A 121,896-nucleotide genomic window follows, 5' to 3' on the forward strand; every position below is an offset into this window, starting at 1 on the left:
CCTCTCAAGAAATGCTGAAAGAAGTTCTTCAGGCTGAAATGAAAAGATGCTAATTAGTAACATGAAAATATATGAAAGTGACTAAATGCGCTGGAAAGGTAAATATACAGTCAAATTTAGAAAACTCTAATTCTGTAACAGGACAGTGTGTTAACCACGTAACTATAATATAAAGCTTAAAGGAAAAGTAAAAAAGCTGGTATAATTTTTTAACAAATACACAGTATAAAAGAGGCAAATTGTGAGATCAAAAATACAAAAGGGAGGGAGTAAAAGGGTGGAGTTTTTGTATGTTATTGAAGTTAAGTTGCTATCAGATTAAAATGAACTGTTTTATCTATAAGATGTTTTATGTAAGCCTCATGGCAACCACAAAGCAGACACCTAGAGTCAATTCACAAAAGATGAAAAGGGAATCAGAGCAGAAAATCAGAAAGAGCAATCAGAGCAGAAAAAGAGGCTAAGTCTTGGCTACTCTTATCTTTGTTAAGGAAAATGGAGAACGAGGCACCCATATGACTCCTGGGGATGGGCTGAAACTGGGATCTAAGACTTCAGTCAAAGTCTTAGATGGGAGATCTCAGGTTTCAACGCTACATGTTGGCAAAATGATGCTCCACCAGCCTTACCTAAAGCTGCTAGAAAGCCTTTGGGAACTGCCATCAGAGCTATAGAAAAGTCAATAAAAAATAATAGACCCCTCATACAGAAACAGACAAACTTCTCTGCCAAAAAGATGACTGAGAAGACGGTTGAAGCAAAAAACTGTTCCTGCTTCAGATGACAGAAATAGAAAAATTCTTTCCCTTTAATCCTCTAGACTTTGATAGTTTCGACCTACCTGAAAACATCAGATTGCACACTTCCCCTTGAATGGAGTGCCTCTTATGATCCTCACTGAAGAGAGGGAACTTGAAAAGCTGTTACACTTGGGCTCCCCTTCACCTCTGAAGATGCCCTCTTCATTATGGGAGTCTACTCTGTTGCAGTCTCTTTCAGGTATTCTATTGACTCTGGGTGTTGAATTGACACCTATTTGCTATGACTTAGATATTTAAGTTTCTTAGTACTCTATAGTTGGTGTGTGTATGTTTTCAGATTAATAAAGCAATTTTTTTCTTAACAGAAAAAAAAGCAAAATAAAAAATTGTCAAAAGTAAGCAGAAACAGAGGAAAAAATAAACAGCTGAACTACAAAACAGCCAGAAAGCAATTAATAAGATGGCATTAGTAAGTCCTTACATATCAATAATTACTCTAAATGTAAATAAATTGAACTCATCAATAAAAAGACAAGGAGTGGCTAGATGGATTTAAAAAAAAAAGACAACTATATGCTACTTTCAAGAGACTCACTTCAGCTTTAAGGACACATATAGGCTCAAAGTGAAGGGATGAAAAAATATTCCATGCAAGTGGAAACCAAAAGAAAGCAGGGGTAACTATACTTATATTAGACAAAATAAACTTGAAGCTAAAAATGGTAACAAGAGACAAAAAAGGTCATTATATAATGATAAAGGGGTCAATTCATCAAGAAGATATAACAATCATAAATATATATGCCCTCAACCTGAGAGCACCTAAATATATTAAGTGAATACTAACATATCTGAAGGGAGAAACAGACAACAAAACAATAATAGTAGGAGACTTCAATATCCCACTTTCAGCAATGGATAGATCATCCAGACAGAAAATCAACAAGGAAATAGTAGACTTGAACCATATATTAGACTAAATGGATCTAACAGGCATTTATAGAACATTGCATCCAACAGCAGCAAAATACACATTTTTCTCAAGTGCACATAGAACCATTCTCCAGAATAGGTCATATGATAGGCCACAAAATAAGTCCTAGAAAATTTGATAAGACTGAAATTGCATCAACTATCTTTTCCAGCCAGAATGGTATGAAACTATTAATTGACAAAAAGAGGAAAGCTGGAAAATTTGCAAGCATGTGGAAACTAAACAACACATTCCTGAACAACCAATAGTTCAAAGAAGAAATCAAAATGGAAATAAAAAAAAGCAGTTATTATAGGAAAACTTAAAGTGATAAATGCATATATTGCGAAAACTGAAAGATTTCAAACAAACAACCTAACTTTACAACTCAAGGAGGAACTAGAAAAACAAGAACAAACTAAGCTCAAAGTTGGCAGAAGAAACAAAATAATGAAGATCAAAGGAGAAATAAATGAAACAGAGACTAGAAAAACAATAGAAAAAACAACAAATCTAAGAGCTGTTTTTCTGAAAAGATAACCAAAATTGACAAAACCTTAGATAGACTAAGAAAAAAAGAGAGAAGACTCAAATAAATAAAATTAGAAAAAAGAGACATTACAACTGATATCACAAAAATACACAGGGTCATGAGACTACTGTGGACAATTATGTGCCAACAAATTGGATAACCGGAATAAATGGATAAATTCCTAGAAACATAGAACTTGCCAAGACTAATCATGAAGTAGAAAATCTGAACAGATCAATAACATGTAAGGAGATTGAACCAGCACTCAAAAACCTTCCAACACAATGAAACCCAATGGCTTCGCTGGTGAATTCTACGAAACATTTAAAGAAGAATTAACGCCAATCTTTCTCAAATTCTTCCCAAAAATTGAGGGAGAGGTAATACTCCCAAACTTGTTTTAAAAGGCCAGCTTTACCTGATACTAAAGCCAGATAAGGACACAACAAGAAAAGAAAATTTCAGACCAATATCCCTGATGAATATAGATACAAATATTCTTAACAAAATACTAGCAAACCAAACTCAACAACATATTAAAAGGATCATACACCATGACCAAGTGGGATTTATCCCTGGATGCAAGGATAATTTAACATATGCAGATCAATAAATGTGACACATCATATTAATAGAATGAAATACAAAAATCATATGATCACCTCACTAGATGTAGAAAAACCATTTGACAAAATACATTCTTTTATGATAAAAGAAAACTCTCAACAAATTGGGTATATAAGGAAAATACCTCAACATAATAAAGACTGCATACAACAAAGCCACAACTAACATCAGACTCAATGGTGAAAGATTGACAGCCTTTCCTCTAAGATCAGGAGCAAGACATGGGTGCCTACTCTCACCACTCTTATTCAATGTAGTACTGGAAGTCTTAGCTAGAGCAGTTAGTCAAGAAAAGGAAATAAAAGTCATCCAAGTTGGAAAAGAAAAGGTAAAATTATCATTATTTTCAGATTATATAATCTTATATATATAAAATCCTAAAGACTCAACCAAAAAACTGTTGGAACTAATAAAGGTATTCAAAGTGGCAGGATATAAAATCAACACACAGAAATCAGTTGCATTTCCATATAGTAACAGCAAAATATTTGAAAAAAAAACAAACAAAGAAAACCATTCCATTTACGACAGCATCAAAAACAATAAAATACTTAGGAATAAATTTAGCTAAGGAAGTGAAAGATCTGTACAATGAAAACCATGAGACTTTGATGCAAGAAATTGAAGACATAAACAAATGGAAATATATCTCATGTTCATGGATCAGAAGAATTAATATTGTTAAAATATGCATACTACCCAAAGTCATCTATAGATTCAACGCAATTCCTATCAAAATTCCCATGGCATTTTTCACAGAAATAGAAAAGATAATCTCCAAATTTGTATGGAACCACAAAAGACTCCAAATAGCTAGAGCAATCCTGACAACAAAGCCAGAGATGTTACGCTTCCTGATTTCAAACTATACTACAAAGCTGTAGTAATTGAATCAGTGTGGTACTGGCATAAAAATAGACACATAGACCACTACAACAGAATAGATCTCAGAAATAAACCCCTACACTTATGGTCAAATAATATTTCACAAGGGAGCCAAGAGCACTCAATGGGAAAAGGATAGTCTCCTTAACAAATGGTGTTGGGAAAACTGGATGAGCATAAGCAGAAAAATGAAATTGGATCCCTATGTTACACCACTCACAAAAATTAACTTGAAATGGATTAAAGACTTAAACATAAGACCTCAAACCATAAAACTCCCCAAAGAAAAGATAGAGAAGATAGAGAAGCAGCTCTTTGACATTTGTCTCAGCAATGATTTTTTTGGATATGACACCAAAAGCACAAGCAATAAAAGCAAAAGGCAACAAGCAGGATCATATCAAACTAAAAAGCTTCTGCACAGCAAAAAATACTCCTAATCAACTAAATGAAAAGGCAACCTAAGAAAGAGGAGAAAATATTTGAAAACCATATATTAAATAAGGGGTTAATATCTAATATATGTACAGAAGGCATACAAATCAATAACAACAACAAAACAATCTTGTTAAAAATGGGCAGAGGAACTGAATAGATGTTTTTCCAAAGAAGACATCCAAATGACCAACAGCGATATGAAAAAATGCTCAACATTACTAATCATCAGGGAAATGAAAATTGAAACCACAATGAGATATCACCTCCCTCCTGTTTGAATGGCTATCATCAAAACAAGAGAAAACAAGTGTTGGCAAAAATGTGGAGAAAAGGAAACCCTTGTGCTCTGTCGGTGAGAACGTAAATTGTTACAACCAATATCGAAAACAGTATGGAGGTTCTTCAAATAATTAAAATTATAAATACAATATGGTCCATCAATCCCACTTCTGAGTATAGATCCAAGGGAGATGAAAACAGGATATCGAAAAGATATCTGCACTCCCATGTTTAAACATTGCAGCATTATTCACAATAGCCAAGAGATGGAAACAACCTCAGTGTCCACCAAAAGATGAATGGATAAAGAAGATGCTATATATATATCACACACATATGTGTGTAACACACACACGCAAATAAACAAATATTCAATGGAATATTATTGAGTCATAAGAAAGAAGAAAATCCCGCCCAGGGCCTGGGGGGCAGGAGGAGTTGGGGAGATGTTGTTAAAGGGTACAAACTTGCAACTAGAAGATGAGTAAGTTCTGGAGATCTAATGCCCAGCAGAGTGATTATAGTCCAGAATACTGTATTATATCCTTCAAAATTACTGAGACTAGATCTTAAATGATCTCACTACAAAAAAGAAATGATAACTATGTGATGTGATAGACATATTAGCTAAAGGGAATCGCATTGCAATATATAAACGTTTCAGATCAACACATTGTACCTCTTAAACTTACAAAATGTTATGTTTATTTTATCTCAATAAAAAAAGAGACAGAGAGGGGCCGGCTCCGTGGCCCAGTGGTTAAGTTCACGCGCTCCGCTGCGGCGGCCCAGGGTTCGGATCCTGGGCGCGGACATGGCACCGCTCGTCAGGCCACGTTGAGGTGGCGTCCCATATCCCACAACGAGAAGGACGTGCAACTAAGATATACAACTGTGTACAGGGGGGTTTGGGGAGATAAAAGCAGAAAAAAAAAAAAGATTGGCAACAGTTGTTAGCCCAGGTGCCAATCTTTGGGGAAAAAAAAAAAAAAAAAAGAGAGAGAGACAGAGAAAGAGAGTTGGCAATGCTGTCTACAGCAAAGAAAACTCTCCACCATGGCAATCAGCCCTGGACAGGCCCAACTTACTGGACACTGCAGGACAGGGAGAGAAGAGTACAGGGTATTATAGACAAACTTAAGTGCCTGTGGGGGCCAGGGAAGGGAGATCCATAAATAGAGTGGACCAAGGGAAAGAGCATACATGTGTATATTATGTAGGTGTGAGTGTGTGAGCATGCATAGATGTGTGTTGTGTGCGCCTGTGCACATGTGTAGGGGGCACAATAGTGAGCTAAAGATCATATGACCCTTCAGAAGGAGGCAGCTGGTACCCAGCTCCAGAAAATATTTGTTTGGTGGATCTAATATTGCCTGATGGCCTACTTTTTAAAGAGAAGCCAGAAATCAATGTATTTATATAAAATACCTTGATTTTTCAATATTGGCTCAAAATGTTAAAGCATTGTGCGGCCGTTCAAAACAGGAAGCCAGGTCTGGACACAAGATTTGGCTTCTGGGCTACCAGTTTGGGAAGAAGGGGTGTTTGGAAGGAGTTGGGGCATGAAGAAGAGAGAAAATAGACAATGGTAAAGAAGCCTGAAAATTTTATTTAGGTCTATCTTTGATACATTGAAAGCTAAGCATTTTTATGATAAAAGTTTTAAGAAGAAATTTCTCTTTCCCATTTCACCACTGTGGCTGCCAGTCCTTCCATATCTATTATTATAAGGCAGATATGTTGTGATTGGAATAATTTATATATACAAATTGTATCATAGAAAAACAATTTCATTGCCAAGTTAAGCAGGTTAAGGTACTTCATTCAAAATAAGAAGAAAATAAGAGAATTCTGCATTTTCAGATTTTAAAGCTGATATTTTAGCAATATTTTGACAATGGTTTATTCAATTTACAGTATTTGGCTACACAACATTAAAGGAAAACTTATTTGTTGGCATGTAAAGCAATATGGCTTCAGAATATGCCTCTTAAAATTTACAGAACTTAAAATTTCAAACATCCCACGTGGCTGGCAGGTGATGTTGTGAAGATGATCTTCAATAGTGACATACTTACTTCCTAGAAATAAAAAGACAGCGATTTAACATAGCTATAATTTGCAGATACTGTAGTTAACCTATCTGGGAAATATTTCAAATATTTATTGATAAAAGTTGTTTATCAATCTTTTCGTGTTATAAATCCCTTAGTCTTGTGGACTTGTCAAATATTTGCATTTAAAGATGGCTTATCCTAAAGTTCCCCTATCAAGAAATTTAAAGCGTATGAATAATTATAAAAAGCAATTACAACCAATCAAGATAAGTGGTTAATTTTTGGTGTTTAGATTTTTACTACTATGCCTATTACATTAAGTATGATACCATGTATTCTGGTATTGTACTTTGTGCTAAAATGTCAACATATTTGGCAATTTGTAATGTGACATTAATATGAGAATGACTTAACATCTCTGTTTTATTCATGTCTGTGTTCCTGATGTCTCGTCCGTTGTTAACACTCAGGAAATGTTTTTGGAATAAATGGGCGAATGGATAAAACCGTAATGATCAAAAAGAAACATAATAATGTACTCAAACGATTCATAGTCTCGATTACATACTCTCCCTCACATTGGGAACAACCTGTAGCAGTATGATAATATTGATAAAAGTTTTGATGGTTTTCAAAATGAACTAAAATGCAGTCACCTGTCAGTAATTTTGGTCTGAAGCAACCAGTTTATAAAGTCCCGGGTGGCAAGATTATCAAGAACTGTGTTCATCTCATCAGAGAAGGAACCATCGGCATGTCTGCGGCGGAGTTCTTCAACGATGGTGACTTCTTCTGGGAAACTGAGAAAAAGAGGGGTGACAGCAGTATTGGGTTAGATGTTTTCAATAAATGCTTATTGATTGCCCATCACTGGTAATATGTGTGAGGGTCATTGAGAAAACGATAAGTTCCTATTTACAGAGGGTCTATTATGAAAAGCCTGATAGAAACCTGTACGAACTGGTGCCTATTGGAAAGGAAATTATGGAGAAAATAAAGAGCAGAACTGGGATCTGAAACCAAGCTGTATAACTTCATGCCCTTTTCAATATTCTAGCTGCTTCAGAGATTTTCGAATATTTGCAACACAGAAATTTTTGAGACTATTAATTTGTTTATAATTCAGAAAAATGCATTACATCCTGTAAAACTAGTGATTATCAGAACAGTCTTGCAAAGTGCAGTATTAAGGGATTAAACCTTAGCCTATAATAGATTTTCTCTTTGATCCATTTAATTAGCAGAATTTTTGGTATTTCTTTCAAACGTTATAAATATTCTCGTGTGACTATTTTACTGTTGATTTTGTAGATTTGTTAATGTTTTAAAAATCAGCAATAATACTAGTTCCCTCTTGTCTTGAGATCTCTTTAAGTCTCAGTAAGATTGTTTTAAACCTCACTTAAAAAATTAGAGTTGAACATGAATTTTCTGCTTCTCACAATTCAAATGTCAATCAAAATGATCACGAGAAAATGAGACGGTTCAAGGTTCTGTTTGGCTGTGGCAAGATTCAAGAAAGTACCTAGAAGTCTTAGCCTCATTTTCAAATGCAATAACTTAATGGCTATCTATATGACAGTCCCACAAAAAACGGATATGTTGTTAAATGTATGGATGTTTGCACATATCTGTATTTTGAGTGTCATTTCATTAACCATCTTGAGTTCAGTTCCTTTCAGTCTTCGTCACATTTTCACCTGAATACTTACTAACACATAAATATATGTTGATCCCATACGTAAAGTCAAACTTTAAGTTTTCAGCATTATTTATTTATTTTTCCTTATCCCTAGTTTTCCTAGGACAGCCCTAGTTTAAGCTTGTTGTCTTGGTGTACTTGTCAAAAGCATGCTATTTATTCTCAAAAGTGTCCTGGATCGACAAATTAGTAGCCTGATTATAACACAGCTATAATGGGGGATAAAAGTGTAACCTGTTTGACTCTATTATTAATACTTGCCACCAAAGATAAGTCAGACTAGACTTTTGTAGACTGTCTCCCACCAATGGGACTTATTTCCTTACTTTGTGAGACTATACTAATTGCTTCTGTAATCCAGATCCATATATAGATAACTGTAGTCTAAGTTTTCAGCATAAAGCAGAAAAAAAAATGTTAAATAGGAATGTACAGACTTACTCTCGCCTTCCTCGGCCTTTCACCAGCCAAGCAATGAATTCCTTGGCAGCTTGGCCTTCCAAATAAGAACTTACATCACTGGTAAAGGTCCCTTCAGCATGTCTCTCAAATTCATCATGACGTTTGGCAATGTTATTCCTGAAGGAAATGTGAAAGTTAAATTGAAGATCTGTCTCTTCAGCAATATGGTTCTCACCTATAAGCAGTGGCAGCTTTGGGTTCAGGATTCTATGTAGAAGGGGCTTAGGGAGATTTGGGAGAAGCTACATTAATTATCTGGATTGAAGGTTGATGGGAGAGGGCTAATAACAATTAAGGGAGGTTAAATGTCTACCCAGCACACCCGTTTTCACCTCCCCTGCTTGTCTGTGCCATTGATTATTAAAGCTGCATTTATGCTGTCTCAATATATGTGGGCTATCTTCTGTGCGATGCTACTTGCAAACAAAGCAGCTCTTTGTTATTAGTATGTATGGGATCACAGTTAGTTAATTGATTCAAGAGAAAGCAAAGGACAGTCTCAAAATGTTATCACAAGGACCACTTGATACAAGATTTAAGGAAACGTGTGATGGGCTAGCAATGAGGAAAGCTAAGAAGATGACCCCATATCAACTCAAGTATGGGCAGAAGGCTCTGTGGAGGTTATTGGCCAGCTGCCCTCAGTCTTCCTGGCATACATTACCCTTGGAAGGTTTCATCTTAAACACACAACAGAAACCGTCTGAGAGCGAGGATTGTTTAACATTAGTTTACCAAGTTGTGGCATTCCCTTTCTAGAAATGAGGACAGTTTTCATTTTTTCAAATTTGTGATTTCTCACGTTTTACCAGTGGCCCCATCTGTAGTCCTTAACAGGGACTCCTCCCAGTGTCTGCTCTGACCGTGATTGCTGTCTTCTCTGCAGTTGTACCCTTCACTCTAAGAACTTTTGGTCAACCACTCTGTCTCTCCTATTCCTCCTGCTGGCTTGTGTTCTCATGCTCTCCCTCTCCCTTCTCCATTCTATGAAGATAAATCTATGCCCCTTTCCTGATTTTTAGATTCCTTCAGCTACTTTGTATGCATAACTCCCCCTTGTGGGCCACTCTCCAAAGAAATTGTAAAATTCCACCATCTCTCTTAAACCCTTGTGGATGATTTCCTCCAGTAGCCTAGATGCAGCAAAAAACCCAACACTGTCAAAGAAAATCCAACATTAAAATGTATGCCTTATGATAGGATTGTGTTCTTATTTGCCTTCTTCTCTCTTTATGCTGTGCAGCTAGGCTGTAATTTTAAATGTGTATCTTGGATTGTATTCTACAAGAAAAAGACTGCATCTGTTTCCATTCCTTACCATGATTAACTTGGCTAGAGATCACACTTTGAATGTGATCACAATCATAGTTTGAACCCTACAGGAGAATGTTGAATTTGCTCTTATCTTTTGGTCAGAAATTAGATCCACAAAAGTCAGCTTCCAATTTTAAAGGAAAATAGGCAAGAGAGTAAATACTTCTAAGACCACAGTTGGGAAAATAATTTAAAGTCTATGTCCCACTGAAAGGTGGGTAAGGAGTTTGGAGGGGTGGGAGGTGGGAAGTCAAAGGCATAATACAAAGGATAGTATTATAGACCTTAAAAATCATCAAAATTGAAACAGCTTATGGGCACTATTTGATGAGCATGATAAATTAAGAAAGTCAGGAGAAGTTTCAGGCATATTTGTGTGCAAATTTTGGACCAGGTTCAGACTCTTACTTGTTCCTCTTGGTGTTCATCAACCACTGCACGAAATCCTGGGCACGCCTGGAGTCCAGATACTTGCTGTAGTCACTGGTGAACGTGCCCTGAGAATGGCGCTTATCTTCATTCATCTGATCCGGATCATTGAGTGGGTCTGTCTGGGGAGCTGGGAACGATCTACGAGGAAGAGTGATTGGTGCAACTAAATCTCTCCTCAAGAGTAGATTCACTTGAGAAGCATCTTCTCTACAAAATATAGGACCACATGAAGCTGGAAGGCAGGTGCCTTGAGTATTTCCATTGGTTCAGAGAGACCTTAGCTAGCTATGGGAATCCCATAGCTTTATTAGAGCTGAATACAGTCTGATTCTGAATTCTAGTGACAGATTTTTCAACTGGCTTCTTTTTTTCTGAAAAAAGATTAAACAAATCTTTTTCAACTAATACATCTACTCGTGATTATGCTAATAATGACAGAAGAGAGCAATAACTGGAATATTTTAAAAGAGTGAAGAATCCCACATCATTTTTTTGGGCAGCAAATTTATGTTCCCAATTCTGCTTCACATATATTAATATAAAAAAGTAACTCAACTACCTGCTGTATGGTAACTAATGGTGGAAGAGGGACAATTAAAAGTTCAAAGGACAAGAGAAAGCACACTTGGTCATTTGAAATTGTTTAGTGAATAACCCACATGCTAGCAATCAAGAGTTGGTTCCCATAGTAAATAAGGGGAAATCTTCAATATGATTAATACTCATAAATAGAAATGAGATAGTATTTTTTCCTGTGAGATTAGCAAAGATTAAATACCAGGGAGGATCGTGTGAGAAGAGTATTTCTATATCGCTGATGGGAGTGTGCATGTGTATGACTTTTCTGGAAAGCAAGTTGGCAAGATGTTATAAACGATTTAAACTCATTCAAACCCTTTGACACAGTAATTCTGCTACTAGAAATCTATCCTCAGAAAATAGTAAGAAATGTAGGGAAAACGTTATTTGCAGCGTTGCCTGAGGGAAAATTTGAAGAACTCAAGTGTTCAACAGAGGAGGAATAGCTAAATAAATGCTGTACATTGGTGAAATGAAATACATTATACGCTTAATAGATATTTTTAATTACATGGGAAAAAGTTAACACAATGCTAAGAGCAAAAGCATAATCCAAAGCTGCATAATGATCTCAGATATATATACAGTACACATAAAATTCTTCATATATTTTTTATCATGAACATGTATGACTTTTACAATTAGTGAGAAATAATGTTACTTTTTAAAAGGAATAACAAAAGGAAAAGTTGGTGTGAATAATTAAAATAATCTACTATGCAGTGTGCGAGTAATGAATGGATAGATAGGATCAGCTGAAGATTTCAAAGAGCTACAATTTCCCATGTAACACATTTTTCCACATTGCCCACCCCTTTGGTTGTGAAACAACATACTCTGATCTATAGTCCCGAAAAGCCTTTATCTCAATGACACTTTAAACATTTGAAAACTGTGCAGAATACTTATTCTACATTGCTAAGACCTACTCACTAAACATCATTTTCACAGGCTGTATTCTAACCATTGTGCTATGTTAGTTCAAATCTAAAGATTTAGTACCTGGATGTCTCCTCTGTGTCCTGCAGCGAACGTTGCCAGCTGCTTTGTACCAGCATTACAAACAGTCCGGCCACAAAGTAGATGCTTTTCATTTTTGCTGCCTGTTGGAACACAGAGTCAAGGGGAAGTGGGGTAGGGGGAGACAGGCAACCATGTTTAAAATGTTGGGCTGAATTAGTTCAATTTTGACAAAGTAAATATTATAAATAGAAATAAAAAGCTAGTCATCAATTTTATTCTGATTATATTTCCAGCTTAATATTAAATAGTAGATTTTTTTCCAGATTTTTTTTGTGTCAAAAAAGGATACAAAAGATGTGTACCACCATTAAGCTTTTTCATTAGTGTAGGACACTTCTGTTAATGATTAGAAGGCTCATTTCCAGACTTGAAATTAAAAATGTCCATGATAAACATTTAAAATATCCACTGTAGATGATATGCTACATATGGTTAGTCTGAATGGCACCTTATCCATAATGCCACCCCCTTCACTATCAGTCTGGCTTTCAATTAATAGTCCTTCACTTCCAAGCATTTACATTATACTGCATTTCAACCATCTTAAAGCAGCCTCAGGCTACAACTTGGCATACCAGCTGTCGGTTCAGATGTATTATTCATTTATATTTTAAATAGTGTAACTTGGTCTAGACTTTGTAATTATAAAGCGGCCAACAGATTTGAGGTATTTTAGGGTGCTTTGACCTGTTCTAAATTAAAGGAAAAAAATCATTTTAAAGACAAGCAATTTGCAACAAGAACTAATGCTTCTGGCAACTTGAACAATCACAACCAAGAAACTAAGAGATCGCTGTCATAAAGAAAATTAATGCTTGCTTCTGAAGTCTTGGAAGTCCCCAGGTTGTCTTATAATTGGACTTAGTCCAGGACATGTCATTCACTGCTAGTGACATCCTAGACCTGGTTGTGGGATACACCTGGTTGCTTGTCCTCGTCTCACAAGCAGATGCCCCAGGAAGCCATAGGATGCCAAAGACATGATGACGCAGTGTGGATGGGGCGGCGACCAACACGACTGTGGGGCAGAATGTCCCCACAGGGCAAGCTCCTCTACTTTCTGAATGGAAACCTCAAGTCCAGTACTTGTCACAGGCTTCTCTTTGCTACTTTCAAATATGACTGTGTTTACTTTGAGAAGTAAGAATTTCAATCCAAGTTTGATTATGCTTATCCACAAATAATTTGAACGAGTATTTTTAGCAAATAGCATTTGGTTTGAAACAAAGATTTTACAAATATTATCATTTTAAACTATCAATCTTTTCTTTAACATCCTAGCCATATTTATTATCTATTTTGGCACTAAAACTTGGAGACTGTAATACCTGCAGTGGTATTTTTTTTCTTTGAAGTAGCGAGTCCTTTTAGATTAAGCGGTCAATCAAAGCAACACAATAGGAATTACATATTCATCCTTCTTCATTCATCAACATTAAATTAATAATTTGGCGTTTTTGTATTCTTCAGTTTATCTAGACAGCAAACTTTGGAAATCTTGCCTTACATGTAGGTACTGTCTTATGATTATAATTCTTAATTATAAAGTCATCCTTTCAGGAATTTAAAAAAATTAAAGCAAGCATTTCTTTTTGGGATTACACCACTGTTGGAAAGCCAATTTAGTCCTAAATAATTCCTTCAATGCCAGATCCCTAAAGGATTTTGCAGTATCTTCTATGATGTTCTACGTAGGCAGCTGTAGAGCAGGTGGTATTCTGCCACTGTTGGAACCGATGGAAGGAGAAGCAATACAGAAGGGAGTACTCAAAGTCCTCTACAGGCAGTAAGATGAGTTCTACTGAAAGAAGGAACTAATTTTTAAAGTTTCTTTTATTCATTTTGCGAAAGTCTACAGAATTGTGAAGAATTTAAGAATAAGGGTAGTTGTTTGAATACCACTACTGAGAACGCAAATATTTATGTTATTATAGTATCCAAATCTCATTCAATAGGAGAAGAATTTCCAGTTACTCCTCATCTCTTTTAGGTAGCTTAAGGAGAGAATCTGTAGTTTCATAAGAACCACACAGGTCCACTCCAATTTAAAAGGAAAATATAGTAACAGTAGTATTCCCTGTTTAAAAAGTCTTTCAGAAAGATTAATCTTAGACCTAGGCAAAGTGACATTATATTATATCCTTATATATATTGATGTTATAGGCCACATAAATACTTTTTAAACTGGTTGGCTAATTTCCTCTCTTAGGTCATTGGTATGTGTGGGAAAAACACACCACTTTAATCATTTACTCCATTGAGAATCTTGTAAAATTGTTCTTTATCCTTAAGAGCTTAAAGAGGTACTTTAACTTTAGAACATCTGATTTTTTTTCTAAAGAGATTTACTAAAATGTCATTTCAGAATGTGAACATTTAGATATTTTGTTTATTACTACTGGTCCGCAATACATAGTAAATAATTATTAATCTGCAGTTTTACTCAGTTCCATCCAAAGAATTCCCAATAGTCGATATTGTTCTCTGTACCAAATAGGCTATGTCTTATTTACAAAGAACCAATTTCATGCACTTTGAGTTTTTGACAGATGTCAGGAATTTGAATATTTGAAAGATGATGTTGATTCTCTTCTTTTGGAAAACCATAAGTTTTATTCGAGAAGGAGCAATTGCTGTTATAGCCTCTCTAATGGACACATTTCTGCTAAGTTTAAAAGGCGCCTTCTGTTCAAAGTAGTATACACATTTATCAAATCCAGGGAAAAATATTTATTTTTCAAAATCTTACTACTTATTTTTAAAATGCAGTTCTCATAACAGTTAAATCTTGTAACAAGTGCATTGATTTGAAGCTTTTTTCTTTCTGTTTTGCATGTTCGCATTGAATTAGTTCTTCAATTCACTTTGCAGCATCACTATGTTAAAGTATATGTAAATGCATTTTATACCTCTTTTTCATCTCAATTATACCCCATGTATTATTAGTAATAGAGTATCAGGTGAAAGAGCACTTTAATTCACAATACTTTGTCCCCATAAAAATACTTAACTGTGCCCCAAACCGGATTTGCCATCTTACAATCACTCAGTTTTAGTCTTACCTTCTGACACTGTGATGTGGAGCAGAGCAGGTGGAGAGAGAGCGCGCCCTCCTTTCAGAACTTTGGATGTGCTGTCTCCTGAGCTCTCTACTTCTGTGGCAAAGTGCGCTGCTTTTATATACTCCCCAGCGTTGTTTAGCCTCACAGATATTATGCTGACAATATAAATTTCTCATCTGTAAATAATGGGTTTTTGTTACAAACGATTTCACTCGCCTACTCACTTTGCTCATCTGCATTCTACGCTTATGTTGGGTGAGACCTCAGAGAGCAGGAAACTTTTTATTTACTCTCGTGCCTTTTTTTGTTGGGAATGGAAAGGGCAGTTTGGAAAATCACCTTTCACTCTCAGTCAGGCATGAAAATTACGTAAGTCTTCTAAAATGAATTTTGATATTGAAGACGAATGAACTTGAAATAACATAGTCCATGACTAACCCCTTTTTCAGCCTGGCTTCGTTTGAGTGTCTTATGAGTCCTTCTGTTTGCTATTGTCCATGCAAATAACCAATAACCATTCTATAGATAAGAGAGATACAGTGAATTTTACTTGAGCTGGGAAGGCAGTCTCCACAAAGGGAGAAAACGTTTCGGAGAAGCACGATTTGTGGCATGATTACATACCATTTCAGAGCAAAGAACATACATGAAGCATGACAGGGATATATTTTTTTCTCAAAGTCACAAGGAGCTAGTCTACTGAAGTTTAGCACATACACACTAGGTAGACCTGGCCCTGGTTTCTGAGAAGAAAAACTTCTCTTCGAAAGAGTACTGATATTGATGTTAGAAGAGGGGAGGCATCCATTCCTATCTTGAAAGAGCGCATCCTTTACTTTGGGATGATGTTTAATGTTTAAAGCAGATGCACAGTGCATGATTGACAGGCTATAAGTCAGGCTGCTCTGGGAAAAATAAGTTTAGGTCGAATCAGGTTTAAACCAGAATGGCTTCCCCAAATACCTCAATATGTGAAAATTTTTTTATTATTTTCATCACTATTTAGTTATGATGAATTTAATCTGAATATAATCAATTCATTCTTTTGTCTACCCAGATAATAAATCAACACATATGTATTAACAATCTTCTCATCACCACTATATGGAATTAATTTGTATTATTTTGGTGGGGAATTTTAAAGAATATCAATTAAGATTTAATGTATCCTTTGTAGTAAATTGGATTCAGGCAGAAATGAGAAAGCAAAATGAGGATTAAACATCCAAGATAGGTGAGGCTAATAAGACAGGTTCTAGTATTTCTTTTTTCTTCTAATAGATATTTAAAGGCTAACTCTACTGATGAGAGACCTGGACACTAATTACAAAAGAATGAGATGTGAGGAAAAGTGTTGAGATGAGATGCATACTGTCATATTTCTTGAGCTTTGTGACCTGCCAGTTGGGACTTTAATGATCTATAGGTCACTTTAAAGAAAGAGAAAAATAAGATATAATCTGGACATACAGTGTGTGAACAGTGTCAGTGTAACTAGCTTTTAGTCTGGCTGCTATCAACAAGCTGTGTGACTGCAGTTAAGTGACATTCTCCCTTTCTGCCACAGCTTCCTGATTTGTAAAATCAGAGGTTTGGTTAAATGACTCTTCTAAAATAAAAATCTGATCCCATATGACAAAATCATCACAATATGTCCTAACAAAAGTCCAACATTCTAATATCATCAACTGCATGAGGAAGCTGATATCTTGTACAGAAGTAAATCATTGAGGCAGCAGGAGAAACATTCCCAGTGAACTTAAATTGTTCACTGGTGGATTGGACCCACTGTTGGATATAGCGCTACTTAAAGGCCATACAGATCAGTTCTATGTGAAACTGGGAGACCTCAGGAAGGGTTTTTGTGCTGGTGATTAAAGCCTTTTTATTCAAAGTGTGGTCCAAGGACCAACATCACCTCAGAGCTTGCTAGAAATGCAGAATCTCAGGCCCAAGCTCAGATTTACTGAATAAGAATCTACCTTTTACCAAGATTCCCAGGCAATTCATATGCATATTGAAGTTTGAGAAGCATGACTGTATAAAACGCCCATCTCTTTCTTCACTTCCTTCGTGGTGCTAACTGGTATTTTGACCTTGGACTGCTTTTTAGCGCTATCAGCAGAGGGCGTGAAAGAGCAGAGAACGGTGGCATCCCTCAGGGTCGTCTGGATTAACTCAAATACGGTAATGGCTTGAAAGAGTGGATTAGTTTAACATGTGATCAAATTGTTTTTCTCCCTCGCCTCAATCCTTGTAAGTATATTGGCTATATTTTTATTAATCTTTTGGCATTCAGTTCTATTTTTTTCCCTTTGCCTATTTGAGTCGATGTTTCTTTACCTCTCTGTCTCTGTCTGTCTCTCTGTCTCTCTTTCCTTTTCAGATGCTACCTGTTTGTGGAGCAGTCCTAAGAAGGGAGCTCTGTGGATGATGTATATAAAACCCTTAACAGAGCACCTGGCATCTCAGCGAATGCCCTCTCCCAGTATCTCTCTACAAAACTTGGTTCTTTCCCTCCACCCCACTGCTTTCTATTATTTCAGAAGTGATGATCCCAAGTTGTTTTAGGAAATTTCCTCTAGCTTCATCTCCAAACCTCCAACATTGATTCTTGGGGGTCCCCAACACCATAATGGTAAGCATTCTGAGAATGCAGAAGCATTAAGAGCTCCACTATATAGGGCACTGCTTCCCTCCCTAGAAGAGCAAAGCAGGCTCCTTAATGGACACTGTATTCTTAGGAATTGATACAAACATCAAGCGCAGGTTGGACTTTTGGCTCTTCTTCCAATGACTGTCCCAACACTCCACTCTACTTGTTCTTCAGTTTCCATCATGGCAGTGATTCAGTTATGGAGATGTGAGGCAGGGAAAGTGGTGGGCCTGTATTTATCTGACTAGTGTTAAAAAGCTCATCTGGAAGCAGGGAAGTTCTGGAAGATGTTATCCAGAATTCTCCCATGAGGCTGTGTGTGGGGTGACTTGTGGTAGTTTAGGGGTATTGCCACACAGTAGTTACAAAATGCCTTGCTGAAAGGTCAATTTGATTTGATATAAGTAATCTAAAACAGAATTATTGCATGGAGTGGAGTGCAAAAATGTGCATCAAGCTTTAAGATAAAATAAAGTACTGTCCCAAAGATTTGTTGCTTTCTTTATGATGCTTAGGACCAGGGACAACTTTCATGGGATTACACCCTGTGCTGTCACGTGGGGCCACATGCTTAGAAAAGACCCCTGCTTGGCTTAATACTCTACTCTTACAGTTTTGAAATTCTTAGTAATTTTTGAACAAGGGCTCTATATTTTTGTTTTGTACTTGGCCTCACAGATTATGTAGTGGGTTCTGCTTAGGACCACACCTCACAAAATCATGAGGTGTGGGGTTTCTGTATGTTTATTTTCCTCAGCTGTTCAGGATACTTGGGTTGAAATGTTTGAGAATGGCAAAGATCCAGGTTCACAGTGCAGTCTGGTGGCAAGACTATGGACAAGGGAAATTCATATGCATTGCTGATGGAAGTACAACACGTCATAACACATTTAGGGTACAATTTGGCAATATTATCAAATTTACAAATGCCTATAACCCTTGGTCTAGTAAGGCTAAGGCACCGTTCTGAAATTTATCCCATATATATTCCTATCTTTATATGTAATGATGTAGATACAAGGTTCTTCATTGCAGCATTGTGTATAATAGTAACAGGTTGGAACCAATCCAAGGGTCCATCAATAGAGCAATGTTTAGAAAAAGAATGAGGAAGCTCTTTATTTGCCAATATGGAAAGACTCTAAGATATGTGATTAGGTGAAAATTGGGAAGTGCATTATGGGTATATAGAAGGCCATCTTTTGTGTTAGGAGAGGAAGGGGGACAAATACATATTTATTTACTCATCACTACATTTCAAAGAATTGGAAGAATACACAAGAAACTAATGAAAGTGTTTACCTGTAGGGGGCAGTGTAGAGCAGTGGGGTAGTCAGGAACAGGGTGCAAAGAATAGTTCTCAATATATACCTGTTATGCTTTTGAATGTTTTTGATCACTTGATTTAATTATCTATTCAAAACAACAATAAAAAATGCAATTTAAAAAGAAGTGGCAGTACAACTACCTTGGGAAGAGGTTAAACTTTAAAGCTAAACTTACAACTATGCTTTGACCTAATAATTCCACTTTCAAGTATTTTACCCAAGCAAAATGAAAATACATACTCCCTAAAAGATTGTACAAAAATATTCAAAGCAGCCTTATTTGCAATAGCTGAAAACTGGAAATAACCAACTATCCATCAATGAGAGAAAAAATAGACAAATTGTGGTATGGAATTCATACAGTGGAATACTGCTGAACAATAACAAAAAGAACCAATAACTCATACTGGCATGTTTTAAAAGATATTATGCTCAGGGAGAGAAGCTGGACACAAAAAACCACATATTGTTTGAATCCATTTTTAGAAGTTCGAGAACGGGCAAAACCAAGGTTAAAAAAAGCTCAGAGCTGTGGCTGTCCCTTGGATGAGGAAGGGTGAGGATAGTCTGGGAGGGAACTTTCTGGGGAGATGGAAATATGTATTCCATATTATGAAAGGGGTGTGAGTGGCCCAGATATGTCCAATTGTCAAAATAGTGCCGCTGAGATTTGTGATTTCAATTTACGTAAATTTCAACTAAAAGAAAAAAAAGTAAAATTAAAAAAGGAAAAAGGAGTGTGGGTAGAGGTATAAATAATACAGGCATGGCAGAATATTGATAACTGTTGGAATTGGCTGAAGTAAACAGGGTTTATTATGCAATCCTGCTTCCTTTACATATGTTTGAAATTTTCTAAACTAACAAGTTAAATTAAAACTAATAAAATTAGTGTGGAGGAGGGACATTAGCACCAACTAATCAGTTACTTTGGAAGCTAAAGAGTTTGACCCTTTAGTTACTAAGCCTGAGCGGGCTAAAGTGAATGCACTTCGGAGACAGGTGGCAGCAACAAAGCTTGGAGGTAAAATGATAGCACAGGGCAGAGCTTGGGTAACAGGAAAACTGCCAAGAAGGCAGGGGGAGGGAGCCACCCTTCAGAGGTAATGGGAAATCGATCACAGCTCCCTTCTCAGTCTTCTTCAAGGCCTGCCCTAGGGGATGCCTCTGTTCTGTTACGGAAGACTCAGCAGTGGCCTGTAAAATGATTCTTAGGAGTGTGAGGTCCATTTTTGCTTCTCAGAGATAATCCTCTCAATATTCTCCATAACAAGCGTCTTCTGAAAATAGGCGCGAGCCTTCAGAAGATCAAAAAATAAATACATAAGTGAAATAAAATCGATTATGGATAGCACTGTGAGAGAAAAGTTGACATTAGTTGAAATTTTTTTTTACCTTTGCAGATAAAAGTATAGAGAGTCATTTAACAACAGCCTTTGAAAATTTAAAAGTTGAGTACCTACATTGTAATAATCAGATGCCCTCTATCTCTCTCTGAGTGACTTGATGGGCTCAAGGATCCAGGGACAATAAAACTTCCCCCGAAAGTTCTTAGTTTGTCAGAGGATGTGAGAAATATCTTTACTGAGAGATATTTAAGAAATAGTTCGTGACCCACCCATCTGGAATGATTCCCAGGAAGCCTGCTGGGTGGGGGAACGATTTGGTAATAAGATCAGCGGACAGTCTTCCCGCCCTGAGGCTCTGAGACCCTGTAGGCAGCCCTGCTCACAGTCTGAGCAGGGGACCGTGTGGCAACGTGGCTTTGCATACGTTGATTTCATCTTTTGCTAAGTTCCTGGTATAATAAGATGTTTAAAATTGTTCTAAGTTTCATTTGTTATTTTTATTCATAAAGGGAACAAGAAAAAGAAAGAAAACAAAATCACATTTGTGCAAAATAATCTTATCTTATAATTTATAGGCAGAATATATATTTATATGTATAATACATATATACCATTGAATACATGTGTTATACTTCTATTTTTCGCATATTGTAGCTATAAAAAACAAACCATATGTCATTACATTTATCCAACCTCTTGCTCATCTGGAAAGACTTTTTTCCTCAAGCTTCTAAGAGTCTTTAATGTGAACCAATTAAAACATTGCAATTTTTCAAAGGCTTCTGTGAAAGGAAGTAACTTCAGCCATTAGAAAATTAAAATTTGAAATCTATATACTAAAAAAGGGCAGAAAATGCAAAAATGGAGTTATAAACTCTTTTTCCTATTCATTATGCCTTGTAATCAGACTTGCCCCTTGCCTGAAACTTCCTCAGTGTTGCCAACTCACATTTTATCAGATGTATTGTAAAGATATGCCCAGTTTTTTGGTGATACTGAAATGATATAATTATAGAGTGGAGGATAATTTATAAAGCCCACTAGGCTATTATCCTATTTTTTTTAAAGATTGGCACCTGAGCTAACAACCGTTGCTAATCCAATCTTCTTTTTTTTTTTCTACTTTTTCTCCCCAAATCCCCCCTGTACATTGTTGCATGTTTTAGTTGTGGGTCCTTCTAGTGATGGCATGTGGGATGCCACCTCAGCATGGCCTGATGAGCGGTGCCATGTCCACGCCCAGGATTGGAACCGGCAAAACCCTGGGCCGCTGAAGCGAAGCGCACGAACTGAACCACTTGGCCTCGGGGCCAGTCCTTCCTTATTATCCTATTTTTAAGTAGAGTCCAATTTATTGCAATTCACTGTTTGGCTATTTTATTCTTCAAACATAGAGAATCAATTTCTACAATTTCATTTTGTAGTAAATTACCAAAAATAATTTATTTTTGCACTTAGAAATAGTTCTATGGCCAGGAAGTCTTCAGTGCTGTGTTCTATCCTGACTCTTTCTTGCTGAAAAGTAGATTCTTTCTTTGTTGCCACGTTGTCAGAGGAAGTCAAGACTGATTTTTTCACTTCCATTTTAATAAAAATCTTTTTCTCTTCATAGAACACACTAGCATATCAACTGTGAGCCTTTTCTTCTGCTGAAGAAAGGTAGCTTCTCTCTTTCTTTCTCATAAACCTGGTTCATGCTGGTCAGGGTGCTCCTCCATGAACACTGATCAGCCAAACTCTAGAAATCAAAGACCATGGCTCTGACACGTTTTTTTGTATCCTTTCACTCAACACTAGGCATAGCGCATAGCAAAAGAGGTGATTCAATGGATTATCTTAAACCTTGGTTTGATTTATTAAGCACCAAATTGAGTCTAATGTTTTTATGGACCCTTGTCCTACTTAAATGTATTTATTATTTAGGACAGTTGACATTGACGAAAAGAATCAAACATATATTGTACATTCAGGGTATATTTGATGAAATACCTGGATGAAAGTGTAATATCCTTTCATTCTTGTGGTTAACATGCAGGACCAACCACCTGATTAGGTGATTATTTTTTCACTTTTCACCTGGAATTCATATACAGGCTCAATTATAGGCAGTAGATTTAGAAAAAAACAATAATTTGAGTGGAATAGGAAATATTTCTATCGTTTAAGGCCAGATTGTTTTTACTTCAGAGATGAAGAGCAAGTCCCCTAGGATAATACAAATAGCTACCATTTATTGAATGCCTAATAAGGGCAAAACTCTCTGAATATACTGTTGTCTAATTCTCCCAATACACAGTAAGTTAAATATTTTTGTCTTTGTTTTACAAATAATGAGACGAGGACTTAGAACAGGCAACCAAGTTGCTTAAAGTCACATCTGGATATGAATCCAGACCATGCTGCCTTTCTAGAGAGAGGCTCAGTCTTTCTAGAGCGAGGCTCTGTCTTTCTAGAGCGAGGCTCTGCGACGTACTGGTGGGAGCCAAAATCTCCCAACCTCAGAATCTGCCTTGACTGCTGTCTCAATCCATTCACAGCCGCCAGATGGCTAAGATAGCAAGACATCTAAAGATTAAACAATTGGCAATTCCAGGTATTTTATAGTTTAGCTTTTATTTTTAATGTGTATGGTTCAGTGGTTTTTATTATATTCACAATGTTGTATAACCATCCTCTCTGTGTACTTCCAGAACTTTTTCATCATCCCCCAAAGAAACCTTGTAACGATTAACAGTCACTCCCCATTGCCCCTTTCCCAGCCCTTCCCAGCCCTTGACGACAGCTAATCTACTTTCTGTTTAGATACTTGCATATTCTGTACATTTCATACAAATGAAATCTCTCAATATGTGGCTTTTGTGTCTGACTTCTTTTACTTGGCATAATATTTTCAGAGTTCATCCATGTTGTTTTGAATGCTCATCAGGTATAAAGGATGGATCTGCAAAGGCTGAGAGGGTGAATCTTGTGGGTCTCCTCTCTTCTGTGGCCAGAGGTGTGGTGGTGTGAATGATAACTGAATAAAATAAGTACAACAGATTTTAATTTTTTCTTCGGTTGAGAAGGAAAATATTCCTTTTATTGGCAAATGAGGATGGATAAAAATAAATATTCATAAGGCACCCAAGAGCCTAATTTCCTGGAATATACTCTTCTTTTACAGGAAAAGCTTGAGTCTACTAATTCCAGAAACGATGCCATAATTATTATAGATTCCTTATGCTGAAAATCATTACAAATGAAGTTTTGTTTTTTGTGTGTGTGTGAGGAAGATTTGCCCTAAGCTAATATGTGCCAATCTTCCTCTACTTTATGTGTGGGATGCCTCCACAGCATGGCTGATGAGTGAGTGGAGTAAGTCGGCCCCTGGGATCCGAACCTGCAAACATGGGCCACTGAAGCAGAGCATGCAGAACTTAACCACTCAGTCATGGGGCCAGCTCCACAAATGACTTTTTTTAAAACAGATTTTAAAAAAATTTATTCAGAGAAAATTCATGTAACAAAATCAAACCTTTGAAAGTGAACAATTCAGTGGTGTTCAGTACATTCACTATGCTGTGCAACCACCACGTTCAACTGGTACCAAAACATTTCCATCCATACAAAATAAATCGGCCCATCCACTAAGGAATTTCTCCTCATTTCCCCTCCTCCCATCCTCTGGCAACCACCAATCTGTGTTCTATGTCTATGGATTTAACTATTCTGGATATTTCATATAAATGAGATCATACAATGGCCTTTTGTGTCTGGCTTCTTTTAGTCAGCATATTTTCAAGGTTCATTCACATTGTAGTGTGTATCAGTACTTCATTTTTTGTGGCTGAATAAATGCTTTTTTATGTGTATACCACAATTTATTCATCCACTCATCCACTGATGGACATTTGGGCTGTTTCTACCCTTTGACTATTGTGAATAGTGCTGCTGTGAACATGCCTGTCCGTGTATGTTTGAGAACCTGTTTTCAATTTTTTGGGGTACATACCTAGGAGTGGAATTGCTAGGCTGTATGTTAATTGTATGTTTAACTTTTTGTTTTTTTTTTCTTTGAGGAAGATTAGCCTTGAGCTAACTGCTGCCAATCCTCCTCTTTTTGCTGAGGAAGACTGGCCCTGAGCTAACATCCATGCCCATCTTCCTCTACTTTATACCTGGGACACCTACCACAGCTTGGCGTGCCAAGCTGTGCCATGTCCGCACCCGGATCCAAACTGGCGAACCCCCCGCCGCTGAAGCGGAATGTGTGAACTTAGCCGCTGCACCACTGGGCTGGCCCCTGTATGTTTAACTTTTTGAAGAGCCATTGCACTGTTTTCCACAGCAGCTGAACCATCTTGCATTCCCATCAGCAATGTATGAGAGTTCCAACTTATCCACAGTCTTTCCAATACTTGTTTCCTTTCTTTTATTTTTTTTATAGCCATCTTTGTAGGTGTGAGGTGATACTTCATTGTGGTTTTGATTTACATTTCCCTGACTGAGGATATTGAGCATCTTTTCCTGGGTTTGTTGGTCATTTGTATATCTTCTTTGGAAAAATGTCTATCCAAGTCCTTTACCCATTTTTTAATAGTGTTGTTGAATTGTAAGAGCTCCTTATATACTCTAGATACTAGACCCTACAAATAAAGTTATATATATATATAATACACACACACACACATATATGCCTATATATGTAAATATGTATATTATACATACAAAACATATATACAAAACATGTAGAAAATATATATGAAATTCTTTTTCAAAAATGGATGAAATTTAAATTAAAAAACTGTACATTTTGGGGCTGACCCAGTGGCATAGTGGTTAAGTTTGCATGTTCCACTTTGGCGGCCCAAAGTTTGTAGGTTTGGATCCTGGGTGCAGACCTGCACACCACTTGTCAAGCCTTGCTGTGGCAGGCACTCCACATATAAAGTAGTGGAAGATGGGCATGGATGTTAGTTCAGGGCCAATCTTCCTCAGCAAAAAGAGGAGGATTGGCAGCAGATGTTAGCTCAGGGCTAATCTTCCTCAAGAAAAAAAAAAATTATACATTTTAAACAACTACACATCTTAACAATTGCATTCATAGTTTCTGTGACTTTAATTATTCTCTGGCAAATATGACACAAGGACAATGTGAATATTGAGTAGCTATTTGTAAAGTTTACCACCTATTTTTAAGACTTTGATAATGATAAATTCCCAATATTTGTTAAGAGGAAATACTATGCAAAATACTAAGTATATGTAAAAAAACTGATACTAGAGTTTTCTATAGCAGGTTTCAGTGGGCACGGCTTTTTCACCAAAGAAGAATATGTAAACAATATTTTATGGCTCCTGATACTGTAACTTGAAAAAGTAAATACTAAAAGTACTCCGGATATGTGGACAGTGCTTTGCAACCTGGAGGCACAAATGTGATTTTTTTTTAAAGCATCCATTGATAACCCCTCACTAAAAACAGCAGAAAGATACAAAATGCTTATTTAACATGGAATCTTTTAAATTTTACTTTTTGTTGTTCTGAAAACTTGATCTGGAGGAATAAAAACCTCAGGTTTACACTTTCATTGTTCTTTCTTTCTGGAGCCTCTGCTTAGGCAGCTGCAGTGCTGTTGGCAAGATACATCCTATGCCAATTTGGGGACCTTTCTTGTGTGATCTCTTAGCAGCTTCCTCCCCATCCTGCCCTCTCCTGTAGCTCATGGCCATGGTGTGGAGTTGGTAGGGGACCAGGTGTGTGCAGACACAGAGCAGGGGTAACGTTAGAAGGTGTCCAGAAGAAATACTGATGAGTGGAGATAGGCGATGGGAAGATTAGAAAACTGATGCTATTTTGAGTCCAGTCACGAATTGGATTTGCATATTGAATGGCTTGCCTGTACATAACACAAAATTTTGCTGGGGCCAGAAACAAGATGCAAATCCCATATAAGTCACTAAGTTAAAGGGAGGCACAAAATTCCATTTTCAAAGCAACCCTACAAATATTTATTTAAGCAATCATTTAATGGCTACTTCATTAACTGTACTTAAATTCTAATAACGACTGATAAGGGCCTGCTACTAGGCTTATGTTTATTTATACTCTATATTGAATATTTGATTAATGACGATAATATATAACAAAGCCATCTGAAAAGGCATTCAACATATCCTTCTGGAATACCTGACAAACCACACTGCTTGTATTACATGGAGGTGTGGTGGTGGTAAGAAGGTCATGGTTCAGCAGACTTGAACCTATAAAATCTTAGATAACTTCCACACTTGTAGCCTATGTTCCTAATCGGAAATACACATACTTTAATTTCTAACTTACAGAGTTTGGAGAATTAAATTGAGTAATGTATATGGAGTACATGGTATGTAATTGACATCCCAAGAAAGGCAATTAAATTACTTAAAATAGAAATTGATACCCGGAGGCCAAATCTGGCTCACAGCTGAGTTTTCTTTACTCATAAATTAGTTGTTATGGGTTCAAAATTGACAGAGAGTTTACATTTAAAAACCCAATTTTCTGGTTTCTCTTGACAAAAATGAGTCTGGGAAACAATAGGCTCATGTTTCCACATGGCAACAGTTTGAACCATTGGTTGCTATCCCCTTAGATGCACTCACCAGCTTGCCAGAGTCCCACCCTTAGGTTCCTGGAGACTTTGCTGAGCCCCTCCTTGGTTTTCTTCATTCCTTCTGATTGCCTGGCTGGCCTTAGCAGTTGCTTGAGATTGGGAACATTGCTGCAAGGCATTTGTTACATTTGTCTAACACAAGATTCTCGACTAAAATTTAATTTATATAAAATCCATCTCATCAAGGAAGATGGCGGATAGTGATGGTGATGGCAATTCCTTTGAGAATGTTATCATATCAGAATCAAGTGAGATGCCATGGTGGGTCCCTGGCCTCACTTTTACAGCCTAAGTCAGGGAGAACACTTTAACCTCAGTGTTTCTAGGGAATATAAGATTGTTATCCCATCCCATCTCTATAAATAGAGCCTCAAAGGAGACCAATGAGAGCTCCATATTGAGAGGAAACAGAAATCCTCAGTGTAAATACTGTAATCCCAGAAATGATAGATCCGAGGAGAGAAGAGTGAACTAAAGCATGGGATTGACTCCTATTATCCAACCTATGGGCCTCAGGTTTTAGAAGCTGATTTAAGGCTTAGGAATTCTGTGTACTATCCCCTAATGGAACACAGAGGAATTCTTAGGGCTTGCAGACCCATGGATCTAGCCCAGTAACTGTGGCACACAGAGGGAGTGATGGAATCTCAGGAAGAGAAGAAGCTTTCCTAAATCACAAGAAATAGAATTCAGTTCTCTTGATTCAGTTTGGCAGTTTTGCAGAACACAAGGCCCCACTCAGCTGCATCAGTGGGATCCTAGAAAGTTCAATTCACCCATGTTAAATGACCAACTCGAAAAACACTATCTAAAATGTACAGTTTTTGGAAGATATATTTCACTGGCTTATTTTTGGTGACTCCAAGCTTATAATCTGCATTTAAAGGAACCAACCAACCAAACTTTGGGTTTGAACTTATACGACACATCTGATCAGGAGACAGAAACAGTGTAGGACATGGGTATCCTTGTTTTATAATATGAAAGAAACCATTAGTGCTTGAAATACATTTACTAAGTAAAATATGTTTTGAAACTCCATTTTTTTAAAAATAAAAGCTTCTAGAGTAATCAATAGCATTCCAGAAATTACTTTGACTTTTTTCCAGTATGAACATTTTGTGGCAAACTTCCTCAGTCTGTAGTGTCCCGGAGATTCATCTAGAAGCAGGGAATATTGGAGATTGGATAGTGCAGTGGGCTGTGTTTCCATTTCCTAACCTAAATTATATTTGTTTCAAAGATAAACGTCTTTTAGATTTTTGGCTAAGATTATGTCCTCCGTTACCCCATTCTCATGACTGTGGGCCACCTGCTGCTCAGGGATTTTTCTTCCTCTTTGCTTTGAGGGGAAACAGTAAGTTCCTTTTATATACTAAGTTGCAAAAAGGGCAAGATCTGTTTCCACTGTGAGATCACACATAAGGATTTGAGTTTCACAGGCCCTCCTATCCACAGAAGATGGTACTACATTCAGCAAATATTTCTCAGCCTCCTCCACTTTATTCCAGGGACCGTTTAGACCCAGGGCACAGAAAAGTAAAGAGACAGGCAGGCTCACTGCTCACAGGGAGCTTATATTCTAATCTGCGAAATAGGTAACAAGTAGGCACATACATAAATAAAATAATTTCCAATGTTTACCAGTGCTATCAAGAAAGCAAAATTAGATAATGTGGCTGAAAGTCTCTGGCTGTGGTGGAAGCAACGTTCAACCCAGTGACCGGAGAAGTTCTCTCTAAGGTGATAACACCTGAGCTGAGACCTAAATGACAAGGAGACAGCCAAGTGAAAATTTGAGAAAACAACATTCCAGTCCCTGAAACAGAAATAAGCTTGGTCTGCACAAAAAAGCCCCACAAAGGAGACCCGTGTGGCTGGAGTTGGAGGGCAATGGGAGAGTGGTGGAGAGACGGCCAGAGCAGAAGGCCTGTGTGGTGCTTTGTAGGTCGTGCATGAAGCTGGGTGAGTGAACTGTCCATGTTGTTCAACCGCACATTTCTCTGGCAGTCTGTCTTCCCCAAAGGCATTTCCATCACTACTGTCACACATAGTCAACTCCTCAGACAAGTATGGGGATACGGGGATGAACGACTCATTCAAGATCAAGTATCAAGGTGGATGAGCTTCTTTGGACACTCGTGACTTCTATATGGAAGTATTATTATCCTCCATTTCAGATAGAAGGAAACTGAAGCAGAAAGAACTTATGAAAAGTGACCAAAGTTACACAGCTAGCATGTTACTGAGCTGAGACTCAAACCAAGTAGTCTGACTTGAGTATCCATGCCCTTACCTATTACAGTCTGCTACCTCTAAAATGAGTTATGATGAACATAGTATATTTAAAAGAATTGACGTATGAGCTATCTTGTATTTCATTTGAAAGGAAGAAATTTACAATATTGTAAAGCGTTACTTTAATCTTCTAAAGAAAAGGAGAAAGCAGCATTGTTTTTTGTTGGTATATGAAGCACTTGTATATATTAAAGCATCATCACTTTTTACCATCTCTTAAAACTGGAAATTTAGTTAGTGTCAATGTGATATAAGTAAATTTTGTGATGTATCCAAAACTTCTGCTGTGTCTATGAATATCTGAAAGGATGTTTCAGTAACTGAATATACGTGAATGAATAGTAGTTTATAACACACAAATAATTTTTATATTATTTTGCGTTTCATTAAGACATTTATTTCAAAAATCGACCCTCTGTAATAGTGAGAAAAATTCCTGGCCCTAATAACTAATGATTAGCAAAGATGTTACTGTCTTTGCTTGTCAATGAACAGTGCTTATGAAAGAAGGAAGATGAGTTGTCAAACCCTTGCGGCATGACCTTGGCTTGATTACTGCTCTCTCTTACTCACAGGATGCAGACTCTGGATAACCACAGAGTGAAGGACGTAATGCTGTACCAACGAATATTTATTAAAACATACTGTCAAAGCATATGCATTAATTAGAGTATTAATTAGAAGTCAATAAAATGAAATCATATTGTTCTAGCTTGCCAAAGATACTACCTGTGTGTCCAAAAGAAGTGTTTACGACCAGCATGTTAGTATTACATGCCAATAATCTGAGCAGGTGGTCATTACAGACTTTTGCTAGGAGCCAGATCAATTCCCCACGAATAGCCTGGTAAGGTCCAGGCACTTATTTCTCTCTGAATTAGAAATTATTCCACTTCAAATTGCCAAGGTACCTGTCCATAAGGCCAAGGAAATATTTTAGCAGTTCTCTTTTAACACGCTGAGAATAATTTACTGTGTTCAGAATTTTTTTTGATCTGTTTTATTGGATAAACTCAAAATATCTGCTTTACTAGATAAATTTAAAATATCTGTTAGGTGCCTTCTTTCTTCTTTACAAACAGCATAATTGAAAGCATTGTTTTGGTAGAATCTTCTCAGAAGATCACATAATCACCATTTAAATTAGCCCTAATTCATTTTATGTTTGCTTATTTTACTGTTAACTTTCCCAGAACCGTATTTTTTTTACAATTAGAACATCTGAATTTTAATTACATTACCATCAAGAAGCTCATTAAAGTCACTTAATTGGCAACATTTCCAAAAAAACCTTAGCTGGGTTTAATATATTTTAAAGAGTTACTGTCAAAGTATAATTTCACCATTACAAACAGCTTGGCAACAACATTTGCATAAAGATCTGTCAGTTTCTGAAAAATGCTCAAATGTTGGGAAAATCAGATTCGTTAAGTTGCCCTTACTGAAAGAGTCTAGAAATGGAGAAATTGTCATATATTCATCTTTGTAACCCCTGCAGTATCCAGAATACTGCCATGTACAGCTTAGGTACTCCAAAAATCTTTCTTAAAGAAAATAAATCACACATTTTACACTTTGGGATAGATTTAAAAAAAATTTTAAATCTCCATAAAAGTTCCCTCATTTGTGTTAAATTTAACAAAATACCCATTTTCTTGCTGCTTCTTTCTCATTCACTCTAAGAAACAGTAAATGATCACTTTGAATTTTGGAACCTTCTAAAAAAGCTCTAAGCCCAGCATTGCAGGACTAGAATTTGAGATTATTTGAGATGGTATAATCTTTTATGGTTTCTCTCTTACATGTACTAGAATCCCACCAATCTCATTTGAACTTGAATTATAGTTACATTCGTTTCGCATCTTTACAAGACTTTAAGCCCCTGCCTATAGATATATGTCCTGTTTAATATACATGTCTACCTTGCCGGGGTGTGGGGACGTGGGGGGAACCTGCAGTGCCTAAAACAGTGGCTTGCAATTGCATTTGTTGAATGAATGAATGAAAATCTCAAGTTTGTGATATATGAAGGATGATTATACTTTGCAGCGTTAATTAGGATATTGGGACACTGTCCTCCCCAAATCTCATAGGCAAGAATAAAATGCGGTAAATGATAGCTATTATTATAATTTGCTTCCTATAAATAGAAAAGGTAACATGTTTTTGAATCTTCCCTTTTAATTTGGTATTTCCTACTAAAATCTTTCCCCTTTGTACTTTATGTACCTTTTATCTTCCAAGCCAAAAGAAGAATCTAGTAAAGCCATACAAAATGTGCACATGTAAAAAACAACTGCCTCTCAAGTTGCTGCCTTGCCCTTCGCTGCATCCTCAAAGTCCTGCACAGTGTCTGGTACACATACAGATCCCATGTTTGTTGAATAAATGAAGAAATCCACAAACACATGCTGACGGTCCTGAGGAGCACCTAAACGATTCCACCCGGGGTCCGGGAAGGCTTTATCAACAGTAACGTGGAGAACCTGAGTCTTCCGTGAACACAGACGCATGTACTCACTCACCAATTGGTGAGCTTCAACCATATGCTATGTTCCAAGACATGGACTGTGAAGCTTCTTCTAGGACAGCACCATCCAATAACACTTTCTCTGATGATGGAAATGTTCTACTTCTAATATCTACAATGCTATTTTGTAGACTGTGGAGAATCGCTGGAGTTTCTACAGGCTAAATGATGCAGTTAGATTCATCTTTTAGAAGTTGCCTCTGTGGCAGTGGGAACAAAGGCCTGAAGCTGGAGACCACTCATTGCACATTGGCATTAAATACCGGCTTTCCATATTCCACAAAAGCAGAAGATAAGCTAAAGTATCAAGGTTGTCTCATTTTTTGTAATTGCACTGTTGTCTCCCTTGGTAGAATACTAGGAAATGACTGTTGGTTATTCTCCTCTCCCTAGTGGAAGAGAGTGAATGGTAAGAAAATTAAGAGGAAACCTGGGCTTGCTTCAGAGGCTGCTCCATGCAGAGCAGAAAGAGAAGGTAGTAGCTTCTTTCTGACCCTCAGGGCATCAGCAGTTCCACGGCTGTGAAGAGGAAGAGCTGTGGCCAGTTGTGAAACTGAGAGGGCGTTGCCCAGGCTCCCTGACTGCCACAAAGCACTTCTTCCTGACCAGCAAGATGGGGCTATGTTGTCTGAGTGGGAGGCACGGTTTCAGAAAGCGGTAGTGGAAAACGTGCTGGACTGAGAAATGTCTAGAAACTCCAAAGGAGTCTCTGGTCTATGATCTCCGAGGTCCCTTCCTGCTGCAATGTGTCATGCTGGATTGGTTCTCCTGGCTATAGAGAATGAGAGAAGGCATGAGGATCTTCTACCTGCAACTGGGAAGAATCAAGCTGGGAATGGGGAGAAAGCCTCCAGGGCAATCAAGGGTTAGGAAGCATGTCAACGAACAGTCCTTAGGCAGTGGCTTCATGGATACTTCCAATATTCATCTAAGAAACAGCCTCTGGTGACCTGATGTGCATCTTTTTAACTCTGTGGCAATCACAGAGATGACAAGCTGCCCATAAGTTTCTTATTGACAGGGACAGTTACTGGCTTAGCGTTGCCTTTGGGATTACAGGCATTATGGCTTTTTCTTTTTCTTTTTCAAAATGAACTCTATAAAGTAGAACTAAAACCCCAGAAAAATCTTGTAGATATCACGTTTTCCCTCTCCAGCTATTGATGTCCATTTTATCTAATTTCTTGTGTTGTTTAGTTTGGCGTGGTTTGGCAATCTGAAGGCAGTTACCATTACTAATTCTAAAAAGGGATACAAAAATAGGAACATTTCCAAATTTGAAACATTTCTTAAAAGGAGCCCAAATTCAAAATTCTGACTTTATCCTTATGAAATGCTTTTGGCAATGTTGAAGAAATCTTCTGGGAGAAATTTAATAAACATTTCTTGGAAGGACAGCATAGAGTGCAAACATCAGGGTGCATCTATAAAACGCATCTCAAACTTGATTTCTGAACAATGCTTTTCCATACTCTGAGCTGTTCATTCCAGCATTTGGAGGTTTAATTACAGAAATCCAAAACTGCTTCTAGATTCTTCTCCTCCATGACTACCCTAGTATTATTCATGTACTTGCCTAGCAGAAGCATTTCTTTCTGTGATAGAAACTGGAACTCGGAATTAACACACACACAGACGAATTAATAGCACTTTAACTTCTGACTTTATTTTTTTCCTCAAATGAACAGGTGATAAAACACTGTCTGTGTCCAAATCAGAAGGCATGGCTCCCTTTTCTCTCCTTTCACAGAGTACCAGAAAATGTAAACAAGATTTAGGTTGAACTTCTGAGTCCTTCTAATTTTGTGCCAGCCTTTCAAACAACGTTCATTTGTTTGTTTATACCAACATTTAACAGCATAAAGAATAAAACAAGCAAACGGTCTGAGGCATTTATATAAAGTGTTCAGGTTGTGACAGGCTTGGATCGGCATCGTTTTTAGTCTGACAAAGAAAAACATTGCTTTAAGAAGTGGGTCATGTGGGTGTATAAGTGCTTCGTGGACAGGCCGGATATGCCGTGGTTCTGGTCCGAGTACCACTGAAACACGAGAGAAGAAACCTGTTTTATTCCTGCAGCCACACAATGCATCTAGCTTCGACTTTTTAATACTTTCAGGACCTGATAACTTTTCTAATATTGTGGTTGAAATTCTACCTAAGACTACTTGAATAAATAAAATAGTTTTCATATAAACATTTAGAGCAGGAAGATTGAAAGACCTTTCATGAACCTTCACTATTGTTTCGTATTCTTTAAACTGATGCTTTAAATCTTGGTGGCTGACCTTTCCCAGTGGCCCCAGCCTGGGGGATCGGGAGGCAGGCATGGGTTCCAGAGCTTGTGCGCTGGGTCTGTTTCTTTGCTTCTCTGGAGCTTGGTTGTCTCATTTGAAAAATGAGGGGGTTGGATTCGATTTTCCCTAAAGCTCCTTCTGGCTCAAACATTCTCTGAGGCTCTTAGCCTCTGAATCTAATTCCTCTCTGTTGCAGAAAATCTACAACACATATAACCATAAATAGCCTTTATAGGAGTTAAAATAGTATCATTTAAAAAAAACCCAGGAAGCTGGTATTATAGGTTTAAACTTTATAATTGGAGAGATGCCGGTAAGATTATTGTTTTCACTGAATAAAGGTGGCTAATGGTTAGAATGTAATGCTCTGTACTTATAAGCTGAATTTCCTTTGGAGGTCATGATTAAAAAAAGTCGGAAAAATTTCACCTCATGCTTTGTAAATTATTTTAAAAAACAGAAATTTCTAAAAGATCCGGGTTTCCTTTTCTGGGTTCTTGTTCAACATAAGCAAGTGAGGGAGAATTTACGCTCACTGAAGAGGGGGAAAGACAGCTATTGGGGACTGTCTCCCTTGACTTGGCTTTCGCCTGATTTTCCTCCCTGCTTCCATTTCCCGTTTCTTACGCAACCTGGATTTTACAGCTAGCTCATTCATTCATTCACTCAGTAAAAATATAAGCTTCTGTGGGGGGCCTGGCCTGTGCCAGGCGCTGAGAACACGTAGATGAAAGGATTCTCTGACTCTGAGTGAAGCTGTATGACTTCAGGGAGCCTCTGAGGTTCCTGATAACATTCTGCAATTGCATCTTACTGAATAAACAGAATCTTCTAGCTGCGTTGGGACTCCCAGGTTTTGCACCCACAGGCCACGCTTACGTACACAGGAACACAGAACTGCTGGATGTTCGAGCTGGAAGACCACTTAATCTTGTGGACCCCTTCATTTTATATGTGAGTCCATTGGGGTCCCCAGAGGTGACATGGCTTGCCTAGTGATCTTCAGGGAGTTAATGAAAGGTCCAAGGTTCATTTGCTAATGTTCTGCCTAGTCTACCCTACAGCCTCTTTGTTAGGTTTTAGTGAAAAAATAAAAAATAAGATTCCTCCTTTCAGCTTAGGGGTCTAAGGCCGTGAACATGAGTAAAACGAAATTATGTACCATTGCTTGGAAATCCACTTGTGCATTAACCAGAGCTTTAGCAATCTGTGCTGAGTTTTGAAAGTGCACATTATCTGCAACAAAGAGAGAGAGTTAAAGTGCTGCTAAATACCAGAAAGCACAGAGTGACATGTACTGCCTGGAAATGAACACCAACAATTATCTAGTCATGCAGTTGACATTGTCAGCAGTGAGTAATCACACTCATTTATGGAAATGTCCCTGACTCTTAGGTACTGACCCTGAGCATAGGCATAGGAAGATGGTTAATGTTTCTTAAACAAAGTGATGCTGGCTCAGTATTTTTATGTGTAAGAGTCTTGCTTAAACCTCACCATCTGCTGTTCCGTGGATGAGAAGATAGTCTACATTTCTGAAATATTCTGCTCTTGCCATCACAGTTGAATTCTGGAAAAGAGGAAAAATTAACATTTTAGTTGCTGCAAGTTCTAATAGAAAACTAGCTAAATCATTGTGCAATGGACTTAGCACCAATACTGAAATTATGTATTGCTTTGCTTGATAAATATTTAAGAGTCAGAGCAACACATTTTCATCATCATTTGCATTACTTCCATCTGATTCTTAGCTTGAAAAACTGAAAGTTTATGTGTCATATGTTACATATGAGTGAGACCTTAGGCATAAATGATGCCCGCTCAAGCTGTGTAGGGTTTGGGGGTGGGGAGGAGGATGGGGAAAAGGGAGGTTAGGGAAGATAGGATGGGGAAAGAAAGAATAGAATCCAAATGAAGTAAATTCCTTCCTAGTGAGGTGTTTTGCAGCTAACAAAAGATCATCATATTTGCTTGGGGACCCAGCAAAGTGTAAATTCTGAATGACTGCTTTAAAATTATTTAGCATATTTGAAATAAGTTAATGACCTACATAAACAGAAAATGCTTACTTTATAGTGCTTGAGATTATCGTCCTTTGTTGGGAGACCCATGAATCGCTCTGTGTAGATAGACGCTATAAAATATATAAACATATGTTGTTTGCATGTAATATGTCATTTCATTAACCAACAAGACCCACTAGTTTGATAACTGCTACTCCACTCTCCCGTGTGGAGCTGCTGAGGAAGGTTCTTGCTTTCCTTTACTGTAACGCTCCACCCAAGTCATTTGCTCTGCAATCTGCCTCACTTGCGCTAGAGAGGCAATGGAGAAGGAGATGATGGAAACAGGAGCAGCTAACATTAGGAAGGGCTGGTCTTAAAACTTTTTCACTTCTATACAAAGCTCTTGAGCAGGGAGATGTTGAGATAGGAATGACCCCAGGGAATGACCTCATTATAATTTAAAATAAATCACAGATGCAGCTACCTCTAGTACTTTTCCTAGTGTCTGAATTAATCTGGGATGGAAATATGTTCCCCAAATCTTCCTCTCCCAGCACACACACACACACACACACACACACACACACATTTTTTTCCTGAATGAAGATTCTCTACAAGTCACAATTGTCTCATTTCTACCCCAACACAGGGAAGAGGATCTGATGAAAGCTCATTTTTGAACAATTATTAGAGTTAATTCCAAAGAATCATCCTGTATTGATGTTAATCATAAAAATAGGCACACATGGGAGGTGTACTTTGCAAACAAATTTTTTCCTTCTTTGATTTCTGGAGCAATGGAGCTGGCAGCTGCAAATGCTGGTGTGGAGGTGAATTGCTTGGCCCCAGACTGACTTTGTGTAAAATGTGAATAAAAGCCAGTTACGCTGCAACTGTATGCCTGCAAAAACACAGAGTTAGCTCTGATTTTAAAGCTTTGGTTCGGCAGGGAGCACAAGGTTTCTGGGAGAGAATAAGATATATTGGATTTTGGGAATGTCTTCCCTCACGCTTAAGATTTCTTTGATTGTTGCAACATGATTATAATGAATCATATAAACAACCTTGTTTACGGATTATATTTTCCCCAGTGATGCTGGGGTGAATTTTACTGCATAATTTGTTTTCCTAGCAACTTCAAATATAGAGTAATTATGTGTTAAATGTTTTCGCAGCAACATTTATGAAATGTTTCCATACCGTAATACTCCCAGCTGGAGACTGGAGCCACCGCTATCCCACATTTGAAAAGACCAGTTCCTGAAGCAAGGGCCAATGATGAAACGTAACCTCCATAGGACTGTAGAGACGTTGTTACAAGTCAGTCTCAGAATTACTTTCATAAACTCTCCGACATATTTTTACAGCAACTCTACTCACGATTAGTGCTGACGGGAGCCGGGAGCTATGGATAGGGTAGATTAAGTGTCTATCTTGCACCCTTGGCAGCAAGCTCCACCAGACGTACCAGTAATTTCACAACTAATAAATTATAAATTCTTAGTGTGCTGATCACAACGTAATAGGGGAAGTTTAAGAGATAGATACAATTACAAATTTTCTGCAAAAACTTTCTTTTTTTCCTCCCTCTACATTTTTCCAACCAAAACCTTGCTAGAGCAAAATTAGGATTTTACTTGAAAGAAATGCACAAAAAAAGCTTATCCCCAAAATGTAAAGGCACGATACTTCCCACAGTTTGCAAAAGTCATGTGAAGCAGAACTTATATCGGTGTATTTACTTATTTATGGTTACAACAGAATAGCAAGGGAAAGACATCAGAACCTTTGGGATAGTTAAAGGCATGGCCAGAGTTTGTGTATAATATAGTGTCATATATTCTGTTTTGAGGATTTCTGGAATAGCAGCTCAAAGGAGGAAAAGCCATTGGTGTCTTAAAAATCTTGCATATCCTTCCACAAATTTAATAGAAAAACAAAGAAATACAAAAGGGGATACAAATTGCACAGTCAGGAGTAGGTTTAGCTCTCAATTTTCTTCCCCAAGGAATCAATAGGTGATTCAGAAATGTGACTCTGATAACAGAAGGAGATGTCTGCCCATGTCGCTTGGAAATTTGAACCTTTTTCTAAAAATGAGGAAATGAGCAGAGCAACGCAGTAAAGCTGCATCTCCCCCTGGAAGATGAATTTGGTCTGTATAAACATGCGGGGAGAGGGACGCTTCTCCTGGGAACACGGATTAAGCAGTGTTCTGGGACATGGACCCCCAAAAAGGTGTGCCCTAGATTAGGAAGTGATTCTCAGCATGTATTCTCCATCCTACAAATTATAAGAGGACAATGTGACTTTCCAACTAAGGACATGTCTTGTTTTTAGGACCTTATTACCATGAACTTCTGGGAATCATTTCCCTCGGGTCAGCAGAGATCCTATCACTTTTGCCACAGAAAAGTCAGTTCTTAGAGTGTGCAAGAACGAGATGAGTGAGAGCTCTATGGAGGAAGAGACAGACAGACAGATGGTGATGGCAGCAGGTCAGTGGCAGGGGTCTATTCTTAAGCTACAAAATTCATGCAGTGGGAGAATAAGCTAAACAATCCTGCTGAATTCAGCAGTTAAAGGATGAAGTCCCTTACTAGTTTACAGTTTTTTGTTTCCAGCTCTGGGGAATTTTATTGAGGACACTTGGCTTCAAAACCCAGAATAAAAGAGGCAGCCCCAATGATACATGGCCTCCTTTTATTATATTTGGAGAAGAACTAACACGTGTTTTAATAGGGGGGAAATATATTTTAAAAATAGAAGGAACATTTGGGTTTAAAAATGATTTTGGTAAGAGAAAATTCTCTATCAGCTTCAAACATTGACTTATATAAAAATAATTTGTTTTATGAGTAGGTTAGCAACAAGTATTACTGAAAGAGAAGATCTCTCCTTCCTTCTTAATTTTAGGTTCAAACGAGAGCAAAGTAAGCCTGAGTCCTTTAGAAATGTCATTATTGTGTACAGTTTTATGGGAAAAGTATGTTCCTTGAAAATAGCAATTCTGGATCCTTATTCTCCACTCCTATGCCCCAGAACAGGAAATAGCATGAAGTGAAATTTAAAATGGAAAACATTTGCACGTAGTAAAAAGGTTTTTGAACGTTTCTGTTCAAAACCTTAGAAATTGTTTACCTGTATTGACTCAGTGATTAGATGACAGTGCTGTATCTAAATAAAATTCCCTGTTTTAAGGATGAGTACAAATTGTCTCTAGGAATTTGTAAGAGCAAAGCTAGTGTAGCAGCAGCACAACAAAAGAAAGTGTGCTTTAAATTCTCAGGCAGCTTAGAAAAGCTATTCCTATTGTAGAAGTGAAGAGAAAAAAAAAACCCTGAGTTGACTTTTTTCTGCTCTCCCATGGGTGGGGCTCTAAGGCAGAGTGGGTGGCTGCTGCAAGAAAAGAACCCACGGAGCAGATTGGCCATGAGAATTCTAGAATTTTGTCCTTTGCACTTAGATGCCTTGCCATTTTGTTTAAGTGAAGGATATCTTTAAAAACATTCTTAGAAGGGCACAGAATTTCAAGGGGTTTATGGAACACCCTTATGTGAGCCATAATGCACACTGAAACATTTTACCTCCAGGCCGTAATAACTAGCTAATGTTTGTATGGCCAAGGTTATTGCAATGTTCTTTAGAGTCCCACACAATCTGTCTCCCTTCTCCCACCTCAGACCTCCCCCTTCCTCACTGGCTGTCTTGATATACTTTAAACTCTCCAAGCATGATCTGGCCCCAGGACTTTTGCAAATGCTGCCACCCTCTGCCCGCAACGCTCTTTCCCTAGAAATTGACATGGCTCACTTTCTCCCCATTTCAAGTCTTGAGTCAAAAAAAAAAGTCTCATTTGTCTTCTAATCTAAATTGCATCAACCCTGCGTCAGGCTCCTTTCTTGTTCTGTTTTGTTTTGTTTTTCCCCATGGTACTTATCATCCTTTAACATCCTATACATTTTGCTTATTTTTCTTGCTTATTATCTTTCTCCCCAACCATTTCCACCTCCGTAAAGGTAGAGATTTTTATCTGTCTTCTTAATGAATGTATTCTCAGCACTAAGAATATGGCCTGAAACACAGGAGGGAATAGAATAAAAATTTGCTGAATATACAACTTTGCTATTAACTCATCTAATCTTCACAATGCCTTGGTGAGGAAATTATTGCTCATTTCATGATGAGGAAGGTAAGGCCCAGAGTGGACTGAGACTAGTTATGGAGTTAGTAACCAGCAGAGCTGAGACTGAAAACCGGGACACCTAACTCTACAACCCATGCCATTTCCTGAGTATTCCTACACTAGGGCAACCTCATCAGAGAAGTTCAGAGTCTAACACAGTCTCATTAGAGGTGCATTTGTCCTACTGTTATATTGCTGATCACACATAGCAATTTAAATTGCTTATAATTAGTCACTGGAAGAGAAAGGAACTAAGATTAAATCATGAACTAATGCTTATTCAACACCACCTGGCTAGGCCTATATCAACAAAGCAAAGCCCATAAATGAGGTTGTTATTCTAATAATTTAGGCAAAACCCCTGCTGCTCTTCAACTGTCAGAATAACTGCTTCAAGTTTTCTTTGCATAAACCAGGGTTTTGCAGCTTCAGCACTATTGACATTTTGGACTGGATAATTCTTTTTTGGGGGGGTTGTCCTGTGTATTGTGGGGTATTTAACAGCATCTCTGGCCTCTACTCACTAGGTGCCAGTAGCACACTCCCAGTTGTGACAACCAAAAATGTCTTGAGACATTGCTAAATGTCCCCTGAGGGGCAAAATTGCCCAGTTAAGAACCACTATCATAACAGACACTTCCTAGGCATGGTGCTGGGTGCAGAGTGGATATCTGATAAGCAGCTAAAAACAGGACTACTGGGCTTTGATTTGTGTGAGCCAGAAAAATAAAAGGATAAGATAAAAATGCCTCTTCTCCCCTTCTTAATCTGGATAAGGGAAGGAAATGTAGGGTTTGCTGCTTATTGACCAATTAACTACAAAAGAAATTGTGCAGTGAGCTATAGCATATTTTCCAGACCACTAAAGTGTCTAACACTTCATGGAAACAGATACTTCCTTCCCTGATATGGAACATAATAATAGCTAAATAACCCTCATGGTCATTCTAAGCATTGTCTTCTTTCCCATCTCCAATTTCCCATAGGTCCCTGCTTTTGAACTGGAAAAGAGCACTCAGAGCTATACCCTCTTCCTGTATCCTACTTCGCTGCCTAAATTCAGACCCTTGGTATATGTTGTCAGTATTACTGCTCTCCTAGCTCGTTGGCCCACTCCCTCCCCCTCCTCAGGCCATTCTTCCCCCTGCAGCCAAGAATATCTTTCTAAGACACCAATTCCACTCCCTAGTGACTTCAAGAGCACTTCTCAAAGAGGTATTCATGGAATCCAATACTTTTTGGTAACACTGTATTAAACAAAATTTAAGAGGATTCTTTACTATTCCTTCAAAGAGCCTATATATACTATTATATAGAATTCATGATTGACCAAATTATTATACCAGAGAATCTTTTCCTGAAAATTTCCTGGGACACATTTGGGGGAATGTTGACTTAAAGAATTAATTCAGTTTAAACAACATCATAGATCATGAGATGGCCAACTATTGTGTTAACCTTTGAGAAACAAGGCTTAAAAAAAGACAAAGTCCATTTCCTCAATGATCTTACATTCTCATGGGAGAAACCCATAGACAGACAAGATGTTAATTCTTGTAAGAGCAGTATAAAGAGCTATTGGAACACAAACCAAGTCACGTGTGAGTTGGATCTTAAGGAACAAGTATGAATTTTTCATTTTGGAGTGAGAATGAGGTGGGAATGGAAGAAGAGGATGGATATTGCAGGTGCAGGGGACAGGATTTACAAAATCGTGGGAACAGAGAAGCACAGATATAAGTCAAATTATTCGCAAAATGTGGGGAGAAGTGGAGAGAGATGAGCCTGGAAAAATAGGTTGCAGCCAGATTGCCAAAGGCCTTGCACGCAAGGAAATATGTTTGGGCACTAGGTTGAGGTCAATGTGTAGCTCTAGAAAATACAAAAGTAGAAAAGCAACATGATAAGAATTGTGTTTTGGAACAATAACCACATTAACAACATTGGAGCTTATGAGGCCAAAGCAAGGAGGCTAGTTAAGAGACAATTGGAATAGTTAAACCAGTGGCACCCAACCTATGGTCCATGGACCAAAAGAATCAGCATTACCTGGGATCTTGTTAGAAATGCAAACCTGGAGTTATGAATTGGAATCTCTGATGGTAGGACCCTGGAAACTGTGTTTTAACAAGTTCTCCTGGTGATGCTTATGTGAGCTCAACTTTGAGAAGCACTGGTCTAAATTACATACGAAGAAACTTGAACTGAGGCAACATCAGTGGGGATGATGGGAACAGATTTAGGTGTTTGAAGGTAGAATTGCCAGTATTTACTAACCAACAGAATGTTGGAGTCAGGGAGCAGAGGAAATTGAAAATAGCTCTGAACTTACTAATTTGGGTGACTGGGTGTGTGGTGAGCTCCTTAATAAGATCAGGGCTTATTTAAAAGTAGACTATAACAAGTTTAGTTTGGGCAAGTTTAGGTTGAGGACCCTGTAAGACATTTGGGAGAGATGATCAGTAGGCATTTGAAATGTGGAGCTCAGAAGTGAGTGGGGGGCTAGTGGCAGGGATCTGGCAGTCATCATCATCTTTGCAACTATGTGGATTTCCCCAAGGAAGTGAAGAATAAAGAGAGTCAAGGCCAGACCCAGGAAAACACCAACATTTAAAGAATAAATGGAGTGTAATGATCATAGAGACACAGAAAAATGACAAGAGAAAATGTGTCACTGAGCCATGGACAAAGCCCACTCTCTCTTAAGTGCCCTAAAAGGCCTCCTGTTATCTGGCTACCTACCTACTCAGATTCATTTCTTACACTTTCCTCACCATACACCTTAAACTTATGAAGTTTCAGGCATTCCCAACCAACACAGAGCCCCCATGTACTCCACATTCTTTGTTCTCTCAGGGCCTGGGCAACGTTGTCTTCTCTCTGCCTGGAAGGCTGCATTACTAACCTATCTTCTCCAAGCTCAAATGCTACCTCATTTCTGAATCTCCCCTTAGCTCTCACAGATAGAATTAACCACTATTGTCCCTGGTCTTCTCCACAAGAAGTCACATCTCCCTTAACACATGGAACATTGCTGAGCAATTGCTTTTTTGCTCTACTGGAAGGTCAGAGCTATAACTTACTTTCTTTTCATTTCCTCAAGAACCTAAGGTAAGACCTAGTGAAGATCCAAGAAAAATTTACTACATAGATGAAAGAATGAATGAGTCAATGGTCAGATGGATGGATTAATAAATATGGATTAGTCTTAAACTCAAAGAACTAATAAAAACAGTATAGCATTAAGGTCTTTTTCCTTCAGGACCTTCTGGGTCCTCTTGATGATTTAGGGGCTACTTGAGTGTTGTATCCATTGGTAGTCCACTTATTATTTTTTTCTCCCACCCATGCTATCAGGGTTTACCTCACAATCACTGCCACGTTGGAAAGTAATCAATATAGGGGGCCTAATATACTATTTCTTCCAGAAGCATTTGCACAGACATGGTGAGAATCTCTCATTGAAGAATTTAAGACTGATATGAATGTATTTTTGGGTGATGAGTGGGTTCCTTAAATCATCCCACAGGGATGATTCTCTACCAAACTAATACCTAGAATGTTCTATAAATGAAATTAAAAGTTCTACTTTATAGTTATTTCAAAGCCTGTACTAAAAGCAAAGTAAAGCTCTTAAGAGAAATGTTAATGACTATATGTAAGTGTTCAGCTTGAAATTTGAATCTTTCAAGGGTTTACTTTAGGAAATTTCATAAAAATGGATGGTAGGTCTTATCTGAAATATTTCACTATAAAAATATTTCATTTATTCTCACCCATTTGAATTCCATTCTGTTTAGATATTTAACATTTGATAGTTTTAAAAAGGACCAAATGGCTTGAAGTAACAACTTTCCACAAATTCATAACAGCTCTTCATCTGGTCACTGAGCTGAGTTGAGCCCAACCCTGCAGATTTCCTTCAATATTGGGTTTCGTTCCCTCCATCTTGTGCAGGCCGCTCTCAGAGAAAACAGCCAAGAAAAACAACCCAAGCACAAACGGCTGCAAATTGACTTGCAAATGTACAAATCCAGACCAAAAAGTGAAACAGGAAATCTTCTTTGAAGGGTAATTATCATAATTTATAATGGGCAAATCTAAACTCTTTCCAATATTTCTCTAAACTTTCCAATGACTTCATTGCCCGTGACAGATAAGTTTTGCCACATCCTTTTAACGTGTAGTTTAAAAATCTGAACAGCTCCTCAAACCTGGGAAATTATCTCCATGACCTATAATTAAGACACTAATACTTCTCTCCAGTTAGCACAAATTAATATTAGGTTTGGTAAAATAACTTGGTTACCAAAAAAACCCCCAAAAGAATCAAAACAGCCAAGATATGACTGGGATAGGCTAGGTGCTAGGGAATTTATGCTTTGCAGGTCCCTGTAGTTTCAAACTTCAGCTTATCTTTTCACAAAAATGAAATTACAAAATATAAAATAGAAGATATATATTAACTCTGAAGTAACAAAGAAGATTAAACTTCTGATGAATATGGTTCAGTTCAATTTACTATAATCTAATACCAAAAAATTAAGTAAAAATGTATCAATTATGAATTAATTTGCTGTACAGAGAAGAAACTAAATAATTGAAAAAAAGGAACAAACACTTAGAACCACCACTTTAAAGCCAAGATTATCCAAATTGACTGTTTCCATTGACAGATTAAATTATGTTACAACATTAACATTTCATGAGAAACCTTATAAACGAACACTTTAGAAAATGATGATTGCTGAACTGAATAACAGGCATAAAACATATAAAACAACTCACCCAGCCCCATATCGCTATTCTTTTTTCATCAATGAAACCCATTTCTATGAATTTTCTAAAGTAAAAGAAACAAATTTTTAGAATTTTAAGTGTGTAAACATGACATTTACTTCATTACACAAGCATATTTAATCCAAAGATTTAATAGAAATGCTACATTTTCTTTGTTTAAACACATGCATAATAAGGCCACATGTACAAATAATTAAAAGAGTATTATCATGTTTTCTGCAGAGGATAAAAGGATCCTTTAGATTTCATTGTACATCTATTGAGTAGTTCTTTCAGAGCTGTAAGGTCACATGTCCTCATTGTGTGGGTTACTTGGGACTCAAATAGGTCAAGACACGGGCTCATAATAACACAAGAAGTAATAGCACCATGACTAAGACCAAATTCCCAAATCCTTGGCTTTTGGAAAAAAGGCATTTGTTGTTGCTGTTTTAAGTTTTATTAATTTCTTATGACTTGGCTTAGATGTTAATGATAATCACCAGTTCAGTTTTGGTCACATTTATCTGTGGAAAAATATCCATCCTCCTCCCATTTCATACTCAGGTACTCTCAGTTTATCAAGGTATGGACAATTATAGGTATCTTTTAGGATATGGACATGATTCATTTGAGCTCCATCATGGAAGAGCCTCCATTTGAAAACTATTTTGAAAATAAATCTCTCCTTGGGAGCAAGAGGCCATGGTAAAGGGCAGCTTTTAAAAAGTCCTCAGGGAAGCCCTCAGAAATGTAGCTTTGCAAAGTTGGTACAAAACAAGAATGTTTTAGGCTAATTTATTCCATGTCCCCTTGAGGGCTGGTGTTCTAGAGCATTGTGATTTATTTTGAGAATGGTTTGATAAAAACTCAAGAAACTCTCAGAGAAGCAGAAGCAGTGGAATTAAACAGCAAACTGGATGAGCCATTGTGGAGGCCTGGATGCAACACAAGGAGGAGAGGGGGAGACCAAAGTGGCACACGCGGCCCCAGAAAAATACCATTTTTTGTTCCCTTCAGTTGTCTTATGTCCTTTCTCATTCTCTGGAAGTAGGACGGAGTCATTTTCATTAGTGAATAATAGAGTTTCTTAAAGGATTTCACAGCAACCATTTTGCTCCTTGCATTGATTCAACAAGCACGTTTCCGATGCAGAGAGGAGTTGGGCCAATGCCCGGGACAAACAGATGGGAAGAAGCCCCGTCAGTCACAGCTTACCCGACACTGATTCTGAGGGACACTGAGGAGTCTAGAGGGAAGAAATGCAGTAGCGAATGGAAAGTCGCTACCTGTGTGGATGCTGTTCATGGTAAAGCAGAGACAGCGTGCAGGAAAGTGTGGCATTTCTGCAATTCTTCCACAAACTTCAAAAACCAAACGAAAGAAGAGAAGGTTCACTTTCTTTGTTAAAAAAATCATCTTGCCACTAGTGCTTGAAGACAGTTCTGAGCCATAAAACCAATCGTGATTTTATGATCTCCCAGAAGCTAGCAATCATATTGCCTTGCATCTGGGGTAAAAGCAAATAACAGGTGATATATGGGAACAGGAAATTCTTAACAACTCCCTTCCTAGGTTTATTCTGAAAGGATGACATTTACGGGAAACGATAGTGCAATAGTTAACCTGGAAATGAAACATTAACACTTAATGTGGCAAGACTAGGTTAAAGGTTAGCTAGATAATCAGAGCATTTTGAGAACAACCAGGCTCTGTAAAATTTAACTCCAAATTCTGAAGAGCTTCCAGGAGGGTTATCAGAAATACTGTAGATAATGTGGTTAAATCAACAAAATGTTAGTAACAAATGAAAAAGCATGATTTTTGAATTTGGGAGGCTGGATTGAAGTTTACAACTTTTCTCTCATGAAAATGGCCCTAGACCAAAGGTTAGTTTGGAAGCCTAGTGATCAATTATTATTCTATTTTGGAAATATTCTTATTGATACCATGTATAACAGTATGATATGATATTTTTTCTTCATGTAATTCTTCCTTACCATTAACCCTCAGGTTATATAAAATTTCAAAATTGTGGGTATGTCAAAAATGCCAAATATACATCAAATGAGCAGAGTTGACTCTATAACTACTGAAGGTCTATGGGTCCCACAAATGTACTGTTTGCAGGGAAGCCTGAAGAAAGTAGGTCCCAGGTTCACTTATGCTTTGACCTCACAAGCAGCTCTGTAGAAGCATTCTCTTTTGCATAGCCAAAAATTGTGATGTTGTATGACTTTTCCCCCCACGCTTTGCTTTGTTTGAATCTATTTATTGACCCTGACTAGTATTTACTGGTGTTTCCAAATATATACGTATGATTTTCTTTTTGTATGTAAAAAATTTAGTCAGATCGCATTTTATAAGAGATTCAAGGGGACAAATTTCATTCTTTGGGGGGTATTTGAGGTCTACCATAGAGGCATTACAACCTCAATTCCCCAGGCCAGACATTCAGCGTCTGATTCCTAAAACACTTCTTGAATTATTCCCAGAATTATCATTATGAATCTATCCCTTTTAGCTTTTGTTTTCTCAAAGCATTAGGTTCCAAGGCTTTCTTTTCACTTTTGCCGAAAAATGATTTCAAGCAAAGTCAAGGCCAGCCCCAGCTAGCATCTCCACTGTTGTATGTGTGCTTTGCATGGACCACACGGCCGCCACTTGTTCACTAGGGTGTTTACTAAAAGTAACTAAAAGCAACGCTTTCTCAGAGTGCAGGTGGTTTGTCTACTTCGCAAAGATTGGGAGTGCACTGACAGTAGAAGTTGTAAATTACACAATTTTATACAGAGGGCATTGCAATCACATGTATTAATGTGGGACCAATTGCTGTTAAGTGGTTGAACAAATGAGTGAACATATGCCTGCTGTATAGCAGGAAGGTTTTCTTCAGGTTCAATCCTAAAAATGGCTGAGAGAATTTGTAAAGCTAGCCGATTACCGCTTCTGGCCCATCTTCAATTCTAAACGCCAAAGACATTTATGCTATTGTGAAAATTGGTAGAATTTGTGGCTTCATGTCCTATGTGTTGAACATCAGAAATAACAACTTTTGTTAAGGGCTATACGTGGGTTTCAGGTTTAAATTTTCATTCCACCCAAGGAACATGTGAATAAGTGATCTGTTCTGTTTCTCGAGGTATTCTTAAATTTGAATGCTGCAGTTTTGGTGGTAAACAAATGCACAAAAATATAATGTATGTTTTTGTTATTGGTGTGCTGTGATTATGAGATGATGATGATAATGAGATTCTTTTTTAACCAATGCCAAAACAAACCACTTTTTAGCTCTACCAACTTTGGAAAAGACCGAATTGAATTACAAATGAGGCATAATTTACATCTCTGTCTTTGATGTCGTCCCAGGATTACCTGTCCTTGGGTTTATTGGATGGTTTAAATACAAAGAGATGTGACCCACAGTGCTGAAAAAAAAAAAAACCAAAACACGAAATTCCTTAAAGAATTAAGTCTATCATGCTCACAATTGTGTTCATATTCCCATTAAGGCACACTACAGTCTTCATATGAGATCTCTTGGTGGACTTTTTCTTTGACTTATCTCTTCTATGTCTCTCTGTCAGGCAGAAGACTCCCCCAAACAAGTTGGCAGTAGAAAGGCCAAAAATTTGCATCAGTAAGAAAGATGGAGCCTCCTAGAAGTTATGTGTGGGTGATCTCAATTTGTGGTTTCATGTCCTACATATCTGTCACTACAGATCTTCTCATGTTGTATAATAATCTATAAATATGTCAGATTTCCCTCAAATAGGCTTTGTTTTTAATCGAATATTTTGTGTTTAAGTGTGTGTATATTACTGCTCAAAGAATGGAAGAAAAATTTGAAAACACATGGGTTGTGATTACTTTTCCATTTTTAAAAATAATGACTTGTGAGTCTAAACTCTTCTGTTTTGATTAGAGGTAAAAATACAGAAAAGCGTTGTCTAGGCCTGGCTCCTAGTTGTTGAATACGATCTGTGTTGTGTATGCTGCATTGAAATCAATAACTAGTAATACTATTAAATGACATTAAGATGATAAAAGAAATGTACTAATGAATTTTCTAAATTGCTCTTTGTTGTGAAACAGTGTTTGACCTTTAGCTGTCATGCATGTATAGACATTCATGACTAAGAGTGCAATTGGCCCCATTTATAAACTACCATTCTCTAACTTCACCTATTCATACCATAATAACAGAAACCCAATAACTATAGAGAAATATCCAGAAGAATCCTGCGCAGTTTTTCCAAATAAGCAATGATTTTGGTGATTACATTCCTTACGTTTTAGGAAAAAAGGACTGAGTCATAAATTGTGATTGAGAATGTAGTTGAGAAGAAGAACTCAGGTTATGAATCTGTCTTTCCTCCTCTAAATGTTTTCATAATATAATTTCTATCATGTAAGATGAATTTTTTGTTAATGAAAATAGGAAAACATTTTCATGCTAAAATAGCTGAACTTCAGAGCTAGTTTAATTACAAATTAATGTCTAACATCTATAAATATACAGTGCTGACAAGATCTTGAGCCATTTCTAAATTTAAAGGTCAAATCCACAATGCTTCAGCAAGTTCAGATGTTTGGGTTCCTACAGACCATCCCTAGAGTTATACAAATTTTTCTGGTAATTATGAACCATGTTAATAAGTGAAAAAACATTAGAAAGACTAAAATATCGAAAGAGTATTTGCCATTTATCACTTTAAATCATTTTATAAGAATTTATTAGCTCTCTTCCATTATTCCATGAATAATATTTTTCTCATGGGCAAAAATATCCCTTTAAGATTAATGATAGCTTTGGACGAAGTTAGGTAAATAGACAAAAAGATTTAAGTCGTTAAGGATGGATAAACCCAATAGTGACTGTGTGACTTTTGTTGCATGTCAATTTCTGTTTGAATGACAAAGCGCTCACCTGACAGCTGTGATCTGGTCCTCAACTTCATAAACACCCAGCTTTCGATACACTGCGTACAGGAGTTTGTCACCTTGGAAAGCCGTTCCTCGACCATCCACCAAGGCGATGACTATCCCTTCCTTACTTGCAAGATAAGATATCCAACTAATAGCGAATATAGACCTTACGCTCTGACTGCAGGGACCACCATACCTAAAGGAAAAAAATATACATAGAATCTCTTATTCCTTTGTAAAACTCAACTTCCCATCATGGCCAAGAATTGCCTTTAGTATTTCTTCATACATTTATATGATAAAATTTCAATAACAGTGGCATTAGAACTGGCTCAAAATCAAGAGAGGACCAGGCTTTTCCCAGAGGTTTGCTACAAGGAAGTTGTTTTGGGACACAGCCTCTCTTATTCCCCAAAACGGATACATCTAGGGTTGGCATTTCAAGGAATATGTGTGGGTTTTTCGTCATTTCTGCCACCTGCCACTTGCTAAAAGCAGGCATAAGATATACTAAAAAAAATTCATGGTGTTTTAAGCAAATTGTGTGTAGGTCAGCACTGATTTTGGGTGTGATTCCACTAAATGTATTCCATTGCCTTATTTCATTTCTAACTCAATTACATAAGATGTTAAGATGATTTACAATATTTTTTTGGCTGCAATTTCTCTATCTCAAAGGTATTCTGACACATTCGGCAATTTGCCATACAAAGGAAATTTAACACAGCAAAGGCAAGCAAGTCCATCTAAAATCTCAAAACTTCCTCAATCTATTTTAAATAGCCATATTTTATTTACTCTGATTAGTTGAGGAATATATAAAAACAGCATCAATAGGAACTGTTACCAAGGAGAATGGTTTATTCTATCTCATAAATGTGTATTTAATTCAACATATTTTCAGTAAATAGTTCTTACACACAAGAAAATACTACATACACTTGAATTAGTAAGGGATACTTCTTTGATTTGTCAAATTGAGGAGGAAGAATCATCTTGTACCATAAAGCTAGGGAAAAAAAGGAGAAAAGTCATTCCACTAGATTGATAGCATCATTTATTTTCTTTAATAACAACATAGAACATAAAACAAATTCATAACTAGCAAGTTAAGAATCAAGAATGTGTTTCAAATTGATTTTTATTACGCATTTTTGTCTAATTTCAAATTATTACAAATCTTGAATTATTGCTTTTCTAGAAGCACACATTCTAAAATTAAAATTAGACTAGCTCTTTTAAAAAAAATATCAGTGTTGAAATGGAGCTACAGAAAAGTATAGGATCAATCCTATTCATAAACATATTAATGGTATTTTGTGAAACTCTACTATTATGGTAAGATTGTTTGAAAATTATAGGATTTGGACTTAAATATTTACCATCTAACTTTTTTTTAAAAAAAGTAAGATAAATGTTCAGCTTCATATCTATAAATAAGAAGTTTTTAAAAGATCTTACTAATTTCATCCACTTCAAGTTTCTTAATTTCCTCTTTAGGCAGCTTGATATTTTTCAAAGCATTTTCCAATTCCTTGTTTTCTTCCAGGATTTTAATTTCTTAAAAAAGGAAAATGTTCATTTTTAATTAATTTCCATAAGAAAATTCCTTTCTTAAAATTCCTTTGGCTTTAATATGGATGAAACTGAATCTCTGCAAGGATTGCTAAGGAGTTTCACATTGACAAGCATATTTTTAAGTCTAGCCTTTAAAGCAAGTATGAGCTTATGAAAGACATCAATCATTGCTGCCTAAACTGTTCCTTACAGCATCAAAACAGAATCATCAAAGCAACAATGTTTATTCAGCCACATTTTCCCATCGCCAACTTTTATTTTTTAATGTAAAGCTATAATCTGAGTAGGTGACATTTTTTGTCATCTACTAAAAAAAAAGTAATAGAAGTAAAATCTATTTTGCTAAAATATCAACTTTAAAATAATTATGTACTTACAAAGTTTTTAAATAAATTTTCAATGTGGGAAGTCAATTATCATTTTCTAAAATTTTTTTTATATCTATTTCTTTCTTAACATTTTGCTGTTGCACTTGGTTAATATAAGATATTCTTTCTTTTTTGGAGGGGGCAGTTGAATTGCTGTGCATCCTGTTCCTTCAAATCCTTTCTCTCATGGCTATAATTAACAAGACAGGAAACAATAAGTGTTGGAGAGGATGTGGAAAGAAGGGAACCCTCATATACTGCTGGTGGGAGTGCAAACTGGTGCAGCCACTGTGGAAAACAGTATGGAGATTCCTCAAAAAATTAAGAATAGAACTACCATATGATCCAGCTATTCCACTGCTGGGTATTTTTCCAAAGAACATGAAAACATAAATGCATAAAGATATATTCACCCCTATGTTCATTGCAGCATTATTCACAATAGCCAAGACTTGGAAGCAACCTAGGTGCCCATCAAGAGATGAATGCATAAAGAAGATGTGACATATATACACAATGGAATATTACTCAGCCATAAGAAATGATGAAATCCAGCCATTTGTGACAACATGAATGGACCTTAAGGGTATTATGCTAAGCAAAATAAGTCAGAGGGAGAAAGTCAAATACCGTATGATCTCACTTATAAGTAGAAGATAAAAACAATGACAAACAAACAAATAGAAACAGAGATTGGATTGATGGTTACCACAGGGGAAGAGGAGAGGGAGAAAGGCAAAAGGGGTGATTAGGCACAAGTATGTGGTGATGGATAGCAATTAGTCTTTGAGTGGTGAACATGCTGTAATCTACATAGAAATTGAAATATATAACGATGTACACCTGAAATTTGTATAATGTTATAAACCAATTTAATGCAATTAAAAAAAATCCTTTCTCTCATGGTAGTTATATATCTTAGCAAAACAAGAATATATACACACTATGATCTCTTTTTGTCTTTTACCTTAAAAGATCTTCTAAAAAATTGCTATTTATATGTGAGCTCAGTTATGTTTCACACTTTAATCTTTGAAAATGAACAAATCCATTAATCTCCTGATGCTGTAGATTGGTGGTATATACAAATAAGTTTCTAGCAATGGAGAGCTTTTTGTAAACTTTATTTTGGACTAGAATTGACACCAGGCTTCTTCTAGGGAAAAGACAGGCTTTCAAATAATATGTGGAGTTTTTACCTTTATTTTGAAAAGAGAGTCTGGATGACTTCTGAGATATGGCAACTTCTACAAAAGACATCCTGTGGACTTCTTGTTTTTGTGCCTTTTTAAAAAGTAGTCTTTGAAGATAGGGAACTGGAGGAGTACTTGTAACTACACTAAGTTTGCCAAACCACTTCCCTTGTAACTCTCAGTTTTCATATACTCATGGCATTTTGCTCCAACATGTTATATTTAATCTTAGAACAAGTATAGATGTTTTGGTACGAGTTGTATAAGATACATAATAAATTTCATTTTAACTTTGGATAATCCATCAGGAAAGAGATACTTGTGACATCTTAAAAATTAAAACCAAAAAAATAAAATGAATACACAATTCTAAGTACAATGGAGCCAGCTCTTCATTCTCCTTGTGTGGGTTCTGTATGCGGAGCTATCACCGGATAAAGGGAGTCCTATGGAGAGCAAGCACAGAGTGGCTGCATTATTTACTTATTAGGTACTATTTTTATCATTTTACCAACAGGTACTGAAAGTCCGAGACAAAGTACAGGTGGTGTCAGATTGGTTTGACTTTGACTCCTTTTCCATTCTGTTCCTAGCTATTGAACTTTTCTGATTCATGAATTGCTGAAATGTCAAATTAAATTTAAAGCTTACTAGAGCTTCTACATTTTTTTCTGGATGATAAGTGGGCAACCTTCCCACCCTTGGAGCAAAATGGATTTTCACAGGGTTGTGTGGAGAGGAAGGGGTAGCAATTGCATTATGTGACTTTGCATCAAAAGTCTATGACGAGGGCCTGGCCTGGGGAGAATAGTAGTTAAGTTCTTGTGGTCTGCTTCGGCAGCCCAGGGTTCCCTGGTTCCAATCCTGGGCACAGACCTACACATTGCTCATCAAGCCATGCTGTGGCAGCATCCCACATGGAAGAACTAGAAGGACTTGCTACTAAGATATAGAACTATGTACTGGGGCTTTGGGGAGAAAGAAAAAAAGAGGAAGATTGGCAACAGATGTTAGCTCAGGGCCAATCTTCCTCACAAAAACAACAAAAACCCCCAAAAAACAAAACGCATACTTTAAAGTCTGTGACCTGGCAAAGGAGCGCTCAGTCCAGATTGCACCTTTAATGTTCTTTCACTCATCATTGTATACGAAGTACCCAGCATACTCAGTACCTAGTAACTGACATGTAGTACATGTTCTCTCTTTATCTGTAGACTCTTCATTTTGATGACATCAAGTGGTAATAAAGATGGATCATGTGTGAGATTTTTGTTTAAATCATATTAACCACAATGGATTGCTCATTAATTAAATTATGTGAAGAATCTGTGGAAAAGCTGATAAATGATATCAATGAGTTGGGTAATTTTAATGAGCACCTACTGTGCCTAAAGTGACTAAGCCTCAACTGACACTCCATGTCAAGTTCTCCTGGGTTTCCATAGCATCCAGTGCAAGTACTATCTGTTATTTTCAAATGACCTCACCCCATTTTGCAGAGAAAATGAAGTCATGGCACTATTTTCTGCAATGTCTACAAACTTTCCTACAATTACGTAGTTAATTTCTTTATTCCCTCTCATCACAATGCAAGAAATTAATCCTCACCTGTTTCTGGAATGCATCTTTTCCCAGCTTCTCAATGACCTCTCTCCTTTATGTCTTCAACCCCTTTTGGTCTCCTAATTTCTTCCATCAGCATTTGCCATGCTCACACATTCATCATCTTTCAAAACCAAAATTAAATATCTACCAATCCCTTCAAGCCATCCTACCTCTTTCCTCCTCTCATTAGCCAGACCTGTTGAAAATACCATCTCTTTTTATTTACCTCCTATGCAGGCCTTAATTTACTGCAATCTGGCTTCCACCTCCACTGCTCCACTGAAACTTCTCTGTCTGAGGTAATGCTAATGCTTATCTCCTTATTGCTAAATCCATTGATTTAGAGAAGGTCTGCCTTCATTCTCTGCAGCACTTGACACAGATGAGAATGCCCTCTCTCTTGAGATCCTCTCCTCCCCGCCTTCCATGACGCCATACTCTCAAGGTTTGTCCTCCTCCCTCTGTTCCCTCTTGCTCTCCTTTACAGGCTCATTTTTCTCTTTCTATTTCTCATGTTGGTGTTCCACACAGTTTTTTTAATTGAGGTATAATTTATATATAACATTATATTAGTTTCAGGTGTACAAGGTAATGATTTGATATTTATATATATTGTGAAATGATCATTGCAATGTCTAGTTTACATCCATCACCATACAATTTTTTTTCCTTGTGATGAGAATGTTTAAGGTCTACTCTATAGCAACTTTCAAATATACAATATAATATTAACTATAGCTACCATGCTGTACTTTATAGTCTCATGACTTATTTATTTTATAAATGGAAGGTCATACCTTTTGACCTCCTTCATCCATTTCGCCCACCACCTGGCCCTCTTGCTCTGGCAAACACCAATCTGTTCTCTGCATCTATGAGCTCTGTAGTTTTTGTTGTTTTTTAGAATCCACATATAAGTGAGATCATAAAGTATTTTTCTTTCTCTGCCTGACTTATTTCACTTAGCATAATGCATTCAAGGTCCATCCATGTTCTCATGAATGGCAGGATTTCAATCTTTCTTATGGCCAAATAATATTCCTTTGTATATTTATATATACCACATTTTCTTTATCCATTCAGCCATCTGTGGACACTTAGACTGTTTCCATGTGTTGACTATTGTAAATAATGCTGTAATGAACATGGGAGTGCACATATCTTTTGGAATTAGTGTTTTTGTTTTCTTTGGATAAACAACCAGAAGTGGAATTGCTGGATCACATGATAGTTCTATTTTTATTTTTTTGAGGAAACTTCAAACTGTTTTCCATAGTGGCTGCACCAATTTACATTCCCACCAACAGTGCACAAGTGTTCCCTTTTCTCCATCTCCTTGCCAACACTTGTTATTTCTTGTCTTTTTGGTAATCACACAGTTTTATTCTGGGCTTACTCTCCATCACCCCCACCCACCCTCATTTTTCCCACTCTGCTATCTCACTCACTTCCATGGCCTTAGTAACCATGTAGTCCATAAATAAGTGACTTCTTGACCATCATCTTCAGTCCAAACCAATCCTCAAACATCCATATCTAAAACTATATCACTCCAGGACAGCTCTCCTTGGATATCTCATCAGTATGTCAAACTCAACATCCAAAACAAAATTCATCATCTCCCCCAAAACCTTCGTTCCACAGTGAATCCCATCCTTCAGTAAAAAGCATCAATATGAACCCACTTGACCAAGTCAGACATCCAAGCAGCATCCATCCCTCCCTCATATTTATGAAACTCCAGTTTGATGTAGCTATCATCATTTCCCAATCCAAGAAACCCAGAGAAGGTGCCCTGTCTACGTGCTTTCATGCCCTATTTCCTCTATCTTAATACTTTACCCCACTGCATTGGCACTGCCCATTCACATGTTTGCTTCCCCCACTGATCTATAATCTCTTTGAGGACACAGACAATGTCTAACCCAGTATCTGCTGATTTTAAGGATCTAGTATCCAGCATAGTGGCTGACTTCATGTGGTAGGTGCTCAATAAGTATTCATTGAATGAAGATTGCTGGCATCAAATGCAATGGAAAATGGGTGAAAATACTACAAATAAATAGAAAACATAGAATCTGCTCTAAAAAGCAGCTCAAAACTTACGTCTAGGCATTTATGAAAAATACAGATCCCCTAGCCCAATTTAAGATCTACTGAACTGGAATCTCTGGGGAGGGCCTGAGAATATGTATTTATAATAAACACCTCCCGAGAATTCACCATCAGGCAAGTTTGCAAAACTGTGCTCTAAGAGAATCTGTAGTCTATTTCGCAAGGTAGAAAACATATAAATACAAATGACATATATGAGAGTGACATGAACACTGCACCTGTTTTGTAAGTACTGGGTGAACTAATAAAGCTTCATAAGCAGTACAAAAATTGGTATCTGGCAGGAATATGAGAAGGACAGTAAGAAAGTGGAAATTCATGCTATAGGAAAAGGACAGCTGACCTTTACTTTGCAGTCTTGATAAAATGGGAGTTATAGATTTATGGTGATTTCCATTAAAACAAAAACTTACAGATTTGAAAGTAGTACTGCTTTAAAATTTCTCTCCCTGAAGGTTGGGATGAGCCAAATTGAGAAATACAATCTGTTATTCTTAAAAGTGTTTCATCATCAGACACAAGGTAAAAAAACCCTTCAAAATGAAACCAAATTCACGGTCCCATTATTAAAATGTCTGTCCTGTCCAGAGCTCCTGAACTGACTCTATTTTTCCTCATTACCTTATTTTCACTTCCACTTGAGCCATTGAGCTGGCAGACAAACTAATCCCAAAGCAGTCTCTTGAATTGTCACCAAAGCTGTCCAGGGATGATCGAGTGCTGAAGTCCCTCATTGTCCCTAGTCTCTGTCAACTTCAACCCTCTAATGTTGTTTAATAGTAAATCAAAAGATAGAGAACCTCAGGAAGAGTATCAGGGCAATTATATACTTGGACAACTCTCTCGAGAGCAAAAACAGTTGTCTTTGAGCTGTGAACTATTTTGAACCAATATCGCAAATATGGGATGGAGGGCTGCCTCAACAGCAGTTGAAAATGGAAACAACCTCCAAATTTCAGGGCTTTCATACATGGCAATAGTGTGATGTAGCTGTTAAAACACAAAAGCTAGCGTGAACTGAAGTTATATCTGGAATTTGTCTCCAGTTTGGGATGTTACAAAAAAACAGGAATTCTTACTTGGGAGGGAGGTTGTACTAAATATCCTGAGTTTCCCTCTGATTCTAGGCTTCTGTGTTTTTTATAAGGCTGATTAAGGAAGATAAGTTTAATCCCTCTACTAAAACTCATCTGCGATACACCAGGTTCTTATCGCAAATAATTATTGAATTTCACATGATTGGGTTTGATTCAAAGAATACCCAAATCTGTATAATAATAAGCTATGATGATGGAGTCCATCGTAATTCTCCCTGTTGGTCTGGGGAAACAGTCTCGCTTCCTCTAGTGTAGTGTCACTGAGAGGTCAGGATTTCTTTAGACAAGACAACAGCATGCAAGAGAGAGAGTACCTTGATCTGTTCTGCCATCGTGAAGGGTGGAAATGGGGAGGCCTGGGCCTGTGCACAGGATGAAAACAAACACGTGGCTTAGTTTTAAAATAACATAGTTTACAATAAGAACTGCTGGTAGTATTTGTGATTAGTGTCAAACTCAAGTACATCTTTTAATTCTGCAGCTATATTGTTCCCATAGAGAAGTAAACATCACCTTTTAAGTTACATTTAAACAACACGTGGTCTCAGATCCCAATCAAAGAACAAATATGAGAGAGGAGATACTTGTGCACTTTTCCAAGAGTGCTCCTGAACAGTCAGGATCTAATTACACAAATGGACCCCAGAAACTTCAGTGATAAATGGGATAAATGGGGCATCTTCTGGGAAGATGTCATGCTATTCGAGCCAGTTTTAGCTGCAACATTATTAGCAAATAACCTTCACTGGTACCAAGATTGTATTTTTAATCTGGCTTCTTGGTTCAATGCTCAGTTTATTTTGGTAGGTAGAACCCAACATCTTTTTTTTGCTGTAATTAATATATGCAGAAGCAAATTTATATAGAATATGTTGCCTGTTCAAATATTCTGTGGCAGGTCACATTGCCCCCCAAAAACAGACCCAGAAGGAGTTTTGTGGGGCCAAAGTTTACCTGGGGTGGGTATTAGGATGCACACTTGTGGGAGAAGGAGAGGAAGGGTGGGGCAGCAAAGGCAGGGGGGCCTCTGCACAGTCACAGCACAGGCCTCCACAAACGCCACAGGGAGCTCTGGAGCTAGACAAGCTGCAGAATTGTCTTGCATGGGACCAACAGGGCCAGCTTTTATAGTCCAGAATGGAACGGTCATTGGATGTGGCCTGGGATAAGAATAATCTCATGAAGGGGTGCTCAGCTGTGAACTGTCAGCCACCAGCACTCTCAGCAGCTGGAGAAATGAGTGATTCAGTCCTGAAGGTAGAGGGTCTGGGTGGCATACTGGTGTCCACTATATATTCCAACACGGAATTCAGGGTCTCTGTGCAGAAACTGATTGTTTTAACAAATCTACAATCAAACACTAATTATCTATCACTTGAACTATAGATTAAAATGATACCTGGAAATATACTTTTTTTTCCAGGGAAGATTAGCCCTGAGCTAGTATCTGCCAATCCCCCTCTTTTTCCTGAGGAAGACTGGCCCTGAGCTATGCCCATCTTTCTCTACTTTATATGTGGGACGCCTGCCACAGCATGGCTTGCCACGCGGTGCCATGTCTGCACCCGGGATCCAAACCAGCGAACCCCGGGTCGCTGAAGTAGAACATGTGCGCTTAACCTCTGCGCCACCGGGCCGGCCCCTGTAAGTATACTTTCAAAGGATAAATTTGCTCAGGTAGTCAATGACTTAGAGTAGCAAACACGGAGGGTGGGAGTGAGATGTTCATCTGCCCTCGTGATGCTTCCTTCTATGTGGAGGGAGTGTCCTTAGCGTAGCACCCTTGGTCCCAAGCAAATGGAAAGGGAATGACCTTTTTGGTGAGTTCTGGGTGTGAGAAGCTCTTTCTGCCTCATTCCTGGCATCTTTCTCCCTGCAGAGAACATGCTTTTGATCTGCTTTTCAGTGATGCGTGACAGTGCCAGGCCCCATGGGGAAAGCCAGTGGCAGTCCACTTATACCCATATTTGTGTGAATAATTGTCATTCTGGGGTGCAGTATTAGGAAGCCACACCTTAGCCACATTCTCCAGCTCACCTTGGTAGATAATAAAACTAATCTTATGATTTCCTGCCTGGCTTCTCAGTACAACTGGGAGGGAGGAGAAGGGATATTATTTATTAGGCTCCCTCAAAAACCAGCAGTTCTTTATTGTTTGCATTCTCAAAATTTTATGCGATTTAATTTCAGAGATTTTCAGTTTGGCCAGCTTTTCTTCAAAGTTATTAAAAGGGAAAGCACATATCACATTTTTGGTCAGAATGCAAGGAAATGAGACATGAGTCTGCATTTCTAGACTTCAGTCAATCAGCATCCACTCTATGGAATTTTCATGGATGTACAATTCCAGTAGTGACAATTGGCATATCTTTTTTGCCCAAACTATGAGACAAACTAATGACTGACCACCATTGACACAGCTGCCTGAGGACATGGTCCTACTGGGATAAGCATAAATTACATAGAGTCCCTCCTCTGCATTGCTTTCGTTCCATAGCATCATCAATATCTTTTTACCTATTTTAATTCTATTATCTGAGATTTACTTACCCTCTCTCTTGGAGAGTTTGAAGTTACATAATGAGGCTTTACTCTTAGTCCCAAAGGGAAAGATTTCAAGGTTTTTCCTATGATGGCTCAGTGACTCATTTTACTGGAGCTTCAAAAACACCAGACGATGTGCTGCTTCCCACACAGTGTATTTTTTGCTAAATGGGAAATTACCATACTGCCGAGGAAAAGTGAGTGTGGAAAAGTCAGGCGATTCAAGTTCTAGAAAGGACTCTTCCACCAACTTTTGATGAGAGCTTAATCTTTGCTCACTTTTCTCTTTAGTGGGCACTTAGGCTCAAGTAGATATTAGGAAGACAAAGGGATATAAAAAGTGGTATAGTGCCTTCAAAAAGCGTTAAAGGATTGTACAAATGCAGAATGCCGGTAAATATACATATAAATACAAGTATGTAAGTGTAGGGTCACTGATGTCTTTGCAGTATATATATCAGCACAAAAATGAGTTTTTTGGTAGCCTTTGCAAAAGGCAGCAAAACTTTGATCTTGTCTAGTACCTATGTTCATTCAGCAAACTTTCAATGTTTATTATGCATTAGCCTTATGATTATAAAGATTAAAAGAAAGTAGCCTCTGCCTTCAAGAGAGAAAGACAACCAGAAGATTCAGTACAGTTAGTTCAATAACACTACTTTCCGGGCACGTAAGCTTTCAATATATCCTGCAGAAATACATAGCGTGGGTTGAAAAATGTTGCACATAACTTGAGAGGGACATTTAACATATACCTTTAAATGCCATAACCACAATCAGCACATATGGTCATGAACAACAAACAATCTTTTGATTTTTCATAAAAGCCACTGACCAAACATTTTGGGAAGGCGTTGTATCAAACTGACATCTTGTGTCCATTTTGATGGGAGCATTTGGGTTAAAATGCTTAGTCATTTCTACATAATCAAATGAGCTCAGGTTCTGGGGCCAGGTGACTGGACCTAGGGAAGTGGCATGTCAGGGTGGCCTTCCTTCTGGGAAGTAAAGGGAACCCCAGGGTCCTCTGCAACTGAGTGGGGATCTCAGTCAGTCAGATTCCATTTATTCTCTAAGCCGCCCACCTCCATGTGGAGAATTGATACCAGAAAGAGGAGAGTGGCATACATTTTGTTATAACCCCTTCTGTTTTCTGAACTTCATCAGGGAAACTCAGGGATTAACCAGGGGGACAGGACAGAGAATGAAAGGGTAATTATTTTCCAAGTCAGTTTTCCAAATCCGCATGATGACTACCAAGACCCCAACATACCTCATGATCTACTGATCGCCTAACGTAGCCTGTTTTATTGCATGCCACTTGTTCAAGATGTAGATAAAATGTTATGCGTAAAGTAAAATAATTTCGATAGAAATTATTCACCAAATTATTCACACATGGCCTAAATAGCTAGGAAATGTTTAGTCTATTTTATTACCTATTTTTTTATTTGAATGAATTACTTATTGTTTTCCATTTTAGAAAGGACATACTAGGTGACAAAAGTTCATTTTCCACCCCCATTGAAACTGCAGTTCAAAGAGTTATCAGCCTGCAAGGAAAGGAGCTCAGGTTTCTAGGCCTTTGTTCTTTCCCTTGGCTGTAGGAGATGGACATTTCTTCGGTAAAATGGGGCTGAAGTCCAGCAACCATTTTATCAGAGAACACTTGTTTTTATGATATTGTTTGAATCCTGCTGTGGATAGCTGGTAGATAGTGTTTGCATACCACGTCATGGTGCAGTGGTACGTGGTAGGTAAAGAGCTCAGGGTTTACCATAAACGACCCTTATTGCCATCCTGGCTCTGATGCTTACCAGCAGTGTGGACATTTGCAAGCTACTCTGTTTCCTCAACTGCAAAAAGGGAGATAATGATGTTTTCTTATCTTCCTTTCATTTTTTCCCCATAAGCCTTAGATAAGATAAGATCCTCACATATAACAAGGACTGAATAATCTGTAGCTAAGGATTGATCAGATGGCAGTAACAAGGATGACGACAGTGGCAGTGGGATGGTAGAACTTGTGCTAGGTGCATGACCTACCATAGCAGACGAGTGCGTAGTACTTGGCGTAGTCACTGAAACTTGCTGTGTAATATTGGCACCTTTCTTTCCTTAGATGGCAAGTGACGCACTTCTTTCTTGGAGGATAGCCTCCAATGCTAATTCTAGAGGAAAATGAAAATAAAACCAAGCTGAAATTTTGAGATTGTACTTATCAAAATGTAGTACTCCATGTAAAATGACTAATTTACATATTGACATCAAACCCACTTTATTTTTCTGTTGCCAATATCGCTTAAAGTAAAGGGGAATCGTAGTATTTTGATGTAGCCTGATTTTCAATCCATCTTTGCCTGAAGAGGCACAAACCTTGAAGGGAGGCCCTTTGTGTTTTCCTGGGGTGGGAGAAATATCTAACACCTTGAATGGGAGTGAGGTAGTCACTTCCTATAGCCATTACTCTTACACTTTACCAATTTTATCAGAGAATGCATAGTTCTTCATTGTCCCATTGCTCTTTTTGTGCTCCCACAGCAAAACATACAAGGAAAATCTAGCCATTTCACCAAGAAAGGAGAAGGAGAAATTACTAATAAGCAAATTGGAAATAAGAAACCACAGTTCTATGTGGCTACTGTGTCTTTCATTCCTTGTGGCAGGAAATTTGGGCTCACGGGATCTCTTCCTGGGAATGCTCCCTCCACACATTCCTGCACAAGCCAACCTGCACCTCCCATGTTGCCCCCTCTCTCCCCAGCAGAGCCGTCTGTGTGGCTCCTGAACAGAGTGATTGGTTTAATACATAGACTCCGGGACCTTTCCCCAAACCCTCAGAATCAGAATCTCATCTGGGGCAGACTACGTGGTATTGAGCCAGGATAGGGGCAGGCTTGGAGCCCTGTTGTGGCTGGTAAAGTTACCTGTGGCCACCGCAGTATTTCTTCTGTGGCTGCCCCTGACCTTGCCTCGGGCATGGTAGAGGGTAGCAGAGAGGGATTCTCCCAAACAGGTAAGGAGCCATGATCCAGAGGGAACAGAGGAACGCAGCAAGGGGAAATTTATTTTCTCTACTACAGTTGTATTCATGTTCACATTTTGATGTGATCTTGGAAACATTAGGTAGGCAGTTAAAAGTAAGGAGGTGAGGTCAGCATGCCTAGGTACAAATCTGGACTCCAACAATATCACCTGCCTCATAGAGTTGTGGGGATTAAATGAAATTACATATGTAAAGCAGATAAAAAGGTGCTTGGCATATAGTACACTACCATTGTTTTTATTTCTACATCCAGAAGGGGCTGTTGAGGGCATCTTTCCCGTCACCAAGTGAACCACTGACTGACTTAAACACTAATTTAGAAACAGAGATGAGTTACTTCCAATCATAATAGACTTAAGCCAAAGTGAGCCATATTACAAGAAATCACACATTATGGGGAAAAAATACAATGCTTGGTACACAGTAGGTACTGAATAAATGTGTGTTAAGTGAATGAATGTCCTTAATTGCCTCTAAATTTAGTTCAAGGATTTAGTTTCATATTTGCATCAGCACTAGAATTTCTTGGTTTTTGTTTTTGAAATGAACATTTTGAGTTGGCCAATATTTGGGGGGTGGATATTTTTTATACTGATGTAGTGTACAATACTCTCTGAATGTTTTATCTTAATTCATAAATTATTTTTATTAAATTTAAGACAAAAAACATTCTACATTTCCTGAGAACCCTGACATATTTTTATTCGAATATCAACATATAAAAATACTAGAGTGACTTGACAAAAATTACCTGTAGATATTTCTTCTTCCAGGATAGCCTTCAAATTCATTGCTAGAATAAAACCTGAAAATGTATTCAGAAATTGCTAAATAAGTGTTGATGACTAAATGGGGATACAATTGTTAGTAGTAATATAATAAACAATATAGTCCAACGTTCATCTAATGAAACTATTGATTGGCATTTATGTACCCGTACCCCTGCTGTTCATAACTCTGAATTTTGTGTGTTTACTCTGACTTTCAACTCATAGGAGAAAGATTAAATTACGCAGTGATCTTTTTTGTTATAAGTATATTATATTCTGATTCGTTAGTTTTGAGCCACACAAAATAAACTTGGATATTTGATTAATAGCACCCCTTTCCTTCAAGATTAGCAGTTTACTGGTTTCTCTATGCTGTAGTATTTAATTTTGTCTGTGATTCTGAACATACTTTGAATTTATTTTACAGAAGGCCTGACAGTAGATAAGTTTGTTATAAATCGGGAAACTCACCCACACTGGGGTGCCACACAAAGGGACATGTTAATTTACCCAGAGGCAAACCAAGTCACAAGAGAACATACTGTTACTTATGTATCCGGGTCCCAGTTCTAACCTGTCTTAATATAGCCATGAAGTGGGAAATCCAATTTAGCGACACAATTTTCACTCCTCTCTTGAGTTCATCTGAATATCACAAAAGTAACTGTCCTTTTTTTTTTTTAGGAAGAACATAATAGGGATGTGAAAAGTTTGGAATAGAATAACGAAACTTTGGTTACCAGTTTTTAATTCCTGGGGCTGGTCAGCAGCCCAGGTACTTCCATCTCCTCACTCATAAAAACCTGCATATTCCCAAATAAAAAGAAAAGGCAACAGAATACAACTCTCTCGGTATTAAATTTATCTTCTAAAGGTCATCCTTCTACATATCTTCACTAACTTCACATGGCTCCAATCATCACTGGCACTTGCCTTTTCCACATCATCCCAGACTACCCGTGAATAAGCTACTCAGTATCTTTTACAAATAGCCCCCTGAAGTTTTCTTGTTATGTCAAAGTTTTCACGATTGTCTTCGTCTCTAACACTTGCAGTAGAATCCGCTTTTCCTTTTCCCTCTCAGCCACTGATTCCCCAGTCCTTTCCAGCCTCCATCTGTCTTACTGTGTATCTACTCTTCCTCTCATTCCTTTAACAAACATTTATCGAACTCCAACTCTGCGTCAGGTACTATGTCAAGTGCCAAGGATGCAAAAAAATGAGGTATAGTTTTTCCCTCAAAGAGAGTTCATATTGCATTACCCCTATCCTGATTCAGACTTCTACCACCTCAGGTTGAGATTGTGACCATGGCTGAGCCTTCCTGCCTTCAGTTTTCCCCTACCTCCTAAACTTATTATGACTGAAATTAATCTCCCTTCTGTCTTTATCTTGTCCTCTTACACTGGCCATTTTAATGGCTGCTCCATAGAATGTCCAAACCCCATTGCTGAATGTTCAAAAAGTTTCAAGGATTCGCAATGGGGTTCTGACAGGTTTCTAATAATCTTCCCCTTTTGCTCCTAGAATTCCAGCTAACGGCAGGCAGATTTATGAGCATGAAGAGAATACCCTGGGTTTAGACTTTATTAGAAGTTAGGAAAGTAACGGTACATTCTTGATCAGAGAACTTTGATTATAAAGGATTATTTTAAGATGGTTTATTTAGACAGTATACAGGATGGACTGAAAAGGAAAGAACTGGAAGAAATAAGTCCCATGTTGAAGTTAACTATAAGAACCTTAGATTTAACGTGTTTTGAGTTTGAATTCTAGTTTTGCCACTAACTACGTGGCCTTGGCCATGTTAATTAAATTTCTGAGTATCAGCTTTCCCATCTGTAAAACTGGTATAATCATTTCTACTTTACAGTACGTAGTATACAGTAATTGCTCAATAAATGACAGCTGTTATAGATAATAATCTTAAACTTATGTAACAGTGAATCACTACAAAGGAATCTATAGACTTTTGAAGGTCGTCTTTGCTTCAAGTGCTGAAGAGTAAAATTTGCCTGGACAGCCAGTTACTATTTAAAAAATTTTATATGATTATCTACCAAGTATCTGAAGAAAAACGAAGACTTACTAAATATTCACTCCAAAAGGAAATCAGGTTGACTAGTTATTAAAGAACATGCAATCGTAATGAAATTACGGCTGTCTGAACTACACTATAGAGTAAATAGCAAAAGTGCTCTTAACGAAAAGCGGGTGCAGTATCCTTTGTACGTCCATCAGTGCCAATTAAAACTTGAATGGCGCATTGTGCTTCATGCAATACTTACAGTGAATCCTGTGTTACTCTGAATATATTTATGGCCTCCCACTTGCCACTTGTAATTTGAATAGCATTTTCCTATAAAAAGACAAACATTATGTTGTGTGAAGCCGAGCGTTATTTGAGCAACCTCAAGTGAATGATCTTTGAGGAGATAAATCTTGGAAGGAACGTACCACAGTGTCTTTGATATAGTGAATATGTTTGTAGCCATCCTTGTCGCTAAATATTTTGTAGTATGAAATAGCATCATAGCTGAAAACTGGTGTTGAAACAAAGAACTGAAAGAAATTAACAGAGGTTATGTTCAAAAGACAAACTGAACTAAACCTACAGATTTCTTTTTAAAGCAATGTCTAGTGACAAGTATAGGAACCAGAATGCCTTGACTTCCCTACCTTCCGTCACACACATCTGAAGCTCCATTCTTTCAGAAAGACAGCTTTTGTAGTAATTCTAACAGGCACTTGCACATTCCAACCACTGCTTGATTGTTACAACACATCTTTGGGTGTATCATGTTATATTTGACTGAATGTCTATGTTCTAAGTTTATGTGGTTTGAAAGAGAGTTAAAAAAATCACAAATGTATGTTGATATTTAACCAAGTCCAACTTCAAAATGCGATATTTGACCAAAGTGTGACTTTCATTAAGGCTCATAGCCCTTTTAATTTTTGATTTGTCTGATGCCAAGCACCTAATGACAATGACTCAATGAAGACATTTTAAAGATTAAAATATCACGGCCTACTAGCCACAGTTTTTAATGGTAGGGATGGATTTCTGGACTTGAGAGAAAAATGTCACCCAGGGCAAGCAAATGGGAGATTTGCTCTTTGAGCTCGGGGAGCAGAGCAGACCTCATTGCTCACTCTGACCTCTTCCCAGGGCCCCCTTGGCCACCTGCTGGGAAGCACTTAATGACCTGTGGAGTCCCTAGTGTATCCTGGAACAGAGCACCATCCTGAATGGTTGTTGAATCAACTATCCTAAATGGTCAGATAGCTAAAATCCTGCAAATGTCCTCACACTAAATTTACGTAACAGTTTCTCCCTTTCAAAAACTAGACTGATCTTACATTTGCTGGCTTCTTTTTTTCTGGTCATCAGGTTGTGAAAGGATGCTAAATGGCGAAAGGCCTACATGAGGAAAGAGCTACTCTACATCGTGCAGAGTAGATAGCCCCATAAGTAATCCCAAACCAGCTCTCTCTAGCCAGAACACTTCCACACGATGGCGACCAAGCTGTTCAGCTCCTTTAGAACTGACCAAGAGACAACCACCAAAAGAATACCAGTATCTTTTAGCTACAAATACCTATTCTACTGACATCCAGTCTGAGACCTACTTTTGGGTAAGAAGAGGGCAGGGGAAATCTCTGTAGGCTTCCTTAATGATGGCCCCATGTGTGATCTGATACTTGGTGCTTTTTGATAAAATGGATGATTATTATTGTGTGATATTAAAATTCAATTTATTTGATACGGTATCTATAGTTATCCAAATAACGTTCCCCAAAATTCATTTTCACATAGAACCTCAAAGGTGACTGTTATGGACTGAATATATCCCCCCACAAATTCATATGTTGAAACCCTACCCCTCAAAATGATATATCAGGAGGTAGGGCCTTTGGGAGGTAATTAGGATTAGATAAGGTCATAAATGGGATTAGCACCCTTATAAGAATCACCAGACAACTCACTTCCTCTGCTCTGCTCTCCACCATGTGAAGATACAATAATAAGTCAGCAGTCTGCAACCCAAAAGAAAGCTTTCACCAGAACCGAACTACAATGGCACCCTAAGCTCAGACTTCCAGTCTCCAGAACTGTAAGCATAAATTTCTCTTATTTATAAGCACTCAATCTGTGGTATAGCAGCCCAAATGGACTAAGACAATGACCCTATTTGGAAATAGGGTCTTTGTAGATGTAGTCAAGGTAAGAATCCGATCAGATTAGGGTGGGCCCTAAATCCAATGTCTAGTGTCCTCATAAGAAAACAAGAGGGCACAAAGACACACAGGGAGATACAGAGAGGAAGGCCATGTGAAGACGGAAGCTGGGATGGGAGTGATGCAGCTGCAAACCAAGGAAGGCCAAGCACTGCCAGGAGCCACTTGAAGCTGGAAGAGGCAATGAAGGATTGTTCCCCGGAGCCTTCAGAGGGAGGATGGCCCTGCTGACACGTTGACTTTGGACATACAGCCTCCAGAAGGGTGAGAGAATGAATGAACTTCTGTTGTCTTAAGCCACGAAGTTTGTGGTAATTTGTTACAACATCCCCAGGAAATTAATACAATGTCCCAAATCTTATCTCTTTGGCACAGAATTGGTAAGTCTTTAACAAAATGAAAAATGGAATAATAAGAAACTGTTGTCTCTTTACATGATTCTCTTGTTAGTTTCATTAATAATAAGACCAGCCTTGGTAGGAGTTTGTGTATTGAGACTAATGCCTCTAGGTGAAATTGAGGGCCAAGCGGCCCAGGAACAGGAAATTCTGATTTGCAATTTTGTGGATGGAATTTTATCAGCATAGGTCTAGCAAATTACCCTTTCATTTTAGAGTAAATTTCTGCTCTCTGAGCCAAATGATGATATACTTACTTACTAGGAACCACTTTATGATGCGTCCCTGTCACTCCTCAGGGTGAAAGACAAAAACTGGCTCTTTAGTGTCTTCACCACTAAAATGGAACCAGGGTCACAAAATATTTTAAGGTGCCAGAGTGTAAAAACATTCTCCTCACACCTGCAGCTAGTTAAGAAACTCTAAAAAGAGGTTTTGTTCTAGATTAAAACTTAAAATTTCATTTTCACGGAAAATAAAGAAGACGACAGGGCAGAGTGTGACGTTTGAAGATATTAGAATCAGGCAAACAGGAAGAATATTTCTGCTAAGCAAAGACTGTTATCTTCTCCCCTTTTATGGCGCACATCAAAGACAGCTGCTTTCCACGCACAGGTAACTCGGGTGAGGTAAAGAGAGTGTGAAATGTTTCCGCATTCACTTTGCCAGAGCTGGGTCCCTAATGCATTTTGAGTTCAGTGCTTCTTGCAGCAAGTCACCCTGGGCCCTAGAAAAGCACACATGGCTAGGTGGTCCTCAATTTTAACAAGGCCTCTTTGCAGGTCCCTTGATCATGCTTAGATTTTCTGAGAAATTTACTCATCTCTACGTGCAAAGCCATTTAAAATATTTTATTTGGAAGGCAAGATTATTTACCACGAGATAATTTCTTGCCACCGTTGGTAAAAGACCTGAGGTCCCACTGATCTACGGCCGAGGCCTAAACTGAGTCCACATCCAGTCAAAAGCACAGACTTTCAGGCGTCAAATAGAAAATTCATTTTCCTGAACCACGGGATTTTTGCCAGCCGCCTAAAGGAGGTGTAGTGTATTGCTTGATTATTTTAAAATAATTTAAATGTAGCTTTGCCATCTAAGCGTTATGGCTCTAGTGTTTGTTCTCCAAATTTTAGTGATTAAATACTAGATTCTTTGATTAAATCTTCCTTTTTGTCTGTTCTCTACAGGGCAAACAGCAATTTATTTAACGTGAATTTGTTGTTGTTTTTCTGATCAGATACAAAAGAAGAAGTTAGGTTATTTTTCCCAAATTAAGACATTGAATATCTCATGCTGGAGGAAGAAAGTGATTGGTAAAGCTCTCAAGAAACTGTTTGCTAGTTCTGTGCCTGCAACTAACAGATTAATTACTTTTAGCAAGTCATCTAATCTCACTTTTCCAATGTGTCTTTTTCCGTTTAAGTCTGTTTGATAAATTCTAAAGGAATAACTGCTCTAAAACTGCTCTTTAAATTTATACTAAGATGACTAGTCTGTACATTTTATCTAAACACCTCATAAATATTACTTGAACTAATATCTGAAAGACATACATATTTCTAGGTGACTTCTGGGTAATTTTATTAAGTCACTGGTTTGATTATAGGTCAAAGGAAGTTACACAGCATGTTATGACATATGAGTTATGACTATATAAAGTTGTGACCTGAATCTTTTAAAAGACATATCAGAACTATCAAAATCCAATGAATGTCCTCTTCAAAGCAGTTGCTTTGGGAGAGTATGAACTTACTCTTGAAAGCTACAATTACAAAGAGTTTCTGACAGTTCCTTTTCCGGTATTTAGAAACTTTACTGACTCTTGGATAAATTTTAAGAGACTGAGATTAATACATAAGAAAAGTAATTTTTTGCAATGGAATTCTAAAGCTGCAGATATCAGAATGCTCTAGAGCAGAATCATATGTTGCAGATAAATAATTCATTTATTCACTAGAGTTATTTTGGCATGACTTTTGATTTAATGTAGGGACCTCGTCTTCCCTCACAGGACACATATGTGCCTCCACTGAGGGTATTTAAAACAATGTTCTATAGCTTCCGAAGGCAATTAATGAATTATTCATTCGTCCATTCATTCAGCTAATGTTTGCTGAGATTGCAAGGTTGGTGCTATACAGATTGTAAAAACTAAGATACAATTGTTGACCTTAAGATGCTCATAAATAGGAGATTTCAAAAGATGCAATCTAAAATATTTCAGAGTGTTTCGAAGGCTGGTAGCATTTTCAGAATAAACGTGGGTGGATTCCTAAGATCATGTCTTTGAGAAGGTTGTTGGTATCATTGTTTATCTATTTGTAAAACCACATCATTTATGTTACTTTATAGTAACTCTAGTCACAGTATCAATACGGAAAACAAAACTAAAGGAAGTTTTCCAGCTTTCTTTCTTCCCCTCATTCTTTACTGGAAATCTTTACGATGGGAATGAATTTATAAATTAACTTTCTCCTTTTCTCAAGTTTTCAAATGCAGATCTAGGAATTACTTTTGTGGAAGGTGAGCTTCTGATTGACCAAGAATTCAAAAAATTCAGAAAATCCTGTTCTTTCACTGAATACTCCTATTTTTTTCCTGTACAGTGGCAAATAGTGAATTCAAATAGGACTTTCCCATTTTTTCTCCTGAATTACACACTTATCCTTGTTACCTTGTTTTAGAATATAATTTACATTTACTTTATACAATTAATAACTATTCTCTAGTCAATAAATAAAACCAAAGTGTCTTTAACTGAAAACAGGGAGCAAATATATATAAGCTAAAATTGCTACATTCAGAAAAGTGTACAACAGTTTTTAATATCTGAAGATTTTTACTTTATAATTTACCTTCTCCCTACCCATCTTAACTTTGAATTTTTACAAGACTTGTCATCTTAGAATTGACTTCTGGATTCTTTATTGTCCTTGTATTATGGGTTAATGTGTTAAACCAGACCCTAGGAATTTTCGTTTTCTTTGCATATGTCCAAATCTCAGAGAAGTAGCCGGTTTTTTTTTTTTTTACACAAATGCTAATTAAATTCAATCATATGTTTATGACAAGTGGCAGCATCCACACAACATCCACTTATTTTCTATCCTTTTGTGTGTTCTTCATATAGGATATAAGATACAATTGATAGTTTCCTAAAACATGATTTTTTCTACACTAAAAATCCTCTTAAATCATTGAATAAGCCTATTCAAAAAATTCAGATGTAAGTGATCGCAAACCATAACAAAATTCATTTTCCTATTTGATACCACTTTACTTAAAAGGTAGAATGAATACACATATAATTCACTTTTTCATTTCAGGTTATATAAAATTTAATATGAGGTAGATTGTCTCTAAATTACCAAGGATACTGAACGTATTTTTTTTTTCCTGGATTCAAGTGACTGTCTAATAATTATTAAGATTATTTTAAGCAGGTCAGATATTGTGGTCCCTTTTGAAAAATGATCTTTATTGTATTTATTTAAGAATTAATATTAATTATGGATATTTGAGAGTCAGTTGAAAAAGTTAGGGTTGAGACACAAGGAATGTGATTTATTTTCAGTTGAATTCCAAATATATAGATATTAAAATTGTCTGGCACGAAATCGCTGAAAGAATCACTACCTTTGTGTTTTTTACCTTGATATTTTTTCTATGGAAATGAGTGCCAGTTTGGACACATTTCAAATAGTACTTTGGTAGCTGAGAATCTGTCAAATTTCATTAAAATATAAGGAAAAGATAGCAAAATCATACTCCACCAGCCCATCCAGTGCTGCTTTCTTCTATATGTTCCTGGGTCTAAAAGAAAAAAAAAGATCATATCAAATATATTATTAGGAGGACAGTTTTTCCTAAATATAATCTGGGCATTTGAACCAGTTAAGCTGCCTGGTCAGAGTTTACTATTACTAGTCAACTCACTTCACACTTGAGTTTAAGATGACTGTATTCAAAATTTTATACAACAGCACTATTGCATGCACATGGGTAATCTAAGGGCTGGATCTTATTGCAAATCTTTAATAATCCTGGTTAAATTTTCCATAAGGTAGTGACTGAAATTTTCCCAACATCTATGGAGTCCCAGCATAACCCAAGCGCTTGGAGTTCTGCAGCCAAAAAGGCATTTCATAGTGAAGTTTAAGCTAAATTCTTTCTTAGTCTTGTGAATTAGCGAGGAATCTTAAAATTTGCACTGAATCTTACTTCAGCGTATATTTTCGCATAATACAACCAATCACTTACTGAATAGATATTTAGTAAGTGTAAAAGGATGAACAGTCTTTCCTAGACAAATAATTAGAGAAAGAAGAGTCTAAACAGAATGAACAGCACAGAGACCAGGCCAGCTCAGTAAACCACAGGTGGTTCAGATGGCTGGGTGGAGAGTGACTACGGGAAAGAGTTAGAAGATGAGGCAGAATGCAGAGGTATCAGCAAGATCTTAGAGAAACTTTTATGCCATCCTAGGACGTTTGAATTTCTCCTGTGGGTAAATCCTTGGAAGTATTTCAAAATCACCATTTAGAAAATATAACTGTGGATGATACAGAGAGTGGATTAGAAGTGAGTAAGACAGAAGGAGGTAGAGAGGCCAACTGAAGACTATTGTAATGTTTGGAAAAGAATGATAAAGACCCAAATCTAGGCAGCAGTAGTGATGATGGAGCAGAGAAGATGTAGCCAGAGATGTTTAAAAGTTCAAATCCTCAAAATGGATTTGAGGGCCAAGTTGTAACAGAAACCTCTGGTATAGACAAAAATCACCTAAAGTGCAAGTAGAGAGTTGTAACAGAAACCGTAAGATATTCAGCAACCATTTCTTCTTTTTGCTGAACTATTAGGCTACATTTCCCAGGCCCCCCCACATCCAAGTGGATGTGGTCATGTGATAAGTTCTAACCAATGGTGTGTGAGCAGAAGTGACTCATGCTACTTTTAGGCCTAATCTATAAAAACTTCTCATACATTATCCTTCATTCTTTTTCCCATCTCCCAGCTGGATGCTCATGTTCAGATTTGAATAATCTTGGACTAGCCTTGGAAGCCACTGGATGAGGAAAGCATAAATACCATCAACCTGGGTCCTGGAACGATGTATGGAGCAGAGCACTCCATCCCTGACCCTTCACCATTCCCCACTTACCTGGACTCGCTAATGGAGGCTTACATGAATGTGCAAAAATTTTCTACTGAATTAACCCACTGAATTATTGGAGGGTTTGTTGCTGTTGTTGTTGTTATAACAGTTAGCCTGCCTTGCAAATGCGTTAACTTGGAGGGTAATAAGATTTCTAGAGAAGTCTGAAGAAGGAGAGCTGGAAAGGAAAAGAACAGTCAGTGAAGGAGAAAGAGAACTTTGAGAGCGTGTACTGTCATAAAAAGCAAAGGAGTGATAAATTTTAAAAACACAGTTTGGATTTTCTCCTATAGGAATAGGCTGGTGCCTTAGAGAGAACAAGTTAAGACAAGACTTGAAAAAATAGTGAAACTTTTTTGATTCATTATTTTTAGCCATAAAGATAAAATCAATTTTAATTTCATTTTCAGAGAAGAAAGAATAATATGAAATATGTTTCTTTCCCAAACTACAAATTTCTTAATAAATCTCATTAACATAACTATACTACAAATAACTACTGCCAGTTTTGGGTATGACTCCCAACGTGAATAAAATGTTGCCAGGTTACTTAACCTTAAAGGTTATTTGATTTCAACACACACACACATATCAATCATGAGTATGGTTGCTAAAAAATGTAATACTTTGTTGTTCTTAAATCTGAAAATGTGTTGATGTATTTATAAGATTATTTTGAAACAGAGGTAGTTTTGAAATCCTAAGGTTATTCAAACCTGGTATTCTAAATTGAATCACTGTTTTTGGCCATGAAACTAAAGTTTGTATTCCAAGGAATTCCACGTCTCATTGAATGTGCATCGTATATATTCTGTCAGTTTGGATTAAAGTTGTCTCAGATTTTGATAAATTAGAATTTCAGATTCCAAAGCAATCATAGTTTCTAAATGCCTAGTTTTAAGAGCTAAAAATTGCATCTAAATGACCAATCTTATAGTTTTAAACTGATAAAATTAAGGCAATAATTTCTAGTATCTAGATTTAACAAAAATTAGACCAAGGGTTTCTAATTAACTAGCAGAATCAAGATTATTCTACATTTTTATTGCTTATGATACTTCATTAAAGCCAAAATCTTTCTGCTTTGTATATTAAAATATAAATAAGATAAAAATAAGCTTCTAGAATATTACTTCAGAATTAGTCAAGCTTCTTACAGACACAGTAGTGACTTAAAAAATATTTTTAGCCTGAGTAATGTTGACTGTTATAGTCCTGATATATTTCCAAACAGACTCATATGACTTTTCCCTTGCAAAACATAATGTTTCAATTTCAACATGGAATTTAGTGATTTACTTTGATTGCTCTGTGCTATTTTCTTACTTTGTAAAATAGGCTTATTCTATATTTGGTTTAATGAAACATTTCTTCATAATTAGAAGTCTCATGAAATGTACTCATCAAATTTACTGTTTAAAGAAAACATCTTGTATTTCTTAGTCTCTAATATGAGTACTTATGAATAGGCTTATTTTAAAGATTTTAGATTGGTGAAGTAGTTTTCTGACTCATTAATTCAACAGACTATGTTTGGATTTGAGCAATAAAAACAATTAAAACTAAACAATAAATCTGTGCCTAGTTTTCAAGTTTTTTCTCCCTAAAATTAGCACAGTGTGGAGCACTCTCCTAAGATAACAAGACAACAGGATAATTCGATTTGATATTTCAAGTCATGCTTTCAGTCACCCACTTTTGATTTTAAAATGGGAATATTTAGCTTTATTTTGATAATATCTATTTCCTTTGAAATTTTTATTTTTTGCTTTTGACAAGGAATAGGACATGCTGCCCTTTGCGTTTTTTCTTTGGTTCTTTTGTATAGAACACATCTGTTTCCCTAATAGACCCATCTTATCTTTTCATCTTTATTATTTTGCTTTTTGTTGACTGCCAATTTTGTAATCTCAAAAGGATGGATTTCCATCCTAATCGAGAACCAGCTACCTGATCTTCCCATTATTGCATGGTTTCATTTAGTCTTTTTCTCTATTAGATTTCAACTCTAATTCAATTTCTCATTCAAGAAAACAGCAAGTATCTTATTTATTTAATAAAAATAATGGACCTGTGACTAAAGTGTTTTGTTGTTTTTTTTTTTTCCACAAAGCAATCAGGAGTTGAATGCAATAATTCTGGCTTTATAATATAAACTGTCAGCTATAAACAAGTCCCCACTTTTGTACTTTCATCTTCAAAATACACCTTTGTGGTTTTCATATAACCTACCTTTGGACAGTCCCAAGTCTGCCAGTCTTCTCTGAAATCACATATAGACAAGACTGAAACATTCTGGATTCTTTTTAGCCACTGCAAACATATTCGATCATCAGTAACCCACGTGAGCCAACTGAAATAATAATCACTGCAAATAAATCAAAACAGAAAGTCACAACCAGAAACCAAGTTCCTATTCAAATAATTTCTTTTTTTTTTGAGGAAGATTAGCCCTGAGCTAAAATCTGCCGCCAGTCCTCCTCTTTTTGCTGAGGAAGACTGGCCCTGAGCTAACATCTGTGTCCATCTTCCTCTACTTTATATGTGAGATGCCTGCCACAGCATGGCTTGCCAAGCGGTACGTATGTAGGTCCACACCCGGGATCCCAACTGGCGAACCCCTGGCTGCCAAAGCAGAGCACGTGAGCTTAACTGCTGTCACTGGGCAGGCCTCCAAATAATTTCTCAATTTCTGTTTTCTAATGGATGTATTTTATTATTATGAAACAGGTATTCCTTAGACAAGGAAGGCAAAACTTTTCTTTCTTCACAGAGAAAGTTTATACCTGCTGACTTTTAAAGAATATCTAAAGGAGAGTGCATTCAGTTAATGGAATTATTTCATACTTGACTTTTCTCTGCGTTTTGGACTTTTACATTTTAGGAAAAAATTTAAGACGTAAGGCCAAAGCTACTGGTCAATCTAGACGGGAAAAAGCATTAAACTGGTTATTTTGCATAGACAACTCAACTTCTCGCCTTTTAACTAATTGAGAGAGAGCCGAGTGTGGTAAAGGCCGTCTTTCTCTCCAGGCAGGTTTGTGTTGGAAGCTGAGTTTTAGCTATGACCATGCTCAGGGTTCGAAATTCAGATTAGTATGATAATCAGAGATGAGGTACACGAAGTAACTCAAATAGAGCTTGGCACATAGCAGGCGGCAATGAACGGCTGCAATGATTGCTTGGCTCTGAGGATGAACTTATAGATAGAGAAGATCAATGTAATTGAACCGCAGATTTTTGGACATCAATGTAAAAGAAATCACAGAGCTGGAAGGGGTCTCAGGCTCAATTTCTGGCTTTATCTCCTGCTTACACTACCTTAGGCTCGTCACTTAACACATCTGTGCCTCTCTTTATATAAAATGAGAAGAATACTATTACCAATTTTAAAGGTTGTTGTAAAGATTTGCTGAGAGTCTTTAAGTGCTTAAGAATTATGCCTGATACATAGTGAGTGCTCAAAAGATGTTAGTTATTACTATTATATTATTAGTGTCTTACAGATGCTCAAACAAGCCTCTTGACTCCTTGTATGGTGCTCTTTCTATCATTCCACTTTAAAAAAAAGATGCATTTAGTTAAGTTTTCATCAACTAGATTGAGGTGGGGAATAACAGATAACTCAAAAAGTTCAAGCCACTTTTAATTATTCAAGAGTGAATTCACCTTGGCAAGGCCCAGCGAGGCCTCTGATGAGGTTCTCTCTCCTATTAGTGATCAATCATTTGGCCCTGGCTGGCTGTCCTTCATGAGGCAGGAGGAGAGGAGTCAAGCATTGGCCTGTTGGAGTTCGGGAAGAGGTAAGGAGTTCCACCAGGCAGGGCTTGGGGAATCTCTCTCCTTTATCCACTTCAACCAGAATGAGCATGGGGGACTGATAGGGGGCTGGAAGGTTGCTGTCATCAGGATGAATCAGACAAGATCTACAGAGGGCACCATGCTGGGGAAGTGAGAATGCTTCATGTCCCTGTCTGTCTATAGTTAATCCCCAAACAGATAATTCTACAACCAGATAATTGAGAATAAACTGCATCCTAGTGAAAAATGCTATTTGGAGAGTGTTGGCTTATCTTCTGTTGTTATGCACATGTGATAAGCATTGATCCACACACCCCAGGTTGGAAAGAAAGTAAACCAGACTTAAAAGAAGCCAGCTGAGGATGTATATGAATTTTACTATCTCTGCCTCTTGGTCTCAAGTTTACATTAACACATCTAAAGAAAGCATCACTTAGATTGACCACTGTGTTCATCTTTGTATATGTGAAAAGGACAGATATTTTAAACCCAATTTAAGAAACTTATTGGTGATTTTAATCTTGTATGTATTTAGCTTTACATGCCAAATTTATTTATTTATTTATTTATTTATTTATTTATGCTTATAGTATACACATCATGAACTCACTAGAAAAGAAATGTAAATGCTGATTAAAAAATTTCAGTGTTAAAATGCAGTTGAAAAGGTGAGAAGGATCTGAGATTAATATACCTTGAGGCTATAATTGCTGGGACTGGCACTTCTCTGGGACCTACATAGTCAGGGTAAGTGGCATCAATAATAAATACCCGAACAACAGGATTCTTAGCTCCAGCCTGACAAGAAAATGGAGATATATAAGCTCATAAAATTCTAATTATCACCAACATTTTAAAGACACTTTAGGAATATAGGTATATTTTCATAAGCTAATAATGTTAACTATACTACTGTTGAAAACATTCTAATTATAACATGACCAGGAATTTCATTTCAATTTTACTTGCAGGGCAATTACAAATATTGTGTCAACCAGAGTGAAAACTCGTATTTTATTTTATTTTATTTGTTGAGGAAGATTAGCCCTGATCTAACATCTGCTGCCAATCCTCCTCTTTTTGCTGAGGAAGACTGGCCCTGAGCTAACATCCGTGCCCATCTTCCTCTACTTTATATGTGGGACGCCTGCCACAGCATGGCTTGCCAAGCAGTGCCATGTCCCCACCCAAGATCTGAACCGGCTAACCCTGGGCCACCGATGTGGAACGTGCAAACTTAACGACTGCGCCACCTGGCTGGCCCAAAAACACGTATTTTAAATGATTAATGAGGGAGATTTGATCCATAGGGAAAAATATTTTAGATATGACAATGTAGTTCTGTAATTAATATTCTCTTTTCTGACTTTCAAGACAGATATTTCCCATTATTATTATTAGGGTAATTATAATAACCATTTCTCCATGTGCTAGGGGAAGTGAAGTAGGGGACTGGTTTTTGGGAGAAGAGTGTAAAGAATAAAATGATGAAATATTTGAAAGATACCTTTTGGTTTTACCCTATAATTTGGTCAAGGACAATCACCACACCCAGAATCTAGCCGGTTACATTACTACTACCACCATCCCCAAAAGATTAGGGAAATTTCACCTCCAAATAAAGTGTCCATAGGATTTATACTTTTCTTGTTTTGTGCTTTCTGTGCTAATACACACTCTCAATTTACATGACAGTACAGTTCAAGCCCAGACAGCTTTTTAGAGTTCCTCTGTTATTTTACTACAGAAAAAGAGAATCTTAAGAGTTGTTAAAAAATTTAAATTCACAAAATTTAGGGATGTTGTCTTAAATGACTCCATGCTGTTTGAATTTATCTAAACAATTGTCAAGGCTCTCCTCCAACCTCCCTGTTTCACTCCAAAGTTTAGCTGGGACTGTTTTCTCACTTATTGGTCCCATGTCAGATGTTTCAGTTGCATCAGTCTTAAAAGAAACATGAGAATTTGGGTCCCAACTTCTTTGTCAGTGTCACTTACTCCCAAGTTCTAGGTTTCTTCATCTCTTCCTGCTCCCTCACACCCTCTCAAAGATCCAAGTTCTTTTACATGTTGGGTCTCAACTATTGCACCTCTCACTTCCAAACATCTCCCGGTTTCAGGTTTTCTACACAGCCCTTGAGGGGTCTCCTACCTAAACACTCATGATCTATCCATTGCATTTTCTCAAATGACTTTTTTTTTCTTCCCTCCCCAAAGCCCCAGTACATAGTTGTAGTTCCAGTTGTCCTTCTACTTCTCCTATTTGAGCCACCGCCACAGCATGGCCACTGACAGACCAGTGGTGTGGTTCCACGCCTGGGAACCGAACCTGGGCCACTGAAGCCAAACGTGCCGAACTTTAACTGCTAGGCCACTGTGGCCGGCTCTCATATGACTTTTAACATAAGTATTAGACCATCTGAAATTTCCTTCTTTCACTACAGCCACTTTGGCTCACTTCAGAATCCACTTGTGTGTATGCACACCCATCTTATCTTTGTCACATATAGGGATCCACTGGATCCATATGACAGTGTTCCCCTTGACAAGTAAAAACAATAGGGACTAAAGGAGCAAGAACTGCATTCTAAAATCACTGCCACTCCTTGTGCAAGAGGAGAATTTATGCTTCCATCTCCTTTCAGATTTCTTGTCTAAATTAAATTAGGATACGATGCTTCTCCACTGTGACCTGGCCATTGTCCTACTGCACATACAGGTCTCCTCTCCTTGGACATGGGACTGAATGAAAAATACGTGCACTAAGAATGTTTATGCAAGAAACTTTGTGCTCACACCATATCTAATTCCCTCAGGGAATAAACTAGGCTCACGAACTTAACCTACCTCGTAAGTCCAGAAAAGATCGTAACTCATGCCTGCTTCTACTTGACACGAACATCAAGTTCGGCATTTATATTTCCCAATCTAGTTTGCATTTACATGAGAATTCAAGAGGGAATTGCAAAACAGAACTTTACCCTGAATTTGGAGCATGAAATATGAAAAAATTAAAATTAAGTTAAGCTTGTTTTTCCTCCATGATCTAGACCATATGTTTTTCAAAGATTCTGCAATGGGTTTTGCAAAGACTTCTTCATCCAGCACAACCAGATGTCCAAAGCAACAGATGTCCACATAAATAATAGAGCACAGTACAATGTTTGCCTTACAATGCACAAGGATAAGAAGCTCTCCAAACTTGTTGATCCCACCTCTATTCATGGTATTGGTTGCTCATTTTGACACCATAGAAATGAAAGCATCTACTAAAAGTATGCAACATACCTTCGGATATGGAATATTTATTGTTCTAGGATATTGTTCATCACCGTAATAGGAATAGGCAATAACTGGTATCTCTGTATCATTAAATTCTGCATATGCCAAAAATTTTCCATTAGGAGACCACCACAGAGCGTATTTTGTAGCAAGCATTTCCTCTGAAAAATAAATAACAGCATATTAACTACAATTACAGCTTACTCTTAAACTCGTTATTTAATATATACTTCATATATATATATACTTCATATATATTATTTAATATATGCTTCAAAATATACTGTATATAGCCATTTGTTGACTGAAATAATTTATTCAATGTGGATGTGACATACGTCATACTTTGATTATTAAAAGATAAATAGTCTGGGTATAGAGGAATAGTTTAACCTTATACCCCATACCAAACATCTATTAGTCTTGTTAGGAATTGACATTAATCAGAAATGTAACTTTTTAAATAAATAATAAACATCTCAGCGATAATTAATTTTTCCTTTTGAGGCAGCTTCTGATTTTTACAGTCACCTGAAGTAGCCAAACAAGGAGAACTGCAATTATACTACAGGGTGACATAAACATTGAAAGCTGACTTTCTCTCCTGGGAATATTCTTTTTAAAAAGCACTTCAGTTATATTTTTTAAAATAAAGGCAAGGACTAGAAGATCTTTGAAAGTCCGATTAAGTCCTACATCCTACATAAACTAGAAAGAGGATAAAATTCACGAAAGTATCAAAAACTGAGAAGATTTTATCACAAAATAATATTGACAGTTGTTTAGTTTTAGAAAAAAGATTTATTTCTCAAGAAAAAAGAAACCTGAGAGAATGTGCTAATACAGCATCTAAGAACCACATATTTCCTGGAATATAAATTATTACCACCACTTCACAATGCTCACGAAAATAAATTCTACCAGTGTTCTGATAACAAGAATTTATTCTTTCAGAACATGCACACCTGGTTCACAACTTAATAAAAGCTTTCAGAAATGCCCCATTCAGCTAAAGAGCATACCCCTCATCTAAATCTTACTAAATGTATGCAATTATTTTCAATTAAAAGCCTAAAACAGCAGCAGTAGAAAAAGAATACAGCCTACCTTCATAAACCCAGTCTGGGACCCCATTAAATATTTTATTTTCTTTTCCATTAAATGTTATTTGAAAAGATGGTTCTCCTGGTCTTTGTTTCAAATAGATATTGTTTTGATAGACATATGCCTAGAAGAGGTGGTAAGTTAGTTAATAAAGAGAAATTCCATAAGAAATACAATGCAGTCTGCATATTTGTGTTAATTATTCACCTAATACCTTTAAAAGGAGTGGTAATCCAGATGCAAAAAAAGATTCACGACTAAAATGTCATTTTAATAAGTCAAAAGAACCAACCAACTCATATTAAAATAGCTAACGATTTTTAAAGTCTATATCAAATTAAGAATAAAGTCTGCTATTACATTAGTTGTTTTATTATCCAAATAGATAGTTACGTACATTGACAGAAAGTCAAATAAATCTCTGAATATTAATAGCTAGCCAGATCTAATCTTTATTTAGAGTCCTTAAATAAGAGCTTGGACAAAATTTCATGTTGTCTGAAGCTAGTCTGGGAAACTTGTGAAAACCATATTTTTCCTGAGCTTTCTGGCACAACGCATTCTGGCTCAGTATAAGGATAAAGTTTTTGACTGCGATATTTAAAGAAGTCTATCCATGAGCTTGAGTTTTTGCTGAATTCTCAGATGGGTTTCAATTTATCAAAACTCTTCCCATTTTTAACCACTAAAATAGTCATGAATTTTTTTTTTTCTTTCAGGGAGGGAAACTTAACAAAGGCCAAATTCAAATGGCTTCTCCTTTATTTAAATGATTAAACACTTCTACAATTTAAACACTTACTAATTTACTCCCAACAGGCGACCAGCATAAATACTGAATTGGACGAGGAAGCTCGTTTCTTCTTACAAACTCTCTAGAAGGAAAGAAAGAAAAATAAATAAATAAACCTTGTTGTTAAACACACAAAAAAAATCAGTATAAACAGAAGAAATAAACAAAGAATGAAAATGAAGGATCCTCCTCTCTGCTTCTTCAAACCTAATGGAAAGAATGTGGCATCATGAGACAGGAGACATGGGGTAGTAGTTACCATTCTTTGTTTGTCACATAAAAGTCACTTAACTTCTCTAGGTCTGTTTTCTGACCTTTATAGTGCCGTGAACGGATTAAAGATGTATAAACTGTGAAAGTGGGAATATCTCTAGAAATTATCTAATGGAAACTCCTCACTTTATAGAAAATAAATGTGAAGTTAGAGAGATGGTGTGACTTTTTAAAATCACATTGCTCGTTCTGGGCACACCCCTAAAATTAAACTGCAGTCTTTTAACCCTCAGGACTGTAAAATTTGTACACACCAGGCTGAGATGGTCGCTGAAGTGCTTTCCAGCTCTCATATTCTATAATTGTGCTGAAGTTTAATATGTACTCTTCCACATTCTCATTCACAACCCCCATCTCTGTGAATGCATATGCATTTCAAATTTTTGAAAATAAGATGCCATTTGACAATCTCCCCGGGGATCTGACTTGAAATCAGAAAAGGAAAGGAACATCTGATCTCAAGCTAAACTGAAAAGCAGATCATATACTGGGCAGTATGCCTTAAGCTTGCAAAGTCCTCCACCCATGGGGAAATTTCAAATATCCTATTGGCCAAAAATCTCACTTTGATGCTTACAGTCGCCCTGCAAATACTCAATTCACTGACTTGACTGTGGAGTTTTTGTCGTTCTTCAGCAAGAATGTGTTCAGATTTTTATAAGTGTTAAAGAGTCATAGGATGCCATGCTAAAGTTTTGACTATTATCTTCTTGAGGATTGTATTAATAGTTTCACTAAGAACGCTTTCATGGAGCTGCGAAACAAGACCAGCCTCCAAGATAGAATGCGAGGAGCCTGAAGGAAGTCTCCTTGGCCTCCCTCTCCAAAGAAATCTCTCCAACCTGGCCCTAACACGTCTGACATTTCTACTTTTCCCATTCTTTTAAAATTTGGACAGCTGTGAAGACTTGTAACACACATTGCCTTGATTTAACTTATTAGGTCATGCAGCATGAGGCCTAGAGAACAATGAGGGAACTTGGCAGGGGACAGATCAGTTTTTTTTTTTTTTTTGAGGAAGATTAGCCTTGAGCTAACTACTGCCAATCCTCCTCTTTTTGCTGAGGAAGACTGACCCTGAGCTAACATCCACGCCCATCTTCCTCTACATTATATGTGGGATGCCTACCACAGCATGGTGTGCCAAGTCGTGCCATGTCCGCACCCGGGATCCAAACCGGCAAACCCTGGGCTGCCGAGAAGTGGAACGTGTGAACCTAACCACTGCCCCACTGGGCCAGCCCAGACAGATCAGTTTTAATTGGAGAAAAAGTGACACCTTTGGAGGAAGGAGACCATTGGTGCTGCAGTGGGAATCCTGACTGCCAGAAGGCGGTAGTTGAGCCCCAGGCCCCTGGCAGGTCTGGAACATATTGAAAGACATACAAGGGCACAGGCAAAGGGACCACCCAGAAGGGAAGCCATTCTTCACCTGGTTTACAACTGTTTCAAGCCAATATTCGTGTCACCTTTGACATTGTAACACTGCCTTAGGTTTCCACAAGCCGTGGAATCATCTATGCAGTCATGTAGACAGTGCGAAGCTGAAAATCTCGGGGCACAGTCTCTTCATGACTGGCAAGTCACCACGGCTGCCATTTTCTCTGTTTTCTAAGAGATTAACAGTATGAGAGAAAGTGGAGGAGGCTGCCTTACAAAGGTTGTCATCTCCTCAGTACTCCTTCCCTTGCTTGAAACCAGAACCATCTTCATTTTCTCTGTGGTAGATATTTATAGACTTTCCAGAGGCATATAGAAGACTTGGAATTTTCAGTCTTGCCTTGAAGCTCAAAAAATTTGTCATTCCTTAGTTTGTAAATTACACTGTGTTTACCTCAGAGAAAAACAATCTGGCAAGTTAGATAGGTGTGCAGGAAAAACAAAAACCAAAGGTATGATTAAACGCACTGCATAAAAGCTAAATATTTAAAACGATTCTAGGCCATAAAGCTTATACAAACTATGATTAAAATATTAGTACTGTCATATTCTTGGAATGCTGTTTGATTTGGTGATCTTCAACAGAGGTAGAACATGGAGAACTTCAAAAGGAGGAAAAGAGAAACAAGGAAATGGTTAAAATCTTTAGAATTCTACAGAAAGAGTAAGATTTCCACTTCACTAGTCTAAAGGATTCTTGAGAGTAGGGTTGGTGCCTCGAGTTCATTTGTGTCTTCCCCATATATGCTTTTCACATAGATGCTCAATAAATACTTCGTGAATTTGGTGATGATGTGGATACAGAGAAGAGAAAGACTCAGAGTTCATTAGATGGATTTAGATTCTACTTTATTAAGCAGTTTCTAATTCATTACTTGAAAATTTAAAGTGGTCAAAATTATTATTTTCTGACCATTTAAAAGAAGTAGTTAGATAAATCTTTTTTGAATTTTTGTGTTCTTGCTAGACAAAAGGCGAAATAAACCATAAGATTTTTCAATACCTCTTCAAGCCATCTAATTATTTTTCCCCTTTTATATAACAGCAAATAGGATATCACATTAAGATGAGTAACTAAACCATTCTCCATACTTAGCCAGAGTGATTTTTCTGAAGTGCAAATCTGATCATGTCATTTCCCATTTAAACCCTTCAGTGAGTCCCTATTGTCATAAGAATGGGATCTAAACTCTTTTTAATGGTTTCCACATTATTATTTGACCCATGCCTCCTGGCCCCAACGCCTTCGCAACCTTACACCACCTCCCACTAGTCAGTGTGCCTTCCTCCAATTTCAACTCAACTGACCTACTTTGAGTTTCCTGAACGCTCCTTGCTCTCGCTTCCCTTTGGGGCTTTACATATATTCTCTTTGCCAGGAATTCTCTCCCTCAGTCCTTCATCTACTTACTCATTCATTTACTTTTTTTTCTTTTAAATTGTAAATATTTCAAATAGTTAAACACACAGATAAAGAAAATAATACAGCAGACGACAATTTATCCACCATCTAATTTTAAGAGATGTTAACATTTTTCAATTAAAAAAAATTAATTTAAAAGCAATTAATTGATATGTGTTCAGATACAACTAATGCTGCTTCTTTCTCCCTTTCGCTTCCTTCCAATGAAGTAGTCACTCTCCTAAAAATAGTATATCATTCCTATGTGTGTTTTTGTACTTTTATTATGTATGTTTACTTCTATAAATGATATATCTATAATGTGGTGTTCAAATAGGAAGGTAGGAAAAATAAAACTATATTGTGTATAAAAATGCAAAATATTAATCAAATAAAAAATGTGAATATTCCATAGGAGTATTTCCTATAATTTCTTAAGTTTTATAGGTATACATAAAGAAGTAAGAAACTACTATCAGTAGCAAGATAATGTAGTCTTAACCTCAAATCAGAAACAGAATGAAAAAGTCTATACATTAGATTTAAATAGTATTAATGAATAGACATGAAGTTTTACCCATTTGTGATGTCATAGATGTGATATGTTGCTGTGTAAGAATATCTCCAAAGCTGTCAGAAAGAAGAGAGGTAAAGACAAATTATAACTCTTAAAAAGCTTATATCAATAATGTATAATCATAGTTCATTCAACTGAAGGTTCAGAATTATAAAAGGACTATTTTCACAAGGCACTAGGAAGGATATGTTTCAATTCCAAACAAGTCTTCATTTAAAGAGTTTTACTGGGGACTTTTGTGTTTTTTGTCCAAGTTCCAGAACTAATCTCAGCGGTGATTCAACTCTCACGCCATAAAAAGCACATCCAAAGACATTTCTTAATATAAAAAGCTTTTCTTTGACACACTCTATCCTAAGAATTTTCCCTTTATGCTTTACCTTGATTGAAATAAAACCAGGATGATTTCCGTGGCTCATAGGATTACCCTGCACCTGGGTAATTCAGTATAATGACACCCTTTAAAACTGCATAAAGAGAATTTCATTCAGTGTACAGTTTTGTTACAGAATTCTTGCCTTTTCTAGATAGTTTTCTCTTTTTTAAAATAATAGAAATTAAAAAAATAAATAGGAGATATATAGCTTATAATGACTCCTTAAAAAAACTGCTCTTTTTGTCATTGAGTATATTTGTGCTGCGGTTAGTGAATAATCCAAGTATTAACTTGGATTTTGTTTCTTAAAAGGGCTTTCAAACTCTCGGCAAAGAAGCTGCAGCAGGTTGAAACACGTCTTCCTGACAATTGTCAGAGAGATGTCAATCTTTCTGAAGATTGCTGGTGATCAGGACTTGGTCCATTGGAAAACAATCAGCTGATTAAACAACCGAGGAGAGCGAAGATTGACTGTTCATTCTGTATATCAGCGAGTTTTGCAGGTTGAATTGGTTATGAAAAATGGCAGTTAAAACAAAAGGTTTTTGATCTAAAAATAATTATTAGCAATTTAATTTGATAGTAAATTCTTTTGCTTTTTTGCAAAAAGAAAATCATCTTCAGGATATATAAGTAGAAAAATAAGATGATTAACTTCCCTCCGTAACTTCATTCAGGAAGGGGAAATGAAGTAAGGCTAAATGGTCTGGTTTGGTGGATGCTCCTACAGTAGGATTTTGAAGAAACACACTTAAGCCCTGGTCAACCACTGACTGTGTATTATCTTGCTTGAGCAAGTGAGTTAAATAAGCTACATGTTGATTTTTCCATTTTCAAGAATAATAAACATTCACAAGGTTAAAAATAAGTGAGAATTAACTAATGATTTATAATGTCAAATAGCTTTAGAAGTATAAGGTAATTCTCTCATTTCTGATGAATATCAGTGTCCCCAAATGAAATTTTTTTCCTCCCAGAGGAAAGTAGTTTCTACTACTTGATAACCAGACAAGAATGCCAAATTCTGAATTATTTGTATACATTTCAATTATGCTTTTTGGGCTCATCTAGAATCCACATTAATTTTTTGAATATTTAGAGATATAGATAGATTCTTTGTTCCTCTTACATTTATAAACCAATCTGTGGATTAGTAGGAAATATAATCAGATATACACAAATTAAATAGTCAATACCTTTAGGTAATCACTTTCTAGATATGCAAAGTGCCGATCAGGTGATAAGCCATAATTTGAAGCATTCACAGTTTTCTGAAATTATGAAGTTGATTAGAACGCATAAAAAAAATAAACAGCCATGTAAATTTGTAGTTCTAAAAGAATATTATATCACTGATACACTCCTATATACATGTACTTTCAATGCAATTAAAGAAAATGTTTATGAAGTACCTACTATATACAAAGAAACATTAAACACTATGGGAAGAGAATGTGATAAGATATGCTTTGTGATTTCAAGAAGCTTAAAATGTTAAACCTGTAAATAAGCAACTTACATTACGAACTAGAAAATTCTGTAAAAGAGATATAAACATAGCACTGCAAGAGCATGAAGAAAGAGGTGATTGAATCCACATGAGAGGATCATTGCTTGCACAGAGGAGGGAAGTATTATTAACTTGACTTGAGTAGGAGGATTGAGAGTCCAGGAGGACAGAATAGTGTGTGTCCACATATCATAGCTACCATTTATTGAGCATTTATCCTCTGTTAGGCACTGTCCTAAGGACATTCAAATGTTATTTCATTCAATTCTTATATTAACCCAAAGAGTATTGCTATTCTCGCTTGACAGAGGGAGAAACTGAGGCACAGTGAGGTTGGTGTAGTGTAGAAGCTTACCCAAGTTTCCACAACTAGTAAGTGACAGAGCCAGAATTTGAACCTCAATTTGTCTGACTATAAGGATGGAGTTCTTAACTGAGTTCTTCACTCAGTCCTCAATCTCATACCACAGGAAGAAAGATGCTAGGTGATTTAGAGGAGGCATGGACAGTAGTCCAGTGTGACTAAAAGAGAGAACTGGAGGAGATCTACAGGGGAGATTGAGCTGAGAAGGCAGTTTGGGTCCAGATCAGGTGCTAAGAGTTCGGACTTTCTTCCTTGGTCAGTGGAGAGCTGGCAAAGGTTTTGAGGAGGAAGATGATGTTGGATACATACCATGGTGGTATTACTCAAAATGGTATAAGATTCTCCTGTTTCAATATTATAAAATACTATATTATTATCTGTAGACTGATGAAGATATTCTTGTCCTTTAAATAAGAAGGAAAACAAAACTTGAAATGATCTTCCTTAATATGAAATACATTTATAACAGAGAAATCTCTTCTATTTCACAGATTTACTTTCTTTCTCCTCCCTGTCCAATACATGTTGTTTTGTCAGATTTAAAATAATAAGGTGATGGTGAAAGGGAGGAAAGGATGATTTTTTCCACTTTACACAAAGATGCTATGTTTGCCAGTAGCAGCCCTATTCTAACCAGTTCAGGGTGCTCAGGGATAAATTGGGTTTTCTCTGTGTTACAAAGGGGATAAACCAATGAAAAATGGTACATTTCTTTTTCAATAAAAAAATGCATTTGGTTTGGTTTTGATTTAGTTTAAAACCTATGTTGTGTGTGCTTTATTTTTTGTGTGCACTTTATTTTCTCAAGAGAAAAATGAAAATATCAACTTTTATTGGCACTTTAGAAATAAACTATGATGTCAAAAACTATTTAGTTGACCTTACCATTTGTTAGATTGGACTTATTTGACAACATCCTATTTTGAAAACCTATACCCAAATATCAATATTGTGGCCTTAAAGGATTTGTTGTTAGGGTGAGAATTATCCGTTTCTCAGATTATCCAGATTAACAATGGAATTTCGCTTTTGGTAAAATTCTCATGACCTCTCTTAAATAGGTGCATATCTCCCATTCTGAAAAACTATACCTTACACTCAGATTATTCCAACAATGCATTCTCTATTTTTATTTTTCTGCTAAAACTCCAATTGGCATCATCGCTATTGGGTAAATCAGCTCTAAAGGGTTCTGTCAAAAGTGCTTTGGCGGCAACTTGACTTATCTAAATAATTGCTCTTTTTTCCTATGTCAACTTGTATGGCTTCCATTACCATGGAGATATATTGGCACTAAAAACAGAAAACAAAAACATATGTTTTAAAAAACGTGAAGAAATTATTTACTTACCTGAAATCCAGTTTGGAAAAAATGTTTTATAAGTAAATGTCCCATTTAAAATATCCTTCAGTGCGAGCGCTCTTGCTGTACTTCTTTCAGAGTTCTGAACTTTGGGGGAGGAAGAAACATATTATCACTAAAAAGAAGGTTAACAACTCAAATAAATTCTAAAGGTGTCTCTGATCTTTTCTTTCTCATATAACGAAAAGATCTGCCATTTGCTAAATACGTGTTTAACTATTGTCTTAATAGCTATAAGTATTATTTCCTTTTTTATAGGTAGGGTAACTGAAGCATAGAGGTAGTTTGATTGCCTGAAAGGGAACACTGGTGGGAAAATGTTGAGGAGTTTGAAGGGTATATAGGAGCACCATGCTGAGCAGTGGGGATGTTATTCTTTAGGCAGCAAAGAGTTGACAGAGGTTTTGAAGAAAGAAAATGAGATGAGGTTCCAAGAACTCTAGGCCTTGCAAAGCTGGGGTTGCAGACAATGCGGGTTTGACTGAAGACCTAGCCTTTTAAACAGTTCACTCTGTTTCCTCATATATGTTTGCCTTAGATTTCTACTTATTTATCAATGACGTATTTTAGCATCTCAGTTGATCAGATGAGACCAGCCAGAATCCTTACCTTCAGACATCTCAGGAGGGACATTAATGAATATTCCTAATATCTTATCTTGACTAGGGAGTCTTATAAAGAGATACAAAGACCGAAAGAAAAGAAAACGACACCATCTAGACAAATGATCTTAGAAATTCCAAGAGTAGAGGTTTTCCGTGTAAAAACTAACTTAATGTAGCTCCAAAACCACAAGCAAATTTCACCTATATTTGAATCCTCCAAAACAATTGTGTTTTTCAAACATGACTCTATTCTCAGAACAAACTCATTACAGAGCCCCGAAACAGGCAGATACGCCAGATGGGTAGTATGACAACCAACGTTCAATCCTCCTTCATATCCATACTGCCACTCTCCATCCCTCCCACCTCACCCCTTCTCCAGGCCACCACTTCCAGAACCAAAACTGAGAACAATGTCCTATACCTGGAATAGCATTTGGGAATCTGGCATTCACCCATGTGAAAATAAAACTGTCGAAGAGGAAAGCTGTAACTCTATCCTCCTGCTCAACTCTTCCATAGCTTTCCGTGACTCTTAGGATAAAGACCAAGAATGTCAGTCTGGTCTACAGGCCCCAGGTGGTCTGGGACAGCCTGCCCCTGCAGCCCCTTCTTGCCCCTCACTCATTACTTTCTAGTCTCCAAACATGCTGGGCTTTCTGTTCCTCAAATACTCCTTTCTCTCTCCAGGGCTTCTGCACCTCGCTCCACTCTCTCCCTTCTTATAGCTTGTATCTAGCCTTTAGTGCTCAATACAGGGGCCACTTCCTCTCAGAAGCCCTTCCTGACCCCCTGGTGTGGGTTTGGTTCCTTTATTATACATTACTATATTCCATATTCTATTTTTTAGAGCATTGGTCTTGGTTTGTAATCATGTGTGTATTCAAGTGGTTATTTTATTAATGCTTCTCCACCTCCCATTGTATTCTCAAGGCAGTCACCAGAAGGCCAGGGACTATATCTAGTTTTGCTCACCATCACATCCCCAGTGTGTAGCACACAACAGGCATTTAATAAATACCTGTTGAATGAACGAATACGTGAAATGAAAGATGGAAGGATGGATGGATGGATGAGGTCTGTGCCCTCTTCTTTACAAAATGGTTCTACTACAAATTTCCTGTATGGCTTCAGGAAGTCAATCTCTGATAACACAGCTTGCTCACCTGTAATACAAAGGACCAGACTAGAAAATGCTGACAATACCTCCTAGCTCTATCACACTAGATTTTGAAATTTGAGACTCAACATGCTATAGTAACCTTGTAGTCACATAAACGTACTGCCATGTGATAAGAACCAAATAACCACTTGGATAATAGCATCTTCTATTATTTTAACAGATTTACACTGATCTATGTATGACCTGCACACTTGTTTAGGGTCATAGATTTTTTATTAATTTACTAAAAATTATTCTGATGGCTATAAGAACACAAGTTACTGGTGAACCCCTTGGCAACCAGACACTAAATACTTAATAACATTGGTACTCTATTGTTTTAAATAATCATCTGCTTACATTCTCTTTGCATCCTAAGTAAGGTTGTACATGTCATACAATTACTTATAATGAAAGTTCTTCTGTTAAATTAAATGGTCTCGTGCAAAATTCATACTACTGATTTTGTAATTCTCATTCAACAATAAGACACCATTTTGCTACAATAGCATTAGAATAATTGTTAAGTATTTGAATTCAATTTTATTGAACTCTCTTAAGAGCAAATTGCAATCTGTTTCTAACGTAGTCATGAGGAAATTCTAAAAACATTTGTAGTGGAAATTACTTTCCATTTGAGATGCATTTAATTTGTGTCTACACAATCCTGAACATCTAGATGAAAATGTTAAAATTTAATGAATTCCTTTATTGTAAATATCACAAAAACCACAACTAGATAATTGTTTTTTAAAAAACTTTGTTAGTTTAATAAATGAATATAATCTTGGTGATGTCTTTTTTTTGTCTAGCGTAAATAATGCTTTGATTATGGCTAATGACTTGTATAATAGATTTTCCTATTTAAGTATCCTTGCATATAATTTTCCATACTTGCAATTATGCTTAATTGAAAAATTCAAAGCTACAATTAGTCTTTATTTTTATAGAAAGTTAAATTAAGTAAATAATTCAAGTGAAACATTTAGCTCTTGCTTGGCACATGGTAAGCAGTCAATAAATATTAGCTTTTGCTATTATCATAGCTTATCAGTATTCTTCAAATAAATATTTTTGATCAGTGTTTGCTAAACTAATTTGACCACCAGAACATTCATTTTTTTGTTTTTGAATATCCACTAAAATCATGGTTTGGAAAATGCAGTTTCAGATTAGACTGTTAGAATATACAATTAATGTTTACTTTTATTCTAATACAAAGAAATTTATCGATTGTACTTAGAACATTTTGGTTATCATATAGCTCCATAACTGAAATATCACAGTTATGATCATAAGTATAGTTAATACTGATATTGCTTATATGGCTAAATAAAATTCATTAAAGTCAAGAGTTTCAAATTATTTTTTAAATAACTAATCATTTTCCTTCTCATAATATTAACAATCATGCTGATCCTTATCAGATTTCAAAAAGACTTTAAGGATCATTTACTCTTTTAGAACCTCCAACTTAGATTATCCAGGAAAGTTACATGAGAGTATATTTTATGTTACTTCCTAGTTAGTCATTTATTTTAAACAAGTACACAGTAGCTATAAATGCCAATAATCTATACAGAGAACTTAGCATACGTTGTATTATGACTCAAAATATCTGTAAAGCAATTTGAAACATATATTAATTGTACTACTAATTACTATAATGATAATAGACCCCACTAGCACCCAAGAAGTGATGAGTGGATATACAGAAAATATATCCAGAAGAGCTAGCTGTATTTACGTGGAAATAGGGTTCATGGCACAGATTTGGGTAGATGATTACTTGTAACCTCACAGGTGATGTAGCCAGGGCTCAGAAGGTGTGATTACGCTGGCGTCAGTCTTGGCTCAGAGTGAAACCAAATTAAACGCAAAAAATTTAAATTAAGCATTCTTTGCTTTCTGCTGGAAATGACTGCACGTTCATAAATGCAATGGAGTAATGTGTGTACTCTGAAATGCTGCCTTAGGTCACATATTAAGAGTTATGAAACATAAAGTTTATTTAGAATTTTGACTCTAAGTTCTGGTTCTTTGTACATCTAGAAAGATCATAAACATAATAATGTTTCACTACGCTACCAGTGTTGACCCCTATATCAATCACCAAAAGAAATGATCTTCCACTGGACTCTATGAAAATTCCATTGGCTTATTGCTATCTCAATACTTACCCAAATTTGTTGAACATGAACCTTTTTCATCTCTCTATATATGTGAATTGCATAAGGCATAGGTCTTTACCCTTGAGAGTAGAGTGTGTTTGATTATCCTCGCTATTATATGCCCACCAGCTAAGGCAGTGCTTGGCATATAGTGAGAGCACAATAAATGTTTGTTGAACGAAAAACCGAATCAACTGGACAAAGTTTATGTTAACTTGTTTTCACTAATCCTCCCCCAAAGATATACATGCCCTTATTCTCTACCTTCCTGTCCATGTTGTAAATTTCATAAATATACTCTTGTACCTGGATATGCCTTCGTTTAAATATGTATCAAAATTTAGTCCTTGGAGTCACTTGGAATGCTTGTTTGAAAAACAGATTCCTAGTCCTTATCTCAAACCTACTGATTCAGAATCTCTGGGGATGAAGCCCTGGTAGTTTTCATTTTTACCAAGCCTCCCCAGGCAATTCTTCTGCAAAGAATCTTAATTATTTCACTGAATCGGCTAGCTCCAGTGTACTCCTGTGCTTGTCAGTGGAATCACTCTTTGCCTATAAACCCCTGGTAGGTGGGTGCGGCTGGCCTGCATAGGAATCCACACCTCATGGACATAGACTCCCCACATCTAAGTGTTGATCGTGGCTTTTAAGGAATGTTAATGGTCTTCTTTAACATTTATGTCCCTATTCAGTCCTCTTGCTCATTGTCTTTTGATGCTATGTCCAAATGAACTTTTTTTAGGTACATTCCCTCTGCTGATCCTTGAGGAATGGAAAAAGGGCAAGGGGATTGATTCTGCCCCAGATTAGATTCAAGCAAGAATGCAGGAAAAACATTGGGGGTCATTGTTTTCTAGTGTTTCGAATGTGTGTGTGAGTGTAAATCAGTACAAAGTGCATCTCTATAGCATCAATCACACTAATTAAGTTCCAGTCACCTGAAAAATATTCCACTGAGAATTATTGCTTGAATAAATAGATTTTCATGCCCCCTTCCAAATCGTGTTTTAATGCTGAAATAAAATCTTTTGATAATTTTGGAAGTTTAGTTTTGGCATCTATAATTTTTCAACTCTAAATAGTCGAGCAAAAGTGGAAATGAATTCTGAAAGCATCTCTCTCTTCCATACGTAACAGACACTTATTTGATTAACACAATTCGCGACAGTGCCCTTTTATTCAATTTGGCCCATCTTTAGCACAGTTACTCACTCACTGCTTAAACACTCTAATTAACTATATTTTAATTATTTGCATTTTTAACTTAGGAAAGCAAAGCTGAAAATTATTTCAATTATGAATCCAAGAAATTACAGTTCACAGAAATGATTCACAAGTAAGTAGTGATTCACTATTCTCTTAACTCCTTCTTAAAACTTTGTGTTTACTCTTTAGTAGGATTCTATTTCTATTTCTGCCATTTAATTTTCTAGTCCTGAAAAACTGGGAGTAAGTGTCAGAGCAGAGACATCTGACGTTAGCTCTAATATTCATCATAAACTAAATGAGAAAATATGGTCTATTAAGTGGGCATACAAGTGGCTGGCAGGTCCTTTTGTTTTCACTTTCATATTTGACCAGGAGCTGATGCTTATGAGGCCACCTCAAGAAAAGTGACATGGACTCACAGGCACACTGTACCTGTCTTTCTGCTGCCTCTGCAGAGATGCTGTCTATGAGGAGGCATCTTCTCCAGCCATTGCACCAGGTCGGGGCAAGTATAGGAAATACTAGTGTGGGAAATATACTATTTTAAACTAATATTATATTGGAGCAAAGGCTGACAACTTTGAAAAAAATGGACCTAAGATAGCTTTAGACCAATAATATGAAGTGTTATAACTTACTAAGTCCTATAGGTACCAAGCAGTCTACATGCGTGGTCCCATTAAATCCTCACAGCAACTCTCTGAGAGAAGTACTATTATTAACACCATTTTACAGGTTAGGAAATGGAAATTAGGTAAAGTAATTGGCCGAATACGTAACAGAGCTGGAGATTAAATCCAGCTCCATCTGATTTTAGAGGCTGGGTGCTTCATCACTATACTATGATTTCAAGTGAAAGCATAGCAGCAACACATAACAAACACACAAGTAAGGTCAAGAACCAAGCAACACACAAGGGGGGTAGAATGATTATACCTAAAAACGTAGGTTAAGAGAAAAGATGCAAGTTGAGCTTTGTCAAAGCAAAGCAGTCACTAGCAAGCTTTCAAGTCTGGCTGCAGGATGTAGGAGCTCTCAGCTCTGAAAGCAATTTTCCTTGGTTCTCTCTACAAACAACACTGAACAACATAAGTTATTCAAAGGAACTATCAGCGTTTTTAAGTCCATTTGTGTATTACTTTATTGTTGTGCTGCCAGCTCATCTTTCTTTAATCTCGACTTTAAATTTTGGTGTGGCTCGTATTGGGTAACTCGGGACTTGAGGAAGAGCCGCTTTCCCCAGCAGTTTCATTCTCCCAGAGTTTCTATTTCCTATCCCTAGGCTGACTCACCCCCACCATCACTGCCGCACCTGAAACCCATTGCATTTTCTTCTCTGTATTCCAGACCTGTATATTAAACTTCCTCCTTCACATCTCCACTTACATATCTCACAGGCTCTTCAAAATCAACACGTCCAAAGCTAAGAAAAAAGAAGTTCCAAGCTGCCCCTCCAGCTTTCTCCAAGTCAATGGCACTATCATTCACATAGTTCCTCAGTTCAAATGCTTGAGGGTCACCCTTGACCTCCCCCTTCCCTCATCGCCTTTATCCAACACCCAGGCCTAACCACTTTATCTCCAAAATCTTTCTCTGCTTTGTCTGTTTTTCTCCATTTCTACTGCACCCCCACGGCCAAGCCATTTCTCACCAGGCAGGCTAATTGCTCCACCTGTAATTTTATTCCTGATATTTCATTTTGGTTTGATTTACATTTTCCTAATGATTAATGATGTTGAGCATCTTTTCATGTGCTTATTGCTTATCTTTGGGGAAATGTTTATCCTTTGTCCATTTTTAAATTGGGTTATTTGCCTTTTTATTATTGATTTGTAAGAGTTCTTTATATATTCTGGATGCAAGTCCCTTATCAGATATATGATGGGCAAACATTTTTTTCCCATTTTGTGGGCAGTCTTTCACTTTCTTGATGGTTTCCTTTGCAACCCAAAAGTGTTAAATTTTAATGAAGTCCGATGTATGTGCTCTTTCTTTTGTTGCCTGTGATTTTGGTCATATCTAAGAAACCACTGCCTAATACAAGGACATAAAAATGTATATCTATATTTTGTTTTAAGAGTTTTACAGTTTTCACTTTTACATTTAGATCTCTGATCCTTTTGTTTTGGAGGAAGTTTAGCCCTGAGATAACATCTGCTGCCAATCTTCCTCTTTTTGCTGAGGAAGACTGGCCCTGAGCTAACATCCATGCCCATCTTCCTCTATTTTCTATGTGGGACGCCTACCACAGCATGGTTTGCCAATGGTGCCGTGTCTACACCCGGGATCTGAACCAGCGAAGCCTGGGCCACCGAAGCGGAACGTGCAAACTTAACCACTGTGCAATCAGGCTGGCCCCAATCTCTGATCCATTTTGAGTTAATTTTTATGCATGGTGTGAGGAAAGGGGTCCAATATCATTTTTTGCTGGTGAATATCCAATTGTCTCAGCACCATTTGTTGAAAATACTTTCTCCATTAAGTTGTTATGGCAGGCTTATTGACCAATTAACCGCAAAATGTAAGACTTTATTTCTGGACTCTCAACTCTATTCTATTAATTTATATGTGTGTCTTTATGCCAGTACCACGCTGTCTTGATTATGTAAGCTTTGTAGTAAGTTTTGAAATAAGGAAGTGTGATTCCTCCAACTTCATTCTTCTTTTTCAAGACAGCCGTTTAGGGTCCCCTGCATTTCTGCATGAATTTTAGGATCAACTTGTCAATTTCTGCAAAAAACTCATCTGGGATTTGGATAGGGATTTTATTTAATCTGTAGATAAATTTGAGGGGTATTGCCATCTTAAAAATATTAAGTTTTTGACCCATAAGCACAGGATGTCTTTCCACTTATTTAGATCTTTTTAATATTGTTTATTGCTAATGTATAGAAATATGATAGATTTTTATATATTAATCTTGTGTCCTGCAACTTTTCCCAACTTGTTTATTGGTTCTAGTAGTTTTTTAGTGAATTCCTTAGGATCTGCCAATTGAGAGAGTTTTACTTCTTCCTTTCCAATCGGATACTTTGTATTTCTTTTCCTTATCTAATTGCCCTGGCTACAGCCACCCATCAAATATTGAACAGAAGTGATGAAAGCAAACATACTTTCTTGTTCTTGAAGTTAGGGGGAAAGCACTGAATCTTTCACCAGTATGATATTAGCTGTGAGTTTTTTGTAGATGCCCTTTATCAGATAGAGGAAATTCTTCCTATTTTTAGTCTGCTGAGTGTTTTTATAATGAAATGGTGTTGGATTTTGTTAAATTCTTTCTCTGTGTCTATTGAGATGATCATGTGGTTTTTGTCCTTTTTTCTATTGGGATGATTTATTACAGTAATTGATTTTCAGTGTTAAACCGACCTTGTGATCTTGGGATAAATTCCACTTGGTCTTGGTGTACAGTCTTTTTTATGTATTGCTGGATTTGGTTTGCTGGTATTTTGTTGAGGATTTTTCCATCTATATTCGTAAGACGTATTGGTCTGCAACTACTGTCTGTAACTACTCTTCTTGTGACACCTTTGTATGGTTTTGGTATCATGGTAATACTGGCCTTATAGAATAAACTGAGAAGTGTTCCCTTATTTTTTAGAAGAGTTTGTGAAGGATTGATAATAATTTTGCTTTAAATGTTTCATAGAGTTTACCAGTGAAGCCACCTAGGCCTGGGGTTTTCTTTGTGGGAGGTTTTTAAATCACTAAATCCATCTCTTTAGTTGTTGCAGTACTATTCATGTTTCCTATTTATTCTTTAGTAAATTTTGGTAGTTCGAATCTTTCTAGAAATTTGTCCATATCATGTAAGTTATCTGATTTTTTCACATACAATCTTTCTATCCTGTTCCTTTAAAGAATCCTATTACAGTTTTTCTATTAAGTATAAAATCATAATCTTATAAAAAATTTAATTTAGATACTAAGCAATCCTATTCTTTTTTTAATTAATGGGAATAAAACTTAATAAGGATTACAAGTTATTCTGTTTTTACTGCATAATTTTTGTTACTTCAGAAGGATACTGAAAGGAAGAATAAACTCTTTGCTCTACATATAACAGGAATAAATTTTAAAAAGACTGAATAGTATTTGATTATCCTATGGAAAGATCATTTCAATCTGTGCCTACTGTGTTAATTATTGCTATATTTTAAGGCTCAGTTTGACTGCCTCTGGTTCTTAAAAACTTTTAGCCCTGATCCTATATCCCCGATTTGAGCTCTAGAACATGTAGTTTTCAAGGTATATCTGTGACTAGATATTTTTGTATAAGTTTTACACAATCGCTTCAGAAATCAGAGACAGGTAAACTCCTCTGCATTATGGGAATTGTCCAAAGACTGGGATTATTTTCTAAATTATTCAGAATTTGGCAAACCTCAAAGAGAGTTTGCCAAGCTTTATCTTCTGTGATTTTAAAATCCAAGTGCAAATTAGAGAAATGTAATCTGAAAAGTTGATCTGTTTACACTCAACTCAAAAGCTCTTTTGTGTCCGTGAACTTTCTGAACCTTTTCCTCAACCTTTTCGACTCCCCCATATTTCCTCCAAAGGAACAGTGAATAAATAAGCTTAAAACTCTTAAGATATTTGAGGGAGTCTTTCACAATTCTGAATGTTGATACTGGGAAAATTTCAAGCCTTAAAAATATATTCATGTCTTCTTTGAAGATGATTTCATCTCATATGCATCTTATTTTACAAAAAGTGATTGTTGAGGTAGTAGTAGTAGCAATAGCAATAATAATGATAGTAATAATAACAACAGTGGATTTCTGCCTAAAATACTGACATTCCAAATGACATTTCTTCTTATAAAATATTGATTTCTGTTCTGTCTGAATTGTCTGTGACTTCAGATGTCTTCTGAAATAAACTATATAAGGCATTACTTAGCTAAGTAAGCAATCATTATACATTTTATATATATATGTATATACATATTTTACTATGTTAATTTGTTTCCATAATTTTGGCATCATACATTGGTCTCCTTTTGGTTCCTTGAACTTCCCAAACACTTTCCTGCATCAGGGCCTTAGTATCTTTTTCCTCTGTGTTGAGGGTTTATCACCCAGCTTGTATCCTCCCTGTCCTTAAGGTGTCTGCTCAAATATCATCTCAGAGAAGGCTTCGTTGACCAGCTCTGTTATGGACTGAATTAAGTCTCCCCGAAATTCATAGAGTGAAACTCTAACCCTCAATGTGATTGCATTTGGAGATAGGGCCTTTCAGAAGGTCATCAAGGTTGCATAAGATCATGATAGTGGAGCCCTCATCCAATATAACTGGTGTCCTTATAAGAAGAGGAAGAGACCCTAGGAGTGTGTGGGTGGAGAGAAAAGGCCATGTGAGGACACAGCAAGGAGGCAGCCAACTACAAGTCAAGAGGGGAAGCCTCTGGAGAAATCAAGCCTGTCTACACCTTGATCTTGGACTCCCAGCCTCCAGAACTGTGAAAAAATAAGTTTGTGTTGCTTGTGCTGCCCAGTCTGTGATATTTTGTTATGGCAGCCCCAGACGTCTAACACAACCCTCACTCCAGTTGTTCTCTACAGCACTTATAAGAATTTGAAACTGTCTGTGAATTTATTTGTTCACTTGTTTATTATCAAACTACCCTTTCCTAAGGGCAGAAACCTTGTCATTTGTGCCCTAGACCGGTGCCTGGTATTTGGAGGGTTCTTCATAAATAATTGTTGGACAAATAACCAGTGTCCAGGAGCTGCTGTGGACTTGCCATTGTGCTAATCTCAGTCTTTTTCACACTCAGTAGATGGTTATTCTTAATCCCAGGAGGAACTGTATGCCTCCTTCAGTCCAAAGGCTAAAAATCCACCTGTTTATTGAGGTTGGACAGATTATTGTCAAGGAATATGGCATCTTGTGCATAATAAAATAGAAAGTTGTAGGGTCTGTGGCAAACTGGAGAAGGCATTGCCCATCTAAGGACAACAACTGCTTCTCAGCTATTATCATGGGCCCAATATTGCCAGATCTAATATTTAAAGAGAAGCCAAAATATAAATTTTTATGTGAAATCTTATGATTTTTAAAAATTGGCAACTAATACCAATTTGTATAAAACACTGAAGGCTCAAAACAACAACAATAAAAGGACAAGTGTTTAAGGGTAGACAAGAGGGCTTCAGGGTGATCTGAGGCTTCACTCATGCTGGTTCTCCTTTCACTGAGAGGTCCTGGAGGCACAGCACAGGCACGCTGGCTATTTCTCCACCCTGCATACCTCTCTCATTTTTCTTTCACTCAGCTTTATTCTCCACATCCCCCACCCCAGCTGCCTTTATCTTTTCTCTTCCTTTCTTCTCTCTTGCTTTTGCTTCAGAGCTTCCAATGTCCTGTGACTGTTTTGCATACAAAAGTTTGTGAGAAATATTTGCCGTTTTTGATCCAAGGAGGTGGGAGATAGGAACAGGGATGATACCCACAGATGAAGAATTAAGAAGAACTCAGAATTAAGAAGAACACTGTTGAAATTGAAACACACCACACAAAAAGGGCTAGTTGCTTTCTTTGTGTGTATGTGTATATTAGGTTGAAGAACACAGTAAAATTCTAGCTATCACTTATTAAGCAGCTGCTACAAGTCAGAAATTGTAGGAAAATAATAGCTGATATTTATTGAGTGTTTGCTCATCACCATGTGGAGAACTCTGCACTCAATAGAATTCAAGGAGAGGACAGATAACTCCCATACTTCCTTTCACAAATGAATATCACAAAGTCAGGTCCAGGAATTCAGAAACTATAAATCATGAAGCAAGGCCATATGGAATTTACTTTTGAAATTCTGGAGCCTCTGTTACTTTTCAGTTCTAGTTTTTTGTTTATTTGGTTTTTGTTATTGTCACCTCTGTAAATCTCTTAAAACGGGGAGGTCTGTGTGTTTGTCTTTGGGGTTGGTAAACACCAGGGGAAGATGTGGAGCTTAGTTTCCACCTTCCGTCTGATGGCATCTTCACACAGGAAGAGAATTGATGCTTGGGAACAAAAGAAAAGGTATAGAAGCAGGAGAGTAGAAAGGAATCAGTTGAAGGGGAGTAGGTTGAGGCCAAGGAGGATAGCCTGGGACTAAGGGGCAGAAACCCACATATGTTTTGCGTTTGGTGAAAATAAAACTGAGAAAATTCAGAAGTTTCAAAAAAAAAAAAGTCCCTTATTTTTATTACAATGTGAGTAATCTAAACAGTTCTTCCTCATTTTCCCTCTACATTTTCCTATTTGCCCCTAAACTCCTGCCTACTTCCTCCACATTCTTGTAATCTTGAGGCCTGTGTTCCTGGGACCCTTTCCCTCTGTGGAAAAGCCCCTTTCTTTTCTTTTCTCACTTCGACCTGGTTGGAAATGACAGAAATCCTTATCCCTTATTGGTGGTGATGACTATGTATCCTTACTGGGTTCCCATCCTGCCGCTCAGAGGGAAATGTAGACTATTGTACCTTTATTTCAACAACTGGCACAACGATGAGCTGGTAGTTAGTGGGATTAATTCATTAATATATAAATAAATGAATGAATGTTTCTTAAGTGGGGTTTTAAGTTTCTCGAAGGAAGACTGTCCTTATGTAGGCTCATAAATTCTGGGCTAAGAATGTGAGGGCACCTAAGGCAAAGGTGAGGTAATGGGATTTCTGAGGAAGTGTGAGAAGGCCAACTAGAAGCTTACTTGGCTTTGAATTCTCCAGTCCTCCTTCCCTTCTCCTGCCTTGTCACCTCAGATCCTGTCCTCACCAGGCACTGGGCAGATGTGAGTGAGAACTGGACCTGCAGCTTCAGACTGGGGATAGTTAAGGAGTGGGGTGTGAGAAGAAAGGGGTGAAGTCAGAAGGACACATACAACATCAGGGCTGCTTGTACCACTGACTTCAGGGAGGGCTTCAACCCTCGTCCTGCTCAGGCAAGTAGGGGAATGAATAGTCCCAAGTACAAGTTAATTGACATTCTGAAATGTTCTTCAGCCAATTTAGAATATAAAGTGATGATATTATGATAAAAAAAAATTAGTTCTCAGCTTTTTCATAATTTTCCAGTTCCTGAATGAGCAATAAAATTTCATCTAAAGTTTAGTGTGATTATTTCATTCCACCAGGGAATTACTTTGCTCTGAAAGCTATCCTGTTGGTTGAAACAGAAACTTATGTTACAAATGACATAGGACTTTTATAATATATAATTATGTTAGTTCATAACATATATTTATGTGTATAATGTACATGTCTAAACTTGGGAAGAGGGTAAGGATTGGGATTATATACAATTACACAAATGTTCACATGTGTGTATATTTGTATACTACTTATAAATGTATGATTATAGTATATTTCTTATTAGAAATTGTGGCTCAAATTCCAAAGTGCAAATGCAATCTATCCTTGTCTGTGGATGTGGAGGCAGGCTCACAATAAAATCCACACACTTCTGTTCTCTGAACATTTATTCTGAGGAAACGAAGTGTCAATTTCAAGTACTCATGAGTTTCTTTAAAAAATCAGAGCTAATTTTGAATGGATTAGCATTCAACAGTCAATAGGACCTAATCCACCACCTGACAATTGTTAGTATGAGGTAAATATAACCCCAAAAGCACTGAGGTGAAATACTGCTCTGAAAACAATTTTAACTCTAAAAAATACAAAAAATATGGTGCATACGACACATCTCAACAGCCTAAGAATAACTGTGTGCTAGCAGAGAGCAGGAATAAGGATGGAAGATTAATACTGAAGATACAAGAGCGTTGCCTTCATCTTATTGGTTAACCTCTTCTTTTTGTAATTCTGTGAAAATCCTATGATCATTTTGAATTTTTCAAAATATTTTTCTATATTTCATTTTTTTAAAGCAACAGATCATTCAAGACTCATACATTCTTCATTCAGTTGTATGTATATTTATATTCATATATTCAATATACATCCTTTATTGTCAGTTAATTTTTAACCAAGATATTTCCCACCTTAGCTCTCATAAGCTTTTAGTATTTGTTAGTACATACTTTTGCCCCTTCCCTAGACCCAAAGGCACAAGACCTGTTATTGCTGTATGTTTTTCCTGTTTTAGAACTTGAGCTTCTCTTAATAAAGAGTTTATAAAAACCTAATTCCCCTAATACCCTAATATCACTGGATTATTTATAGCTGGAGTCTTAATTTAAATTAGCCCCAATATCAGTCCATAGTGTCTTCCATTTTTCAGCAAAGTGAAATCAATCTTAATCTAATCTTTTCTAAAAGGATTGATTTATCAATAAACATAATGCTTGTTTAATAATATTTGGTCTTCTAATTTGATGGCTCATTGTTGCTGCATCTAGAACAGCAATTTCACTTTTCTATGCAGCTCTTCCTGAGATCTCCATTCTTGAGTGCCTCCCTAAATTTTTGCAAAGGCTCCTAATAAAAAACTCCATGGGTTCTGTTTTAACTTTTCAATTCTTACTCATCTTTACTTTCCATGAGGCAATCCAATAATGAAAAGCAACGTTAGTTAAAAATATTGTCTCTAAAGCTTGTGATTTACATATATTTTGGGAGGATGTGGGGGTGATACAGAACAGTGCTTAGGTTTTTCTATTGCCGAAATAATACTGGAAATCCCTTCTTACCCTTGCCTTAAATTCCTCAGTATTTCTGGTTTCTCAACAACATATCTGTGAGCTTATACGTCTTCTTAGCAATAACAGACTTGCTTTGGAAAATAAGGACTTAGGAAACGTTCAGTCACTTGTGACCATGCATTAGAGCATTCTCCAAGCTATTCTAGGCAGATAGAGTAAATCAGAGAAAATTCTTACCTCTTAAAGGACGTAAGACAACGCACATTACCAATAAAGCAAGCACAGCAGAGGTGGCAACTCCAAACACAATTTTTAACCATGTCTACATAAAATAAAATAGAAAAATTAGACATACACACAGTTTCTGCTAACTATTGGAAATGGCAAGACTTTGTTTACAACTAAATCCTGTTTCTCCCTCCCCACAAAGCCTTTGATTGTATTCCACTGATCTGGCTATAATTGCTGGAATTCTTCCAGCTCTGCAAGGACAAATATTTCTATGGTATATTTAGAACAATGTCCCAATCCCAACCCACTCCAGGAAGTACATACTTATGTACGAATCCTTACCTTCTAAACAATAGAAAACTTTGATCGCACTCAATTCAGCTCACCCTCATTCTTTAGCAATACCTGAGGCTGCATATACTAACCTTCATTTTTCCAGATGTTTCTGAAAGTTAGCTAATTCTGACTTCAGAGCGTGGGTCACTAGATCTGTGAAAACCGTTGAAAAGAAGCAAGTCTGCCTTCGTAGTTGGAAGCCGAAGCTAGGACAAGGTTTTTTTTTCTTTCCACGGACTTTTGAATACCGTGCCAAATTTCAAAAGATTTCTGTAAAATTAGAAACAGATTTTGGGGGCGTTCTTGGCCTTGAAATGAACTGTGAATGGCTCAAGGGAGGTTTTATAGCCTTCTCATCCTTGTAAATTCTACACCACATCTGCTTACGTTGACATACAGAGGTTTTTAAATTGTTTTTTTACAAGTTCAGGTTTATGTTTCATTTTCTTCTAGAAATCACTCACGGATCACTTTGGCAAGCCATTGGGTTTTGTATAAGCTCTCTATTTGCAACCAAAAGAAGAATTTAAAATAATTCAAATTTCCAGGTATGTACAGTATACATATGTCTAATTTTTAGCAGAGGAAGAAAATTAAAGCCACATAAAATTTTGAGAGAAATAAACCATAGAACTGCATTTTTTCTTTCTCTGGGAGATTAGGAGGTACTGCAGACAGAAACGTTTTTCTTTCAGCACAATTTCTTTGTCCATATAGCACCATATGCACTTTCAGTAAATACAGAAGTTTAAAAATTCAACTGTCTAAACCCACGACTGCTTTACTTTAAAGAAACAAAATGCCATCTGGTGAAATTTAGTATGGGTTAGGTGTGTATGCACAGGCCAGAAAGATGGAAAGATCAGTAAGAATAATTTACCAGCAGACCTTTGGAAGAATGGAAATGGCTTTGCAAAAGTGATATTTTTCTTCCCTCTCAGAATATCTTCTGAGAGAGAACATTTAGTAATTACAAAGCCTTTGAAACAAATAAAAAAGCATTGAAAAGCGAAGTAAGTCTTATGTTCAATTTCATTTTGGCTAAATCTACATAATTCCAAAGAAATTGGTCAACCTGACAGATCAGTAAAATGGTTGACTGAGTTAAAAAAAAAAGTACACACACAACAGTTTCCTGGAGTATTCTGGCTGGTTCAATGCAATTCACTTGGATAGATTCTGTGGTTCCACATATACACCGTTGTTAGCCTACTGTATCTTTAGTTTTTCCACCAATGGTTTTCTTCTTTGGAAGTCTGTAATATTCCCAACCTGACTAAAACAAATTTCTTGGTGATCTTTCATGAATTGTTCATGAAAGGTAAGGAGGAAATGTTACTGAAATTTGTTGCTGTTTGTTTTGGTCGCTCGTCTGTCTAGCATGGGAGGCTTTCTCCAGCAAACGGCAGGACAGTGGCTTATGAACTTCCTCTCAGACATTCTCCAGACAGCCCTCCCGGAATTCCAGCCTTATGAAAATTCTGTTGAGGAAAATGAGTCATTAAGCACTTACTGGCAGACAGATGTAGCCACTCCAGCTTCTAGATGAGCCTTCCTCCTTCGCCGTTGATGGGGCCAGCTTTTCACAAACTGTAGCAATCATTAAGAGTAATATTCAAGTTATGGTAGGCACTTGTAGGCATCTCCATGTGATTGTGAGATCCTCAAATCCAAGATAAAAGCCACTAGCCAGGCTCCAAATGAACTGCTCTCATGTGGGTCCTCTCAGATGGAATGCCTTCTTTGGAAAATTCACACAGGCTGTTCTCAGAAGTTCTGTCCCAGGCTGCCAAAGCCCCAAAGTCCACAAGCACTTTTTAGAAAGGGTTTGCTTCCAAGACTTTATATTCTGAAGAGAAACTGACTGTAATAAATGATGAGGGTGTAATTAAGATGGATACTATTTGCATCAGCAATTAAAAATGCACTGACATGTGACCGGTCTGAGTACCACTTAGGATTGTAGCCAAGTGTGGGCATCTATAAGAGACTCATTTGACAGGTTCTCTGGAGAAATTGGGGGGCTTTAAGAGGAACAAATTTAAGTTGAAACTATTAGTGAGGGGGAAAAATTACGAGACTGAAACTTGTTTATTTAGTTTTGTTTGTTTTTTCCTCAGGAGGTTGGGTGATTCAAACTGTAACTTCTGGAAAATTCTTACTGGTTTGAACTGTAATAAGAAAAATGAGACTGACTACAGAAATAAAGATGTTAGGAGTTTTTCCATCTGATGAGTTAGGGATATATTGCTTATAACAGAGCCACACACAGCCATTCCTTTGAGATAACATACAAATGTTCCAATTTTCATCCAAATAGGGACTCCCACAAAAATTTGGATTCTTTTAATGTTATAACGTCTTTACTGGCTTTTTCTCCTTTTAGAGTCAATATGAAAATGCTTATGCTGATGCTTTTTTATAAACATTAAGGAAACTGACCACTATTCTTAGTTGGTACAGTTAGTTAACGTCCAGTCAACAGTTTTGTTGGGAAAACAAATATGAGTAAGCCATGGTCTGTGTCCTCGGGGAGCTTACATTTTAGTACAAGCATGGCAGGTAAATTCTTACATATTTATTTCTCTTGCCTTGCTGGAGATCTTGCTGAGCATGAGCCTAAAGCTCCGTTTGTGCTTAGTAGGAAAGAGCACCCTGACTGGTTGGTGATTTCTGTGTGGACTCTGAAGGAAGGACAGAAAATACACGTAGTGCATATTTATAACCCTTAATTCAAGTCTAATTTTTGTCAGGACCAGGACTTTTCTCAAAAAGCAACTCTGGATCGATTCAAATGCTATAAAAATGCAAAGTATGATGTAGATTTGTAAAAAATTGAGTAAGAATTAGATTTTTCTAAAGATGGACCTTAGATGGCTTAATTTGGAATATGACTACATTCTTGTAATCCCATTGGGTAAGTTAACTATAACATAAATCCTTAGCTTACTAAGAGAGCTTTCTAGAACTATTTAGTAACAGCCATCGTACGTCTGCTCCAAAATGATTTTGATTTAGGTGTTTTCCCAGGAAACACATTCAGCTATACCATCTTAGAGTGTAAAGGTAAGACTACGCTGAAAGCATAATTAAGGATGTTGTCTTTCTATTGGAGGGTAGACAGATAAAGAAAGAGGGATACATTCATTAACCAAAGGCTCAGACAGATTATTTAAGGACAAGTGACAAGCAAGGGAGGGCAGGAGTGGAGCCAACATAAGCCTCGATTTTATCCTCTTCAAATAAGAATGTGCTCCCAAGAAGGCCATGCCTGCCCATTTGATTCCTCAGATTCAATAAAAATTTCCTGTTCACTATTTATACAAAGTTATTTAATACATTACGTATTTCATTTAACTCATATCAATATTCATTTTACTGATTAGGAAATGGAGTTCAGAAAAATTAGATAACTTTCCCAAGATTCTATCACAACCCAGTGTTATATTACATTGCTTCTTTGTGGTACTTCCTGAAGCTGATTCCAAAGTAATAACTATTTTTTTAAATTTTGATTGACATCTCACTGATTTTTCTATTGAGAGACATCTTAAGGGTGTGAACTGAATCACTAGAACCAAAATATGCACAATCCTCCCGTCTTCGGAGGACACTGTTATATGTCTCGGAAGACTATAGTCTCATTCCACAGGGAAGTGACTGAAATATTAACTTGGTTAGCGTTTTGCTAGAATTAGGGTCTAGCAATCAGAGCAATACTTATATAGTCCCTGGGATTAAAAAATCTTCTTCTGGGGACTTGTTTAAATTAAGGGATTCACCAGAATATCCACCATCAAAGAAATTTAGAGATCCAAACTAGGAAGAGGCCTGAGATCTCTACGTTCATGATAATTAGCATATGGTTATAGATCTGGAAGAAGTGGCATAACATAGCATCAATGAGAAATGATACAGTTTAAACTACATTTTGAGTCTGGTCTATTTTCTAAAACCACAGTTGTTACATAAGGGAGAGTATGAAGCAACAGGCCTCTCGGTTTCTAATTGGTATCTACTACCTTAATAGATGTTATAATTAGATGTCAGTGGCTCATTATCCTATAATAATTAGGGCAAGTTCTCCTTGGAGGTGTAGAGAGTTAACTATCAAAGTTGAATTAGAAAAGAAGCGTTAGAGAAACAACTCATTTTTTGAGTGCTTTGATGTAGTTTAAAAATGCAAGTATTACATCTCTTTAAAAGTGGTTAATCAGTAGGAAGACTGACTGGAGAGTATAAATTGAATGTGTAAGCACCTTATACACTGTGATATAACTTATTAAAGTACACTGCTATTTCACTAGTATTTTTACATTGGAGAATATTGTTACTACTCGCTAATGTTTATTGAACACTTTTATTGAGCCTGATGTTTTTCTTTTTTTTTTTTCAGGAAAAGTTTTGCCCTGAGCTAACATCTGTTGCCCATCTTCCTCCGTTTTTTTTTTCTTCTTCCCACAGTCCCAGTACATGGTTGTATATCCTAGTTGTAAGTCCTTCTAGTTCTTCTATGTGAGCCACCGCCACAGCATGGCAGCTGACAGATGGGTGGTGTGGTTCAGTGACCAGGAAGCAAACCCAGGCCACTGAAGCAGTGAGTCCTGAACTTTAACCACTAGACCATCAGGGCTTGCTCTGAGCCTGACATTTTTCTAAGCCCTTTACATATACTGTCTCATTTCATCCTGAGAACATTAGTACTATTATTATCTTCATTTTAAAGATGAGGATGTGAAGTCACAGAAAATTTAAGTAACTTCCCAAAAGTTACATAGCTTATGACTATGTGTTCATATGCTATGTGGGTGGTAGAGATGAAACATGAACCCGGACAGTCTAATTGTATAACACAATTTAGTTGGTCCATGTTTAGGGTTCTGGCAGGAGGGTATATATAGGTACAGTGATGGAATGTGTAACTGAGGCTGGATCAAGGAGGAGGTGAAACTGAAGGAAGAAATTAGATGGGCTAGTAATCTGGATATCTTGATAAGGCCAAAAGCATGTGTTTTAGTAGTAACTGAGTGATAGAGTGGAAAGTAAAAGAAGTTGTTACCAGAAAGCAGCAGGTTTCAGTTTCAGATTTCAGTTCAAGGAACTGACAAAGTCTAGGGAGTGGCTAGAGAAGAGTATGGCTGAGGTAGAGGAAAGAAGTGAAAGTACCTAGAAATATAGTTGACAAAAGAGAGGCTAGGGTGTCACTTTGGATGTCTATCTGGAAACTTAATTCACTTCAAATTATAGCAATACTTGGGGAGGGAGGAGAAATACGCTGAATCCCATTCTAAACTCTTTATAAAAGAGTTGGAGGGATTTTCAGTTCAAGATGGTGGACTGAATATGTACATCAACTTCTTTGCCTTCTGAAACTCCATTAAACTGACTGTTAAGGAAGGAAAAGAATAAGACATACAACAATGGAGACAATGGAGAGACTATCATCAGTGGATAAAGCAGAATAGAAATGGAAACTGTCTGGGACACCCCTAGAAAGGAACTTGCGCGGAACAGTTCTGGAATTGAGATGGCATTTACTACTGAGGGTAAGAGAGAGAAATAGGGCTGAGAAAAGAAGACTAGTTGGACATCCATATATGGACTCTCTACCTCTGGATGCAGAACAATCTGTAGCTGTGCATTTATTCCAGGTAAAAAGAGGAGATTTAATTTCAAGAGATTTTAAACTATAACTGGAGAGTACTAGAGGAGCTACCTGGGAGTCAGTGCACCAGAGTAAATCTAGTCCTCCAGCTTAATGGTTTCCTGACTTCTTATCCTTAAACAACATTGGCCAGCAAACCCCACCTGCATACGAGGGTCTCTCCATCCTTACTTCATTCTTGTATCTGCTACAAAAGCAAGAATTAGTAGACAAAAATAAAAAAAAATTTTCCTAAAAAAAGAAGAATCAAAACCCTGAAACATGAAAGAAAAAGTAAAGACACTAAGAAGAACAAATAAGAAAAAAAAAAGACACTCAAGGAAAACATAAAAAATGACCATGGAGATAGTTCTGAGAATAGAAGACAACCTTTAAAAATGCTTAAATTCAGCAATCCCACTTCTGTCTACATATCCAAAGGAAATGAAAACAGGATATCAGAGATATCTGTACCCCCATATTCATTGCAGCATTATGCACAATAACTAAGATGTGGAAACAACCTGTGTCCATCAATGGATGAATGGATAAGGAACTGTGATATATATATTATTATTCAATATATATTATGGAATGGAATATTATTCTATATTATTCAATACACACACACACACACACACACACATATATATAAAATGGCATATTATTCAACCATGAGAAAGAAGGAATCTTTTCATTTGCAACAACATGGATGGGCCTGGTGGGCATTATGCTAAGTGAAATAAACCAGGCAAATACAAATACTGCATGCTATTATTTATATGTGGAATCTAAAAAAAAAAAAAAGTCAAGCTCATAGAAACAGAGTCGAAGAGTGGTTGCCAGGGGGAAATAGGGAGGAGGTTGGTAAAGGGTACAAATTTTCAGCTATAAGCTAAATAAAGTCTGAGGATCTAATGTAAAACATGGGGACTAGAGATGATGACACTGTATTGTATAACTGATATTTGCTAAGAGAACTGAACTTAAATTTTCTCACCTCTCACCAAAAAAAATAAAAAGATAAATAGATGAGGTGATGGATGTATTAGTTAATTAGATGAGGGGAACCCTTTTGCAATGTATATGTATATCAAATCACTACAATGTACACTTTAAATATCTTAATGATTGTTTTCAAAGTTCTGAGAGAAAATGCTTGCCAAGCTACAATCTACTTAGCCAAGAAACCAGTCAAATATGAGGACAAAATAAACATATTTTCAGATGAGTGAGAACTTAGAAAGTTTACATTCCAAATATCCTTTCTTAGAAAGGAACTTGAGGGTGTCTTTCAGCAAAATGAGGGAGTAAAGTACTGGATTCATCATTCAGAGGAGAGCAAAGCTGAGCCCAGAAATGAAGAATCTGGTCTTTGGAAACCAGAGGCTAATGTGCGAGCCCCTGTCTCCAGCCATTTTTTAAGTCAGGTCTATTCTGTTGAGTAAGTTTTTTCTAAGTTTGGGTTGTTTTTCATGCTGCTTGTAAACATGAGTCCCAATAGTTATGTAACTGATGGAAGTAATTGATGGCATGTAAAAGTAGAGTCTTAAGAACATTCTCTACTGAGCAGCATGAGAAGTACTATTGGACCCACAGAGAATGAAATGTAGTCCTACCAAACTGCTTAACTCAAAAGAATATTTACATAGTCACAACAGTTTGAGTGTTTATTGTTTTAAATTTTTATAATGTACTGTAGACAAATCACAAAAGACTTTTCTGTAGTCAGAAATTATCAATCAAAATTATTTATCATTTATATATCAATAAAATTAAACAAATCCAATAGAAGTTGGAAAGTGGAAGAGAGTAAAGAAACACATACAGAAAATCGGGAAAACTCATGCCCTCATCTCCCAAAGCAGGCAGTCAAGAGCTTTCATCTGTGATGGACAGAAAAAGAGTTGGAGTACACATAACAGTCCCCACCATATCATCTCCAAATGGTATAGAGGACACATTGTAGGAGGGGAATATTTACATTAGTAGAAACAGAGAGCCACATGATTTTTTATATAATTTCAGAATTTTAAAAAATAAATCTACAAATTCATATGACGGATATTAGCAGGTCTTCTTCACTAAGCAGCCTCATACTGTAGGTGACACTTGTGCTCAGAATCTTTTTTCCCTCTTTTGCTTCACAGCGCAACAGAAAGGGCAAAAACGGGCAGTTTCTCTAGGCAAATCCACAAATTGTAAAATATAAAAATATTACTATAGAAATATAAACATAATGTTAAATATTTCTAGAAATCAAAGAAATGAAAAGTAAAATACCAAAATGGGATATTTTTCATTTATCAGATTAGCAGAGATTAAAAAATGGTAGCACAGGCGCACAGGAGAAATAAGCACTCTCACGATCAGCTGATGGTAGAGGAAAGTACCACAAACTTTCTGGAGGGCACTTTAGGAGTAAATATCAAAACTATGCATCTCCTGTAAGATAGAAATTCTACCTCTAGGAATGTACTTTAAGGATGACATTGGATAAGTGTGCAAAGACGCAAATACAAGAGTATTGTTGAAACTCAGCGTAAAATATCTAGAAACTGAAAATCGTCTCAAAGCCCATCTGGAGGGAATTAGACAAATCCATTAGGGACATATAAAAATGAATGATGTAGGTCTAAATTTGTTGACATGGAAAACATCCACAATCTATTTCTTGTTTGTATAATATGATCCCATTTTTGTAGAGGGGTTTTGTGGAAGAAAATGTTTATGTAGGTATATACATAGTAGAAACTCTGGAAACATATGCCTCAGAGCATTGGGTACCAAGGTGTGGTGTGGTGGGTGTAGTCTTTCTTGGAAGCAGAAAATAAAGGGAATGCACTATCTATAGCATATTTACAAACAATAATAAACCGACTAAAATCAGCCTGCTTATTGTTATCACCACGTCCAGCAATTCTAAACAATTTTAGTGATAAAATGCTCCTTCCTCCTGAAGCAGACCACTCCACTCCCACCATAACCCACCCTGGCTATGCCATTCCATCAAAGGTCAAAAAGATGTATCTCAGTGAGATACTAAAATTAGATCAGAGGGCCAGTTGGTCAAGAAAAATTGTATGAGAACATATTTCTTTGTGGGAGTAAAAAGTATCCCTCTGTGTGTATTATGCAAAGTATATGAGGGCAAGTTTAAGACCTTACAATGCTTGTCTGATCTCTCTCTGTGCTCTGTCTATTCCTCCTGCCCCCAATTCGGCCCCTGATCTACTACCAGTGAAAGACTGGGATCCTCTGTCTGTAAACCTGTCATTCCACACTACAGATGCAACCTTTTCCCTCCAAGAATGTGAACGTTTTTTCTTGAGTCTGATTCCCATGGCAAATTTGAATTTTAAAAAAGAATTGCTAATAATGCTATACTTTAATCGAAAATAACGAATATCTTAATAGTGGTGAAATCAGTCAGTTTGGCTGACTGATGGGAAGGTTATGTAACTTATTTAGAAAGCAGATTTTAAAACCATAAAGGAACTGGGAGAAGAGGAGATGGGACTTTTGGTAGCACATCTCATGTCACATCTTTTAGGTGCCTACCTACTGCTACCATGAGTAAGGCCAGGCCTCTTAGGTTTTCAAGAGAGAAATCATACGCTGCCCTGACCTGAGGTCTATGAAGTCTTAAGCCAACACACAAATAATTTTTCTTATGAGTCTAGTATATAGCATCAAGAAAGACAAAGAGAATGATAGCAGAGTAAGATTTATAGATGAAAAAATAGGAAAGACATTGCCAACATGGGCTCAAGTTCTTGCTGAAATGTCACCTCCTTAATGAGGCCGAATCACTCATGTAAAATTGACCTCCCTCAACTTCCAGATTTTTTTAAACTTCTTCTTCTTTTTTCCCATAGATTTTACCATTTCCTAATAACCTGTCATATTTGTTTATTTATTTATTTGTTATTTTTATTGCTTATTCCTCTTTCCCCCACGTATAGCTCCATTTTTGGTTTATTTCACTCATATATTCCAAGGATATGGGAACAATGCTCGACATGAAATAGGTGCTTAATAAATACTGCTGTCAGGAGGAAGGAAGAAAGGAAGGAAGAAGGGAAGGAAGGATGGAAAGAAGGAAGGAAGAAAGGAAGCATGGAAAGAAGGAAGGAAGGATATAGAGGATATGGAGCTTACCTGCTGCTCATTGTGGGCCCAACATTAATAATGCTCAAGGAGAGTGCCTCCAGGTGTGACCAGTAAAAGGCCACGATCATTATTGTCAAACAATCAGATATTAACCATTGTTATCTAACAACGGTCATTTAATCCTTGTGCTACTGCTTCAGGTTGCCTTTCAACATGAATTGCAGTTTTGTTCGTTATAACATGGAGAATTAGTAACAGGAGACTGCACTGCAGCTATTCAGTTATTTCTTCCTGAGAACTATGGAAAGATTACCAGCTATTTGTGAGAAGTATCTGTTTTATGGATTAGTAAAGTGAGAATTAGTTGAACTCCATGTCTGCTTCCTTTTGACATTCTAATTAGCACAATTTCAATGAATACATGATCTAATCAATGTTGTGTTCCACTCTGATAGTTTTTTCAGCAATTATAGTTAAAAAAATATATTTACATAAATAATAGTATCAGAGCATTATAATTGCTTATAAGAGCAGTCATTTGATTAAATTCTGGAAATGCCAGAAATCTAGAAAAATCTTTGTGGTGGGGTTCACGTGCCAAAACTGTGGAACTATTTTTTTGACAAGTGATTTGCCATGCTCGTGGTGGAAGACTTGGTATAACTATCAATTCAAATGGCAAAGCTAAGACGACATAGTCAAGATGAAAAGCCTATGGTGCTGTCTGGACCATCACGTGGCTGAGGGATTGGGCTTTTCCTCTAATTAGCACAAACTCTGGCGCAGCAAGTTCTCCCTTTCATGAAGTCTCCTCCTCCAGGCTCATACTGATGAACCATCACAGAGGAGGGAGTTGTGAAGGAAGAAGGAAGCAGTATGCAGGAGCAAGGAAAAGCAGGAGGAAGTGGATTGTGTGGAACGACACAATCTACTCAGGCATTAATTTATTGTCCTATAATGTGATGCCGCAACAACTGGCCACAGTGAGGCATGAGCTCAAACCCTCAATTTCCTGGCAAACACCGAAGGCTAAAGAAACTACTTTTTTTGTGATACTGAGGCATGACCTTCTATTCTTTTGTAACCTTGTTCCTACTATCAAAGGAAAAAAGAACAAGAATATTTCCTTCCCTCCCATCTCCTGGGAAAATGCAGGAAGGGCCGTGCCTGACTGCATGAAGGATCACCCTAGTTTTGCTTACATTCATCTAATAGAAATATCCAGTGTGCACTATTGGATATTTTCCAAACATATTCTCAGAGCCTGAAGTATTATTTATGCCAGAATCTCCTTATTCCTATTATTCCCGCATGTTTTTCCTTTACTAATTGTAGAGTCCTTCCTTTGAAATACCCTCAGTCACTGACCTTTCAGTACCATTACAGCATCACCATGGTGGTGTCGGGAAGGGGGAAATTCCCCCGTTCTACCCTTCTTATGTTCTCATGGCTGGACTATTCATAAAATTGACACAGGGCCAGATTAACAGGAGAAAACCCCAATTTAATTATGTGTACATGGAGAATCATGAAAATGATGCTCAGAGTGAACGAAGCAGGCGGTATATACATCTTTTAATCAAAGAAACAATCAATATGTGAGGAATTGACGAGACAAAGAAACTTAAGTTTGGGGTACGTAATTAGTGAGGAATTTAAACAGAGTTTAGGCTGGAGATAGTGAATTAAGGTTTGTTTCTGCAGCTTCTCAGCTGGGAATTCCCAGCTCTGGTGATACGGACACAGGGAGAGCGCCTTTCACCTGGGAAACTTATTTCTGAATTTTACCAATAGCAAAGAGGCAGTAAGCTCTTTGAGGAAAAGAAACACTGCCTACCTTGTGTAAGATTTTATCCAATCTTCTAACCTGAATTTATAGACTAGAAAAGTTTTTCAGAAACATAAAGCAATTTTTATCATTATATTGCTACAGTCTATGAAACAATTAGATAGTAGAATCCTTCAGATACTAAACCAGTCACAAAAACTTCAGTAAGAGACCAAATCAGATGGAGAATCAATGTCTCCTAGTTCTCAATTCAGGTCTAAGAACTGACTACCGCATCCTTTTCAGAGGACTTCAGCCATAGGGGAGAGGAACGGAAAATAATGGGGAATAATGTCTCCCTTCTTCCAGTTCCCTACGTTTTAATGGTCCTAGCTATAATAATCAATTGATTATAACTTTGTAAGATCTGAAACAGAGCCAATAGAAGTGCTGTGCAGAATGTCATTAACCTGGATAAGTATGTGTATATGTGTGTGTGAGACAGAGATATAAAGTCATCAAAGAAGGCTAAAGCAGGAATGGTACAAGCCAATATCGTCCCAGAGAATGATCTTACTTGTTTGAGAGTTGAAGATCTTTGTGTGGCAGACAAGCACAGGTTTTAAAACAAGGGGGATCTTGATGTACCCCCTTCCCATCCCCTAAGAGCTTTAAAACTTTGGACCAGACTATCCATCTAAGGCTTTCAGGTGCCTGAAGATGACCCAGAGAGTGTTCTAGGAAGACAGAGACTCACAGATGCCAGCAAAGGGATATAAATATTGTAGGGAAGGAAAACTTTTCCCTTCTCTTCTAGGTTCTTTGGCTGGTCTAATCATTAAATTGGCATAAGACAGATTAACAGGAGAAAAAAAATTTTAATTTTGTATATACAGGAACACCAAAGATATGAGGCTCAAAGAAGTGACCAGAGCAGGCAAATTTTACACCTTTTTGACAAGGAAACAATAAGTTTGTGAAGAATTGACAAGGCAAAGAGGTTTGGGTTTGGGTAGTAAATTATTGAAGAAGTAACAAGGTTTATTTATACAGCTTTCTCAGCCCTAAGTTCCCTATCTCGAGAGACAAGGATGCCTTCTATCTTCCTGGTATAGGGAGGGTACCTTTCACATGGGGGGTTTATTTCCTGCTTTCAAAGTGACAAAGGGCCAGAATGTTCTTCTAGTACCAGCTATTTCTTGAGTAACTTTAATTCAAAATAATCAATATGGCAAAGTGCCACACTTTGGGGTGGCATATTCTGCTTTCCTTCAGTATAAAGGCGAGAAAGGTTGGACTTTCCTGAGGAAGAAGAAAGAAATGAAAGGCAATAACTGCCTTAGAAGATGAAGCTTCTGTAAACTGCAAAACTGTTCTGCATCTCCACCCATATAGGTAGGCGCTGGAGAGCCAGGAAAAGTAAAGACAGTACTCTGTTGATGTCAATAAATGTGTGGGCTATGATGTCGTTCAGTTGATATCTTTTTTGTTTTGCAATAATTTTCTCATGCTTCATCCCAATGCTGTTGATGAATCCCAGTTTTGGCCATACCACTTGCTCAATTTTCACTTTGTCCTTTGGGAGAGATGTGATATAGAAAACAAAAAAGAATAAACATGAAGAAAGGGAGGGTCAGAGAGAGCTCTGGCCTAACTCACCTGTGACTAAATATAGTTATAATACACAGAAATGATTCAAAGCCTGGCTCCTGCTTTTCCCCCTCCTCGCTTCAAACACTGCTTATAATCTTGCCTTGGTAGAAAAGAGACTACTGTATATTCTCTGTCAAACTGGGTTCCCTGGAAACAGGCTCTGAGATGGAGAGATGCAGCAGGGTTTATTTTGGGCGTAGGGTAGCTGGGTAGAGAGAGGTTGCTCTCAGGAGATATACCTGTAGGGAAGTGAAGAAGGCAGGATGTGGCAGAGGGAGACACTGACCCACAGTACAATTGCAAAGGAGACCTCAGTCTACCTTACAGGGACCTCAGGAGTGGGATGGCCCTTCAGAGTTGTCCCAAATGGAGTAAAGAAGGACAGGCTTGTGTCCTCTTATCAGTCAGTTATTTCGCTTCAGGCCACCCCCAAGAGGCCACAACTTTAGGGAGGGAAGTTCCCCACAGACTAGGGTAATACCTAATGTGGGAGGCCGCTGGGAGCTGTCAGTAGCCATATTCCCAGACCCAAGAATGGGTATCTTGGCACCGAAGAGAGGATCTGGGGAAAGAACCATGGTGTCCATGACATGTTCTCACAATTAATTGTTTTATAAGCTATAGAGATATGAAAATCAGAAAGATAAGAAAATTTCACAGAAATAAGAGAAAATAAGAGAATTCAAAGTTAGGTGATAACTTGTAAGAAGACTATTGGAATTTCATGTTTAAACTGAATTTTATCTATGTCTTAAAAAATAAAATGTCTAGAATTGCACTATCCACTACAGAGGCCACGAGCCACATGTGTCTATTGAGCACTTGAAATGTGGCAAGTCCAAATTAAGATGTGCTAGAAGTATAAAATACACACCAAATTTTTGACACTTAATAGGAAAAAATAATGTGAACTATCTTATTAGTAATTTTTATATTGATGACATAATAGGATTTTTTGCTATATATAAAGTAAGTTATTAAAATTAATTTCACCTGTTTCTTTCAACTTTTTTAATGTAGGCATTAGAAAATTTTAGATTAGTTATGTATATTACATTATAGTTTGGTTGGACAGAGCTGGTCTAGACTAATCTCAAAGTCTGACAAAGGTGTTGTTACATCAGCCCACAGCCTAAGGCAGAGTAGCACTGGAAAGGGCCACAGATAGGGTGCAGAACCCCTCTCTACACATTCAGAAACTCATTCCCTAGGCCTTACTAGAATAGTAACCCAAAAGCATCTTACTTTGTTCTTGAAAGACCAAGATATGACCTGGGTCGTACAACCATTATGTTCCCACTGGTAGGGTGAGAACGGATGTAGGAAATAGTCAAGATTCATTGTGCCATCCTTCTTGGGAGCCAGAGCTTCTGAGAAGTAAAAACATTTGCTTTAATCACAAATCAAGAGATTCTGACTCATTTTAAACCTTTGCTTCAGGACAAGGGATTGTAACCATCACAGCTCAGTGATCAGTATGGGTGGACTAGGAAACAGCTGGAGCTCAGTGAGTAAGTCCTTTGGTGCAATGAAATAATTACTTCATATGCCAGGAATACGACCACATGTGGCACTAGATGAAGACTAAGCAGAAATATGAGTCATAGAGCAAAAATAAGGTAAAGTAAAAAATACTTGTATTTATTTCTACCACCAACAGTGCTGTACTTTTGTTTTTATTTTGTTTATTGCCGTCAATTCCATGCCAGCCATGTTTTCCCCAGCTCATGATTTTATTTCAACATCATCCAGAACCACTCATTCCTTCCACCTCACTGCCAATGACCAAGTCCAGATTTTCATCACCTCAGCCCAAATGTTCCTTCCTTGATCTTTTTCCTCCCAATTTTTTTCTCTTTAGTCTCTGATTTCGCCGCCAACTTCTTGTAGAAGATCTTTTCTAAAACATGTCACTCCCCTGCTCACAAAACTAGAATGACTTCATATTGGTTACCCAACCAAGCCCAGGCTCAGTGTGGCATCCCAATAGATAGGCAAAATATGTTCATTTTCCTTTTTCCTTCTTCCTCATTCCCTCCATTTAGAATGTACTTCCGACTCTTCTTCACTTTTTAGATTATTTTAAAGAAATATGAATTGAATGTCTAATGTACACAAGATATTATTCCAGTTCCTTATTCACTCTATTCCAGAAGCTTTTCTCACTTGATTCTTGACTTTCCTGAACTTATGATACCCACAATTTGTATATCACATGATTGCTGTATACTCATATTTTTTTCAGATAATTTTATCTGCATAATCATTGAACTTGCAACCAATTTGTTAACTCTCCAAGGTCAGAGATTACCTCTTCTACCTCAAATTGGAAAAGGAAATTAATATTTATTGAATGCTTTCTCTATGTCAGGCACTGTAAAACGCGTTTAACATTTGTTATCCAGAATTCTCTGTATCCCCTTTTCCTTGTGTCTGTGCTCTCCCTTCATCATTTCCACATGGCCCTGCCAGACTGCCCTGACTCCTGATGCCAAAAAACACTGACTCAAGTATGTAAGGAGTAGATTTACTGGTGCTTTGGGACAATGATGGTGGAATTTCCACTGGTAATTACTACTTGGGCTGCAGCCTCCTGCTTGCTCCTGGGGTTCCCTCTCTCTTCAACATTTTCTCTCTTCTTCTCTAGCTCTTTCTCACTGGTCCTGTTTTATGCAAAAACAGTTTAGTTATCCCTTTGATTCATTACCAATGGAGCCTTAAGAAGGCCTGATCTTTAAAATTAACATATGTGTTAGGGTGGTTCTAAAACAAAGACAGTTTCTCTCTCTCTCTCTCTCTCTTTCTCTCTCTCTCTCTCTCTGAGATATTCCGTGAGTTTTAAGTAATTTTTTTCTCTGTTAGACACAATTTTCTCATTTGACACTCCCAACAATCCATTTCAC

The 121,896-nt window shown here is 37.1% G+C and overlaps 2 protein-coding genes and 1 pseudogene across 3 annotated transcripts; 1 reads left to right on the plus strand and 2 right to left on the minus strand.

Annotated features, from left to right (window-relative positions):
• Positions 1–85: 85 nt before the first annotated feature.
• On the plus strand, positions 86–1,058 carry LOC124238688 (securin-like; annotated as a pseudogene).
• Positions 1,059–7,204: 6,146 nt separating this feature from the next.
• On the minus strand, positions 7,205–12,135 carry GCG (glucagon). The gene is made up of 4 exons (XM_046657801.1): positions 12,044–12,135; positions 10,439–10,600; positions 8,696–8,833; positions 7,205–7,352 (listed from the first exon to the last, which is right to left on the minus strand). Exons 1-4 carry the CDS (start codon positions 12,133–12,135, stop codon positions 7,205–7,207), a joined length of 540 nt encoding a protein of 179 aa, XP_046513757.1.
• Positions 12,136–33,566: 21,431 nt separating this feature from the next.
• On the minus strand, positions 33,567–107,560 carry FAP (fibroblast activation protein alpha). 2 transcript variants are annotated; one of them, XM_046659479.1, is made up of 27 exons: positions 107,329–107,558; positions 105,905–106,085; positions 105,486–105,570; positions 90,504–90,602; positions 89,462–89,556; positions 88,475–88,549; positions 86,903–86,955; positions 83,220–83,292; positions 82,421–82,541; positions 81,320–81,474; positions 78,726–78,829; positions 76,463–76,598; positions 72,844–72,888; positions 66,893–66,997; positions 66,724–66,794; positions 64,417–64,470; positions 62,666–62,790; positions 58,390–58,437; positions 51,581–51,679; positions 51,059–51,128; positions 50,121–50,315; positions 45,200–45,254; positions 37,426–37,525; positions 36,289–36,353; positions 35,717–35,789; positions 35,382–35,455; positions 33,567–33,963 (listed from the first exon to the last, which is right to left on the minus strand). In XM_046659479.1, exons 2-27 carry the CDS (start codon positions 105,908–105,910, stop codon positions 33,862–33,864), a joined length of 2,283 nt encoding a protein of 760 aa, XP_046515435.1. In that variant the 5' UTR covers positions 105,911–106,085; positions 107,329–107,558; the 3' UTR covers positions 33,567–33,861. The 2 variants fall into 2 exon arrangements, with proteins under 2 accessions (XP_046515435.1, XP_046515436.1); XM_046659480.1 differs by lacking the exon at positions 72,844–72,888 and having other exon boundaries at positions 107,329–107,560.
• Between the last annotated feature and the right edge of the window lie 14,336 nt (positions 107,561–121,896).

The sequence above is a fragment of the Equus quagga genome, chromosome 4 (genome assembly GCF_021613505.1).
Source record: "Equus quagga isolate Etosha38 chromosome 4, UCLA_HA_Equagga_1.0, whole genome shotgun sequence".
Taxonomy (NCBI): domain Eukaryota; kingdom Metazoa; phylum Chordata; class Mammalia; order Perissodactyla; family Equidae; genus Equus; species Equus quagga.

Coding starts and splice junctions, on each gene's coding strand:
- FAP (XM_046659479.1), bottom strand. Junction 64,471..66,723: donor AGAGTAACACAGGATTCACT/GTAAGTATTGCA, acceptor ATACATTTTCAG/GTTTTATTCTAGCAATGAAT. Junction 58,438..62,665: donor CTACGCACTCGTCTGCTATG/GTAGGTCATGCA, acceptor TCCTGTGCACAG/GCCCAGGCCTCCCCATTTCC.
- GCG (XM_046657801.1), bottom strand. CDS start 12,135: ATGAAAAGCATCTACTTTGTGGCCGGACTGTTTGTAATGCTGGTACAA. Junction 8,834..10,438: donor ATGAACACCAAGAGGAACAA/GTAAGAGTCTGA, acceptor CATTTCCTTCAG/GAATAACATTGCCAAACGTC. Junction 7,353..8,695: donor AAAGGCCGAGGAAGGCGAGA/GTAAGTCTGTAC, acceptor TCTTTTTCTCAG/TTTCCCAGAAGAAGTCACCA.